The sequence below is a fragment of the Physella acuta genome, unplaced genomic scaffold (genome assembly GCF_028476545.2).
Source record: "Physella acuta isolate Inbredline_101_S28 unplaced genomic scaffold, ASM2847654v3 ptg001409l, whole genome shotgun sequence".
In the NCBI taxonomy this organism is placed as follows: Eukaryota; Metazoa; Mollusca; class Gastropoda; family Physidae; genus Physella; species Physella acuta.
In genome coordinates, this window is record NW_026732924.1 from 8,772 (window position 1) to 152,950 (window position 144,179).

Below are 144,179 nucleotides of genomic sequence, written 5' to 3' on the forward strand. Positions count from 1 at the left end.
CTCATTTACTTTAATACTTTAGTGTTGAGTAGTATCTCATTGACAGGTAGCTCATTTACTTTAATACTTTAGTGTTGAGTAGTATCTCATTGACAGGTAGCTCATTTACTTTAACACTTTAGTGTTGAGTAGTATCTCATTGACAGGTAGCTCATTTACTTTAACACTTTAGTGTTGAGTAGTATCTCATTGACAGGTAGCTCATTTACTTTAACACTTTAGTGTTGAGTAGTATCTCATTGACAGGTAGCTCATTTACTTTAACACTGTAGTGTTGAGTAGTATCTCATTGACAGGTAGCTCATTTACTTTAACACTTTAGTGTTGAGTAGTAGCTCATTGACAGGTAGCTCAGTTACTTTAACACTTTAGTATTGAGTAGTATCTCATTGACAGGTAGCTCATTGACATTTGCTTTGTTTAACCCTTTACTATCTGTGTATTAAAAATTATTTTACTTCAGTATGACCAAACAAAATAACATTGCATTTTTCAACTTGGCCATATTTTGTTTTTTTAAATTAGTACAATTTTCTTTATATAGGTCTATATTTAAAAATTGAAAACATATGCATTAGTCCTACACAGGAAAATAGTCTCAGTCTATTATGTTTGAGTTTAAATGCTAATAAAAATTTCACCGGAACTATTTTCTTTTTTGATATCACTAGTCACATCAGCAAATTTAAAACAGAAAATGTTTAGCTTTGGAAAAGTAATAGAAAATTAATTACTCTTGATGAGAAAAACTTGTAAATTAAGCTTTATTTAGGATTTCTATTTTCAAAACTCATAAACAATGAGACTTTATTACAACACAGAAATTAATGGGCTGAATCAGACAGTACTACATTAAAAATCACAAGCACATTTTTGGGCATAGCAGAGTAAAAAATTACACTTTAAAAACTTTTTCTTATCCTAATACTTCCTCACTTTATAACTTTGTTCACATTTGAGGTTATTTCTTTTTTAATTTGTCCAGATTTAGCCAACTATATTTTAAAAATGTAACAAATATTTTTCTTTCTTCTTTCAGAAAAATTATTGTACATGACACAAATCCTGAATTATTTACTCTGTTTCTTGAAGCCTTATACTCAGGACATTTAGATATTACTAGCCTTAATGCTGAACAGCTGGCAGATATGATGACACTCTGTGATAGATACGAGGTTTGTTGTTTTTTTGTACATCAACTCACCAGATTTTTGTGATAGATATGAGGTTTGTTAGTTTTTTAAACATCAACTGAACAGTTTTTCTTAGTAAGTTAGTAAAGTTCCCCTTTCAAACCTAATAATCTGAATGGCAGATAAAATTTATATTTTTTTACCTCGGCATTTGAAAGGGTGGATTTTTTCTTAGGGCAAGATATAAATAATTGGCTGAATAAAAAAGAAACCTTAGCCTAAGTGGCCACTTGCAAGTTGTTGTTAGTTCAGTGTTTAAATAAACTAATTTTTTTTTCTTAAATTAATAGCTAACTTTTGACACCTAAAACATATGTTCCCAGATGGACAGCTTAAAGCAGGTGTGTGAGCAGGAACTCAAGTCTCACCTGGATGAGGAGAATGCACTGTGCCTTCTGAACCTTGCTGACCACCTCAATAGCAGAAATTTAAGGGTGACTGTTTTTTTTTGTCCCAGATATTAATTATTTTCTGGGTGTTAAAAGTCTGGTTTTTGGTTTCCCCAGAGTCATTTTCCAATATTATTTTATTGCTTCAATTTTTATTTTTAACATTTTATTTGGCACTATTTTAAATCCATTCATGTTTTTTTTTTTTTTTTGTAAATTTAAAATTATTGTCTGTAACCATTTTCAGAAAGCTTAAAATTGTTCGTTTATAGCTCAGGCTTAATAATATGATGTGTAACATTGTGCATATTTTATGCTATCTTTGATGTATTGCAGGATTCAGCTTTAAACTATGTTGTTGAGCATCAAGACATCACCTTCAGTGAAGTGTATGATGAGTTACCTGACCACTTGAAAGATGAGGTACAGGATGCAATAGTTTGGCAGGGGTAAGTTTTGTTTTTGTTTACTGGTAAATGAAGTGTTGAATAAATAGAAAATAAATTAAACCCGACATGTATACATACATGTCTGGAAAAAAAACCTGCAATAATTTAATTATATTTTGAAACATTTTCGCCAAGGAACATAATAGTTGCGTTTTTCTTCTTAGAAATGAATAGTATACAATGCTTGTGTTTTAAACTGGTAATGTAAACATGGTATATTTTTCTTTATTGAGAGACTATTTAATTAGAACCTTTTTGCAGAAAGCGAGCATTGAAGGAAACAGGAAAAAAGATTATGAAACCTTTGTGACCTTTTTACTAATTGTAATGCTGCATACTATGACAAAAAATATAATTTGCTTACTTTTTTTCAAGTTTTGGTTTCATTTGTAAATAAAAGTCCTTTAACTAGAACAAGTGTTCTTTATAAATTCATTTTTTTAAAAAGGTTTATTTATTTTTTCTCAACACATTCTACTGTTAATTTTCAATCATGGATGTTCCTGTAAAGTTTACTTTGATTTACTTTTTCCTTATATAAAATATTTACATGCACAGTTTATAATTGTTTTGTTTTTCTTTCATAAAATATTTCCAATAAGCTGTTTGCATTGATTTCCTGTTTCCTTACATGAAATGTTTCCATTAAGCTATTTACATTGATTTCCTTACACAAAATGTTTTCCTCACGCTTTGATTCCCTTTGTGTCCAGCCTAGAGCCAAGAACCCAGTCATCACAAGGCCACCATTTAGGGACCCCCAGCTCCACATCTAGTCTCAGTGAAGTGGATGAACTGGTAGCAAACATGGACTTGTCACAGGAGAGGGTAGGTCTCTTTATGCTTGTAGACTGTCTCTACTTTCTATACTGGATGTTGTCTCTACTTTCTATATGGGAAGATTGTCTCTACTTTTTTCTCTACTGGCTCTTAGTCTCTACTTTATCTGCTTGTAGTAATTCTCTAATTCTATACTGCTATTTAGTCACTACTTTCTCTACTCCTTTATGTATTCCCTCTGATGGTTAATAATTTAATTCCTCTACAGGAAGTTAGTTTCTATTGGTAATTAATCTCTCTCTCCACAGTTTGTTAACCTCTACTTTCTATGCTGAAAGTTTCTACGTATAGTAGGGTCAACATTGCCATCTGAGATTGCTTTTTTGCTAGCTCTATTAGATTATTTCCACATCTTCCCAGTGGATATCTTGTTAGATTGTCTTTACATATTCCTAGTGATACTGTTAGTTTTCACATTTTTAAAATGGATTTGGATCTATCAGATGTTTTCAATTTTTCCTAGTGTATCTTTCAGATGTTTTCACATTTTACTAATGAATCTATCAGATATTTTCACATTCCCCTAATGAATATGTCAGAAGTTTTCACATGGCCTCCCAACTTTCCCTAGGGTTTGGACCTGTCAACGTCCAGCTCCTTTGATGACCTACAGTTGGTGGAAGATTCAGCCCGGCTGGACGTGTGTGTGAGGAACTTGAGGGACATCGTTGGTGAGAGTGTCCCTGTTGAGGAACTGACCAGGATAGCCTTTGCTGCTGACTACGATGTAAACAGGGCCCTCAATTTCTTCTTCTCCTCTTAGCATCTGGTGTTGAGGTTCTTCTTTTTCACTCACTGTGTTCAAATACAAGGAATAATCTGGCATTATATATTGTTTGCAAACATTTTTTAATGAGTTAAGTAAATTTGTATTGCAATGTATATTTATCAAAATGATAATCTTAAATTGATGTAGAGTAATTTTTAGCCTTATGGAAACATATTGTAGCTCTTGTCAAATAATCCTCCTGATATTGTTATAGCCTGAAGAATTTTTATTTTTAACTTGTAACTTTTTTTTTCCTAGTATTAAAATTTTTTCTGAAAGTGCACTTTCCACCTCATCTGCCAACAAATATCCCCAGCAACAACGTGGATGTCACTATTTATTTTAGCGTAGAACCACTGTGTTCTTCTAGTCTACTCCCCCACAACACATTTGTTTATGTATTGGGTCCCCATTTCAATTTTCCAAACTGAACAATATGTTTTGTTGAAGGTTTAACATATATTATTAATATATTTAAAACTGAGGTATTTTTTAAACATATTTTCTTTAAGTTACATAAATATGATTTAACATACATTTTAAATTACACATAACGTAACAACATAGTATTCACGTTGCTGCAAATTTTGACTGTAGAGCCTGCCGGTGTGGTACCCCTATAAAGATATTTGATAACTGTTTGATGATCTCCTGTACATGAATGTTTATATTTTTTGTTATATGTACTGACATGCAACACATATTCATGTAATATATCTGGCTCTTATCTGATGGTATTTTTTCCCATGACAAAACTTGCACAAATTGCTCATGTCGAGGGACTAAATCTGTGTGACTGACTCACCACCCCCCACACTTACTTGTTTAAAGTAGTCTTGTTGTCTATCGGAGAAGGGTAAAAATAAGAAATTCTCAGTCCGCTTAGAACTGCTCTTGAACTGTGAAGTGGTATTACATTCATTGATTTAAACAAGAAATTGAAGAGCCTAGTGTTAAAAGAACTTAAGTCAGATTTTTGTGAAATCTAACAAAGCACTGGTCATTATTCCTCTAAGATGACTCTTTTTTTGTACACGTATTAATAGTGAAGTATTCATTTAAGTGCCTCTCTTGCAAACAAACACATTTTTTTTTAAAAATCACCTCTTATAGCCAATTTAAATTTTTAACCTGGTTTATCTCAAAATGTTGTTTTTCTGACTTAAGTACTTTTTGCGCTCAGGTCTTCAATAATTATTGTCTGTCCACTGTAAGACTTGTTGAACCGTGGAGCTAATAGGTATTACATTTATTTATATATCAGGTAATGTATTACTAAACTGAACATTTGTTTAGATTATTTATGTTGTCCCTGTGTGTACATTGAATTATTGATTGCATAGAATTGCAAAGAGGTACAAAATCTAGCCTTATTATCATGAAGCGTTAGGATGTATGCAAATATATGTGCCATAATATCCCAGACCATAGTTTAACTTATTTTAGTTTTAATTATTTTTTTTTATATTCTTGTTTTTTTTTTCAGAATTATTTTGTTAATTTGATCAGAAATATGATTTTAAATTGTGAAGTGGTTTTATTTATTTATTTTTTAATTTAGACTTTGGTCTTCCATATTTATTTTTATGAGATGTGAGATAACTCTCCATTTCCTCACAAATTGTCATTAATTACCTTTTACCTTAATAATTTTCTTCATTTGTTTTAGGTACATTCAGTAAGTTCTTACACAAACAGTATAGTCAATTTTTTTTGTTTACTAGAAAATGTAAAAATGGTCTTGAATCAGTCTGGACTGTGATAAAAATGTAATAATTCATAGGATAGGATTCCTCTGTTAATCAACCCATTACACTGTTATCTTAATATAACCTCATCTTTGATACTGACTACAAGCATGCATGTTCATAGTAATTTATGCTAATTAATTTAATTATAATTTAAAAATATGAAACTATTTGTTTTGTAATTATTTTTTTTGTGGCAATGTAAAGCATTTTTAAATGTAAATGAATAGCTATGAAGTGTATATCACGTTTGGTTGTTAATGAGTATATATTGCATGGTTCTATAGGAATGACTGTAAGTGAGTATATATTACTTGGTTCTATAGGAATGACTGTAAATGAGTATATATTGCTTGGTTCTATAGGAATGACTGTAAATGAGTATATATTGCTTGGTTCTATAGGAATGACTGTAAATGAGTATATATTGCTTGGTTCTATAGGAATGACTGTAAATGAGTATATATTGCTTGGTTCTATAGGAATGACTGCTAAGTATGGTGTATGACCTGTGATGTATTATCTGGCTTCTGATATCCCCTCTTATCTTGACCAGCTGAAGTAGAAAGTAAAACACAGCTCAAGTGTATGACCTCTGCTGTTGTTTTAGATTTGTTATTGTTTCTATTTTAAATGAAAACCAGGCTAAAATATTGTATATGCTATAGATTGGTGTGTTGAAAAAAAAATGTATGCTGCTACTTTAAGTAAAAGTCAGCTAAAAATATTTAATGTATGCTGTGAAGTATTTTCTAGGTTTGTCTGTTTTGTTGCTACTTTAAGTAAAAGTCAGCTAAAATATTTTACATCTGCCGTAAATTGTTTTGTAGATTTGTTTGTTATGTTGCTACTTTAAGTAAAAGTCAGCTAAAATATTTTACATCCACCGTAAATTGTTTTGTAGATTTGTTTGTTATGTTGCTACTTTAAGTAAAAGTCAGCAAAAATATTTTACATCTGCCGTGAATTGTTTTGTAGAATTGTTTAAGTTGCTATTACGATTGAGGCCCCCCCCCCCCCCCAGCTCACACACTCAGTTACTGATAGTTTATTTAAGTTCATGTACTGGCTCTCTCAAACTTCAAATCATCTTGTGTCACCTAAGTGTTATCAACTCTGCATTTATTTTCTTGTAAAAAAAATCCTATGTTCTATAATTCTTTTATCTAGCTAATTAATTAAATTGCTCTTCCTAGTTAATTAATCTAATGGCTTTTATAAATTAACTAATTAACTGAATTGTGACCAAATCTACCCTGATCTCTTTGCTAACATATCAAGGGGACGTAACTCTGACTGCAGGGCTGTATAACCCAGTTTGAACAATTGTATATTAAACCAGTTGTCTTTCTTGAGAATTTGTTTAGATTTCTTGTACTTTTAATCTCAGTACCACAGGGTAACAAAAGGCCTGTCTGCATGGAGGCTTTTAGAAATAGTTTAGCTGTTGGAGATATACATATTTCAAACGATTAATTTATATTTATAGATATTTTAATGCTACACTTTTCATTATACGTGACTGAAAATAGTCATTGTAATATTATGTATGGTAATGTTTTTAGCATAATGTAAACAAATGTTGACTGCATCTAGTTTATATTTACACTTTCCCAGCATCCTCTTAAATTATAATGTTATCAATTGTGTATGATGTATTTGAATAATGCCGAGAATGTTTGTGTGTAGCTGTACATATGGGCACACTCTGAGCACCTAGTTAACTTGATAGAAGCAAATATGTTGTTGTGTTTAACATAGCAGGTTTACTCATATGACACTGTCTTTAGCATAGTTGGTATACTAGTATACCCACATATGTGGCTTATATAACATCTGGTATAGCAACATATATAACTTTAATATAGCTGTGTTTAACATAGCTGGTAAACTTATATATATTGCTGTTCAGCATAGCTGATATACCCACATAGCTGTGTTTAACATAGCTTATCTACTGGTATACCCACATACATAGCTGTGTTTAATATAGCTCATAAACCTACAGAATCTATAAACAATTTTTTAAAGTTATGTTTATGATAGTAAATCTCCAAGTTAAGTAGTTCAATTTAGCAGTCCTTATATGTATTGATGAGTATATATGTCCACCCACCAGTGTTTTAGAAGTTTTTAGATCTGGTTGCAAGTCTCACCTAGCATGTGATGTTGAGCAAGGAATTATCTGTGATTAAATCATTTTGTTTACTGCCAGGTTTTTTAGTTACTTTGTTTTTTTTACTGTTGGCAGGTTGGATACCTGTACAGCTGATGTTACTTCAAACCTAATCCTAACACTGTGTTTTCAGTTAGGTTAATCAATGCACTAAACCATCTTTAATTTCAACCACTAAAAAGAAAACAACTAAAGCTGATCTAGGATAAGGTCACTGCATGACCATGAGAATAAGTAAAATGGCTGATTAATTAGAACCTGCTGCTTTCAAGATAAGCTGGATCTGAATATACAAATATGTATGCACACTAACGTACAATGCCTTATAAACCTTAAACTATTCAATGTTCTTAATATCAAACTACATAGCAGCCCATTCTAAAAACAAAATATCGCACCTACCAAAAATTAAAGAATACATTTTTAACCATTATCAACATTTTCATTAATAATAGGGGCTTACTGATTGTGTTTTGCTAATAATTTCATAAAATATTCCTCACAAAATTAAATTGGTCTCACATTGTCACAACTTTTGGTTATGGAAAGCTTTTGGCTTATGATTATAATTTCAAATTTTTACATTCATAAAATAGTTGTGAATAAAGATAATCCGGGTCCCATCATTACATAGATTATACAAGGCAAGAACAACAAATATTGTTTTGAGAGCCATTTATTATCAAGACAAAAAAATAACTGTATACAATAATTGGTTGAAACAGGTCATGTGACTTACTGATGTGTAAATAAATATTTGCATTTTAAAAAACATGTTCAAAATTTGGTTTGGTCAGCCTTTGTTACAAATTGGTTCTCACACAACTCTCATCAATTGTTACATAGCGGCCAATTTAATTCTTTCATACCTAGTGGTTCTCACATCAGTCACTCTCACTATCAAATCAACAGTGGCTGATCTCATTCTCACATATAAACCAATTTTTCTCAAAATATTTTTATACATACACAATGGGTCTCAAATAAATCATAACACTAGTAGTGGTTAAACAATCACACTCAAAATCACATCAGTTCATCCAAATACACACAGTGGTTCTCAAAAAGCTCTTGCATTTGTTAACAGTACAACTCCAATATAACATAATAATTCTCAAACCACTTCTACAGACATACTAGTAGCTATTATTAGCCTGACCCCAATTTGTAAACTGCTCTATAAATATCACTAGATGAAACAAAGCACATTTTGTGACATGGGATAATGTAAACAACTATTTATTTAAAATGAAAAGATTAGGTTAATCTAAACTCTTACACATCACATTAACCCCTCATTTAAACAGCTAGTTGCTGCAGGAAAGTTAAGTCAAAGGCTAGCCAAAGTAGCTTAAAAAGCACTACTAAAAGAAAGACATTTTATAATTAAATTTTATATTACCCTAACAGATTTTAAAAAATTAACATAATTTATTAAACAAGTATAATTGTATATCATTTCCAGTTTTTCCTTTGAAATTAATGTTTACACTACTACACACAAAGAATTAATGAGAATAAAAAGTGCTTTTTTGGAAATGCTTTTCTATTGCAGCTATATTTTGAAAAAAATATTTTGTTATAGTTTCATCAAGTGCAAACACAGATTGATTTTATTCCTGGATTGGAAATAGTCACAAAAAAAAAAAAAACTTAGGAAAATAACAGAGATATAAAGAAAGCCTGGTATCAAGACTTTCATTGAATTTAATCCTTTCCTTTTCTAATCCAGTTTTTTCATTTACTCAAATACTATACTAGCTCTTCTACCAAAGAAAATAACTAAAGCATTTTTGTGGACAGTAAGAGCCTGATAACAAGTACTGTTATATGGGTTTTAGTTTCTTTTCTTATATTCAGAATCATAAACAATTTAATTAATGCCTGTAACAAAATTAATTAAAGTTAATTCATTAATACACTAAAAAATTTTAAACATGTTTTAACAGATATTATTTAGTCTTAATTTTTTAAATGTATTTGTTATATATATTATTATAAGGGTGAACTAAAATTTGAAAAGAATTTCTGTACTAAAAACTTTGGTGATGAGAAATTATTTAAAAATTAATCAGTTGAAATATTTGGTAACAAGAGAATCAGATTGAGAGACATTATATAATGACATGTATAAAAACTGCCTGTAACATATCAATAGATTAGTAACAGCAGACAGTGGTGAAGGACACGATGTCTGACGTGATTGTCACAACATAAAGCTTTGGAGTCTGACAAAAATAACCGACAAAGGTAACAGACAAAAATAACAGAATTTGCATAGCAAATTAACTCGGATGGTTGTGATTCAGGTGGGAAGGTCATTTACAGTGAAACACTTTGATGAGGATGTGTTGAGTCAATAAATGAAAACACATGGAGGCTGTGTTCAGTCAAGTCAAATAATGAAAACACATTAAGGTTGTGTTCAGTCAAATAATGAAAACACATTAAAGCTGTGTTCAGTCAAGACAAATAATGAAAACACATTAAGGGTGTGTTCAGTCAAATAATGAAAACACATTAAAGCTGTGTTCAGTCAAGTCAAATAATGAAAACACATTAAGGGTGTGTTCAGTCAAATAATGAAAACACATTAAAGCTGTGTTCAGTCCAGTCAATAAATGAAAACACATTAAGGTTGTGTTGAGTCAAATAATGAAAACACACTGAAGCTGTGTTCAGTCAAATAATGAAAACACATTGAGGCTGTGTTAAGTCCGGTCAAATAATGAAAACACATTAAGGTTGTGTTCAGTCAATGAAAACACATTAAAGCTGTGTTCAGTCAATGAAAACACATTAAGGTTATGTTCAGTGAAAACACATTAAGGTTATGTTCAGTCAATTAATGAAAACACATTAAGGTTGTGTTCAGTCAATGAAAACACATTAAGGTTGTGTTCAGTCAATGAAAACACATTAAGGGTGTGTTCAGCCAATGAAAACACTAAGGGTGTGTTCAGCCAATGAAAACATTAAGGGTGTGTTCAGTCAATGAAAACATTAAGGGTGTGTTCAGTCAATGAAAACATTAAGGGTGTGTTCAGTCAATGAAAACATTAAGGGTGTGTTCAGTCAATGAAAACATTAAAGCTGTGTTCAGTCAATGAAAACAAAGACTTGAGTCTGGTCAAATCCTGTAAAAACAACTGAGGCTACGGCCAGGCTGGTATGATGAGACAATTTTGCTGCAAGTGTGATGCAAAAAGTGATTCACTGTGAGGTAGTACTGTGCTTGTATATCCCTCCCCTCCCCTAGTACATGTTCAAGCCCAGCCCCACCCACCCCTACCCCCAATTTAAACAAAATAATCTACATATGACTGCAGTTTCAACAAGACCAATTCTGGCCTGTTGTATCACCTGATTACATTGCCATGGTGACTTATTTTTTTACCCTTAAACAATGTCCTCTACCCAAAATAATTCAAAAGTAATTAGTAATTCTTTAAAATTGTCATTTCATCCCCATCCCCCCACTAATTAGTAATTTTTAAAAAATATTCCACCCCATCCCCCAACCAATGAAATATGTTAACCAGACCATAATTATAAATAAAACACAAATAAACCATATTAGAGCTTTCATGTAAAAGAAATAATAATTCTACTTCAAGATTTTTTTTTACTGCTGGAACTGGATCACAACAGTTACAACAAACAGGAAATAATGAGACAGATATGTAGATCCAATCATGCATAATAAATGTTTGTTCAATGATACAAAAATAAACTCTAAGGGAGTTTGCCTCCTCTAGCCAAAATACAAACTAACACAGCATCAGAAATACGTAATCCCTGAATTCAACAGTGCAGGAGATTTGAAAATTCAAACATTTTTTTTCCATTTTTTTTTCAATTGTTAAAAATTTCACATCCATGAATTATGCCCACTTTTAAAACATCAGTTCAAACACTTTTTCTCCATGAATTTTAGATAGATTTTGGTTTCAATTTTTTCTTCAATGTACATGAAACCGAAGCTGCACCGACTACAGTAACAGACACAGTAACACACCAGATCTAAGACAGTTCTGATCTTTGGGTACAGTTGTGCTCTAGAGTGCACCAGAAATATTACTGCATGACTGGCTACAAGGTTGACACTGTCGTCAAACTGACCAGCTACTTGTCATGTTAGGCCAGATGATGATCAGGAATTGGCCAGATAATGGTCAGCGGCTGGCCACATGATGGCCAGATAATATTCAGGTAATGGCCAGATAATGTTCAGGTAATGGCCAAAAAGGTCAGGCAATGGCCAGTTTATGGTCAGTTCATGGCCAGATAATGGTCAGCTACTGGCCAGATAATGGTCACCTTCGGGCCAGATAATGGTCAGCTACTGGCCAGATAAAGACCATATAACAGCTATAAATTCTCCACAGAAGCCACATCTGATCCTGAAGGTTTATTTGACACAGTGGCGCTGTTGACCAATTCCTGAGTGGTGAGTCTTGAACAGTTCTCTTGCTTACACTGGCGCTAGATTTCATCTCAAAGACAAACGATTTCGACTGAAGCTGATTTGGTTGGTTGTCTGTGGAACATCTGGGGAAAGAAGTAAGTCAGTCTCTAAAACCAAATGTGAGAGATAGAGGAATGTGTCTAGTACATGTATATGTAGGACAAACAAATAGTAAAGACAGTCAAAGCAGTTGAGACATTTATAAACCTTTAAATATACTGACATTTTATAATTGGTTTTATAGTGTCTGCTAATTTGTAAAATAAAATATGTGATTGATGAAGTCATGTGAAGTGGTTGCCTTTAGTTATGTGATAGCACCACCATTTATTCTTGGATATGGGATATGGTATCCCCATTATTTAATCTTAAATATGGGATATGGTATCACCACTACTTAATCTTGGATATGGGGTATGGTGTCACCACTATTTATCCTTAGATATGGGATATGGTAGATATTTGTAAGAGAACCTCATTAGATAACCACTAGTCAGCAAATGTTTTTATAAGTGTACAAATTATTCAGTTGCCTCATTAGGATTATTATCTAACACAAAATTCAACAAAACTTTGAAAAATGTAAGAACAAAACAAGACACCTAAAGCTGTACAAATTTGTTGGAACATTTAATAAATTGAAAATTTGAAGGTAAATTTCAAAATAAACTTCTGCTTGAAGAACTCAAAAACAAGAAATCAAGATGACAGAGAAACAAAAATACTGAGAATTTAAAAACATGACTGCTTTTTTATTGAAACAAAACTTAGTCATACAACATTGAATACAACATTTTTTTTTGTATAAATAATAAAGTACTAAATTGTAGACAAGATACAAAAATAATTTAGTTGTACAATGAACACAAAAAAAGACTCAGTAGAATGAACTAACAAACAGAACACATTTGTAGTATTTCATTAAAACTGAAATGGCTGGTGTGCTAATTGTGTGGTCTGGTTTTACCACAACAACAACTCCGTAGAATGAGCCAATAAACACTGAAACAGCTGCAGTGCTAATTGTGTGGCCGTGAAATCACCAAAGGGCTGAATCAGACTTACTGTAGACTGTCTTGTAGACCTCGTCCTCTGGGTTCTCCTGCTGGTCCTCCTGGATGTCTGGGTAGTGCAACACGTCCCCACTGTGCTGCAGGCTGCTGCCCCTCACGTCCAGGGACTTGTTGGCTGGACACAAAAATTTTTAAACAATCATCATACATTTGACATACATTTCTACACAATTCATAACTTCACAGACTCATTAGCTGGGCACAAAGACATTCAACATACATTTATACACAATTTATAAAAGCTTACTAAAGGGATGTACTAGCTGGACAACTAATTCTTATGTTAATTCAAATTTTAAAAAACCCAATCTACACCATTTATATAGAATTTAATACAAATTGCTAAACTAACCTGATAGTATATTGTTTAAACAAAAATTGAGTGAAATAAAAAAACAATTAATTACCCATTAAATTATTGCGAGATATAATTGAGTTGCCGAGTGGAGTTGAAGACCTGCGCAGTGAAGGACCACCAAAGGGGGAATCCAGCTGGTAAATAAAGACATGAAAGATTCAACCTTTTTATTCTTCTTCTTATTTTTTTATTGTCAATCTAATAATTTCTATCTTTCTAATTTCTTTATTTTTATCTAATGTTTTATTCTTAACTTGATACTTTTTCCATAATATGTTGTATTCTAATCTTTTTAAATAATCTAAATATTGTATACTAAATTTTTTTTCTCAATGTTATCTTTTAATCTTAATCTAATCTATTTTAATCCCAACTGTTAATCAAATTTTATATTTCATTTAATATTTTATTCTTAATGTAATCTGTTTTTCAGTTGCTATCTCTAATACACACAAAATTAACTACAATCATAAATGAGCTTTCTATTTATAGATCCATTCCACTTGGCTGAATGGATGTTTAGATCATACAAAGGTTAACACATCTGATGAACAAAAGTGCTGAAGCCCATTCCAGCAAAGCAAATATGTTCCTGGCCAACCTTACCCACATGGCATGTGTAGTGTTGGGTATGGCCTTACCCGCATGGCGTGTGTGGTGTTGGGTGTGGCCTTACCCGCATGGCGTGTGTGGTGTTGGGTGTGGCCTTACCCGCATGGCGTGTGTGGTGTTGGGTCTGGCCTGCTCAGTTAAGATGTGGGGTCGCTCCCTAAATGGCAGCAGGCGGACATCTTTGTTGTCTATGGCGCTGCTAGCTCTGTGCCCTGAGAAAAGTTTTTTCTAGAACAAAAATAATCAAAAGTCAGGTAAGTGGGAAAAATAATGGCTTATTAATGGTCAGGTAAATGGTAAAAATAATGGGTTTTTAAGGGTCAGGTAAATGGTAAAAATAATGGCTTATTAATGGTCAGGTAAATGGTAAAAATAATGGGTTTTTAAGGATCAGGTAAATGGTAATAATGGCTTATTAATGGTCTGGTAAATGGTAAAAATAATGGCTTATTAATGGTCAGGTAAATGGTAAAAAAAAATGGGTTATCAGGTACGCAGTAACAGCTAGTGTGGAAATATGTGTAAGAAATGTTAATTCCCTAAAGGAATAAGGCAACAACCACCTCTAATTTAATAAGAAGCTAAGATTGACCACCTTGTAAATACACACAGATTTCACTTTCCGATTGGTTTGATAATAGCGTTAAAAATTAAGTAGAATATTTTATAATATTAAGTCACTGAAAATTATTTCAAGTATTTATAAGCCCCCCCCCCCCCCTTCCCCCCTCCATACACTCATGGTTTCACATTAAGGTAAATATTTCTGTTAAGATTTTAAGACAGCTCTAATCAAGTGTTTAAATAAACACAACCAGACTGCTTTAAGACTATAGCAGGATAAAGGACTGATTAGAAGACCCAATATTGCCAGTATGGACGTAAACACCTGTGTAAGAACTGATAAAAAAACCCAACATTGCCAGTAGGGATGTAAAAACTTACCTGCGTACGTTCCATGTCCAGTGGGGGGAGGGTGCCATGTCTGACAGGTGGGGAGGGCGCCCCCTCATTAGGTAAATTTATTCGTTTCACCCTCAAGGCACTGGTAGCTGGTGTGGGACTTGTTTCCTCAGGCTTTTAAAAAAAAAAATGTATGAAAATATTGACAGTGAAATCAGTTGGTTATTAAGCGTCGTTTCAAATAAATAAGCCAAAAAAGTGTGGGCTAAGATCTAATTTTTTTGAAAAGCTAAAGATATAAATTTTATAAAAATAAAAAACAGAAATGTAATCAGAAATGTAATTTTTTGTGTGAGTGTGAATTATATTTTTAGGTAGTCTTCTAGTGGTAGGAAGGTTCTTGTCTGTTGTTTAAGTCCCAGTGGGATGTCAGGCCTGTGTCCCGTCAGGACCTTGTCCCGGTGGCACAGTGGGAAGTGTTTGAATAAGTTTGCATCGACTATTTTAAAACTAGCTGCTAATACAAAGTTACTATGTGCTACACTAGTCTCCTAGACCAGTAGGTAAAGAGTTGTATGAAAACTAAAACATACCATTGAAGATTTGGGAAGGGGCAACAGGCGTCCTTTCTTTAAGTTGGTGCTTTGTCTGACATGACTCATGGGGCGGGTGGGGGGGCTGCTCACTAGGGGGGCTGTCAGGTGAGGCTCTACAGTGTCACTGTGTACAGGACAAAAATGAGAGTTAGTGGCACGTAGGTCATTCAGAAATATGGAATCGTAATGCAAGATTTCAATTGTTGGAAGTTTGATCAGTTAAATATTTAAATGGAAATAAAATAGAACATTCAGGAATTATAATATTTAGGGTGCCAATATGGCAATTAAAATATAACTTCAGGATGTCAAAACATCTGGCAGGTAAAACTAATATTTAGGGTGCCAATATGGCAATTAAAATATAACTTCAGGATGTCAAAAAATCTGGCAGGTAAAATTATAATATTTAGGGTGCCAATATGGCAATGAAATGTAAAAAATCTGGCCAGTAACAAAGATTTACCCTGGAAATCTGTGCATGAGAGGAATGCTGGAGATCTGAAGGATTCCATCAATGGATCTCTCAGTGCTGCTGCCCAGCTGTGTGTTAGAACGGTGAAATGAATTTTGCTGGAAATAAGTGTAAAAAATAAATTAATAAAGCTGAGCTAAATAAACTGGTAGTGGTGAAGGAACAAATTACTATAAATAGATGACCTACTCTGTGTAAGATGAAGGAACTATAAATAGATGACCTACTATATGAGATATGAAGGAACTATAAATAGATGACCTACTATGTGTGTGATGAAGGAACTATAAATAGATGACCTATGTGAGATGAAGAAACTATAAATAGATGACCTACTATGTGAGATGAAGAAACTATAAATAGATGACCTACTATGTGAGATGATGAAACTATAAATAGATGACCTACTATGTGAGATGAAGAAACTATAAATAGATGACCTACTGTGTGTGAGATGAAGGAACTAAAAATAGATGACCTACTCTGTGTGAGATGAAGGAACTATAAATAGATGACCTACTATGTGAGATGAAGAAACTATAAATAGATGACCTACTCTGTGTGAGATGAAGGAACTATAAATAGATGACCTACTGTGTGAGATATGAAGGAACTATAAATAGACGACCTATTATGTGAAATTATAAGGAACTATAAATAGATGACCTACTCTGTGTGAGATGAAGGAGCTATAAATAGATTACCTGCTCTGTGAGATGAAGAAACTATAAATAGATGACCTACTCTGTTTGAGATGAAGGAACTATAAATAGATGACCTACTCTGTGAGATGAAGAAACTATAAATAGATGACCTACTCTGTGAGATGAAGGAACTATAAATAGATGACCTACTCTGTGTGAGATGAAGGAACTATAAATAGATGACCTACTCTGTGTGAGATGAAGGAACTCTGGCGGTCTGGGGCTGGAGGGTTGTGATCAACAGGAGAAAATGTGAGAACCTCTGGCTTGGAATCTGTCAAATCACAAAAACAATTTGCTTTAACACCATCAGGTTGACTCATTTTGGTCTATACAGGTCTTCTACATACATGAGTGGTACACAATATAATACAACATGAAGTATCCCAGAACCTCCACATACAGGCCACAACACCACCACATATAGGGAACACTCCCCCCCCTTAAAAAAAAAGGATCCCAGCACCCATATACATAAAGGACTCAACACCCACACAAAACAAAAAAACTTTTAAAGTAAATGGTGACAGGTAAATGTACCTGAAACTTCTTCGCTGTACTTTATCAACAAGGGCTGTAGCCACGTCATAACCTGGAGATAAATCAGTTACAACTATTTTCTTATTTTAAATTGTATATATTCTAAAGGTGCTTACAAATATACTTATTTTATTTACATATGTATATATATGTATTTATATAACAATTTTTGGCTGACATGCAATAAAAAACAAAGACATTTTTTATCTTGAAGAATAAAAAAAAAAGGTTGAGCCTAAATATTTGGCCCAAAAATTAAGACTTACATCTTGCCAAAGCTGGTCAAAGGCACTGCTGGTTACACTGTCCTTGACACAGGCATTAGGTGTAATGGGCGGATAACCCACTCTCCGTTTGCGCGGAGTTATCTGCTTTTTATACTCCTGGCTATCTTCATAACTGAGAACAAATAAAGTTGCTGGTGAAGTTAAGTTGTAACAATTTATTTTAGGTTGTAACTATTATGTGGTAGTGAAATTACAGTGTAACAATTTATTATAGGTTGTAACAATTTACTATGGGTTAGTGAAATTACATTTTAACAAATTATTTTATGTTGTAACAATTTATAAGGGGCTAGTGAAATTAGGTTGTAACAATTTTTATTAGATTGTAATGATTTATTATGAGCAAGAAAGACAAAGTAACCCTCTACTGAGCTAATGAAGTTAGATTGTAACAATTTATTTTAGGTTGAATCAATTTATTATGGGCAGGAAAGTCAAAGCAACAAACCAATGAGTAGAGCCCAGAGCCATAAAATAAAAAAAAGAACGTACACATTAGAGTAGTCGACAGCAATGACGTCCTCGTAGTTGCCGTCTTCTGCTAGAACTTCCTCCAGGAGGTGACCGTAATCAGAGGAGTCTCGTTCTTGGACATTTTTGGCTACCACACTCCGGCCAGTCAACATAAGTCTGGAGATGTAAGATCTTTTGGTTATGGCTAGCTACAAAGTTTTAGTTCAGTCTATGTAAGATCTTTTGGTAAGGGCCAGTTACAAAGTTCTAGTTCAGTCTATGTAAGATCTTTTGGTAAGGACTAGTTACAAAGTTCTAATTCAGTAGAGTTAAGATCTTTTGGTAAGGGCTAGTTATAGTTCCAATAGTCTATGTAAGATCTTTTGGTAAGGGCTAGTTACAAAGTTCTCGTTCTGTCTATGTAAGATTTTTTGGTAAGGGCTAGTTACAAAGTTCTAGTTCAGTCCAATATGTAAGATCTCTAGATTTGGGCTAGATAGAGAATTTAAGTTCAGTGTAATAGGTAAATATTATTAATTGTTAAATTTCAATTAAAAATCTTTATTTCTATTTTGTTGTATTTATTGGCCAGCATGTTTTAGATGTAATGAAAAAGATGAAACATCATTTGTTTCTTATCCCAAAATGTATGTGAACTATATTGTTGTAAATGCCACCAAGAAACAGTGTCTTATCCAAAAATGTATGTGAACTATATTGTTGTAAATGACACCAAGCCATGTCTCTCTGAGGGAAGAGCCTAGCATCATGTAACAAAAGCCTGGTGAGTCTGATTGATGGAACAGCTGGTGTCATGTTGCCATGGCTACAGCATCAACAAACAACATGAATCCTGAGCTGTCTTTAGCTGACAGGGTAAAAAATTATTGAGAGATTTCTCTGTTGTCACTGTCTCTGGTCTCCATGGTTACAGAAACAAATATACCCAGCCAAGTAGAGGAAAAATGGAGGTCAAGTGCTTTTATTCTGAGCAATCCAAAATTTAATTTCCCATAAGCTTTTCTTTGTCTTTGTGTGTGTGAAATTATTTCATGTTTTGTCAGTGTTTAGCCAGTGTGTAGCCAACATATGGCCAGTGTGTAGCCAGTGTGTAGCCAGTGTGAAGTCAAAGTGTTGCCAATGTGTAGCCAATGTGTAGCCAGTGTGTAACCAATGTGTAGCCAGTGTGTAGCCAACATATGGCCAGTGTGTAGCCAACATACCCCCCTTGTATAGTCAGTGTACAGACCACAGTCCTGTTATGAATTACATTTTCAAGTTAAAAGCAAACATTCTTTTATGTAACCTAACTAAGAGCCAACAAGTGTGAATATAATAATACAAAAAAGTATCAAAGTAATTTCAGTCACACATGGACTTATCAAGAGAGTGGGGCTTGATCAGACAAAATGAGTTTTTGTGTCTTGTCACTTTAAGCCTGCCCAGTGGGGGGACTGCAGTCAACTTAGATCACTGGGATCAAATGGCAGGACTTCCTGCTGGGGAGCTGACAATTACTGGAATCCTGGCTCTAATCATGGGATTACCTTCTTTAGATCAGCTTTTATTTTTGACGGGAAAGGGGGGAAAGGGGGAGGACATGTTAGGACTTGTGGGTGCATGTGGCGGCAGCTGGCTGGCATCACCTGTGGGGGAGGGTGGCATTGCCTGTGGGGGGGGGGGGGGGGCCTTAGCCCATAGGGGGAGGGCAGCTTAGCCTGTGGGGCAGCCAGCGTAACCTGTGGGGGAGGGCGGCATTGCCTGTGGGGGAGGGCATCTTAGCCCATGGGGGAGGGGGCCTTAGCCAGTGGGGGAGGGGGCCATAGCCAGTGGGGGAGGGTGGCTTAGCCAGTGGGGGAGGGTGGCTTAGCCAGTGGGGGAGGGTGGCTTAGCAAGTGGGGGAGGGTGGCTTAGCCTGTGGAGAAGGCGGCTCAGCCTGTGTTAAATGGCGGCTTAGCCCATGAGGGTGGGTTGTTTAGCCTGAGGGAAACAAACCTATCCTAAAATAGAATCAACTCACCCCTGAGAGTCTGATGAGAGTGAGCTGTCTGGTGTGTCTGTGGGCTGACCTGATGGGTCTTGATGAGATGGGAAATGGCAGTAACCTAAATCTTTGGGGGTGTATGCTTGTTTACCTAGGACCCTGGGATAGAAAACATAAAATATATCAGGAGACTAGACAAAGTGTTTGAAAAAGAGGACACAAGCACCTCAACCTAACTGACCTGCCCCACCACCACCTGCCCTGCCCCACAACCACCACCACCTGCCCCACAACCACCTCCCCACCACCACCTCCCCACCACCACCGCCTGCCCCACCACCACCACCACCTGCCCCACCACCACCTGACACACCACCACCGCCTGCCCCACCACCACCACCTGCCCCACCACCACCACCTGCCCCACCACCACAACCACCTGCCCCACCACCACCACCTGCCCCACCACCACAACCACCTGCCCCACCACCACCACCTGCCCCACCACCACCTGCCCCACCACCACCACCTCCCCCACCACCACCACCGCCTGCCCCACCACCACCACCTGTCCCACTACCACCGCCTGCCCCACCACCACCACCGCCTGCCCCACCACCACCACCGCAACCACCGCCTGCCCCACCACCACAACCACCTGCCCACAACTACCACCCACCTGCCCCACCACCACCTGCCCCACCACCACCCCCTGCCCCACCACCACCGCCTGCCCCACCACCACCGCCTGCCCCACCACCACCGCCTGCCCCACCACCACCGCCTGCCCCACCACCACCGCCTGCCCCACCACCACCACCTGCCCCACTACCACCCCCTGCCCCACTAACACCTGACCTACCTGAGATGTGGAAACTGATCACTCCACTGCTTGCACTCATCCACCTCCGCCTGCCTCCCCCCACTCTCCTTTGGTCCCTCAAACAACATGGACTCAAACTTGTCAAAATGTTCTGACACAGTGCTGGCGGCATGCTTGTCAAAATCCTGCGCAACAAGACAAAATGTCAAAATCCTGCGCAACAATACAAAATGTCAAAATCCTGCGCAACAATACAAAATGTCAAAATCCTGCGCAACAATACAAAATGTCAAAATCCTGCGCAACAAGACAAAATGTCAAAATCAATATCAATACAAAATGTTGAAAAATATTCTGTGCAACAATACAAAATGTTGAAATATTCAGCACAACAATACATCATTGGCCATGAATCATTGGTCAACTTAAATCTACCATAGACTTGTAGCAAACTAGACACATTGATACACTTAAGTCCAACTGTACTGGTCCAACATCCACTCATGCATATTCCACAATGACAAAAACAGCAAACAACACTGGCACTGCATCATGTGACACACAACCACACAGATCTACTGCTATCCTCTACTGCACCTACATCTAGGAAGTAGGAAGAGTCCAGGCTGCTCCTCTCTGTGGTGTATCCTGTTGTCCAGCCTCCGTAGGAGAGGGGGCTCTGGGTCTCTATGACGGTGGGGGTCGACACCCCACTGCTGCATGTTAGGTCATAGTTGCTGGGCAGATGGGAAACAAACATTAGGTCATAGTTGCTGGGCAGATGGCAAACAAACATTAGGTCATAGTTGCTGGGCAGATGGGAAACAAACATTAGGTCATAGTTGCTGGGCAGATGGCAAACAAACATTAGGTCATAGTTGCTGGGCAGATGGCAAACAAATTTTAGGTCATAGGGGTTGGTCAGATACAAACATTAGGTCATAGGGGTTGGTCAGATAGGAAACATTAGGTCATAGGGGTTGGTCAGATACAAACATTAGGTCATAGGGGTTGGTCAGATACAAATATGAGGTCATAGGGGTGGTCAGATAGGAAACATTAGGTCATAGGGGTTGGTCAGATAGGAAACATTAGGTCATAGGGTTGGTCAGATACAAACATTAGGTCATAGGGGTTGGTCAGATAGGAAACATTAGGTCATAGGGTTGGTCAGATACAAACATTAGGTCATATGGGTTGGTCAGATACAAACATTAGGTCATAGGGTTGGTCAGATACAAACATTAGGACATAGGGGTTGGTCAGATACAAACATTAGGTCATAGGGGTTGGTCAGATACAAACATTAGGTCATAGGGGTTGGTCAGATACAAACATTAGGTCATATGGGTTGGTCAGATAGGAAACATTAGGTTATAGGGGTTGGTCAGATAGGAAACATTAGGTCATAGGGATAGGTCGGATAAGAAACATTAGGTCATAGGGATTGGTCGGATAAGAAACAAGCATTAGATCATATGGGTTGGTCAGATAGGAAATAAACATTAGGTCATAGTTGCTGGTCATATGGGAAATAAGCGTTGGGTCATAGTTCTTTGCTAATATAGAATACAATTATGTGAGTTAATGGTCAAACAGGAGCAGCAAATTAATAGCTAGCATCATTAAATAGATCAAAATAAAATAGAAATGCCATAGTTTTTCTTTGTAAAGCTGGTAGTCATGGTAACCTAAACAACTGGATGTGTGAATCATTGCTTGTGGGCTGTGCTGCTGTGTTGGTCTGGTGTGTGTTGATGTCATGGAGCTGCTTGGTGGGTCAATTCATGGGTCGTGTTGGGTGGGTCATGTGGGTCATGTTGGGTGGGTCACTTCATGGGTCGTGTGTGTTATGTTGGGTGGGTCACTTCATGGGTCATGTTGGGTGGGTCACTTCATGGGTCGTGTTGGGTGGGTCACTTCATGGGTCATGTTGGGTGGGTCACTTCATGGGTCGTGTTGGGTGGGTCACTTCATGGGTCGTGTTGGGTGGGTCACTTCATGGGTCGTGTTGGGTGGGTCACTTCATGGGTCGTGTTGGATGGGTCACTTCATGGGTCGTGTGTGTTATGTTGAGTGGGTCACTTCATGGGACATGTTGGGTGGGTCACTTTATGGGTCGTGTGTGTTATGTTGGGTGGGTCACTTTATGGGTCGTGTGTTATGTTGGGTGGGTCACTTTATGGGTCGTGTGTTATGTTGGGTGGGTCACTTTATGGGTCGTGTGTTATGTTGGGTGGGTCACTTCATGGGTCATGTGTGTTATGTTGGGTGGGTCACTTCATGGGTCGTGTGTGTTATGTTGGGTGGGTCACTTCATGGGTCATGTGTGTTATGTTGGGTGGGTCACTTCATGGGTCATGTGTGTTATGTTGGGTGGGTCACTTCATGGGTCGTGTGTGTTATGTTGGGTGGGTTGGGTGGGTCATGTGTGTTATGTTGGGTGGGTCACTTCATGGGTCGTGTGTGTTATGTTGGGTGGGTTGGGTGGGTCATGTGTGTTATGTTGGGTGGGTCACTTCATGGGTCGTGTGTGTTATGTTGGGTGGGTCACTTCATGGGTCGTGTGTGTTATGTTGGGTGGGTCACTTCATGGGTCGTGTGTGTTATGTTGGGTGGGTTGGGTGGGTCATGTGTGTTATGTTGGGTGGGTCACTTCATGGGTCGTGTGTGTTATGTTGGGTGGGTTGGGTGGGTCATGCTCTATATCTGATGCGTGGGTCATGTTTATTATCTGTTGGCTTGGTTGGGTCACGCTCTACAAATTTGTGCAATGTTAAATATTTGTTGTGTGTAAGCCTCTAGACGCGTGACACGGGTCATGAATCCCGGTAGTCCAACATGATCCATGACCCATACACTGCCAGCGTTAACGACACCTCGTCAAGGCTGGCACCACCACACTTCTATCAGTTCCACGGCCTGGGCAACCTACATTACCCAACACCATTGTCTCACCCCCACCCCCATACCTCTAAACTATTTTAATACTTATTTTAATACCCATGAGCGCACACCCCCTTTTTGCGTCCCTCCCTCCCTCCCATAAACTCCAATTTCAAAACCTGTTGTCTCCCCCCCCCCCAACCCAAACACAATCCACTGAGATACCAATCGTTACAGAAATCTAATTATTTTTTGTTAAGTGCTGCCAATCGATAGCAGTGGAGGGAAACAAAAACTGTTACAAATATTCAAATCAATGGGGGGGGGGGGAACCAGGAAACGCCCTTGAACAGACAATTGAGACGGACAGTGAACGCATTAACAATACATAGCTTGTGTCCCGCTTGTGGGTTTCATAATCTTTTGTTCTACCCCCCTCCTTCCCCTGCCCCTTCCCCGGGGACATGTAGCTACTAGAAAGAAAGAATTGAATTAAACAAAACAGAAATGTAGCCACGGAAGAATGATTAGATATGTGAGAAAAACCAACTCAATTTTAACATACTGAAAAGAGCTTTACACAGAGCTTACATGGTTTTACATGGAGCTTAAAGATGGAAGGGTTCTACATACAGCTTACACATAGAAGGGTTTTATACGGAGCTTAAAGATGGAAGGGTTTTACACAAAGCTTAGAGATAGAAGGTTTTACACGGAGATTATAGATAGATGGGCTACAAGGCTACAGTTTAAACTAAAGAAAGTATGATAAGGGGGAATACGTCTACTTGGAGAAATCAAAAGCAACGTCAGTTGAGAGAAAAATGACGTCATGTTTACCCGCTGTGTCCAGTCACGTGACGAGGTCACATGCGGCGCCAGCACTGAAACACCATGGCAACGCGATCACACCACAACGCGTTGCCGTAGCAACGAGAAAACAACAAGGAGGACCTACCTGATGAGTGCCGTGTGCAGGTTCTGGTCGTACGACCTGTTGATGAAGTCGGTGTCATGCAGGTGCTCCAGGGGGTGGGGGGCGTCATCTAGAGGGGTGCGGGCAAGTCCACGTCTGGGGAGGGAGAAAATAAGACCGTTACATTCATGCTAATACGGGAACCACGTGACTGTCTCCTGTACATGAATGTATTTGTTATGACGGCCGTGTTGAATAATTTATGTCCACTGGTGAGTTCAACAGAAGAAACTTTTACGCACGGGTGAGTTGGTTAGTCGTGACATGGGGGAAGAGGCAATAGCCGTGACCACACCGTGAACAGAACCGTGACCACACGGTATGTAAACAGACGTGACAACACGGTATGTAAACAGACGTGACAACACGGTATGTAAACAGACGTGACAACACGGTATGTAAACAGACGTGACAACACGGTAGGTAACCAGACATGACAACACCGTGAACAGAACCGTGACAACACGGTATGTAAACAGAAAAGTGACTATCCGGTATGTAAACAGAAAAGTGACTATCAGGTATGTAACCAGAAAAGTGACTATCAGGTATGTAAACAGAAAAGTGACTATCAGGTATGTAAACAGAAAAGTGACTATCAGGTATGTAAACAGAAAAGTGACTATCAGGTATGTAAACAGAAAAGTGACTATCAGGTATGTAAACAGAAAAGTGACTATCCGGAATGTAAATGTAAACAGAAAAGTGACTATCCGGTATGTAAATGTAAACAGAGAAGTGACTATCCGGTATGTAAACAGAGAAGTGACTATCCGGTATGTAAACAGAGAAGTGACTATCCGGTATGTAAACAGAGAAGTGACTATCCGGTGTGTAAATGTAAACAGAGAAGTGACTATCCGGTGTGTAAATGTAAACAGAGAAGTGACTATCCGGTGTGTAAATGTAAACAGAGAAGTGACTATCCGGTATGTAAACAGAGAAGTGACTATCCGGTATGTAAACAGAGAAGTGACTATCCGGTATGTAAATATAAACAGAAGTGACTATCCGGTATGTAAATGTTTACAGAGAAGTGACCATCCGGTATGTAAACAGAGAAGTGACTATCCGGTATGTAAACAGAGAAATGACTATCCGGTGTGTAAATGTAAACAGAGAAGTGACTATCCGGTGTGTAAATGTAAACAGAGAAGTGAGTATCCGGTATGTAAATGTAAACAGAGAAGTGACCATCCGGTATGTAAATGTAAACAGAGAAGTGACTATCCGGTATGTAAATGTGTACAGAGAAGTGACTATCCGGAATGTAAATGTAAACAGTGTAGTGACTATCCGGTGTGTAAATGTAAACAGAGAAGTGACTATCCGGTATGTAAATGTAAACAGAGAAGTGACTATCCGGTATGTAAATGTAGACAGAGAAGTGACTATCCGGTATGTAAATGTAAACAGAGAAGTGACTATCCGGTATGTAAATGTAAACAGAGAAGTGACTATCCGGTATGTAAATGTGTACAGAGAAGTGACTATCCGGAATGTAAATGTAAACAGTGTAGTGACTATCCGGTGTGTAAATGTAAACAGAGAAGTGACTATCCGGAATGTAAATGTAAACAGTGTAGTGACTATCCGGTGTGTAAATGTAAACAGAGAAGTGACTATCCGGTATGTAAATGTAAACAGAAGTGTCTATCCGGTGTGTAAATGTAAACAGAGAAGTGACTATCTGGTGTGTAAATGTAAACAGAGAAGTGACTATCCGGTATGTAAATGTAAACAGAGAAGTGACCATCCGGTATGTAAATGTAAACAGAAGTGTCTATCCGGTGTGTAAATGTTTACAGAGAAGTGACTATCCGGTGTGTAAATGTAAACAGAGAAGTGACTATCCGGTATGTAAATGTAAACAGAGAAGTGACTATCCGGTATGTAAATGTAAACAGAAGTGACTATCCGGTATGTAAATGTAAACAGAGAAGTGACTATCTGGTATGCAAACAGAGACGTGAGAACCCGGTATACAAACAGAGCACCAGAGCTGTGACCACTTGGTTTCTGTTGTGTTCACACATGAATGAGCGGCCTGGTGCCAGGAAGAACTCAGATGAAACGACCACAAAACAACTTCTCCTCCAACAAAGATGACAACTTGCCACATGCTATTTGAGAACTGATGTTCAACGTAAAACAGCATGACGAGATGCCGTATTCAGCATACAGTCACCGGCAACATAAACATAATATGGAATGGCTAGATTTGTGTTACCTCTTAGAGACGGAACCCACCATTTGGGGTGACAAACCCACCGTTTGCGGACACAAACCCATCCGCGGGGGACACAAACCCACCAGTGGAGAACCGAACCCACTACAAGGGACAAAACCACCACTGAGGGAAATAAAACCACCAATCGGGGACATAAACCCACCTGTGGGGGACATAAACCCACCTGTGGATACACAAAACCACCAATCGTGACACAAAACAACGTGTGGGCTACATCCCCCCCCCCCTACAACACCCCATTAGCTACAATCTTGACTCACCATCGAGCTCGCCCAACCGTGACGACGGCAAGCACTCACGTGCTCTATCTGCTACAAACGTTACTCACACGTCAAGAAACCCGACCGACCTTGGGAAATAATTGACACGCAAGGTAAAAATACTATACTAAATCAACCATTCCGGAACGGGTCGACAAGGGATCCGGAACGGATCAATAACAAAAAGCTATCAACGGGGTTATGTTTACACAATCCGTCCCCATCAATGTCTCACCCCGGGGGTGTTAGGGAGGAGGGGGGTAGGGGTTTATGGTTACACTATCCGCCCCCATCAATGTCTCACCCCGGGGGTGTCAGGGAACTGAAGGGGGGGGGTGTCAGGGGTTTATGGTTACACTATCCATCCCCATCAATGTTTCACCCCGGGGGATGTCGAGTTTCCATTATTGAAGATGCATCGAATTCCGGGTCAAGATTAACCGACATCACTGGTAGGGTTCAAGCCTAGAACTATTTGGAGATACCATGGATTCAACGTGAGTAATGAAGTATGCGTGTGTCCACGGCTATGTCCAGATACGACATATGGTTTGTATGTCCACTAAAATATCTACAGATACGACATATGATTTGTATGTCCACTACCAATGTCCAGATACAAACATACGGTTTTGTATGTCCACTGCTATGTCCGGATACAACATATGGTTTGTATGTCCACTAAAATATCTACAGATACGACATATGATTTGTATGTCCACTACCAAAGTCCAGATACAAACATACGGTTTTGTATGTCCACTGCTATGTCCGGATACAACATATGGTTTGTATGTCCACTACCAATGTACAGATACGACATATGATTTGTATGTCCACTACCAATGTCCAAATACGACATATAGTTTGTATGATCACTACACATGTCCAAATACGATATAGGGTTTGTATGTCCACTACCAATGTCCAAGTATCACATAGGGGCAGATTTTATTTATAAAATGTATCTTTCTAACAAGCTGCCACAACCCATCTGTCATGTGAAGAGCTTATCAATAATCAAGTATTGAATCGTGTTTACACTGGGGGAGATGGGTGAATAAAACATGTATAACAACATGTATAACAACAAGTATAACAACAAGAATAACAACATGTATAACAACATGTATAACAACATGTATAACAACATGTATAACAACAAGTATAACAACATGGATAACAACATGTATAACAACATGTATAACAGCATGTATAACAACATGTATAACAACATGTATAACAACATGTATAACAACATGTATAACAACATGTATAACAACATGTATAACAACATGTATAACAACATGTATAACAACATGTATAGCAACAGGTATAACAACAAGCTTTGAAATGCACTGAAAATAAGAAAAAACAAACTTACTTAATTGAATAACAGCTTTGGTCGCTCACGAGATCTCTTAAATATTTTTGGGACCAAAACCAGTATTAAAGGAAGTAAGTTTGTTTAATTTTCTTATTTTGAGTGCATTTAAAAGTTGGTTATTTTAAAGTTTTTTTTTTGTTTTTTTTTAAATTTTGCACTTTTTACTAATCTGTTCAAAATGATGTTGACACGACATAGGCTATTGCTAAAACTTTTTTTGCGATAAAACCCGATCACTAGCCATCTCTAAAAGACCATTGGTCCGTAGTAGACGATAAGGCACAAAAAATCACTCAGCCGTGGAAACAGTTCACCATCGACGGCCGACTGATGGAGAGATAGCTAGTATTTTATCTAGTTATCTCACCTTTTATTACTGAATTTAAAAAAAAAGATATTTTTGCATTGTCGTCAGAGATGAATGTATCTGTAAAGTTAAAATGAAATCGCTGGAAGGTCAGAGTGGTCGGGTCGGTAAAGCTCATGGCTGATAAAATAAAAAGTCCCGAGTTCGAACCCCCTGGCAGATGAGGTTCGATAGCTGAAGACAGTAATCCATCTAGGAGAGAAAACACCAAAATCAAACAACTACTGCCTTGTTTGGACAAAGGCTATCGAAGCAAATTCAAAAAGAAAAGCAGGCTGAAATCGGAATCAACGGTCAATGTGGCGCATAACATGTTAACATGTAATACTTAATTGAAAGCTGCATTAGAAATGTGTGTGGCCACAACCCACAAACAAACAAACAAAAATAAAACAGACAATGTAAACTAAATAAAAGGTTATAAAATCAAGATGGTCTTGCATTGGGTTCTACTAATATGTCAATACATGTATTGCCCTAAAAAATATCCAATTAGTTCAGTGTTCGCTAATAAGCATTTGTCGATAAACTGAATTCTCGTTTTAGCTAACTGACAGGTCTAGGTAAGAAGCGATCGACTAATCTGGAAACTTCGACACGTGATAGAGTTGACCGGTCCTGTACTACACGAAAGTTGGACACTTGAATCAACGAGTCATTAAGTTCAGAGGGCAGCCTGATGAATGTCGTTACAAGCAGTATCAACAGGAAAACTTCAGTAGGAGACTATACACATACAGGTAGAATAAGGGGAGAGTATCACGAGTTTGATCTAAGTTATCGAACTTTGCTCTTGTTCAACTTTTTGACCAGACAATAGCTAGGAGTTTTGTAACGCGGGTCATTAACTTCAACTGTGGCATACAGGCGATACACTGACGACGTGACACCCCGTTCACAGCGTGAACCACCCGGATCACGTTTCACGTCAGCTTCAGCATGACGCCCAATTCACGGTATGAAACACCCGGATCACGTCAACTTCACATGTCGACGTGACACCCATTCCACGGCTCGACCCAGCTGGATCACGTATCCCCCCCCCCCGGCTCCATTCCCAGCAAAAAGTGAGCCATTCAATAGGGCTAGGTTGACCCTTCAGTTCTTAAGTTCATCAATCAAACGATAACTCGATATATCTCGTCAGACTGCAGACAGAGTTACGGCCCCCCTGACCTAATATTTATTGCCGTTTCATGCCCCGCGATCAGTTTATGCTCAGTTTATGGTTCGTAATTCATTTCTGTATAGGCGAGAGAAAAATATCACGTGCTGACATTTGTGAATGTCATGTCATATGTTGTCTGGCAACAACACATACAAAAGCAGAAATAAAGTCTGCACTTAAGAGGCACTTTATGGGCCCTACGACTTTTACTATCTGTATGTAAGCCCTTGACTAGTATCTGTTGTCACCTAGTCCAACTTTTACTATCTGTATGTAAGCCCTCGACTAGTATCTGTTGTCACCTAGGCCCAACTTTAACTATCTGTATGTAAGCACAAGTATCTGTTGTCACCTAGATCCAACTTTTACTATCTGTATGTAAGCCCTTGATCTATTGTCACCTAGATCCAACTTTTACTATCTGTATGTAAGCACTTGACTAGTATATGTTATCACCTAGATCCAACTTTTACTATCTGTATGTAAGCCCTTGACTAGTATCTGTTGTCACCTAGGTCCAACTTTTACTATCTGTATGTAAGCACAAGTATCTGTTGTCACCTAGTCCAACTTTTACTATCTGTATGTAAGCCCTTGATCTATTGTCACCTACGGTCAACTTTTACTATCTGTATGTAAGCCCTTGACTTGTATCTATTGTCACCTAGATCCAACTTTTACTATCTGTATGTAAGCCCTTGATCTGTTGTCACCTAGGCCCAACTTTTACTATCTGTATCTAAGCCCTTGACTTGTATCTATTGTCACCTAGATCCAACTTTTACTATCTGTATGTAAGCACTTGACTAGTATCTGTTGTCACCTAGGTCCAACTTTTACTATCTGTATGTAAGCACTTGACTAGTATCTGTTATCACCTAGATTCAACTTTTACTATCTGTATGTAAGCCCTTGATATACATCTCTTTTATAAACCAAATGTGATCGTATGACATGGTAATGGCTAAACCATGACATTTCTGATATAATGGCAAATTAATGACATTTCTAATAAGAACACAATCGTGACATTTCTAATAAGAAAACTATCATGACATTTCTAATTAGAACACAGTCGTGACATTTCTAATTAGAACAAAATCGTGACATTTCTAATAAGAAAACTATCATGACATTTCTAATACGAACACTATCATGACATTTCTAATACGAACACTATCATGACATTTCTAATTAGAACACAGTCGTGACATTTCTAATTAGAACACAATCGTGACATTTCTAATACGAACACAATCGTGACATTTCTAATACGAACACAATCGTGACATTTCTAATTAGAACACAATCGTGACATTTCTAATAAGAAAACTATCATGACATTTCTAATACGAACACTATCATGACATTCCTCATACGAACACTATCATGACATTTCTAATACGAACACTATCATGACATTTCTAATACGAACACTATCATGACATTTCTAATACGAACACTATCATGACATTTCTAATTAGAAAACAATCGTGACATTTCTAATTAGAAAACAATCGTGACATTTCTAATTAGAACACAATCGTGACATTTCTAATTAGAACACAATCGTGACATTTATAATTAGAACACAATCGTGACATTTCTAATTAGAAAACAATCGTGACATTTCTAATACGAACACTATCATGACATTTCTAATTAGAAAACATTCGTGACATTTCTAATTAGAACACAATCGTGACATTTCTAATATGAACAATATCATGACATTTCTAATATGAACAATATCATGACAATTCTAGTAAGGACACGCCCATAACAAAACGGACACAAATGAATGTATATTTAAATAGAAAATTAAGCTTTCACTATTCTTTTTTCCACCAGCGTCTTGAAACTGAAGACAGCAGGGATTTCTTAGGGAGGCTGTAAAATCAACAGCCGGGGACTGGACAAAATGGAAGGTTAAGGTGAAGGCCCTATGCCCCACACGGGGTAAAGAGGATCAAGTAATTTATAACTTTTATCCGCCTAAAAACGACACAAACAATTGACAAAGTAAATATTGTATTTTTATACATTCCACATAACTTAATTCGGACTAAAATTCGTAAGATCTAATACAATTCTTCCCCCCCCCCCCTCCCTCTCCACCACAAATCATAGTTTGTGTTTTAATTTTATTCCTTTCAACAAAGTTCTGATACTTAACAACTTAACTTTACTAATGAAGTCCTTGGGTAGAAATACCGTTCCTTATAGAGACAGCCCAAACCTCGAATTGTCACTAATACTTTAATTTTTTTAAACACTTGATAACCCCCCTCTTCACTCCTCCTCCCCCCCCCCCCAATATATTTATAAAATCTAATAATCCCGCAAAGACATTGAAATCAATAAATCTCATTCAAACCCAAAATACATCTAAGGAAGTTTTTACTAGTTCAAATAAATATTAAAACGCCGTCAAAAAAGTAAAAATAGAATTTTTGACAGGAAACTTTTTAGAGCCCTCAGGGAACCGTTTAGAAACGGTAGAGTCAACACAGGACGTGTCCTGGTTAAGAGTGCGTATCGCAATAGTCAAACATGGGAGATAAACCGCACAGGGGGAGTAACCCGAATCAGGGGAGATAAAAAATCAAACAAGGTGAGAGATAACCAAAAAAACGAACAGGGTCGGGGGATCAAATATTATCCCGTCACCAAGAAGGTAACGCGAACTTTAGGAATCTCTCAGCAAACGTGGGTAAACTGAAAATCTACTTTCTATACACGGTCGCGGCATGAATGGTAAACAAACGACCGTACGCTGCTTTGATGAAGTGGATTGATATGAATATGACCGTGGCACGCTACAGATACGGCGTGTACTAATAAATTATGGTTCTACAATTAAATCTTTCGTCCCGGGCACTGTGGAAGATATACACGAATCAATACTAATTTTAGTCTTCCAAGGTGGTAGCTGAAAGCCACTTGCGGTAATTCCCCCTTATTCCCCCCGAGTTGAATTCTCCCCCCTTCCCGACTTGTCTTGAATCGACAAGGGAGGGAACTCTAACGCGACTAAAGCAACTCTGTTGTGGCAACCAGCAGGGGAGGTAATAAAACAATTTGCCAGGGGAGGAGACAAGCACTCGAGCGTATTCCTGGATACCGGGCCTTGGACAAACCTGGGCCCACAGATCCCGAGCACTCGACCGGCAACGGTTAATGATCACACGTAATCAAGCCTATGAGACATTCACTGGAACCACGGCTTGGAAGAAATCCGAAGCCCGCCTATTCAATACTCACTGAAAGGTAACCCGTCACGCCGGGCTAGCAGGAGTTATCCCCGATTCTCGAAAAATGTTAAGAGCTTAAACACATTGCATTATTTATATTCATACACCACTAATTGGGCGTGCGGAGCTATATATAGCTATATATATATATATATATATATATATATATATATATATATATATATATATATATATATATATATATATATATATATATATATATATATATATATATATATATATATATATATATATTTATATATATTTATATATATATTTATATATATATTTATATATATATATATATTTATATATATATATTATATATAGTATATAGTTGAGGGGGGCCTCGTAAAAAGTTTCAGCCAGGGGCCCCGCTGAAGCTTAATCCGCCCCTGCCACCAACCAGTTTGAACCAAGTTATCGAACTTTACTCTCGTACAACTTTTTAACTAGACAATATATATATATATATATATATATATATATATATATATATATATATATATATATATATATATATATATATATATATATATATGCCTATACAAATATAAATGCATACATACATATACATACATATACATGTATAAACATAGAAATACACATATGAGAGCGAGACAGAGAGTAATGTTGTAATAAACATCCCATGCTTTTCCACAAGACTAACCATTATGTATAGATGTACAACTTAGCCCGTAACGCCACAATGTGTTTTTATAGCTTCTCTGTCCTGTGCTATGGCAGTGTGAGCAAGGGTTGTACGACGTTATGAGCTCACCCCAGCCCGCACGTCAATAGACCAGTCAGATGCCAGCGTTTAACTATTCATATGTACAGGTCGCCACATACAATAGTGACACGCATATTTAATGGACGCTCCACGTGCAGGCAGGTCGTCACGTGTCTGTTAATTAGGGCGTGAGGTTAAAAATACTGACCAGAGAAACATGACGGACTTGCGTAATTTGTAGGGATGTCAGTAGGGATGTCAGTGGGAATGTCAGTAGAGATGTCATGTCAGTGGGGATGTCAGTTGGGATGTCAGTAGAGATGTCAGTAGGGATGTCAGTGGAGATGTCAGTGGGGATGTCAGTGGAGATGTCAGTGGGGATGTCATTAGGGATGTCAGTAGGGATGCCAGTGGGGATGTCAGTGGGGATGTCAGTGGGGATGTCAGTGGGGATGTCAGTAGGGATGTCAGTAGGGATGTCAGTAGGGATGTCAGTAGGGATGTCAGTGGGGATGTCAGTGGGGATGTCAGTTGGGATGTCAGTTGGGATGTCAGTACGGATGGAGTTGTAGCAGCGATTGGGAAGGGTGGGGGTGGTGTATTGAGATAGAAATTTGGAATATGATGGCATTACTATGAACATAAAGACATTACTGTAAACGTGGGAATTTGATGGCATTATGTAAACGTGGGAATTTGATGATATTACTGTAAACACGAGAATAGTGTGACAATACAGAAAATATTGGGAACATGAGTGTACAACGGTTAATTTCGGAATATGGTTGCTTTACAGAAAATATTGAAACATTATGACATTGAATATTGTAATTATGAGGACATGAATAGCAAATACGGGAATATATTTCGACGATACTATACAAGTTTCGCATGTAGTAACGTTAGATAAATAATGGAAAATAGCGTTTATAAAATTTATAAACAAATGAGTATTAAGTGCATTATATTTTGTTGGAATGTGGTCACTTGTTTAACGGGGGTTTGAGTGTAGCCAGTCAACACATTAACAGGGTTTTAACTTTGGTCAATCAACAGTTTAACTGTATTTAATTATGACCGTCCATTAGCTTAACGGGGGTCAACAGTTTAACTGTGTTTAACTTAGCCAATCACCGGTTTAACAGCAAGACGAACCTGTGGTGGAACTTGGCACCGATGCCCAGTATGGCCGAGGGTGGCATACCCCGGTGCCTCAGCCGTATCCTGACACGCTGCTGTATCCCGCGTGCGTTGATGGCCCGGATGTACTCACTGCCGCTGACCACGCTGATGGAGCCCTCCCTCTGCAGGGGGGAGTCGGGCGTCAGACGGGTGGGTGGCACCCCGCCAGTGGTCGCGTTCCACCGACCGCTGGCCATGTCTATACGGGGACTGACCTGCGTCATTTAATCCTCTTACAGGTGTGTCAGGACACAGGTGTGTCGGGCGGCAGGTGTGTCCTGAGCCCCATCTCACCTAATACACAACCACCTGACACACAACTGAACAGCGCTCATCACAAAAAAAAAACGTTTTTTTTTTTAAACTACGGTATTTTAAACCACTCACAATCACGTCTAGCGTATTACATCCAGTTACCGAAAAATTATCACTGAATTTTTTATCACCGGAACACAACTCAAATTATTTTCAGATTGAAAAAAAAAGTGAAATGAACATCAAACCACAAGCTTGTTTTCTTTTAATTTTCACCCGCTTAAAATGTGCACTATTTACTTAATCAAACACTCCTTATAATAACTAATTTCACAATTTTTTTCCTTAATTTTTTTTTTCAAAATGTTTAAGGCTTCTTTATCCAAAACTTCAAAAACTACTTTCACAATTTTATTTCCCAAACAGTTAAAACTTGAAAGGGTATGTTTCTTAGTCAAACACTTTTAAACACTATTTTCACGATTTTTTTCTAATCCTTAAAAATGGGTAGTTAAGACTACCAAAACTATTTTCACAACCCTTTTTTCCCAATTCCGAAAGAAATTAAAAAACCAAACACTAAAAAATAAACACAATGCCAGTATATCCTAGTGAATAAAAAAAGGCGCCTTAAGATAGCAGACGTGAAGGCCCTACTCGGGTAGCACCAACCGACCAACTAAACAAACTCGGTTCAACCCTCGATTGACTCCACAGGTAAGCGGCGCTCTAAGACTGTATCGTATCTGTATACTTGCGGACTTACAATAAGCAATACAAGAGAATGAGGGGAGAGGGGGGGGGGGGGGGGCGCAGCGGGAATAGGCGGTACATAGTTCATGGGACAAGGTGGGCGGGGCGATTAATGTCGTTAGGTGTAACACTCACATACTGAGGTATGTTTCGGAGTGCGGCCTTCGTTAGATAACGTGTTTTGGTTGCCTGTAATGTAAGCAATACTCGCGTTTTGGTTTTTTAAAAGGTGTTTGGTAATAATTATCGCACAAAAATGTAGGTATACGGAGAGGAATTCTTGTAAATTTTTGCAAGTATGAACCATGTTTGTATTAGTGTATTGTGTGTGTGTATTATATGATTAATGAGCAATAACGATACCAAACAAAACAAACAAAACAAAAACAACAGGCGACGGGTTTGTCACGGCAAGCTTTCATCTTTATGATGCATCAAAACAACACAGCCGTAAACTCAAAGAAAGGAACAGTTACACAGTTATACCATTGGGAAAACGTGATGTATGATGTTGTAGCGACGGTGACGATATGCGATGTTGTAACTATGGTGACGATGTGCGATGTTGTAACAACGGTGACGTGGTATGATGTTGTAACTATGATGACGATGTGTGATGTTGTAACGACGGTGACGATGTGTGATGGTGTAAATATGGTGACGTGGTGTGATGAAACTATGGTGACGATGTGCGATGTTGTAACAACGGTGACGATGTGCGATGTTGTAACTATGGTGACGATGTGCGATGTTGTAACAACGGTGACGTGGTATGATGTTGTAACTATGATGACGATGTGCGATGTTGTAACTATAGTGACGATGTGCGATGTTGTAACAACGGTGACGTGGTATGATGTTGTAACTATGATGACGATGTGTAATGTAGCGACAGTGACGATGTGTCATGTTGTAACAACGGCGAGTGGTGTGATGTTGTAACAACGGCGAGTGGTGTGATGTTGTAACAACGGCAACATGGTGTGATGTTGTAACAACGGTGACGTGGTGTGATGTTGTAACAACGGTGACGATGTGCGATGTTGTAACAACGGTGACGTGGTGTGATGTTGTAACAACGGTGACGATGTGCGATGTTGTAACAACGGTGACGTGGTATGATGTTGTAACTATGATGACGATGTGTAATGTAGCGACAGTGACGATGTGTCATGTTGTAACAACGGCGAGTGGTGTGATGTTGTAACAACGGCGAGTGGTGTGATGTTGTAACAACGGCAACATGGTGTGATGTTGTAACAACGGTGACGTGGTGTGATGTTGTAACAACGGTGACGTGGTGTGATGTTGTAACAACGGTGACGTGGTTTGATGTTGTAGCTATGGTAACGATGTGTGATGTTGTAACAACGGTGACGTGGTATGATGTTGTAACAACGGTGACGTGGTGTGATGTTGTAACAACGGTGACGTGGTTTGATGTTGTAGCTATGGTAACGATGTGTGATGTTGTAGCTATGGTAACGATGTGTGATGTTGTAACAACGGTGACGTGGTGTGATGTTGTAACAACGGTGACGTGGTGTGATGTTGTAACAACGGTAGCAACCATCAAAGCTGTAACCTTCTCTTACAACCCTCTCTGCACCATCCCCAGACATGTGGCAGACGACAGAAGCGAGGAACTGAAAGTTTGTGATCGATCTCCAACACTAGTGGTAGATACAACAACAGCCAATCTACAAAGCACGCTGAGTTTTTATACACAGAAATATACTACCCAGTTATTGGCCTTATGTTATTGTTTTAAATTGAAAACGTGACGAGTACCCACGATACGCATGCGCAACCACCGCCCAACAAACGGAATGTGGAGCAGGGAATTTGAGCATGGCTCATTAATATTCGAGCAGTTTTTTTCTTCAGATTTCGTTCACTCATGTTTTATTAAACAAAAACCACTGAAGGCTTTTTTTTTTTGTTTTAGTTTCGTTATACTAATCTACTAAACAAGTCTTGTTTTTTATTTTATTTACCCAACCAAATCCGTCCAACTTTTAATTAATTCAACTAAATACACGAGAAGTTTTTTTTATTAATTCAGACATATTTCAGTTTATATTTTGAACAAATTCAACTATATGAACGTCTTATTTTAATAAATTTAACTAAATCTGTTTTGGTTAAGACTTATTCAACCAAATTCAAGTCGTATTTACATTTAATTCAACCAAAATACACGTTTTGTTTTTGTTCAACTCTGCCATAACAAATCCTGTGTTTCGCCTCACGTGTTTCAAGTACAATACCGCCATGTTAATCCATCACAACACGTTGCTATGGTTACCTGTCAACAACGCCATGTTGTTGATCTTTTTGAGACCTCCACGGCAAAGTTAGTATAACCAAACTACCGTCAGTATACGAAACTAAACTCGAATAGTAATCTCTACATAACTAGCTTCGGCGATTAGCTAGAGGAAAATATAGTCTCGACAAGCTAGTAAAATCGTTGTTGCTAGTTCTAGTCACAAACTAAGGGAGGTGTTCTCAAACTTTAAAACGGCCTGGATATTTTGTTACAGTGTCTATATTATATCATGTCTACAAGCACATCACATACGATAGATATAGTGTATTCCACATTTTGCCCGTATAGAAATATACACGATTCAAGCTTCCCTTAAATTTAAAAACTAATTTAAACAGAGGCTTTTGGTAATTTGAAAATGATTTACGAAATTATGCGATGGCTTGGAAAGTAGAATCCTTCGTCATTGGTCTGTTAAAATGTTATTTCTATGACAGAACTGCTCCATTCACCAAGTTTAAAGTAGAACCTTCGTCATTGTTCTGTTAAAATGTTATTTCTATGACAGAACTGCTCCATTCACCAAGTTTAAAGTAGAACCTTCGTCATTGTTCTGTTAAAATGTTATTTCTATGACAGAACTGCACCATTCACCAAGTTTATAGTAGAACCTTCGTCATTGTTCTTTTAAAATGCAATTTCTGTGGCAGAGCTGATCCATTCATCAAGTTTATAAAAATACAACCAGAAACAAATAAAAGATTTAAAAAGGAAGATGTGTTGCCGATGTAGGTGGTGTGTAGAGCTCACAGTGTGTGGTGTACTCACGTTTATACTGAAGCACGTGCTCTGTACACACCAACACACACGACCCTATCTACGTGTGATCTAGTAGCGAGTTGTACACTATGTATAGTATGTGTGTGTTTTGTGGTGTGTGTATGTAGTACTGTGAATGTGTGTTGTGGTGTATGTATGTAGTGATGTGTATGTATGCTGGGTTGTATGTGTATCTTATACTGTGTATGTATGCTGTGTTGTATGTGTATCTTATAATGTGTATGTATGCTGTGTTGTATGTGTATCTTATACTGTGTATGTATGCTGTGTTGCATGTGTATCTTATATTGTGTATGTAAACTGTGTAGTATGTATATGTTGTAGTGTTTATGTGTGTTGTAGTGTGTGTGTATGTTGTGGTGTATGTAGTACTGTGCATGTATGTCGTGATGTGTGTACGCAGGCATTGTGCCAACAATGGATTTGATACTTATTTACTGTACGATGTAAACAACGAAAACAACACTGTTACCATGACGACAATCCAACTCACCCAAGAATGATTAATGTCGGTTGCAAGTCACACGAAGGCTGGGGTATGTGTGGCGGGTGTGGGATCAGGTGTGGTGGGTGTGGGGCCAGGTGTGAGGCGATGTGGGGGAGAGGACAAGCGTAAAATCCACCCACAGCCGATCCACCGGCACCACTGATGGAGCTGAACGACCCATACGACCTCTTGGGCAAGGCCGCGAGGCTGACCCTCGATGACCGGATGCTGCCTCCAAGCTGCCCGGAAATGGGCGGCGCCGAGGGCGGTATGAGCCCGCCCTGGCCAGGATTTTGTGACTTCCGGTGGCCACTACTCCTGCTGAAGGTGGAAGTGACGTTGCTGAGTCTCCTGACCGTCTCGGGCCCCTCCCACGGGAAGTCCGACAGGTGGGGGTACTGCTGCTGGGGCGTGTAGACGTCCAGCAATGATGGGCCCACCCTGGCGGTCACGGTGTGATGAGGGGGCCCCGTCATCAGGCGGCATTCGTCTTTCTAGTGTTACGTCATTTTAATCAGGCGACACAAGCTGTACTAACACCAACACCGGATATACAATTAGATTATGTAAAATACTTTCATAACGAAAAAGGCCCTAAAATTCAAATATAACTTTAACACAACGCAAACACCGCATAAAGAGTGAGATCTAATCTACTACAATTTAACAAAGTACTACAAAATTAGCGACACTTTGTTACCGTTATGTGGTACCAAAGCTAGTTTAATGGATTGATGTGATGGGTTTAATTGAATTAATTTCATTATTAATTTATTCTTAGTTAATTACATCAGACCTACATTAGTTTATAGTTTTTATTCAGTTTAATAAAGCTAATATTCCGTTAAAAATAGTAACAATCTTTTAGCTAATATTTCATGGAAGCTCTTTAAAATCTTTAAAATAAGGCCGGAATGCTCTTTAAAACCTAACCCTTGTGTATCACTGAAAGATACATTTACTAAACTATTATTATACTCTCTTTATCTCTCTAACTTGATTAAATTGAGTAATCTCCAAATTTCGGTCCACAAAATCTACACCTCTTTAAAAAAAACGTTAGCTCAATGATCTTTCTACGATTACAAAGTAAAATGAAAGATTTTTATTTTTACTAATGTGGTCAAAAATGAATTTTATAACCAAACTCTAATTATGTATATTGGTCTTTTATTTATCGCTGATTAAAACGGAATTATCTAGTCTATATTTTAAAAAAATCTAAACTTGAACACTATGTTGTTTTTAAATCCCTGCATGATCAACACCCACTGCAGGGGGTAGGAGCTAGAGGCTGTATGGCGAAAACACCTCGATAGATTTCATTCACAACAACACAAAGTGGAATATTGACGTCAGAATAGCACAGTGTGGTGACGTCACATCAACACGTACGTAATCCACACGCGAACATACGTGATGCTCATCGAATTCGAATGTCTCCACGAGCGATTCTGACGTCACACGGCAGCCTATGAAGATGTGACAGCTAACCAATGAGAAGACACGAATAGATTTTTTTTTACATTATTCATCCTTTATGACGTCATCAGGATGAGTTGTTTTGTTTACAAAACCAGGATGTTCTAGCCTATAGCTTTACTCACACTGGTACAATAAGAATAGCAGACGGCATTCTGCTAGAAGCAGACGTAAAACAATAGCCCACACCCACGTGAAGAAGTGAAGCAGACGAGAGGAGCGCGGGATGTGACAAAGCGGTGATAGTCGTACGCCACGGCAGATGCGGAGAGCGATAAACACACAGATACAACCAATCAATCAATCGATGAGGCCAGGATAGTGGGCAGGTATGTCGTGGATGGTACTGCCACATGGAGCTCACACATGAGGCCAGGATAGTGGGCAGGTATGTCGTGGATGGTACTGCCACATGGAGCTCACACATGGAGCCAGGATAGTGGGCAGGTATGTCGTGGATGGTACTGCCACATGGAGCTCACACATGGAGCCAGGATAGTGGGCAGGTATGTCGTGGATGGTACTGCCACATGGAGCTCACACATGAGGCCAGGATAGTGGGCAGGTATGTCGTGGATGGTACTGCCACATGGAGCTCACACATGGAGCCAGGATAGTGGGCAGGTATGTCGTGGATGGTACTGCCACATGGAGCTCACACATGAGGCCAGGATAGTGGGCAGGTATGTCGTGGATGGTACTGCCACATGGAGCTCACACATGGAGCCAGGATAGTGGGCAGGTATGTCGTGGATGGTACTGCCACATGGAGCTCACACATGAGGCCAGGATAGTGGGCAGGTATGTCGTGGATGGTACTGCCACATGGAGCTCACACATGGAGCCAGGATAGTGGGCAGGTATGTCGTGGATGGTACTGCCACATGGAGCTCACACATGGAGCCAGGATAGTGGGCAGGTATGTCGTGGATGGTACTGCCACATGGAGCTCACACATGGAGCCAGGATAGTGGGCAGGTATGTCGTGGATGGTACTGCCACATGCAGCTCACACTTGGGGCGTTGGTGTGGGGGTCAACTCAGTCGGTGTGGGTGGTGTGTGTGTGTGTGGGGGGTGTCAACTCACACATGGGGACGTTGGTCTAGTTGATGTGAGGGTCAACTCAGTCGGTGTGGGTGGTGTGCGTGTGGGGGGGGGGGGGGTGTCAACTCACACATGGGGACGTTGGTCTAGTTGGTGTGGGTGGTGTGTGTGGGGGGGGGGGGGGTCAACTCACACACGGGACATTAGTCTAGTTTGTGTGGGTGGTGTGTGGGTGGTGTGGGGATAACTCACACATAGGGACATTGGTCTTGTTGGTGTGGGTGGTGTGTGGGGGGGGGGGTCAACTCACACACGGGACATTGGTCTAGTTGGTTTGGATGGTGTGGGGTATGTGTGGGGGTCAACTCACACATGGGGACATTGCTCTAGTTTGTGTGGGTGGTGTGTGGGTGGTGTGTGGGTGGTGTGGAGGTCAACTCACTCACGGGATATTGGTCTAGTTTGTGTGGGTGGTGTGTGGGTGGTGTGTGGGTGGTGTGGAGGTCAACTCACTCACGGGATATTGGTCTAGTTTGTGTGGGTGGTGTGGGTGTGTGGGTCAACTCACACACAGGGACATTGGTCTAGTTGGTGTGGGTGGTGTGTGGGTGTGGGTGGTGTGAGGGGTCAACTCACACATTAGTCGGTGTATACGATCTGCTTGCCTGACATGCGCGGGTACAGGGATGCTAGCTAGGCCAGCAAAGTATTTAGTCAGCCCGACAAAGTATTTAGTCAGACCGACAAACCAACTACTCCCACAATCCCTCCGTCCCAGAGTACTGCACCTTGCCCTCCGTCCTATAGTACCGCACCTTGCCCACCGTCCTAGAGTACTGCACCTTGCCCTCCGCTCTACAACACGCGCTGGTTTCTGGACAAACACGTGACAAGATGCCAAGCCGTCACGTGTCAATAAGTAACCGTTCCTCGTGTTACAGCACGTGAGCTGTCTAATGGTGGGGGCGAGGGGGGGGCACACTCAAAAGAGAAGGGGAGGGCATCAGGTGAAAACATGTAAGCCAGTTATCGATAACAGATACCATCCAGCGGGTCTACGACAAATGCCAGAATTGACTCTTGCCCGAATGCCGTTTGCCCGAAGGCCGATTTCCCGAATGGACACTTGCCCGAATGCGACAAATGCCCGAATGGACACTTGCCTGAATGGGACAAATGCCCGAATGGACACTTGCCCGAATGCGACAAATGCCCGAATGGACACTTGCCTGAATGGGACAAATGCCCGAATGGACACTTGCCCGAATGCCGTTTGCCCGAAGGCCGATTTCCCGAATAGACACTTGCCCGAATGCGACAAATGCCCGAATGGACACTTGCCCGAATGCGACAAATGCCCGAATGGAAAGTTGCCCGAATGCGACAAATGCCCGAATGGACACTTGCCCGAATGCGACAAATGCCCGAATGGACACTTGCCCGAAGGCCGTTTGCCCGAAAAATGTCAACATTATATATTACCGAATAATCATTCGTAATCAATTTAAATTTGAAATTTTGATAAAGATTACATATGTAAACAAAAAGAAAAGAATAAAATAATGGTTACATATTAACACGCAGACATTCTTAATTAATGAGTGTTTACTATATAAAAAGTGTACAAACATATTTTCTTTCCTATCAACGAAACAACACAAAAATACCATTTTCGATTATCTCAGGATTTTAATATGAATTTTGTTTTCTTTATTAAGTAACAGCTTCAATACACTGTATAAACAAGGTGTTTTAAATGGACATAAAAGTTAATTGACTACCTTTAGATTTTTAATACGCCGTTTAAACCACTCCTCGTTCTTTGTGAAATGATCACCACACAAGTTAAGCATAACAAGACAAATAAAACAAACGCGCCTCTGTTCAATGTTGCGAGACGCCGCGCCGCCTACACCGTGTCATAGGTGCTGTATGACCACCGCAACAAATCGGCTAAACAAGGTGTTCAAAACTTACATCAAAAGAATGTAGAGTCACCGCCGCCAACATCATCTTATATTTATTAAAGAAAATAAGATTTTTTATAGCAATTTTTTTTTAATTCTTAGAATTGTGTTTATTATCACAATTTCAAACTTGAATTGATTAAGATTGTCTATTTGGTAATATTATTTATTTTTTAATATTAAAATTTTTCCGGCAAACGGCCTTCGGGCAAGTGGCATTAGGGCATTTGTCGCATTCGGGCAAGTGTCCATTCGGGCATTTGTCGCATTCGGGCAAGTGTCCATTCGGGCATTTGTCGCATTCGGGCAAGTGTCCATTCGGGAAAACGTCCGGCTCCCCCATCCAGCATCTTCTGCTGGCCCAGATACACCGTGAACCCGGGCCAGTTACTTCCCTTCACCTGACCACTTACCGCCCCTGGTGAAATCAAATGTCAGGCATTAATTGCTATCGAACTTTGGTATCAATCAGATCATCTAATTCAGCGTCCAATCGATCTGTCATCCAAAAGCTAACCACACGGGGGGGAGGGGGAGCGGGAGCTGGGTCAGGCGTTCAGAAAAAAAAGGTCTAGAGTTTTTTTTAACCAAAGACGCTACTGGTTTATTTAAGTCATTGCAACAGCAATCGTTCGTGTCAATTTAAAGGACTTGACCAGCACTAAAACTCTTGGCCATTTAGTTGAGTTGACAAGCACTAAAACTCTTATTCATTATCAAGACCCGACCAGCACTAAACTTTTGTCCATTTACTTGACTTGACCAGCACTAAACTTTTGTCCGTTTACTTGACCAGCACTAAACTTTTGTCCATTTACTTGACCAGCACTAAACTTTTGTCCATTTACTTGACTTGACCAGCACTAAACTTTTGTCCATTTACTTGACCAGCACTAAACGTTTGTCCATTTACTTGACTTGACCAGCACTAAACTTTTGTCCGTTTACTTGACCAGCACTAAACTTTTGTCCATTTACTTGACCAGCAGTAAACTTTTGTCCATTTACTTGACTTGACCAGCACTAAACTTTTGTCCATTTACTTGACTTGACTAGCACTTAACTTTTGTCCATTTACTTGACCAGCACTAAACTTTTGTCCATTTACTTGACCAGCAGTAAACTTTTGTCCATTTACTTGACTTGACCAGCACTAAACTTTTGTCCATTTACTTGACCAGCATTAAACTTTTGTCCATTTACTTGACCAGCACTAAACTTTTGTCCATTTACTTGACCAGCAGTAAACTTTTGTCCATTTACTTGACTTGACCAGCACTAAACTTTTGTCCATTTACTTGACTAGCACTAAACTTTTGTCCATTTACGTGACCAGCAGTAAACTTTTGTCCATTTACTTGACTTGACCAGCACTAAACTTTTGTCCATTTACTTGACTTGACCAGCACTAAACTTTTGTCCATTTACTTAACTTGACCAGTACTAAACTTTTGTTCATTTACTTGACTTTGACCAGCACTAAACTTTTGTCCATTTACTTGACTTGACCAGCAGTAAACTTTTGTCCATTTACTTGACTTGACCAGCACTAAACTTTTTTCCATTTACTTGACTTGACCAGCACTAAACTTTTTTCCATTTACTTGACTTGACCAGCAATAAACTTTTTTCCATTTACTTGACTTGACCAGCACTAAACTTTTTTTCCATTTACTTGACTTGACCAGCACTAAACTTTTTTCCATTTACTTGACTTGACCAGCACTAAACTTCACACCAGTGTCCAGACACTACAAGACAATCGTGCAGACGTCAACAGAAGCTTACAAGAAATAAAATAGAACTATTTGTTCGTGTTTATCAAACCAGTGCACCGTTAGAAAATGTATGGTTTGCGGAAAGTCGCAAGAATCAAATCAAAATGCAGGGAGGTAACTGGAAACTACTCAAGTTTGACTTGTAAAGATACTTTTTTGTGTGGTTTTTATGGTTTGAAAAGAAACATTTATAATATAAATACAAGCAAAATATTTCAAAATCGAAATTGTTGCAATTAAGCCAAATAATTATTTTGAAACAAGTAGTGGTTGTAGTAGTACCTTAATGTGTTTCAAAGAAGGTATTCGTGTGGGCAAAATTAAAATATCCACTCAAACAATTTAACTCACGGCCTTAAAGTTAAGCTACCAGATGCAAAAAAATAAAAAAATAAAACGCCTCATTAGCCACTGTCAAGGCCTTATTGAAAGCTAGTCCCAGAGAAGAGACGCACTATTCTGGTTAGGTCTCATAAAACCCCAGTTTTAACCGTGGACATTTTTGAACAAATACTCGAGGACGTTATGCAGGACAGTTCTACAAAAACACGCCGAGTTTTTGGAGGCACCGCGTCCTTGGCAACGGCTAATAAACCAACCAAAATATTTGTAGAATAAACATAACTATCGAGCCGTTTGATTGGCCGGTGGTATCTGGGTCAGTGGATCGATGCGAAGGGATGGAATACACGTGAGGACGAGGCGAGTAAAAACCACTCCACAAGATGGAGGTAGAATAGGGGAACCTTAATTAGGCCAACCCAAAAAAAAAAAAAAAAAAATAAACTCGATGACGGAAGAAAAAGATCAACATTTGTAACAATAGCCTACTGGTAAAACAAAATATCGATAAAAAATATAAACAAAGGAGTCTGTGCTTCAACAAACAAAAGGAAAACATGTTCACACAATACAGTTACAGCACGCATAGTAGATGAATCAGGATTAGTGGCGTAACATAGCAAATGGTCTTGGACGCAATGGTCATATATATATATATATATATATATATATATATATATATATATATATATATATATATATATATATATATATATACATATATACATGGCATTATAGAGAAAGTAGTGTGAGAGACAACTGACTAATCTGTGAATGTTTAGCCCTTTGATAGTATTATTAAAGAAGGAAGTTTACACGATAAACATTTCCTGAGTTTGTCTTTCATATCTCATTGGGAGGGGGAAGAGTGGTGGGAGCTATGGCAAGTTAAGGGCGTCCCATACATGACCATAGTTTTCTTATGTTGGAAGATCAGCTTGAATATCGCTCAAGTCCCGTACAAGACGACAATGCCCACATGTTAACGAATTTCACGCTAAAGTAAACTGTCTTGCTAGCATGTGAACCCAGCGCCACAAAAAAATCTATCCAACATTAGCCCGTGGTCTTTGTAGTCTTTTAGTGCACGCCACAACCTCTACCGTGACCGAAGATTAACTCAAGAGGCAATCAAAAATCATATCAATGTTCTTTTTAAAAGCTTCATAGAAAGCGAATATTCCGACCAAAATACTATTTGTTTTTAAAAAGTTTTATTTATTCCAGATTCGATTCATGACGTCAACCAAGATGGCTGACAAATTAGCGATATCCTAAACGTTTTTTTTTTGTTATTTTACGCTACAAAGAAATCGAATAAAAAAATAAGATTTCTACATTGAGAGCGCTTTGCTTCAGAAACCAGAAGCCTGGGCTTTCTTCATACCAGCGGCACTTACGACAGCTTACACGCGCCAGTAACCCAATACACTGTACAAGAATTTACAGCAAATCGTCGCGAGAACACACTCCAGCCGAATCCGGTAGGGAATATTCTTCAAACTATCGATTGGATATGGATCATAAGTAGACCTGAACCAGGATCCGGTATTCTCTTATCACGGCCCCAGTGGGTTGGTCGTTCATGGCCGATATCAGCCGCTGACTTGCTCGCGCATTACGTTTAATGATTGATTGTGGATTATTGGGCGCACCACGCAACGTTGATCTCATCAATAGTGAGATATCAATCAACTACCGCTGTGCATGAACGGATATTTCTGTGTATATTAATAGATATATTTGTATATATATATATATATATATATATATATATATATATATATATATATATATATATATATATATATATATATATATATATATATATATATATATATATATATATATATATACAAATATATATAAATAAATACATATATATGTGGTATATTATGTACACGTTTATGTATGCATATGTATATGTATACACATATATTTCTATAAATATACACACAGAAAATTGTATTTTTCAAAGTATTGTAAAGGAGGCTATGTGCCCCGGTTCAAAACGCATAGGCATTAAAATCCTACTACCACAAGGAAGTAGTTACGATAAAACAGAAATCTGTCAAAGGGGAGTAACAATGAAAAATATCAGCGATCCTAAGGGAGACAACTCAATAGATAGTTGCATAACAAAGATCAGAAATGTTGGGCATCGGCAGTTTTAGAGACGAAATATTTATATGTATGTGTAAACATAAATAAATATATAAGAGATAATAGTTATATACATATATATCTATAGTATTTACATATAATATATTTAATTATATACAATAATAAATCACTAAATAATAAATACACTTGTCCAAAATAGTAATGATGAAGATCGCACACAAATATACAATTAGTTGACACATACCTTGTTGGCAGACGAATGAACTGACGAGTTGGGGTATGTACCTGCCGGTCCAGGTAACTGAACTTCTGCAAGACGGAGGTGCGTGGGCTAGAACCCACGACCTCGAGCTGAAGCATGGCAGTTGTCATGGTGATTTCACACACAAAATACTCTCTGAATGTTTTGTTTTTTTCCAGCGCAAATATCGTCCGGCTGATTCTCTGAATGTTGCAACGCTAGCAGCGCTGATTCGATGAGTTTACAACAGTGACTGCACTAAAGAATTAACACTTCTATCCGAGGGAAAAACAATGGACGAGTCACAACAGAAGATAAACTGCAACATCTTTCAGTTGTTGTTTTTGTTGTTGTTATATTAGTTATAGAATATTTATTTCATTCTACTAACTTCAAAGCTAGCCACACTGGTACTAATTAGTTTATGTATGCCTATATATATATATATATATATATATATATATATATATATATATATATATATATATATATATATATATATATATATATATATATATATATATATATATATTGTTGACACATATAGAACAGCAAACATCTAACAACAATCTAATGATGGGATGCGATCAAACCGTTAGTTAAGAAGAATTTGAAGACCTTAGGTACTACTATAACATTTTGAGATAAATGAGTTTACAAAATTAAATTGGTAATAAGACACACCGTTTTTATTTCTTCGTTTATTTGAGGCACTTATATAAATAGTTCACTATCAATATAGTACATAAGGATAATATCAAGTCATACTAGAGGAATAACTACCATTGCTTTGTTTCATTTTCACAAAAACCTGACTTCAGTACTTTTAGCACTAGGTTTTTCAATTGTTTATTGTTAACTACAGCGATGTATCTAAAATCTAGAACTTTTAAGTAGCATGTTTTATTTTTGTTATAAATCTCGTCATCGTTAACAAAATGGTTGCTCGATTTAAAACGTGATTGTCAGCTTAGATCAATTAAAAAATCTTACTTCAAACAGTGCCAGTTTCGGCTAATTAGAAATTACGGAACAATTAATTAATTCTGTATAAATAATTACTCACGTCTTTTTTTGTTTCTACATTTTTGGTGTAATTAACCTACTGTGTATATAATTTACCAAATCATTAATTAAAGCTTTTCACTGCATAACATCACAGAAACACATAGGCATGGCAGCGATATCTTACTGTAATAACTATTACAGAAACCCACACAATTCACTACACACAACTATCCAAAAACAACTATCCACAGAGCCAAGCTACCTAGTCAGAGAACTGGTCGAGCTTTATATAATTACTACTGGAAAACCAGATTGGATTAGCAGATTAAAGAGCACGGAGGAAAAAATCTCCACTTAGCGAACCGGGCGTAATTGTGGAGCTAATCAATGCTAACTCCAGGTGATTGGAATCATGTCACAGGAGCGACTGACGATATGTGACCTAATCGATATGTCAGCTGATCGATATACCTATTGGCAATAACACAACAAGATATATATATATATATGATATATATATATATATATATATATATATATATATATATATATATATATATATATGTATATATATATATATATATATATATATATATATATATATATATATATATATATATATATATGGTATATGTATGATATATATGTGTATATATAAATATATATAAATATGATATATAATTATTATATATATATGATATATATATATGATATATGATATACATATGATATATATATATATATATATATATATATATATATATATATATATATATATGATATATATGATATATATATATGATATATATATATATATATATGATATATATATGATATACATATGATATATATATATATATATATATATATATATATATATATATATATAATGGTTTACCTATGTTATAAGTCACATAATTGATGTGAGGAATGTGGAATCGAATATTTGTGAAGATAGAGTTGACTCAAAAGTCGACAACACACTACAGAGAAGTTGAACTAATTGAAATTATTTAATCAACCATATTGCAGTGTATCTCAACTGTATGGTGCACTCGGCATTAACACTACTCGTTATAAACACTAACACATTCAAATTTTTGATTACACCCAACTCGTTCGGAGCAACCCATTAGGGTTATGTTTACAGTTATCCTAACGAAATCTAGAATATCAACACAGCTGAAACTACCAGTACCATAGACGTGATACAAGTCCACAGAGTAACATAAAACTGGCTCTGGTTATAACAGCCACAGTCTGGCTCCATGTTCAACTACCCCCACCCCCCAGCTCTTCTTACCCTAGCAGACGTCAAGTGCCCGTTTCTGGCACCAAGTCAGAACGCCAACCTACACCAAACAAACACGACCGGCGACTCCGATTTGCACTTTTCCCCCGTCTCTCAATACGAAATTCGCTTCCTCGGCTCTTTTATTACGAGCCGTCCCATATCTTGCCAACAACAGCACTGTTTTGAAAACCGTCCGTTCAGACCGCGTGTATAGCGTTACCTGAATTCCATCCGTCCATAGACCCGGGTATATAGAATTTAATTCTAAGGCATGGCAGCCCTAATGAGAACCAGACGTAGGAAATAGAAATCTATTGGCGAGTTTTTTCACCAGAACAACTCAATCGAGAAGCCGGAGGTTCTGGGTGGTTTGAAGGAACCGGAGACACAACCGGCATTGACGTAAACAAACAACGGCTGCGGTAGTCAGGAGCAAATCCACTGGGTGGTGGATGTCGTGGTAGGAGTGGTTAGAAGCCGGAGTATCGAGTAGTCTTAATCGATACCACTTAATGCTCAGAAGCGATACCATTGTGTTATCAGAAGTGATACCACTGAATAGCCAGAATCGATACCATTGAGTAGTCAGAAGCGAGACCGTTGAATTATTAGAAGCGATTCCAATAAGTAATCGGAATCGATACGATTAAGTAATCAGAATCGATACCAATAAATAGCTAGGAGCGATACCTATGCGAAATAAGAAGCAAAACCATAGAGAATTCAGGACCGATACCTCTGTGTTTTCAGAAGATATACAGACGAGTAATCAGAAACGATACCGTTTAGATCGATACCCGTCAAAATGTCAAGTTGACTCTTTGTGTGGAGAAGTTCCAGGCGATCTATAGCGGAACTTTTCTTACAGTTCAGAAAAACCACACTCAGCCACGAGAGAGTCGGTGAAATCTTCAACACGTCACTCAAGGTAGCGTGAAAATAGAATTCTCTTTGTCAGATGGGAAATGAAACATTAAGAAAACCATGACATACTTAGCTTCTGTCTTTCTTAAAAGTTTCAATCAATAGTTCCTTTTTTATGAATCTACAATGCCTATCTTTTTTTCTTTCGTAGAAGCCAATCCGTTACGAAGCAACATAAACATAACATAGTTCAATAAATAGAATGATGTCATTACCCTAACCTAAGTTGTATACAAACACCCTCACCATAACTGTATACCAACATTACCCTGTCCGTATTTATATACCAACATTACCTTGAACTAAGTTGTATACGAACATTATTCCCCCCCCCCTCTACTAACGATACACCAACACTACCAATCGACGAAGGGAAACGTATCATAATTGGTAATCACCACATACCAATTGTCAATTTTTCTATTCACATACACTGCCTTGACTGAATGAAATCAGCTCTTCCCCACTCAATAACTCACCAACAAGGGATGTAATACGACGCCAGAGCAGGAAAATTATTCCTATTTCAGTTCATACCTCCTCCACATATAGAACTAGATATATTTCATTGTCCCAAAATTCGTTCAATGCTTTCCCCAGTCCCCCCCCCCCGTCCCCCCCCCCTCCCCCCCGTCCTGTAATTTGACCGTTAAGCCCAGCCTAGAGTTTGGCAGAGTGGTGTTTAGAGGATCAACTTGTGGGTTACCCAGCACTTGACGGCCTACACAAATAAGCCAGGGGACACACAACACCGGTCATGTCGCTCGTGTGTGTCGGTCAGATGATAGTTTGTATCAAATTTAGACGGGTTGCAGTATAGAAGTATCATGTTTATTGTATCCAATCACAGACAGTTTAACAATGATTTCAAGTTTCTCAATAGTAGTATCATATTTTTTGTAACCAATCACAAAAAGTTTTTCTATGATTTTAATAGTTTTTCAATTTTTTACCCAATATCCAAATAAATTGCTATTTTAACAAATGTTTCAATTATTTTTTATGAAATCAAATAACGTGTTACAAGGATATAACTTTTACATGAGTATTTCCTCCAATCACAGAGCGTCTTACTGTCGTATTAAAAGAAATAGTACGCAGTGTTGAAAGAAACAATGGAGGAAGCGCCCTTATTTATTATTTACAACGACCTTTAAGGAAAACACTTTAATGGTGAATTGTCCACTCTTTTCAGTACATCTGGTGGTGGTTTAAATGAAGCAATGTACTGTGACATGGAGTTTAAGTCAGTGTGTTTGTACGGTAACGTAAGGTTCCCTTTTCAAACCTGACTGTCTATGGGGGGAGTGAAGCAGAGTTCACCTGTTTCTGTGACCTCGGCATATGAAGAGATAGTGTGGTCAGCACTATGTCCAGCCGCCTATCCTTTCTATAACGTGAGTTAGGTACCCATAAGAGCTGGGTTTAGAAGAAAATTAATCTTTTTTTTTTACTTTATATATTTCTATTCATGTTTTCAGAAAACTCTTAAAGTGATACCTTCGTTTAAAATCCCATTTTTATTCAAACAAAAATTTCGAGGAGTAAATCAAATAAAAATAATCCCAGGCAATAAAAAATTTATTTTTGGACCATAAAACTTTGGGGCCCACCAATGAATGTCCGCGTTTGGTCGCGTCCCGACCAGGTTTAACTGGCACATTGATTAAATGACAAGCGTCCCGCCACCGCTGCCCCGATCGAGCCGATTTATGACCATACCACACGACAAAAACAAAGCACGAACATAAACCTATCAACGTCCCTCCATTGTTGGCTTTTCCGCTGAGAACAAAAAATTAGCATAGAGGTCCCAAAGCTAGAAGTTCATTGAGTAGAACTAGGGAAATGTGCACTAGTGGAACTCGGGTTTTTTATTGCAATTGAAGTAAATAAGCAGTAATAAACACACAAAAGTCGATAGAAATAATGTACTTTGGAGAAGAGTGCTTAAAGGTTTTTTGATAATCAAAGTGGTCCGGGTGGTTGGGGTGAAATTTTAATTGCGAAAGCTTGATATTTTTTTTTTCTTTGCATTTATTTTTAACTCCAGTGGAAAATAGTCCATTTATAGTATCCTTCTTATCTGTCCTTTGCTATATTTTCCATTTTCTCTCCCCCCCCCCCCCCATTATTTCGTCATTTTCAATGTTTCTATGCCGTGTTTTTGAGTCTCGCTCTCTCTCTTGTCTCCATGCTATGACTTGTCTGGTAATAATTGTTGCTGGTTTCCTTGACATTCGCCTATCCATCTCTACTTTTTCCGAATGTGGAGCTACACTGTGTTTTGTATCCAGAGGCGTAGCGAGGGGGGGGGGGGCGGGGGTGCGGACCGCACCGGGTGACACAATTTAGGGGGGTGACATCAAGGCAAAAAATAGTAAAATATATAGAGAAAAATTTGAGGGGGGTGCAAATCGAAAGTTTGAGGGGGGGGGGGGCGCAAATTGAAAGTTCAAGGGGGGTGCAAATCGAAAGTTCGAGGGGGGTGTGCACATCGAAAATTGAAAGTTTGTCCCCGGGAAGAGTCGCTACGCCTCTGGGGGGGGGGGGGTGACACCATTAAGTACCGCACCGGGTGACACCCGACCTCGCTACGCCACAGTTTGTATCTAAAAGTTTGCGGTCGGTTTAAATCTTCATCTCATCGCGAAAACTTATTTCGGGTGTCTCCATTTTGCAACTGTCTATGGTCTTTGATGTGGGTTTTGATTAGATTTGATAAGTTCAAATCTAGAACGTAAAAATGGTGACTAAAAATTGTGTCGTTGTTTATTCAAGATAACGGAACTTTGTCATGATAAACGTTGGCTTTGCAAAGGCAGATGAAGCAGAGTGTCTCTGTTTCTTTAACCAGGGTACATGACCAGGGTAAATTGATTCAAGAGCCCATCAGAGCCGGGTAGATGCTTGGACCTCCTGGAGTGGAATTCTAGACTTAATGCTGTCTCTATCTCTCACTCTCATACGACCGTAATCCGAAATAATCGTGCAAGAAATGCTTATTACCCAGGCCAAAAGGCAACTGCCATCATCATGAATAATTTCACACATAAAAAGATAATCACGATAGCTAAATTAAAGATTTTGATATTTTTTTTTTAAGAATGGTAATTTTAAAAATTTGAGTACAATTTAGAACAGTATCGATTTTTTTTTAAAATTGTGTCGATACCGATGTTACATGCAGGGTTAGGTACAGGTTATTGTCAAGGCTGTGTTGGACTTAGAAAAATGGCTAATTGTTTTGGCGTGAAATGTAAGTGAAACTAAGAATGTATAGATCTATGTTTCTCTGGGAGGGGTGGGGGGGGGGGGGGAGAGAGGAACAACTGAAATTTCCGGAGGGCGGATAGTGGTTAAAGAAGTCTATGTATTTTCTATATAAACTATGTTTTCTATTTCGTACGATGGAAATGGTGCTTCGAGAAAATGGGGGCACTTCTTCTCTCATCCCCCCCATACCCCGCATAAAAACCACGAAAGCTTGACTTTGCTGCTGAGAAAGAGTCAAGCTGATCCTGCTATAGGCCTACAATACACTACCCACACCACCCCAGCCACCCTGTTGACAGTTGTGTTGTCACGTCCCATGTGTGATAACTCACGTCCTTCCGCCACAAGACATTACGCAGTAAAGACAAAAGGTCTTTAACAGCGGTTCACAAAACATACATCTATTCATGTGCAGACAACTTAAGGTCGGGTTATTAACGTCACAAGGTGGGGGTGGGGGGGGGGGGCGGGTGGATGGAAAGAGGGGTAGGGTGACACAAAAAATATATTTAATTTATTTTAACGAGCAAATCTGCTTTTTTCAGTTCGTTCAATAGCTTATTAAATTTACATATACCATCAGACACAGTAGACACAATGAGGTATTAGAGTGATCGGCCTACCCAGTTGCCTGTAGTTTTAGTATATCATACAAACAGTCATGGTCGGAGGGGGTGACACCCTGGGTTACCCGACCTAGTGACGCCACTGTCAACACGTGCAGTCTATTTATGGGGATTATAACAGTAATGGTGAGATTTTCTAATGGCTTTGGTTGATCGTAGCTCAACAGTTACAGGGAGATAATTCATTCAATGTAAAGGAAAGATAGCATTGTCTTTTTTCGTAAAAGTAAACATATAGTAACCATGAAATCAAAACTATTTTTGGGTACTCACAGTAATAAAGAACAAGTCTGGCAGAATAATACATTATTTATCAATGTTTGTTTTTCTGTGCCTAATAACATGGTTGAGGTCAGGGTTAGAGTTAAGTAAGGATTAGATTGTGATATTATACACGAAGCCAAGACTATAATGTGTAGTGCTATGTATAAATAGTTAGACGGAAATCAACTAAAGGAATTGAAGGATAACACTGAACTACAAAAACTTTAGTGTGAACAACTTTATGATAACCACAGTTACAATATAGTTTCTATAAAACGTTTCTGTAAATTTTACAATAGCATAGCAAAAGAGAAAAATGTTACTTGAAAGTTCTGCATTAAATCTCATTTTTAAAACTGCCCCATCAACCCACAATTCACTAATGGTTGTGCTAAAGTAATCTACAAATGTAAATTGAAATAATTAAATTAAAAAAAAATAAATGGCTTATACCTTACTAGTCTTATTTATTTAATGAACACTAAAATAACATCAATAGTTATATTTGTGTCATGATTTATGGATAGGAAGATTTAAAAAATAAAAAGAGTAAGAATTTATCATGTTAATTTAAACTATGCACAGTTTTTTAAATCAATCATTTTATGAAGAGTACATTCAAAAACTAAATCTCCTGATTTTGCTAGGTAAAAATATGCCAGTGAAAATGATAGACTAGCCGTTTAGGGTCTAGTCCACTTTCTGAGGAAGTAGGAACCATTCTGACTTTTTTGTAAACAGATTGGACATGGTACTACAAGAATGAGTTACAAATTAGAAAGTATTTATAAGTGTGAAAGGTTAAAATATTTAAAACAGAAAATTGCAGTAGATATAGACATCAGGTATATTGTAAGATAGTGCTGACCACATTGTCCCTTCATATGCCAAGGCCAAGAAACATATGAACTCTACTTGCAAAATAAATCGCTAGGTGTAAAGAGGAACTTTGATTCACTGTACTTATGTTGTAAGAATAATAAAATGGTACTCACATTTCTAAGGGAATCGCCACTGGTTTTCTGATGTACTTGCTAGCCATTGTGTTCACTCTCTAACCTTTGATGTGTTTAGTTGCATCATTGCAACGTCAGAGCTCACATTTCACAGTTATGAATTTGTCTGGACAGTAAGTTCTTTGTGAAACACTTTGATAAAACACAGCATAAAGTTTCCATTTGAATTTCCCAAAGCACAAAAAGTTATAAATCCATTAATTTCACACTTATAAAGCGTCTGAGTATATTTTCTAAAATAAAAATAAAAGCATTGGCTATTTATAAAAATCTTTAGCAGAAAAGTAAACTAAAGTGGTTCTTTTCTCCCCAAAGTACTGATCTTTATGTCAGATTAGTCTGTCAGGTTTATGTGAGTATGATAATCTAAATTCAAATTAAAGTCTCAATTAATACATTGATTTAATATCAAAATAAAGTTTTTTTATTCTATTTTACATATCTTTTCCTAAATAGCAAATAGCAGCTGTAGTTAAACTCAGTAATATTTATGCAGTACATAAAATCCATAGGTGTAATTAGAATGTAATAGACTAGTTATTAATTAAGGTTGGGTTGGGGACAGTGTGGTAGGACAGGAAAGCATATGATTGCAAACTCCAAAAGACCTGAGTTTAAACCCCGAGCAAATAAAGCTCATTTGCTGCAGTCAGCAAACACTCTAGGACTACCAGTAACCAGGACTAAGGAAGCAAACCCAGGAAGAAAAGTAGGCTGAAATCAGAGTCAATGGGCGATAAGGTGCATAACAAGGTGACACGTAATACTTACTTGGGCTGGATGATATGCTTTCCACTATTACAATTAAGAAAGAAGAAGAGGAATAAATAATTAAAGTTTAGTAGTATGTTTGTAGATAATAATTGTTTTTTTAGTTTATTATTGAATATTTTAATGTATTAGGCAAAGTCATAATTGTTTTTTATTTCAATTTACAGTAATTAGTATTACTTTTTAGTTAATAAACACTTCACTATGTTCTATATTGACTACAAACTACACAGCTTACTGATGAAAGAAATACAGCCACGCTACTACTATTTAGTATTCAAAGGTCTGACTTCTCAGCATATTTACATTTAATTACTTCTTCAGTAGTTTAAATCTTTGTCACTTTGTGTTCTATACAAATCTATAGGCCTATTCTAAATACTTCTTTGGCTTAGGTTTTACAGCAAAGGAGTGTGTGAGCTGTGGGCCTTATATTCTAATTATCTAAATCTAGGGCTAGGCCTATGAACTATTATAGTTTCATTATTCTGTTTGCCTGTAACACTCTAGATAAAACACAAGGAAATTTAAAAGATGCATAGTGAAAGACTGTGACGTTACATGGAACATAGTATAGGAAGTTTTCAAAATGGAACCAAATATGTATAGTTCTAAAGTACACAGAAAAAATGAAGCCATTGCTGAAAAAATACACAATAATAATGACATCATCTGTAATTGATAATATAGACACTAACAATACCACCTAATTTATTTGTCTAATCTTAATAAGTTAATAGTGTTTCTTTCAGACATCTCTTTGGGAAAAGATGAGGGAGAAGATTTATACCAGTGTCCGATAATGGAAATAATGTCTTGCCCTAGACTTAGCTTAGAATAGAACTAGATCTATAGACTATACTTTACGTTTACAATGATATTCAAAAGAAAGATTCTACTTCTAGATCTAGAATCTAGTACTTCTATGAGTACTTTTTTCACTTTCAGACTTTCATTTTGACTTGTTCGATGGGACTATGACGACTATGTCTATGATAAGCCTATTTATTTTTCTGTCTTCAGTCAGTCAGTAGTGTCAGTAAATCAGTGACACACCACCACACACAGTTATCGACAATAACTTAACACTTATTGTATTGTACTGAAAGTAGTAGATCTAGAATCTAGTACTGAACTAACAGTAGTAACACTGTAGCACACAGTGAGTGTTCATTGCTGCCAGTAGAGGTGACAGGCTCACAGAGTTATCTCAAAGAAAATGCCGGAATATAATTAACCTGGTCGTTTTAATTAGTACATGGATTGTTTTCTTTGAAATTTAACAGAATATGTTACTAAAATTGTCCTTCTGTATATTTTATAAAATTGAATTCGATTATATTTTAAATTTCTTCGGATTATATTTTAAATATTTACAATTTGGACTGTAAACAATGACAAAAATGGAGGTAAGATTGTTGCTTTTAGCATGCGCATTGAATACTTTATCGCTTAGAATCAGGACAAACCCAAGCTATCGCATAGCAACTGGGCTGATCAGATTTTAATTACTGTTTCGATTTTATATAAATCTATTTGTAAGAGAACATTAATGATTTTAAGACGAAAGGAATTATCAAGAGTTTTAACTTGAATTAAACTTATAAAACTATATAACGATGTATTATAGTGACAAAATATTAAAGATAGGAGAAAAATATAGACCGGCCAAAGTTAAATCTTTAAAAGTTAAAAGTCGCATGTCGCGCCTTCTAGCTAGTCTAGTTATAAGACAATAAGTCTAGTGCTAAACTTTAAGTAAAGTTATAGATCTAGATTTTAGTTATAGATCTACTGAGCGTAGCGACCTATTCCAGCGCCAGAGACCAATTATCAATTTTACGCACCCTCCCCCCCATTTATATGTATATAGTTATCAAATATGGCAAAAACCGACCCCAACCCACTCACACACCCATTTGTAAAGGCTAAAGATGAAAAAGATCAGTGGCGTAGGCAGGGGGGTGGGGGGGGGGGGTTAGGGGGATCATATCCCCCCATAGAAAGTTTGAGGGGGGTGCAAATCGAAAGTTTGAGGGAGGGGCGCAAATCGAAAGTTTGAGGGGGGGGGGTGCAAATCGAAAGTTTGAGGGGGGAGGTGCAAATCGAAAGTTGGGGGGTGCAAATCGAAAGTTTGTCCCCGGGTAAAAATTGGAACCCCCACCCTTGAGACGATCCTGGCTACGCCACTGTCAGTGTCCCACAGTTAGGTCTAGATCTACATTTTGGTACCAAAAAATGTATGTAGTAAACTGTTAAATAAGTCCGTAAAGCCAAGTTGGGGTTTATATTCTTAACTTCAACCGAGTATAATAATTCAGGTCGTCGCCTTAACTTTGGGAATGTTCGAAGCACGGCTACATTCGTCTTTGCTAGAATAGAAGTGGACCAGCACTATATTACTCAATTATAGGCTCACCATAACAAGCACCTTGTAAACAGTGTTTCTTCCAGACTTTTTTCTCCGGGGGGGGGGGGGGGGGGGCACTTGAAATTTTCGGGGGGGGGGGGGGGGGGTCGGTAGACTTTCTTCGGGGGGGGGGGGTGGGGCGGACACTGTTTAAAGTATATATTTTCTATATAAATTATATAAATTTTATTTCGTTCGGGGGGGGGGGGGGGGGGTAATTTTTTTCGGGGAGGTTCGCCCCCCCCCTCGAAGAGATGCCTGGAAGAAACTCTGGGAGGAAGAAGTATGAAAGAATCACTGACAGAAAACTATATCAGCTGCTCATCATCATTATTCCTGACATTCTGACTGTTTTTGTTTCACTGACAGACAGTTGATCTTTTCCCATATCAATCGTTAGCGTCTCACAAGAATGAGGCTCTTCGTGGTTATCATGATGAGCAACTCTATGCCCAGGGAAAAGATTCACTAGTCACTAGAGCCAAAGATAAGTCATGTAGAGGTAAATTATCTGATTTACCCTTATCCCGATTCTAAATATTTTTTTTTATTTATTTATTTTTTATTTTTTATTTTTTTTTTTTTGAAAATCAGTTTATTATTTTCTCTTTGCTGTAGGACCTTTTTCTAAACAATTAGCCTTTTGTTTGTCAAAAAAATATAAAACATGAAAGCTTTGTATAAATAATGGTGTTTCGTGTTATGTTTATTTTTATGTTTTTTTTTTATTTATATTATTAATTTTAAATACATTTCCTTTTTATACAATGTTATTCTTTAGTAAGTACTTTATAAAAAAATAATTAAGAGAAGTAATTGTTTTTTTTTTTAAATTTGTGTAGTACAATTTTATTAATCTTTTAAAAGGAGCTTATGAGCACCCCTTTTTGACTATTTAAAAAAGGGAAATAAGTGATGGAAGTGGTTTGAACGTTTGTTCATCTTTGTTTATTTTAATTGTAGGAGAAAGAGGACTCGGCTTTCACAGTGGTTTAAAAACAAAGGGAAAAATATAAAAGAGCGTGGGGTGGTGTCTAATAAATATAATCCAACCGCAGCTACGGTAATCTTTTTACAAAACAACCATCAAGTAAAAAATGCAAGAAAATTTTTAAAATTTTAACTATAAAAAATAATTATTATGGTCGGCTGTGGGCCCCTAAATGACGTGCCCCCCCCCCCCCCCCCCCCCCCCCCGCATTGCGGGGTCTGGCGGCACTGTAGTTCCGCCCCTGGCTCGCAACCACCATCCGCTATTCTTTTACTGTTTGTTTTTACTGTTTGTTTACAATACATTATAGGCCCATAAGCCTATTCACAGAACCACGTGTTCACAAAAAAAAAGTTTGAAAAGAAAAACTCATGCGTAGCGACCTTTGACCTATTTTTTTTTGCTCGAACGTTGCCGCGATGTGCTACTGCAAGTCACCACTTTATTTTTAGTCTCTTAATTGCTCGGTGCAGGCTAGGTTATTTAAACAATTTATCACATCTGTTGTGCTGCACTACATACTAGTAGCACAGCCTCAGTTTGGTTGCAAAAATGTCGAAGATGTAAGTTAAGCTTTTTTTTTGCTAGTCAATATTAGTAATACTATACATTACTTAAATTGATCTAGATCTATTCTGATTACGTAAATTATAGTCTAGAATTACACACAGGGAGATAATTGCGTTTGTTTTGTTTGACTGGGCTATGAGCAGCGCATTGAGCTTAAGGTTAAATTTAATCCCTTTAGCCTTTAGAGATCAGAGCTTAGACCTAAATCTAGTTTGATCTAAACTCTAAAAGGAAAAAAAAAAGTTTAAAATCACTCTTGCAGTTGGATATATATAATAGAATGAGTAGAAAGACTATATAGAGCAGTTATAATTGAGTCTAGTCCCAATATGCCTGGCATAGGGCTCCTAGATCTAGTACTAGAATCTAGATCTAGTCTAGCTAGATCTAGATGTACAATTGTATCTTTATTATTCTTTAAAATAAAGCAAGAGAAATATTCATTATTCATATGCTGTATAATTTACTCATAAATTTTAAGTTAGCTCCCCTTTTCATCATACTATATCTAATTCTAATGCCTAAATCAGTAGTTTGTACTATTTTAGTATTATTTCAGGAATTTCTTTTAAAATTTGATTTAGATTTACACATTATATAAGGACCTACTTGTAAAGATATAGGTCTACTTGAAGCAATATTCAGTATGCAGTATACTACAAAGCACATTAAAATATAGCCTAATGAATACTAATAAAATTTGATAGAGTTTCATCTTTAAAAACAAAACAGTATTAAAAACAGGTTGATTATTTTTTTTAAATTGTTGATGAGCAAAATTTAGTTATACTTTCAATACTTGACATATTTTCAGTGAAAGTCCAACAGGAGAAATATCTTTTGTGGTCAATGGAGTTCTGCATACAAGTATGTTTAAGCTCATTAAACAAAAGGATTTTAAATATACTTGCATCTAAACTACATTAAAATATTTATAATATTCATAACCCAAGCCTATATATTGCTATATAATATATTATATAGCATTAGAAAAATTTCATTATTCATTTATTTTCATTTAATTTCAATAGCATTTTAACTTTTAGGCCTTTAGTGTTATGTAAACATTTCCTTTGACTAGGTTCTGCCTTTAATTAAGTAACTTATTAATTAATTTCAATAGCATTGTTACATGTATAATGTTTTAAACTTATCCTTTGGCTGTTTTCTGCCTTTTCACAGCTGCAGTTAATTAACTAATTAAGCTGCCATTAATGAATCAATTTCAATAGCATTGTTACATGTATTATATTTTGTAAACTTTTCCTTTGGCTAGTTTCTGCCTTGTCGCAGCTTCCCCTCACAATCTCCTTGAACAGCTACTTGAGAGATGTGGCAGGGTTAAAGGGCACAAAGGTCATGTGTCGTGAAGCTGGCTGTGGATGCTGTGCTGTCAGTGTTACACACCTGGAGCCTCTTTCTGATCAGTACCAAACCTACACCGTCCCTTCGGTGGGTATTCTAAACAGTGTTTCTTCAAGACTTTTTTCTCCGGGGGGGGGGGGGGGGGGGGGGCACTTGAAATTTTCAGGGGGGCGGTAAACTTTCTTCGGGGAGGGGCGGGGGGGGGGGGGCGGACACTGTTAAAAGTATATATTTTCTATGAAGAGATGCCTGGAAGAAACTCTGATTCTAAACCAAAAGGTTGAACTAGCCATTGTGTTTTTTTTTCTTTCCGGTTGTGGAGGTTTATTAAATTTTAAAAAAATATAAATATATATTGAATATTGGGAAGGGAGGGGGGGGCAGCTAGGCCTCCATTTCCTCTTGAGATCTGCCCATAGCTATACAACATAAATTACATCAACAACAGAGCAAATTATTTAAATTAAAATATTAAAAAATAAGCAAACTGATTGTTAACTTTGAGTAGACCTTCATTTTTTTCAATTATTTCTATCAAATTTTGAAGTGGGGGAGTAGGGGTAAAACAACCAATAATGCTAATCTAATTCCCTAACTCCTTGCACAGTCTAATATTACGAAAGAGAATAATATGTTCCTCACTAAAAAGACTAGAACAAAAATGTGTTTACAAACACTTGATTGAAATTTTTTCAGTGTCTGACCCCGCTGTATTCAGTAGATGGTTGGCAGATCACAACCACAGAAGGAATTGGCAGCCAGATTGATGGATTTCATCCAATCCAAGAGAGGATTGCACAGTTTAATGGTACACAGTGCGGATACTGTACACCAGGGATGGTCATGAATATGTATGGGTGAGTATATTCTAGTTTCATCAGATTATAGGTGTTGTGTATTCTTGATTACATCAGCTTAAAGGGGTTAGTATATTCTGGTTTTATTTGAGTATAAATGGGTTTTTGTGGTGACCAGTGTTTCTTTCAGACATTTTTCTATGAGGTGTTGGAGGTGGTTGCTTAAAACTTTCAGTGGAGGGATGGTGGGGCAGACACTTGTGAAAGTATATATTTTCTATAAAAACAATATACTTTTCTGTTTTGTATGGGTGGGGGAAGGCAATGCCGCCCTTCCCCCATCTGAAGCTTGTGCGTAAAGGAAACTCTGGTAGTGACTAGAGTATACATGGGTTAGTAACTTAATTAGACTAATTAATTCCTATGACTGGGTTTGCAGGATCTACATTACAATGACTTGATTACAGTTGTGGTCAATGCGTTATAATGACTTGGCTCTATCCAAGTTTGTAGCTCTAAAATAAAAATGACCCAACTGGTTATTTTTTAAAATACATCCCAAAGTTTCTAAAAATATTTCCCTTCATCAGTCTCCTTCACCAATATCCTAATGCTACAAGTGAAGACGTGGAAGACAATTTTGATGGGAATTTGTGTCGCTGTACAGGGTATCGGCCAATTTTGGATGGTATGAAATCATTCACAACCGGACACAAGGGAGGCAACTCTATTGATATTGAGGTTTCTGTTGTCATTGTTTACACATATTAAGTAATAGTAGTTTGTAGCTCAGATCATAATGTGAATTATTATATGGATAATTAAGACTATGTGACGGAGTAGTCAAATAGTAGAGGACACGACGGCTAACCTGAAAGTCTCGGGATCAAAGTACATAGAATGTCCCTGAACCCACCTCGCTCTGATAGGTACCTAATTCATGTTAAGGAAAGTAAAGGTGGCTGGGCATTGTGCTGAACCCACTATCCCTTCGTATGCCGAGGTCACACAAAACAGGTTAACTCTACTTCACTAGTCCCATGGACTGTCAGGTTCAAAAAGGAAATCATGATTTTCCATCATCACCAGGAGCCCAAAACATACATTTAAAAATTTTTTTAGCAAACTTTGTCTAGTTGGTTATACGTTTTAATAGTTTTTTATGATGTTTTAACAAAAAATTTCTTTGAAGTAAATTTAATTGATAGTAGAATTGTCTAATTTAAGGATCTAGACAGGAAGCTGTGTCTAAAGACAGGTAAACCATGTCTTAAATCAAGCAGTTGTCTTGACTTGGAAAGGGACGGAACCCACTGGTACAGGTAAGAGAGGTAACTCTTGCTTTATGTGGGAGTTTTAAGAAATGAAAATATGATGACATTGTTAAACTTTCCTAATTATTACTTACCTTTTATTATAGATTTTATTTTATTATGTTTGTCTAGGGTTACTGTGGTTGAAAAACATCTGGACAAATGTGGTTGGATATTCTAGGGTTTTCCTTGGTCAAGGATTTCAGATTAACAATAACATAACTTACAAGTGGGATGGGTTTTGAAATATCTAGGAACTTAACTTTTCACTGTAATTTACTTAATTAATTAATATATTTTAGGCCCGTTTCACTGAAAGCTCTTAGCACATTGCTGCAGGCAAACAAGGAAAGAAAAATCAGGCTACTTTTTGGCAATACAGCTTGTGGTTGGTAAACTTTGAATTTAGGCTTTAGAAATTATTTTTAAAAACATAATCACCAAACAGATACTGTTATTCTAAAAAGAATTTTTTTTTCAATACAACTTACAGGAGTCTACAAACATGATGGTCATTTTGATGTTTATGTAGACTTGCACAACATAAAAGAGCTCTACTGTTTTCAGGTATTCCTAACATTTCAAATAGAATGATGCATAAAAATGTATTTTTTTAAATAAAGAGAATACTAATTTTATATAATGATTTTTTGTTCTACTATTATTTGTTTCTTTTTGTTATTTTAATTTTTTGAAACTTGTTTTATGAAAAATAATTTTTTTTTTTTTAGATTGATGTAGATTCTATGAAAATTGGAGCAGCCACAACACTAACCCAGCTGGTACAAAAGTTGAAGGAAAACCAGACAAAACATGGGTTTAAATATTTTTCCACTGTTTACAAACATTTCAAGCAGTTGGGCAATGCAATGGTTAGAAATGTAAGTAACCTAACAGTGAGAATGTCAGTTTCATTAAAGAATAATTAATTGACCATATAATTAAACTAGACAAGCAAGGATATTAAATAACATAACAAATTACTAAAAGAAAAAAAAACCTAGTTTTAAATAATTTCCTTTGTCCACAAGCATTTCAAAATGTTATGTTGTTTCTGTATTTCATACAGCAGTTGAGTTTATTTATTTCAGAACAAATTCAATTTAGAATTTCACTTATACAGCAAAATAATTAAACTTTAAAATAGAGAGAGTAATCTGTTCAGTTTATTTTGGTTATTATAGGTGGGGTGTGTAGCTGGTAACCTCATGTTAAAGCATGCCCATCCTGAGTTCCCATCTGATGTGTTTACTGTGTTTGCTGCTCTTGGTGCTACACTTGAAATACATGGTAACTTTCTCATACATACATTTATATATATATATATATATGTGTGTGTGTGCGTGCGTGTGTGTGTGTATTTTCAAATAATTATGTAGTCATATATGATAAATATAATCCCAGATGCTGTTACTTCAAAGAGTGCATCATACACTATGATGGACTTCCTGAAAAATGTCAACATGTCCAGTAAAATCATAACAGCTGTGGTCTTACCTTCACTGAATGAGGACACAAGTTTTGAGTCTTACACTGTTACCCCTAGATGGCAGGTGTGTGTTCCAATTCTACTCCAAGTTTACGCTCATGTATATTTTAGTTTTTTAATTATTTTATTGCCTGTAGCTTGGGTAATATAAACTTAATCGAATGACTTTTTTGTCATGTTTTACTTGATTTTAGAATGCACGTGCTTATGTCAATGCAGCTTTCAAATTTGAATGCAAGAACAACACAATTTACAACCAACCATCAATTGTTTATGGTGGCATCTGTTCTGAAATGGTAAAATTTCATTACATAATTCTGTTAGACTCTTTATTTCATAATTCAATATTTATTTATTAACTGAACAGAAGAAATGTGAAATTGATTTAAAAGTTAAGTTGTGTGTACGAAAAATGTAATCTATTCATATAAATCAGTATATGAACTGTAAGATATCTTAGCACTTCCATATTAATTAATTTCAATCTGTGTTAAGTAAAACTTGCCTTCAGGAAACTTAAAGAAATTAGATTTTAGTATTTTACTATTAATATTTTTCTTTCAAACAGAATCATGCTCCTAAAACAGAAAAGTTTTTAACCAATAAACCTATAAGCAAACAAGTTCTAACAAGTATGATGAAAATATCAGTTGATTTGTTGTAAATAATTACTGAAGTATTTACATTTTCATATTTACTTTTAAAACTGTAAGTGTAAGAAGAATTCTTATTTCTGTTCACATTTATTTTTATGAAATCTTTCTTTTCAATCAGATGCTCTAAACATCCTCAAAGAAGAGATAGCTCCAGACAAAGGTCAGCTGTTGGCCTCCACCAGTTATAGAAAAAGCTTGGCCTTGACATTGCTATATAAGGTTTTAATACATAAAGCAGTTTGTCTTATTTTTTTAGAAAATTTAGAGGAATAAAAAAACAGTAAATAAAAAAACATTTCTGTTTCGTAGGGGTTTTTAATTAATCTTTACTGGTTAGTAAAAAATTATATAAATTATGTTTAAATATTTTAATCATGTTTACAAAAAAAAAACAACTTTAAAAAACTTTAAAAAGTGTGATTTAAAATTTGTCTTTGAAGCTGTAACACTATAAATTACTTTAAGACCGTTTATAATATTCATGAAAGCCTGTTTGTTTATAAAGGTCATTTTGTTTTTAAGTAAATGGTAAACAGCTTTTGTTTATCTGTTTTTTCATTGTTTTTTTTTGTATAATCATTCTATTAAATCTTTCAATTTAGGCTTTCCTTAAAATCTGTCAACCATCAGACGAAAGGTTGACTTCTGGCCAGTGGAGCCTCAACCACCCAGTTTCCTCTGGTTTGCAGACTTATCCAATATTGACCAAGGAAAGCCCATTAAAAGTAGCTTTACCAAAACAAACTGCTACTTTGCAGGTAATTTTTTTTCAAGGTTTATCTTTTTACTGTAAGCTACTATTAATGCTTCACCTACTGATAAAGAAAACATTTAATAAAATTTATTTCTTCTGAAATCTAAAATAAATTTTAGTCCATTTTAAAGTCTTGGTATAAAAACCATTTTACTTCCTGTACAGCAATGCTAAAAAATGGTACATTTTTAAACATGGCACTTTTTAGAAGAAAAATTTATTTTAACAATCAGCAAGGAAAATGGAGGGTCAGCGTGGTCGAGTCGGTAAAACTCATTGATGCTAAACAGAAAAGTCTCGAGTTCGAACTCTTGAGCAGATGAGGCTCGTTAGCTGGGGACAGCCACTCTTCTAGGAGAGACAACTCCAAAATCAAACAACTGCTGCCTTGTAGTTTGTTCTTGGTTGGACAAATGCTATGGAAGCAAATCAAAAAAGAAAAGCACGCCGAAATCATAGTCAATGGCGCATAACCAGTGAACACATATTTTTCATTGTGATGGAGGCATGGTCGAGTCGGCAAAAGCTCATGGTTGACAAATTCAAAAAAGTCTCGAGTTCAAACCCTCTGGCAGATAAGGCTTGATCCCTTACAACACTAAAAATTAAGAATGAAGAAGAAGAAAGGAGCAAGGAAAATGGACTGTTCATTAATATTTTACTGATTATTTTAAATTAATCCTAAAATTTAAACAAACCACGACTTCTAATACCATTTCAATAATTATTTATTTTAAATGCTAAAAAAAACAAAAGAAAATTCATGGGCAATAGCGCCACACAGAAAAGGGTTAAACTAAGTGAAGAAAAAAAGGAAATATTTTTCATAATCTTACAATATCAAAATTGCAAAGTTTTGTGATGTCTTAAATATTTTAAAAAATTATTTTAAAATGTCATTAATTTTTTAATGACCCTCTTTCACCTCAGTCACTAATAAATTATCATTAAACAAAAATTATAACTTTTTTGTCTTCATTATTTAGGCCTCTGGTGAAACAGTGTATGTAAATGACATCCCAAACTTTCAACATGAACTTTATGGAGCATTTGTTATTTCAACTGTTGCATCAGCCATCTTGGAGTCTATAGATCCATCTGAAGCTCTAGTAAATACTAGGCATGCTGCCCAGCTTTGCTTAGGCTTTCGAAAACATTGAGAATTTGAATGCTTAATTAATTCGCCCGAGGGTCGGTCTACGACCTCAAGAGTTTTGAAGAGGTTCCTCCGTGGACATTTTTTTTCGATTTATAGCTCATATAAGGTACCGGTCAGTCGAGGTCAGTTTTGACCCCCTCATCGTAGACTTTTCGGCCAACCGGCCCCCGTGCTCTGTCGCCCCAAGGCAAGATCCTGCCAAATTTGAAGCGCCTGCGGCGCCGGGAAGTGCCTTATCGGACACCCGACAATCTAGATCTAGATCTAGAATCCTAATTGAATTTTTTTTTTAAGTTTAGTCCGAGCAAAATAAAAAAAAATACATTAACCAAGTTGACTTGGTGGGTCTCGAACCCGCACCACCTGCGTAGTTTATAGTACACTAACATCTCTGCTATTTAGGCACCTTATAAAATACAGAGAATGAAAGACGTATTTTAAAATCTTAACTTACGCGAATATGCCTATTCTTTCAAATTAATTTTTTTTATCCCAAATTAGCCAGTTCCAAACAAAGATTTTGTATAAATAAATGTTATGAGTTTAGGCCGGAAAAATTGTATTGTATACATTTCATAGTGTACGTAGATCTAAATCAAATTTGAATGAAATAGTTCATTTCTTTTTTATTCTTAACACGGCAGATGACGTCATTAGTAAGCAATAGTGACGTCACAGTTTCATGCGTTCTTTTTCACATCCATTAATGCTTTTCCGGTTGCATAAATAATACTGTTTCTCTACATTCGAATACGCCTTTATTTTTTATTTTTCTTCTTTAAATAAAATTGTGGTTATACATTTAAAACATCTAACATATTAATTATTATTTTCAACAAAAGTCCGTATAAAGTTCTCCATATATCGCTGCCGTTTCTGACGTGATGTCCGGCGAAAATATTTTGCGGACAGACAGAGAGAGAGAGAGAGAAGAGCGCACACAGCCTTTTATATATTAGGATATACTGTACTTAAATTTGGTTGCCAGATTTATTCTTAAGCACACTTGCCAGATTTGTTCTTATACATCTTAGTAATTAAAAACAAACATAATTTTTTTTCAAAATTATTTGACCAACTGACTTGTTGAATAACGGTAGCAATGTTATTAATTATTGTAAAAAGCAATGTGAACTTGTGATAATGATTTAGTTGTTTATAGAAGCTGATTTAAAAGTTGTAAGCTGCTCTGTGTCATTATTTCTGTTCTTCTTAGAACATGCCAGGGGTGGTTAAATTTCTTACTGCTAAAGATATACCTGAAGGTGGGAAGAACGACTACATGGCCAGCTCTGGTCTCATTAAGTTGAAACAGGAAGAGGTTGGTATGGCCGTTTTGTCTTTTTATGCCATTTCACTAAACAAATTTAAGACATCATGTTTCTTGCTGCAATATTTTAAAAATATTACTCACATTTTACCATAACAATGTGATATATATTTAAAATTGTATTTTATCAGCTTTTTGGTGCTAAACAAGTAACATTTTGCGGACTAAATACATTAATGACTTACTGTTTTTTAATCAACTCTTAAAAAACATTAAAAAATACATTTAAAATAACAATTTGAAATGTAAAATTTTATTTTACCAGCTTTTTGCAACGAGAGAAATAACCTTCTGTGGACAAACACTTGGCTTGATTATTGCAAGTAAGTTTCATCAAATCATCATCTGGCACTTAAAATTTGTATGGGGATTTCTAGTGATCGAGATGTTATTGTATATTTTTATCTACATAAAATTGTAGGCAAATTTAAATCATAATTTTTTTTTTTAAATTTTGGCTACAGAAACCATAGGTCAAGCAAAGGCAGCAGCAAGGAAGGTGAAAGTTACATATTCAGAGATATTTGAACCTATTCTTACTTTACAAGACAGTATTGCACATAATAAGGAGTACGACTTTTCCCCTAAAGAATATACTGTTGGAAAACCTGATGGTAGGTAATGCATGTTTCTTTTCTCAATAGTTGTTACTCAAATTAGCATATTTACACTTTTTAAAATAATTCTGTTCTTTAAGTTTTAAAAATTCATCGTTTTTAATACAAAAATAAAGAAATTAAATATCTGATTGTTCTTTTACAAATTTCAGAAGCCTTGCAGTCAGTGGATAGAGTAGTAGAGGGTGAATGTCAGTTGGGAGGACAGTTCCATTTCTATCTGGAAACCCAGGTTACAATTATAGAGCTTCTTCATTAATTTTATTTATTCTTCGCTAATCTACAAATTCATATTCTTTTCATTTCTCTGAGGAACATTGAGCCACACACTTCATCAGCAGCTTGATTATCAAATATCTATTTTTTTTCCATTGTATTGTTTGCACCAGTGGTTTCAGTAATCATTTAAATATACTAATAAACTTGGGGGTTTCAGTTATCAATTAAATTCACTAGAATAAGATTAACCCAAGCATTTTCATGTTAGTCTATTGGAAAGATGTTTTGGATGAATGTAGAGTGGCTGTTGTGGTTAAATCTTAACCTACACTACCTTATCACCTACTTTATCTATTCATCATATAACATGGATTGAGGTTGGGATTTATTATATTACAGGCCAAGAAAGGTTTGCTAATGGTCAGTTTATTACAGGTGTCACTAGCAGTTCCCAGTGAAGATGGCATTGACCTTTATGCTGCCACTCAACATTCAGAAATGAATCAATATGTAGCTGCTGAAGTTATTGGAAAACCACTGAATTTGTAAGTTCTTTTTAACAAGCACCTTGTTTAGCATTGAGCAACTAAGTATTTACTTGAATACGGCTGGGTACAAGATGTCAAAATAATTTTTTTCACAGAAAAATATCGTTTAGATCAAGGGTCTCCAAACTTTTCAGTCCGAGGGCCGCATTAACTATCAAATTTCAGTTCGGGGGCCATTTTCTTTGATTTTTCTGGGCAAAGTTCCTCAGCCATCACCAACAAACGTTTTTCCGTGGACAAAAAGATCTCCGCGGGTCGGATGAGAGGACCTCGCGGGCCGCATCTGGCCCGCGGGCCGTAGTTTGGAGACCCCTGGTTTAGATCATTCAATATTTCAATTTTATAATAAATTGCTGAATATTTTTATGCTTAGTCCTTTTATTAATACAGAACTTAATTTTAAACTTGGTAATTCTAGAATGATTTTTACTCTATAACTGTTCATGTATAAGCAAAAAATCATGAATGTGTTTCTATTATTTTGCAGCATCAATGTGACAGTTCCACTGATTGGGGGTGGGTTTGGTGGCAAAAACTTTAACTCAAATGTTGTGACAGCTGCTGTTACATTAGGGGCTTACCTCACTCGCAGGTAGGTTAGTGTATTCACCCTTCAGTGACTCAGCTGACAAAAATATGGTTCATAGCATTATTTCCTTATTTGATATGAGATTGTCAAAACATGGTTTTGTAGAAAAAATTGCCCTATGTAGATCTAGCTATATTTCAAGTATTTGTGGTTTACATTTCTTTCCAAATATTACTTCTTGTGGCAATATTTTTATTGGTGTGAAATGTAATAAATTTTCCAAAAATTAATGTTGTAGCGTTGTTTTGTCGATTAATATGTGAGTATGAAAGATGTGAAAAATGTTATTTATCCACCAACAGGCCAGTGCGGATGTCTCTAGACCTATCCACTGACATGCAGATTAGTGGCAAAAGGCCGCCAGTGCTGGCTAAATACAAGGTATATTTTTTTTATATCACACTGCTCATTAAGCCAGCAAACAGATTAGTAGTTAAAGATCACCAATCAAGCTACTCAATATATTTCTTGAAACACATAGCTCATCATAGTGTTTTATGGTAGTATTTCCCTAAATTTCTCGGTATTACTATAATTATTCAACTCAGCTACCTCTTCTTTAAGAAAGATGTGTTTATCATTTGTTAAGAGTGAATCTAATCCAAAACGAGGTGTCAGGAAAGGGCAAGGACTTTAGACCAAGGTTTACTTAAGTAAATAATAAAAAAAACATTAATATAAAATTTGACAAGCTTCAAATGGAGTTAGCGTGGTCAGGTCAGTGAAACTCTTGGTCGCTAAACCAAACATCCAGAGTTTAAACCCCCATGCAGATGAGGCACTATAGCTGAGGACAGCAACCCATCTAGGAGAGAAAACTCCAAAATCAAACAACTTTCTGTCTTATAGTTTGTTATTGGATGGACAAAGACAATGGAAGCAAATCCAAAAAGAAAAGCAGGCTAAAATTGGAGTCAACAGCCTATATGGCGCATTACAAGTTGACTCATAATGCTTAATTGTGTTCGAGGAAATACTGTCCAACATCACAATTAAGAGTGAAGAAGAAAATGAAATTGTTTCAATAGAAAAATTAGCATCTTTGATTTACCATGCTAGTTTAACCATGGTCTTATTGACTGATGTAATATTTACATCACAGGCAGGGTTCAGTGAGAGAGGGGAGCTACAGGTGGTCGAAGTAGACTTGTACATTGACTGCGGGCACAAAGATAGCATGAACAATGTTATTGGTCCCATGAAAATCTTTCGCTACATGGATATGGGTAAGTTAGGCTATATTTTTTTTTATTTGCATATCTTTGTATGATAATTTAAATAAGCAGTGAATGATAATAAAATAACATAAACTTAATAGCAAATAGATTTTTTGGCTTATATAAACAATTTGAAAACAATTTTAAGGCTACCATGTACCAAACTGGAAGGTTCGGCCACATCTGATGTTTACCAACAAACCAACAATGGCCCCTGCTAGAGCACCTGGTAAGCATTTTCAATTGACAGTAAAATTATTTAACAAGCAGACTTACATTAAATCACCAGATTCCAAAGGGAACATTAATTAACTTTACTTACATAAACTGTGATCAGGGCTAAAGACAGACATGTCCATCGGATTGGTTTGAAGAAAGACAGGAATACATTTATGACAGACTCAAGGCCGGTGTAAACTGCCCTACACAGATGCTACACATCTATGTTTAAATAATTCAGCTTAGAGATACATAAATATTTTATATATAAATTTTCAAATTAATCCAGGTTTTGGCTTAGCTTTATTAGTTCTTTGTTATTGTAGGCTCTGTGCCAGGTGCCCTCATTATTGAGACCATAATGGAGCATGTAGCTGCATCTCTGAACATTCATCCTATTGTTGTCAAGGAGTTGAATCTTTATGATAATGGCCAGGTATTTTTGTTTAAACTTTAAGACAGGGGTCTCCAAACTACGGCCCGCGGGCCGGATGCGGCCCTCGAAGTCCTCTCATCCGGCCCGCCGAGATCTTTTTGTCCAAGGAAAAATCGTTTGTTGGTGATGACTGAGGAACTTTGCCCAGAAAAATCAAAGACATGCCTGGAAGAAACTGGCCCCTGAACTGAAATTTGATAGTTAATGCGGCCCTCTGACTGAAAAGTTTGGAGACCCCTGCTTTAAGACATCAGCTTTTTGTGTAAATTCTTACTCTTCAGTCTGATAAAGAGAAACAAAATTAAGAATGAAATAAATGTTTATCAACAAAAGCTTCCTGTTTAAGTTTAGGTGTTCTTTGGTAAATGTTAAAGTCTTTCTCTAGCTTAAGCTAATTAATGTTTCATTTTAATTCACTATTGTTTGGCATTATTATTCTCATATTAAAGTAACTACTTGAAAACAAACATGTCCATAATGTAGTCATCTTTTTGACTGACACATAAAAAGTTAAAGAAACTTTAAAATCTTATTTGTCAAGTAATTATATTAATTTAATTAACTAAATTTAAATTACTGTATCTAAAGTGAGCACTCATTCATTTCATTTAGTTTGACCAACTAGGCCATGAGATGAAACATTGTCTGATGCGTAAAGTCTGGGCACAGGTGAAAGAAATGGCTGAAGTTGACCAAAGGCTGAAGGATATGGAATCTTTCAATCAAGTTTGTGATATACAATCTGTCTTGCAATAAATTTGAAATAATTATAATAAAAAATATATTTGTTTTGTTATATTTGACACCAATCATATACCTAGAATGCTAATGTAAAATAAAAAATACTTATACTATGTTTAAAAAATTCAAATGGAAACATATCTTTATATCAAATTTTAAATATTATATTTTTGAGAATTTAGATTAATTTTATTTTTGCTTCATTTAATATTTATTGACCAGCTCTGTCTTTTAAGTTTGCGTAGTAAATTTTCTGCCTGTGACAGAACAATCTTTGGAAAAAACGAGGCCTCACGATGTCAGGATGCAAGTACGGCATGGCATATGTTGGACATGGACTGCCCGCCACTGTGTCAATATTTGCTGGAGATGGCTCAGTAGCGGTCAGTCAAGGAGGTGTTGAGATGGGTCAGGGACTATACACCAAGGTTTGTTCAAATCTCCTACAGTTTACTGTTACTGACTGTAATTTTTCTCATAATAACACCTATCATCTGTTAAAACATAAACAGAAATATAAACAGAAAATACTTGCAAAGTATGCAGTATATAATTGCGTAGAATGGAAACATCTAAAACAACATGTAATTGCAATATCTTGATTAAGTACCGCCCACTAATAATTAATTTTGAATTCTCCTGAGTATTTTTTTATGATAATTAGTTGTCTAGTATCTTGATAAATACACCCCCTTCACACCCAACCATAAATAACTGCTTGTGTTGATTACAGATTTTTCTGATATCTGATACAATTGTTTTCAGGTGGCCCAAGCTGTGGCTTATATTTTAGGAGTGCCTTTAGAAAATATCAAAGTGCGACCCAATCAGACCATTATCTCCCCTAATAGTACTATAAGTGCTGCAAGTATTGCCACAGACTCAGCTGTTTTTGTTAGTACTACACTTTTACTATTTAATTTTTTTTAAAAATATTTTATTTTTAATTTAATTTTCAACATTACTAATTATTTTTAGAAAGCCATCTAAGATTAATTAGAATGTAGCAGTTTCTCCTAAATAAACGAGGACTGGTCCAATGAATAGAGGTAATTTTTAAAATTTTAAGGCAGCAATAGAAGCGAGTAAAATTCTCAGGGAGAGGATGCAGCCAATGAGAAATAAATTTCCAAACGCCACTTGGAAAGAACTGTGTGATAAATGCCTGCACAACAAGATAGATTTGTCAGCAAGATATATGTAAGTTGTTTCCCCTTTTATTTATTACTCCCCTTTACCAAGCATATCTAAATGTAAAAGAACAAAATAGGTATTTTCACTTAGCCTTTGATAGATTTAAGGTTATCAGTCAAGCACCACATATCTGACCTCTCTCTGTACACTTGTACTAATTTTTAAAAAATTGTTCACAGGTTTTCTGAAGGTCTTGGAAAACCCTTCTTCAACTACTTCTCATACAGTGCAGCCGCCATTGAAACAGAAGTGGACATTCTAACTGGACAGTCTTGCATCAGGAGGGTGGACATTGTTGCTGACTATGGAGAAAGGTAGTCATCATAATCTGGACATGATACTGGTCAAAAGAAAATATAAACTTAAATTACAAGTGAAGAACAGATAACTTCAACTTAGGAGTAAAAGTAAAGTTACCTTTTCGAATCTGATGGTCCATTGGACAATTGAAGTAGAGTTCACCTATTTCTGTGACCTCGGCATATGAAGGGATAGAGTGGATAGGATTATGCTTAGCTGCCATCACTTTTCAAAATGTGAGTTAGGTACCCATCAGAGCTTGGTGGACATTCTACTGAACTGAACCCAGATTTGAACTCGATACTTTCAGGTTAGCAGTCTAGCACTCTACCGGTAGGCCATCCCATACCCTAAGAGTGTGACTGTCTTGATTTTTAAGTTACCAGCTATTATCTGCTCATGTTTTCTAGCCTGAATCCAGCTCTAGATATTGGACAAATTGAAGGGGCGTTCATGATGGGACTTGGAAGTTACATGTTTGAAGATATTCTCTTTGATGAAAAAACTGGCAAGGTCTTGAATGATAGCACTTGGGTAGGTTTGTCTCACAGTCTTATTATGTGGTGTGGGGGATATGGGGCTAACTGGCATATCAAGATTTAGAGTGGGTGGGTAGGGAGTGAACTCTGGTTCCAAAGTATAGAGTAATGGCTTGCACTATAGCCTTGCTCATAAACACACTTCCCCTATCTCCCCTAATGACCTATAACCATCATCTTTTCCTAGACGCCCAAAACAAATGGGGCAGATGAAGTGGAGTTTTTCAATGTCCTTGGCATATGAAGGGATAGTGTGGTCAGCACTATGCCCAGTTGCCTTGGTTTGTCTATTGTTAGTTATGCATCCTACAGCTAGATCCTACAGATTTAGAGCCATGATTCGAACTCAAGAATTAGAAGACCTTCAATAGAGGCATTTATTATTTATATATTTCTTTTGTCAAATAAAGAAGACCAAAGTTATTTAACTAGATATTATTTGTATGTATGTGGTGTAGCTAGATTACCCAGAACTATTGAATATATGAACTAAACTTGGGGTGTGTTAATTAAATAAAATATAATGGGTTATTTTTGTATATTTTTTTACTTTAAACGTGCATACAAGGACCTTACATCTAAACATCTTTTATTGTTTATTTTTATCATGATTGATAATTTTACTTTTGCGTTGAAACTTAACACCAGATAAATGTGTATATTGATAGGAATACAAGCCACCATCTGCAAAAGATATTCCTATCGACTGGAGAATTCATTTAATGTCAGATGTTTCAAATCCTTTTGGAGTTTGTAGCTCAAAAAGTAAGATTTATTGTAAACATTTCAAATATGATTCAAATATTGCATTGTTGCTTAAATGTAGGCTACTTTCAATCTATTAATAGAAACTTGTAAACACAATTTAATTTAAACTTCAGATGTGGGAGAGTCCCCAATTTCCTTATCAGTTGGAGTGTTGATGGCCAATAAGCTGGCTGTCAGGTCAGCCTGTAAAGACTTACACAAAGATGATTCTTATAAACCTACAGGTAAACCTCATTTGTTTGCTTCATCATTAAAAAAGTATATGGTATAACATTGCAGCTTCAGTAAGCTCAAAATTTGAATTAAGTGGCAAATATACAGAATATGACAGCTAATTGGATGCATCTTTTTATCATTAATAAATAAAATTAATATAGGACCTACATAAAAATTAAAATCAAAATTATTTTGTTAATTCATTGGCTTAGCAATTAATACTAGGAAAATATAATGTAGTGACCCAGTGTGTGTGTGTGTGTGTGGGGGGGGGGGGGGGGTTGAGCTAGCACTAGGTGCTTAAATGAGAGCGAGCATATATTTTGTTATCAGTTTTCTGGTGAGGATAGAGTGAGTTAGGATTATTATTATTTTATTTTATTGAATAATTGAATTAAATGACTGATCGTTCACACAGTTGCACCCTACACAGTAGAGAGAATTCAGCAAAGTGTTGGGCTAACCACAGATGACCTGATCTTTTAAACATCACTTTCAGTCATGCATGACTGGTATGTGTGGAGGAGGAGGGAGATAACATTACACTGATATTACTTAGTAAAATAATCTGTTGCACTAATTTTTTTTGTAAAATTGTAAAATTTTATACATAACATTTTACAAAATAAAAACTTTGTTATATAGCAATTTTATAATTTTATGGATTTTGTCCCTTGATTAGGAATTGCTTAGTTGTGTGATTAGTCAGGTTGTGAAATGTTTAGTTGTGTGATTAGTCAGGTGGTGAACTGTTTAGTTGTGTGATTAGTCAAGTGGTGAATTGTTTAGTTGTGTGATTAGTCAGGTGGTGAATTGTTTAGTTGTGTGATTAGTCAAGTGGTGAATTGTTTAGTTGTGTGATTAGTCAGGTGGTGAACTGTTTAGTTGTGTGATTAGTCAGGTGGTGAACTGTTTAGTTATGTGGGTGGTCTGCACAGTAGTAATTGATGTTGTGTGTCTTGTCAGGAAGTCATAGAATAGCATTGTGATCTGCTTGAACTAGAAAGAATGTCATACCATAGAGGATGAAGGTGATGTAGCCTATAATAACCAAAGCCCCAAAGGTAAAGACCAACAGGCAGACATGTTCAGATGGAAAGATAACGAGAAGACAGACCAACAACACGTTGGAAGAAATCAGCTGATAAGTATGATTGGAGGAAAGTTCTGAAGCTGACCAAAGACAACCCCCACCCAGAGGCGTAGAGACCCCTCCCTGCACCCGGGGACAAACTTTCAATTTGGCGCCCCCCACCCCTATATATATTTTTATATTTACTATTCAAAATAGCAGCTAAAATGAGTTTATTTTGGCGCCCCTAGGGTCGGCGCCCGGGGACATATGTACCCCGCCCCCCGTCGCTACGCCTCTGCCCCCACCCCATGGGCTGTAGCCCCACAGAGTTAAACATGTTCTCTGTTTGGAAATGTCTTGAGTGGGGCGACAATGGGGGGGGGGGGACGGCGTGGTTGGATGGTAGAGCAATGACTGCTAATGTTGTAAGTCTCAAGTTCAAATCCCAGGTTGATAATCCATTGTCCATCCAGCTGACTCAGGGAAAGTGAAGGTCACTAACTAAAACAGGTGAAGCACTTGAAACTTCCGGGGGGGGGGGGGAGAGGGGTAGTCGTGCTTCAGAAATAAAACAGTATATGTAAATTCCTGTAGTTTTCAATAGCATAAATGTACGTAATAAATTGCTTTGTCATACCTATAGGTTACTATATTTAGAACTTCATTTGTTACAGTTTTGTGAACTAGTGCTGATAGTCCTTCAATTCGATCAGTGGTTCTTAACATTTTTGGACCGAACCTAACCAGTTTCATGTGCGCATTCACCGAACCCTTAATAGTTCTATCACATGATCGTGAATCGTTTGAATCAGGTGTCTTCACCTCCGCCGAACCCCTGAGACTGACCCTTGGGGTTCGATCGAACCCGGGTTAAGAACCACTGAATTAGATGCATGTTACACATAATATGCATAGACTACAACTCGATCGGTTCCACACATGCTAGTATAATTTATTATAATGTGGTCATGCTTCATTGGTTTCACGCGTGTCTTGAATATAAACTAGTATTGCTAATGCAGTATGATTAGTTCTGGTTGAGGGAGTTAAATAAATGAAAAAAGTTAAATACAGAAATATTATTAATGATAACGGGTGTATCGAGCATATGCCCTATTACTCTTCATATTACTGAAGCCTACAATAAAACACTTTCACAGTTTGTAGGTGGTAGTGGTGGTAAAGCTAAAATTCAACACTAGAAAAAAAATGATAGCAAGAAGTTTTATAAGCAGCTGGATAAAACGAATAGATAAGCATCTAGAACAATCTCTTTCAGGCATCTTTCCTGAGCCACATCCCTCCCCCCGGCATGAAATGATTTAGCCCATCCACCACCCTCCTCCCCGGAGAATATGCCTGAAAGAAACCCTGATCTAACACCAGCCTTATTATGGCTGCTAATGAGGCTGTTAATGTAATGAGTATAATGAGCACCTGCATTAGAGGTGCAAATGAGAACTAGCTTTTATCTTTAAATCATAGTATTAAAAAAACAGACTAAAACTAGGCCTACAACTGTACTAGGCCTACTACGATCTAGATCTATGTCTCCACAGAAAACCACGGGCCTTAAAATCCATGTGTCCATAAAGTGGAGTATGCTGTTAAGATCAATTGTAGGCCCAAATGTTTTAGTTTTCAATTAAAATTTTAGCGACAACCGTGTAGTCGAAAAGTACAATTAGATGCCCCAAGTTTACAAACTTGGACATCGAATATCAAGCATGACGATGACGCATCCTTCATGTCCATCGCGTTTACACTTGCGACATGTGGTATACATGACTAGAAAAATAAAACTTGCAGCAAGTTAGTACACATGTTCCATGGTAAAAATGTTTTCATAGAATATAGAACATTAACTGCTATGAGTTTTTTTCTTTCTAGACATATAGGCCTCTATGGTATACATGTCGCTCTTTGCATCGAGTAAAACTTCATAATAGTATAATTTTCACGTCTGAGTAAATATGGGACGGCATGGTCGGTAAGTAGTGGCCTTGGCTGCTACTTGAAGGTCTCGAGTTCGGATCTCGGTTCCGACATGTGACTGTAGAATGTCCCTGAGTCCACCAGCGGAAAGTAAAGGCGGTCGAGCTGCTGACCACATCATCCCTTCATTATCATATACCGGGTTCAAGAACATGAATTGTCCTTCAGCTCCCCAATGGATCGCTAGGTTAAAAGAGGATTGTATGAGTAAATGAAATGTAGTTCAAAGAGTAATCCGACCATCTTGAAATTATATTGTCATTAGACAATATCTGATCTACCACCCAAAAAACTGAGTTTTTTTTTTAAATTAAAAAAAAAAACAAGTTAGAGAGCTGGTCGCTATCTGATTTTCCAATTTTTACCCGGGGACAAACTTTCGATTTGCACCCCAAACTTTCGATTTGCACCCCCCCCCCCTCAAGCTTTCGATTTTCACCCCCCCCCCCCATACTTTTTTCTATATACCGAGGGGTCTATGGGGGGGGGGTTATGACCCCCCTACCCCCCCCCCCCCCTGCCTACGCCACTGCCACCCAGAACACGTTAGGAGAAATAAAGATGGCTGTGCATAGTGCTGATCACTGATCAGTATGGTCTTATGCCGAGGTCATCTGAAACAGATGAACTCTACTTCATCTGCCCCCATGTGTCTTGGGGCACAACGTGAAAAAAAGATGATGTGTGAGTGAACATGAACTTGTTTATCATGTTGCCAATGTTCAGTGTCGGTCTTGCCTCGCCCTTGCCAACCGACCCTTATCCCACTATCCCACCCATATCCCACTAACCTATCGATAGCGGCTAAGATACCTGTAACAGCCTACTTCAAATACTTTAACCATTTTTTATATTTAAAAAGATAAGATTGAAGACCCAAGGCCTATAAACCGTGTTACATAGTTCAGTTGGTCGGTTGAACGTTTACTGAAGTTATAGTATTTATAGGCGTCGTGACGATTTGTACCCCCCCCCCCGCCCCCATCACCCCATCTATTGTCATACATAATGTCTGTAATTGTGTGCACGCGGAATACTGTCTGTTATTGTGTACATAATGAGTAATGTCTGTTATTATAGTAGGTACACACTGAGTACACAGTTACAAATGTGTGCTGAACTCTGACACTTCACACGACCGCAGAGAGAAATGTGCTGACAGAGGCGTAGCGAGGGCGGGTCGGGGGTGCGGACCGCACCGGGTGACACCATTTAAGGGGGTGACACCGAGGCAAAAAAAAAATTGCAAAATATGCAGAAATGACACCCGACCTAGGGGACGCCAGTGACTTTGTGCAACACACACAAACACACACACAAACACACACACGAGCACAAAGAGGGGTGTGTAGACACGTGTCATATCAACAGTAAACAATTGTGTCATATGGATGTTTCGATACCAGATGTTCGACAAGGCAGATCACAATAGAGCTCTTCATATAGAACACTCATATAGCCACTCGTTAGGAACGCGGAGGGGGGGGGGGGGGGTGAGAGAACATTGTTACCCATAAGTCATACAGACCTGCAGTGGCGTAAGCAGGTGAGGGGTAGGGGAATGGGAGTTATAGGCCTCATGTATATATATATATATATATATATATATATATATATATATATATATATATTATATATATATATATATATATATATATATATATATATATATTCCTATTAAATATAATATCTTTTTAAAAACTTAGACACACGTATTAAATTATTATTTCCTGTAGTTAGACCTAGCACAGGGGGTCGGCAACCTGCGGCTCGCGAGCCGCATGCGGCTCTTTTGATTTCGAGGTGCGGCTCTTCAGCTCCATGCACAAATAATAATAACGAGCCGACCCGCTGCGTATCATACGCCGCTATTTAGTTATTTTTTTCTACTTTTCGGTAATTTATAATATGTGAATTCGACAGTACCAATGCTGCCACTGAAAATATTTGCTTAAAAACACTAAACCCCCCCTTCCCCCCCCCCCCCACCCCACGTGAAAGCAGCCTCCTCTTAGTTACCTCCTCTAAGTTTAAAATCGTTTCAAACTAAATTATCTGCCCCTAATAGCCGTCACCAAACCCGTCTCTATGATTGTAAAATGTAAACAGCGTGACCACAGCTCACCAGACAATGTGGGGGTGGGGTGGGGGGTGGTAGTGATAGTGATAGAGAGGGGACTGCAAGGAGGCGCTTGCAGCTTGTTTTCTAACGGCTCCCAGAAGAGAATTTTATATACGAGCCGACCCGCGGCGTATCATACGCCGCTATTTTGTTGTTTTATTTTCTACTTCTCAGTAATTCATAATTTGTGAATTCGACAGTACCAATGCTGCACTGAAAATATTTGCTTTAAAACACTAACCCCCCCTTCCCCCAAACCCTACCCTACACCCCCCCCCCCCCGGTGAAAGCAGCCTCCTCTTAGTTACCTCCTCTAAGTTTAAAATCGTTTCAAACTAAATTATCTGCCCCTAATAGCCGTCACTAAACCCGGCTCTATGTTTATAAACATTAGCGTGACCACAACTCACCAGACCATGTGGGGGGTGGGGGGTGGTAGTGATAGAGAGGAAGAGAGGGGACTGCAAGGCGAGCTTGCAGCTTGTTTTCTAAAGTCTCCCAGAAGAGAATTATATATATAGATAGATAGATTATTTTTTTAAATTTTTTTTTTGTTGTTACATTAAATTTAATATATTTTAATTCAATAATAACCTTACATCTCTTAAGTCTAATCAACATTAATTTTAATTTGAAGTGCTTACCATTTTGGAGTCACTAGAAAAGCCAAGACTGCAATACTCGGTAATGAACGATATAATAATAAATATAAACATTAAACACTCGAATTTGACATTTAATTTCGCAAATATCTCCCCATGAGTATTCTCAACAGCTTCCTAAAGTTTCATGACGACCGGATGATGAAATGTATAGTAATGAATAAAAGACAAACAGACACACACACACACACACACACTTACATACTACATCAGTGGCGTAGGCAGGGGGGGGTTAGGGGGGGTCATAACCCCCCCCATAGACCCCTCGGTATATATAAAAAGTATGAGGGGGGGTGCAAATCGAAAGTTTGAGGGGGGGGGGGGGTGCAAATCGAAAGTTTGAGGGGGGGGGTGCAAATCGAAAGTTTGAGGGGGGGGGGGTGCAAATCGAAAGTTTGAGGGGGGGTGCAAATCGAAAGTTTGAGGGGGGGTGCAAATCGAAAGTTTGAGGGGGGGGGTGCAAATCGAAAGTTTGAGGGGGGGGGGGGTGCAAATCGAAAGTTTGAGGGGGGGGTGCAAATCGAAAGTTTGAGGGGGGGTGCAAATCGAAAGTTTGAGGGGGGGGGTGCAAATCGAAAGTTTGTCCCCGGGTAAAAATTGGAACCCCCCCCTTGAGACGATCCTGGCTACGCCACTGTACTACATACATTGATGTATATATATATATATATATATACATATATATATATATATATATATATATATATATATATATATATATATATATATATATATATATATATACCTAATCCTAATCAAAGATCATAATATTAAAATAAAAATGTTAGTGGCTCTTTAAAAGCTTGGAAATTTTGTAAATTGTAACTTTTGGCTCTTCTGTCTGAAAAGGTTGCCGACCCCTGACCTAGCATTCTAATTCGTCCAATAAATAGATAGGCCTATAGACTATAATATATATACCAGCATGATTTATCTGAGCTGGTTTTTTTTTCATTCTCACTTTTAAACCCGATCATAACAAACGCATTACATATTTTGATTTAGCTGTAGGCCTAGGCAGAAGGTAAGGATTCTCAAATTAACTTTGTATACATCCAGGGGCGTAGCGAGGGGGGGGGGGGGCGTGGGGTGCGGACCTCACCGGGTGACACCATTTAAGGGGGTGACACCAAGGCAAAAAATAGCAAAATATATTGAGAAAAACTTGAGGGGGGGGGGTGCAAATCGAAAGTTTGAGGGGGGGAGGGGCAAATCGAAAGTTTGAGGGGGGGGTGCAAATCGAAATTTTGAAAGTTTGTCCCCGGGAGGAGTCGCTACGCCTCTGGGGGGGGGGGTGACACCATTAAGTGCCGCACCGGGTGACACCCGACCTCGCTACGCCACTGTATACATCCACATGGACCCGATCCCCCTCCCCCCCCCCCCCCCCCCCACGAGTCCAATTTTTTTTATCGGACCTCCCCCCCCCCTCCTCCATGTTGACGCCATAAGTGGATAAATTAATTAAAACCTATGCGCTTTATTATATCCCAATATATCGACCTGTTGTCGTCTCATTTAATTTAGCGTGGTACGTTGGTCATTGTGCAGCAACATGTGGTAGCCCTACAGTCACTTCACCGCTAGGATGAGCCGCATCAAATGTAGCCGTGCGGCGTCAATTCGGCCAATGACGAAACGGCCCCGTCAAAACGACCCCGACAAAACGACCCCGTCAAAACGACCCCCGTCAAATCGGCCCCGTCAAAAAGGCCAGCGACATATGGACCCCGTCATATAGACTCCCGACAAATAGGCTCCCGTCATTTAGGCTACCGACAAATAGGCTCCCGTTATATAGGCTCCCGACAAAAGGGCTCCAGTCAATAAGGCTCCTGACAAATAGGCTCCCGTCATTTTGGCTCCCGACATATAGTCTCCCGTCATTTAGTTTTTTCCACAAAACGGCCCCCGTCATTACGACTCCCGACAAATAGGCTCCCGCCATTTAGTTTCTCCACAAAACGGCCCCCGTCATTACGACTCCCGACAAATAGGCTAGCGTCATTTTGGCTCCCGACAAAAAGGCTCCTGTCAATTTGGCTCCAGACAAAAGGACCACTGACACAGTGGCGTAGCTACCGTAAAGCTAGCGTAAGCAAGGCATGGGGGCCCAAGGCACATAGGGGCCCTTTTCCCTCATAAAAAATTAAAACTTTTACAATGGAATTTTAATATTTGTTACATATAAATAATTTTAAAAAAGAAAAAGGTTAAAAGTTCCAAAAAGCCCCCCCCCCCCACCGTTTCGGCAGTGGGATTCAGTGTTTGTGGGTCAAACAGAGCCCAATCGTTATAATAACACTGCAGGCGACATCACTTTGTCGTGCAAGACATTGATAGAATCAGCCTATAAATAAACTTTTTAGCAGTAGTAGGCAATCATAATAATATAGTATAAATACATAATCAGGACATATAAAATACAAAATGTTGCCTTCAGAATATTTATATATTAAAAAATATCCATCGTAAGTAGAAGTTGATCTCTTCGTTTAACTCCTCTGTAGCCTAACGCAGAGGCGTAGCGAAGGCGAGGCGGGGGGGGGGGGGGGGTGCGGACCGCAACGGGTGACACCATTTAGGGGGGTGACACCAAGGCAAAAAATAGCAAAATATATAGAGAAAAAGTTGAGGGGGGGGGGGTGCAAATCTAAAGTTTGGGGGGGGGGGTGCAAATCGAAAACTTGAAAGTTTGTCCCCGGGAAGGGTCGCAACGCCTCTGGGGGGGGGGGGATGACACCATTAAGTGCCGCACCGGGTGACACCCGACCTCGCTACGCCACTGTGCTTGTAGGTTATCAAAACAAAATGCTGTTATCATGTTAACATCATGTATATCATACATTTACACTTCTGTGCTCGCTTTTAAGCAACAGATCTTTTCTGTTGTAAACATTATCAAAACTTTAGAATTGGTGGAATTTAGCTGTTAAGGGCTCGATTTGTTTGTGAATTAATGTTGGTTCATGAAAAAAATAATTTCATTCGGGCATTAAAAAGAGGTTATGGTGGTATTGGAGGTAGGACACAATGGTTACTTTTATGCCAATAGTGGTCATATCATTCATTTTTCTGGAGCCAATATGTCGGGAGTCATTTTGTCAAAAGCCAATATGTCGCGAGCCCAATTGCCGGGAGCCAAAATGTCGTGAGCCCATTTGCCGGGAGCCCATTTGTCTTGAGCCCTTATGTCGGGAGCCAATATGTCGGGAGCCGCTTTGTCGGGAGCCAATATGTCCTGAGCCTATTTGTCAGGGGTTAATATGTCGGGAGTCCATTTGTCGGGAGACTAAATATCGGGAGCCCATTTGTCGGGAGCCTATATGTCGCAAGTCAATATGACGGGAGCCCATTTGACGGGAGCCAATAAGTCGGGGCCCTTTTGACGGGGCTATTTTGACGGGGTCGGTTTGTCGGGAGTCGATTTGACGGGGTCGTATTAACGGGGCCGTTTTGACGGGGCCGATTTGTCCCGGGCCGTTTTGACAGGGCACCATTGTTAGCTACATTAACGCGACAATGCTGCTCGCCCCTTCCCATCTTGTTCAATGACCTTTAAAAAGTTCTGGATCTCTGCGTTTTGTGTTTGAATAACTATACGTCGACGGTTTTTTAAAAACTGGATTCTCTTACTCAAAGTTATCTACCGCAACACTACCCGATTTATTGACATAACAGTTGGCTGCTGGGCCTAGGCTGAGGTTAAAACCGTTAAATGATCGATCTAGGCCTTGTGTATTGTAGACATATTATTATTATTAAGCTCGCGTTACGAAGCACCGAAGTTTTCAATAAAAGAATTACTTTATAAACAGCACAACTTTTTAAGCTGTGGGCCTAATAAAAATAAACGTGCATATCTGGACCAAAGAACGAACGCGTTTAAACTTTAAACGACTGCTTGTTGTATAACAAGAACCTTGAACCTGATAAGCACGGGTCGTTTGATCGAGTTGGATTTCTACTTCTAGACTGCAAAAAGGATTCGATCTAGATCTATCTAGTGACATTTTTAGATCTAGATTTTGACCTGTCCTCAGACTGCTGTCGACTGCTTGAATAATATCATATGGCTTCTGCAAAGTAAGATGTAGACTTACTCTAGATTAGAATCTTAGATCCAGATTATTATGCTATTGACTAGTATTAGTATTGACGTATTGTAGACCTAGGTCCTAGATCTACATTACATGATTATCGTTACAATAATACAATGGGAAAATAGGCCTACTCTTGTTTAATTAGATCTAGATCTAGATCTATATGCAAGTCTATGATTAGTTGATGATATTTGAGTTAGGCTCTCACTTCTTGCGTTTTTGTTTTTACTTTTTTTTTTAATGTTTACGTTTTTGTATGATGTAGGCTGCTGTGTTAACACTAAAATACTTCGGTCTGCTGTAGTTAATAACTTAATATTAATAATAGTAACATAATTACACACCAGAGGCGTATCCAGGTTTTCGTTGTAGGGGGAGCGAAAAGAGCAAAAAAAAGGCGCCGAATTTTTAACACGTTTCTATATGCGTGTATTATATATATATATATATATATATATATATATATATATATATATATATATATATATATATATATATATATATATATATATATATATATATATATATATATATATATATATATATATACTAGCTGTATGTCATTACTTCGCTATGATGTAAAAAAAATTGAAAGTAGCACTCTGAAGAAATAAGAAAAAACACACAATGTAGGCCGACAAAACAAAAAATTGTATCAATCTAAACAAAATATGTATATTTATATATATATATATATATATATATATATATATATATATATATATATATATATATATATATATATATATATATATATATATATATATATATATATATATATATATATATATATATATATATATATATATATATATGTATATATATATGTATATATATATATATATATATATATATATATATGTATATATATATGTATATATATATGTATATATATATATATATATATATATGTATATATATATATATATATATGTATATATATATATATATACACTACAACCAAAAACGATGAACGTAACACAATCTGTTTTGTAATTCTTGTAAAAAAATGTCTTACATAATAATTCCTGTGAAATTATTTAAAAGACAAGTGAAATAGGGGAAATAATCACTCTCCTAATATAAATATGTATATATCTACACATTTAATTATAAATGTCAAAACAAATAAATAATGACTTTAGAATATAATGAAATTGTTTAACACTATTCGTGTTTACAAAATGTTTTTGTCTATAATCAGAATTTAATATATTGTCATCATAAATGCTAAGGTATCGCAGCATAATGAAAGTTTTTAAAATCAGAGTTGGTATAAAACCACGCTTTTCGGTATATTAAAAAAACATTCGGAATAACAGCCTACGCTTGACTAAATATTGGTCTTTTAGTTAATATCATATTTTTTAATTAACTACTGCTTTTTTGTGTTCTTTAAAGATAATTTTTTAACATAGTGATAGGTATGGGTTAGATCACTGTATTGATCACACACCTTTTTACTGGTAATTGCAAAAACAATATTCACAGAGTTTTACGTTTAAAAAACTAATTTTCTGGCGGCATGGTACTTTGGTACATCATTACGCGTTTTTCTACATGTACTTAACAGATCAGTTCGGGGTGGGTTGGAGGGGGGTGGGTTCAACTTCATTCACCACTGTCCGTTCACTTTAGGTCAATTTTCCAACCCAGTGTATACCTAGGTGTGACATTAATGTCGCTCTACACAATTGTGGTGGTGAGGTGTGTGTGGGGGGGGGGGGGGGATAACCAACTCAGAGTGAACATAGCGTCAGTTTTTAGATGACTGTTCTAAACATACATATATATTACACAAATATATATTACACAAATATATATTACAGAAATAGATTTAAATAAGTAGCAGTAGTATTATGACAATATTTTTTTTTACATAGGGGTACATGGGGAGGGGGTTTGTAACGGGAGGGGGTTTGTAACTGTTTCATATAATTTGTAATCGTAATCACTACTACTTGTCAAAATTTCCCCACCACTACACAGTTTGCTTATAAGTAAATTTAAATAGAGATGCCACATCAGTTGTATTTGTTTCTGTATTGTAATTTTTTTTAATTAATCACACGATTCAAACTGTATATATAAAGTAATTATGTGTGAAGTTTTATGTATAACATTTTCTAATTAAATTATTCGTAAGCAAATACATTATACAGTTGCCTTAAACGTAACACCCCTCTTGCCAAGTGGTACTACCGTAGAGGTTTTTTAAACATTGCAATGCATCGTAATGGTTATTTTTAGAATGGCAAACTGATGCAGCTGTTAATACGTGTTGTAAACGTAGACACTACTAGACTAGTACATTTATGCTTAATTGCTGCGTGTAAAAAGAAATCTTGTGATTTACTTAGATGTGCCGACCAAAAATATTTTTTTAACAAATATTGTTTAAAACTTTGAGTTTAAAAAGTTTCCAAAAAGGCGCCACTTTGCTGAAAATGCTCCCCCCCTGCGTACGCTACTGTTACACACGTACACAGATTTAGTTCAGTGACGTTGCTAGGTCGGGTGTCACCCCGTGCAGCAGCTAGTGTCCTCGATCTAGAATTCTAGATCTAGAATCTAGATGTGAACATTGGTGTCACCCCCCCCCCCCCCCCCCTTGTCCTTTGAGAGGTCTACACTTTGCAAGGATAATAATAGTAAGGATGTTTATTTGTAGTCTGTTATTAACACAGCTGGATGTAGCAATGTTTTCTCTATAGTTAGCAAGTTCACTACATGGTTCCCCCCCCCCCCCCCCCCACACCCTTATCGGGATTTATCAAATTTGCTCTTAAAATACAATTCAATTAAAATTAATCATTAATTTAAACGGAAGGATCTTTTATTTTCTATATATATTCTGCTACTTTTACATTGGTGTCACCCCCCCCCCCCCCCAAATGGTGTCACCTGGTGAGGTCCGCACCCCCCCCCCCCCTCTCGCCCCGCCCTAGCTACGCCTCTGAGCTAGTTAGTAATACTAATACTGTAGCCTATATAGCCTATATATATAGCAGTGGTCTCACTAGGTCGGGTATCACCCGGTGCGGCACATTGTGTCAACCCCCCCCCTCTTATTTTTCTCTGTAAATTTTGCAGTTTAAAAGCTTTAAAGTGTTCACATTTAATACTCATGTTTATCTATATTCGTTAGTTAATACAGATGGGCGTAGCATTTTTTTTCTCTATAGATTGCATGTTTACGTCACCCACCCCTCCCTTGTTGTGATTGTGTACTTAAAAGTTCTTTTTAACTCTAATTAACCATTCATTGGACTGGCAAGGCAAAAAACATATTTATTAGATATATCTTGCAATTTTTTTTTGTCTTGGTGTCACCCCCCAAAATGGTGTGGACCTGGTGCGGTCCTCACCCCGCCCACACCCCCCCCCCCCCCCGCCCTGCGACACCTCTGATTTATAGGCCTATTAATATTAAACTGCTTGAGTCTATAGTATATATTTACAGCATAGAAGCAAGGCCCTCTATAAAACTCTATAGTCTGTAGACTATCTAGCTATTACAATTTGTCTATATTAATTAACAATGAGTTAATTGACAATTAGGCCTATGTCAATATGTGCTGTTGTTAAGTTATTGGTATTGTTAGTTGTTACAGTTTTCATTTTATTATCAGTAGTTATTAGATTAGTTCAGTTACATAATTCTGCCTACACATGAATAACTTAGGCTATGGTAAGTAATGCCTATAACCCACTGGTCTATATAGGCCTCTTATATATAAGCCTACTTAAACTATCACTATATACTACTAGTACTAATAGTTAAATAACTATAGTATACAATTGCTGAATTAGGCATAAGCTATACTAAAATATCAAAATGTAATATAATATTGAATAAAATAACGCCATACACTATCTAGTTAGCCCTTTAATATAAGCCTACCATACTGAATTAATATAAATGATTTAAACTAACCTATCTTAACAGGCTACTAAAATACAATACCCTATAGATATAGTATAGAATAGAATAGCGAGGCCTGTAATATAACATGATGTTGGGGTAGAGGCTAAAGAGTATAATGTGGCCCTAGACATACACCTTGTTGTTACATGCATGGGTATGTCCTGGTTGAAGGGGAGGGGATGGTCAGGTGGGGTGGGAGGGAGGGGGAGGTGCTGGTGTGTGTTGGGTGTTTCAAAATGGACTAATTTGCCCATTTCTTAGAAAATTATTACTTTATTATAAAAGAGTTCTTCATTGTTTTTATTTTGTTTCAGAGCAAGTGACATTGTGTTTTATATCAATGGAGAAGAGCAGAAAGGTATCTTTTTTTTAAAGGCATTACAAACTTAAACTCTTACAAGAGAGAGTTATACAGCCTAATTTTAAAAAAAAATGATTGTCTTCCTATTCCTATTGGAAGGGCTTAGAATAAATGCCATTTCTAACTTGATCTTCTCAACAGTCCCCAACACATTTGCTGTGTCCACCTCACTCAATGACTACCTCAGGGAAGTGGCAGGGTTAAAGGGCACCAAGGTCATGTGTCGGGAGGCTGGCTGTGGCTGCTGCGCTGTGGCTGTGACCCACTTAAAGCCTGGCACAGACAAGCTTGAGACCTACAGCGTTCAGTCAGTGAGTACACACCTCCAGCCACGTCTTTTAGTGTTAGGGTAGTTTAGTTTTTGTACTGCTGTATGATGGTGAAATCTGAAGGGGCCCCAGTGACGGATCACACAAGACTAGTTGGAGAAACTAGCTTAAGTTCCCAGAATGACTGTAGACCAGTGGTTCTTAACCTGGGTTTGATTGAACCTCAAGGGTTTTGTTTAGTCATTGCAGAAGATAGAACTATTAAGAAGGGCTCGGTGAATGTGCAAATGAAACTGGTGGGGTTCGGTACCTCCAAAAAGGTTAAGAACCACTGCTATGTCCATGGTGTTAGGCTAACTACTTAAATAAGGGTTGTGTTGTACTGCTAGCAGTTGGCTAAACTACAAAGTGTCACAAAAACTTCACTTTTAAACTTCAGCACCAACCATAACTCAAATACTGCTTGATTACTAACTGTAAAACACCCCTATTTATTGGAAAAGTCATAGTTGGCAAGTGATTAAAAAAATACAGTCTAGCAGAGCTTTATTTTACCATTACTCTTATGAACTTTCCATATAGGCCCTCCAATTTTTTCTTGTAATTTCAGTGCCTGACTCCCCTATATACAGTGGATGGTTGGCAGGTCAGCACAGTGGAAGGTATTGGAGGTCAGAAGTCTGGGTTTCATCCCATCCAGAAGAGGGTTGCTGAATTCAATGGTACACAGTGCGGCTATTGTACACCTGGTATGGTGATGAACATGTATGGGTAAGTCAGCTAGTTAAGTACAAACAATGTTTGCACTTAAATTATAAAGTAACCCTTCCAGAGATAATTCCAACAGAGTGAACTTGACCATTGATTTGACCCCTCCCCCACCCCCACAGCCTCTTGCACCAAAACCCCACCATCTCAGCCCAGGAAATCGAGGACAACTTTGATGGCAACATGTGTCGATGCACTGGGTACAGGCCCATCTTAGATGCTATGAAATCTTTTGCCTCTGATGGTAGCATACCTCAAGCTAAACCCATTGATATTGAGGTAAACTTTTTATGCTATGAATATTTTAGAATCCTTCCATTTTTATTTTGGCCCATATTATTTACACAAAATAACATTTTCAAAAAATTAACCTTTCTCTTCTCTGAAGTAGAGTTTAGATATTTCAAAAAAATAATTAATTAATAATTATTGTAACTGGATGTGTTGTTAGCTATTTTAACCATATGGCACATTTTTTATAGGACCTGAACAAAAAGCTGTGCCCAAAAACTGGAGAGGTGTGTACTGGTAGTCATGGCAACAAGGGAGGAGACAGATGTTTGGATATAGATGTCAGTGGAGTCAAGTGGTACAGGTAATGATGGTTAATTGTTAATTTTTTTTTTTAAGTTTTAAAACATGAGTATAAATCAATGAATAGGATCACACATGTTATGACTCCACTTCGCTACACAACTTATTGTTTATATTTGTAGACCAACATCACTGACTGAACTTGGGTCAATTCTTAAACTGAATGCAGAGAAAAAAGTGAAACTGTTGCTGGGCAACACAGCTGCAGGTATTTTAATTGTTTCAACATTTAAAGCTAATTATCTTCTTGATTATGTTCAACATTTGAAGCTAATTATCTTCTTGATTTTGCCATATCTAAATTCTTAGTAAAATTTGTTTTATCTTCTATTAAAGGAATCTTTAAGCAAGAAGGGCCTTTTGATGTGTATGTAGATTTACACAGAGTGACTGAACTCTATACCATAGAGGTGAGTTAATAAAGAGTTACGCTAGTTTTAATGGAGAACATATGGAAATTATAAATTACAGTTGAATCTTAAATATTATGTGCTGAAATTTAGTTTTGGATAAGTTGAATTGTTCAGTTGCTGTATTGGTAGGATTTAATTTTGGTCAACCCATTTTTCTGGGGTAATAGTAACCAAAGTCAGGTACCCAATGGAACTGTGTGGACTCAGGGATGTCCTTAAATCTTGAGTTTAAACAAAGATCCAAACTCAGGCCTTCTGGCTATCACTCAGGCTCAATCACCCAACCACCCTCTTCCATTAAATGGCCGGGGTAGCCATATAACAAATGCTAGCTGAATACTTCCAGTTAAAGACAGGGCTAGCTAGACAATATTTTATCACTCAAAGTCCACTAATTAAAAATTATAAATAAATGTACCAGTTTTGTTTACAATTAATACAAATGTAAGAATGTATAAAAAAATGATTCAAGTAGCACTTGATGGGTCCTCAGCTGGGAGAGAGTTTTAAAGTTGGTGTAGCCACAAGTCTGACCAGTTTCATGAGTAAACTAAAAGCCAGCCAAGACCTGCCTGGATACAAGTACTTCACAGCCCTGCATAGACATTTCAAATTTATTGCTAACGTCATGGTCAGGAATGTGAGTACTCTAAAATATTCTTAGATTCGCTTCAACCTCTAAAAAAACCTATTAAAAAATCATCTGAAACTGAATACTTGTAACAGTAAATTCTGAGTTATTTAATATCATTACCAATAGAACTGTTTATTTAAGTAAGATTAAGTATATTTCATGCATCATCATTTCATGATCTAGCCACTAATAAAATTAATTGCTAATATTATCTTTATATTACTTATGGCTCTCCAATGAGCATAGGGCCAGATTGACACTTGTTTCTACACTAGCAAAAAAATAAAAAAAAAGTTTACTGCTTATCCAAATATGCTGTTATATTTTCTTACATTGTTTCTGTTTAACAGGCTGGTACTGTTGGTGGGAACTTGATGATCAAATACAACCACCCAGAATTCCCCTCTGATATCTACACTCTGTTTGAGTGTCTGGGGGCCCAAGTCTACATATATGGTAGGAGCCAATATACTCACATTACATTACTACAAGTCTTGACCGTCTGGCATTAAAGAAGTCAACATGGAGTAGAAATAATTTAACTAACGACCCTCTCACACCGTCACAATCTAAATACTTGTCACATGGAATGCAATAATTAGATATTTTTCTAAATCTGGCTAAATATCAGTTAAATTTAGCATAAAATTGTGCATAAATTTAGCTAACATTATTTTCACTTGTTCTGTCCTTATATATAGCCTATTATTATATTACCCATTGGCAATGATTGATCATACAGATGGTCTCTGGGGAAACTAGCAAACAGTCTCTGATAGAAAAGTGTGAAGTATGCCACTGTTTTAATGTGTGGATTGCTCTACAGATTCCCTCTCTAGTGAAACTAGCAAGCACTCTCTGATAGACTTTAGTGTGAAGTATACCACTGTTTTAATTTGAGGATTACTTTACAGATTCCCTCTCTAGTGAAACTAGCAAGCACACTCTAATAGACTTTAGTGTGAAGTATACCACTGTTTTAATATGTGGATTACTTTACAGATTCCCTCTCTGGGGAAACCAGCAAGCACTCTCTGGTAGACTTTTTAAGTGTGAAGATGTCTGGCCAGGTTTTGTTGGCTGTGGAGTTGCCACAGTTACCAGAAAGCAATGTGTTCAAGTCTTTTAAGATCACTCCCAGGTGGCAGGTCTGTCTGTCCTGGTTTTGTCAGCTTTATAAATAACTTAGAGAATCGTTAAGTTTTGTTATATAATTGAGTGTTTTAATTAGAGGATTGTGAAGTATTGTTTCTTGATTAATAAATGTGTTGTTTTCAAACACCAGAATGCACATGCCTATGTGAATGCTGCCTTTAGAATACCTGCAGAAGGACGTGACATTAAAGGACGGCCATCTCTTGTGTTTGGAGGGATTAATGCTCAAACTGTAAGAATTCATAAAAACTTTTTATAAAATAATTCTTTACTTAGAAATTAGAAAATATAGTAGTACTTATTTGATAAGATAATTTCTAAACATAATAGCACACTTAAAGAGATTTTTTAAAAACCTTACCCATTAATATCCAGACCAGCTGGATAGTTGATTCATTTTCAGACTGGTATAGGGTTGAAACAAAAAAATCTAACGCTAAACATATATTCTATGACCATTGATTACTTTTAGTAGGTTTATTATTCTTTATGCCACCAATTTTTAATGTGATCCACAGGTGCATGCTGTCAAAACTGAAGACTTTTTAACAAATAAAACACTTTCAAATGATGTTGTTAAAGGTAAATAACTCTCAACAAAACAAACTACTGTTTTCATTTTTGTACCCTTCTTATTTAGTTATAAACAAACATCTAGATCTATAGCTTAGTAACAGTGCTGTTTGTTGACATTTTAATATATTTGATTAAGCATTGAAAATTTGTTTTTTAATTCCTTTCTAGTTCTAGTAAACATGTTAAAGATGTTAAAAAAAACCTTCTATAGCCTACTAGTTCTTTAAATAATTTTTTAAAATTTTAAATTCCTCATCCACCAGAGGCCCTTCAGGTTTTGGCCAGTGAACTGGACCCTGAGCTGGACCCACTCCTGGCATCCCCCAAATATAGAAAAGAGTTGTCAGGGAACTTGTTGTACAAGGTGTTTTAATTTATCTGCATTATTTTTTTATGATTAGTCAACAGCAACAAATTAGGCAGAACTTAATTAATCATGAGATTAGAATAACATTAAGCAAACATTTCATCCGTGTGACAAACACCTGTGTATCAATCAAATTAATTATTAATTAATCTGTTTATTACCAGGTACTTCTTGGTATCTACAATACAACCAATCCAAAACTACGGTCTGGAACTGACTACCTACATCGCCCCATTTCTTCAGGCCTACAAACTTATCAGGAAATGAAGACTGAATTTCCTTTGAAAAAAGCTATGCCAAAGCTGACAGCCCCATTGCAGGTAAAAAATTAATTTAAAAAAAAATATAATTATTTCAAACAATTATTTTTTAAAGTTTGCAAGCTGTAACACAATAAAATGGGTCACATTGAAACTGATTTATTTATAATTTAAACAACTGTTGCAGGCGTCAGGGGAAGCAATGCTTGTGACATACACTGGTTTATCTATATTTAAAATGTCTGTTTCAGGCATCAGGGGAAGCAATGTTTGTGACCTACACTGGTTTATCTATATTTAAAATGTCTGTTTCAGGCATCAGGGGAAGCAATGTTTGTGACCTACACTGGTTTATCTATATTTGAAATGTCTGTTTCAGGCATCAGGGGAGGCAATGTTAATGAATGACACTGGTTTATATTATTTAAATGTCTGTTTCAGGCGTCAGGGGAGGTAATGTTTGTGACATACACTTATCTATATTTGAAATGTCTGTTTCAGGCATCAGGGGAGGCAATGTTTGTGAATGACATCCCCAGCTACCAGCATGAGTTGTGTGCAGCCTTTGTTCTCTCAGACTATGGGCCTGCCACACTGGAATCTATTGATGCTACTGAAGCTCTGGTGAGTTGGCTCAAAATGTTGCATGTGGTTTTATTTTTTTTTTTTATTAGAATATGTTAGCAAAATAGTTTTATTAGGGCATCAGCTAATTTAAAAAAAAAATTTTCATTTTAATAATTTTGTTTTACACGAAGTAATATTTATTTTGTTGACTTAATATTGAATTAGTGCACATCTGCTCAATTCTAAAAGTTTGAGGTCAGTTCCCACACATGAGTCAGTAAGAAGTCCCTGAGTTCACCCAGCTCTAATGGGTACCTGACTTAATTAGGGAAAGTAAAAGTGGCAATGCATAGAACTAACCACACTATCCATTCATATACTGAAGTAACTGAAACAGGTGAACTCTACTTCATCTGCCCTATTGAGTATCCAATCTGAAATAATACTAATAAACTAATATTGTATTAGTAATATTTTATTTTGTTAGTTGTACTTAAATATTTTAGTTATTTTGTATTAAAAAAGTTTTTCTATGCAGTTTGTTGTCTATAATAATAGTTTCGCTGTCTGTCTATGTATCTATCTATCTATCTATCTATCTATCTATCTATGTATCTATCTATCTGTCTGACAAGAATGCTCTAGAGAAAACACAAGCAAATTAAAAACTTTCACAGTAAAGCGGCTGGCGAAATATGACGTCATAGAGTAGAAAATAATATCAAGCCGGAGAGTGCACACAGTAATATGACGTCATTGATTCTCGAGTAAACATTGAATAAAAATGCAATTTTGTCTAATCTAAGTGGTTTGCGTGAAGAGTTTCATTCATACAATTCTTCGGGTAGGGGCGAAGCCCCACCCCCGCGTAAGAACGTCTGAGCCCCCCCCCCCCCCCCCCCCCCCCTCCCTAACTCAAAAGAAATTTATTCATCGATACTCTATAATAAAATTACCGCCTAATTAATGTGTCTAATCTAAAAAGTGGTTTTCTTGCAATTTCTTTAATGCAATTCTTCGGGTAGTGGCTAAGCTCGACACCAGTGTTTCTTTCAGACTTTTTCCGCCCCGGATGGGGGAACTTTTTCTAATCTAAAAAGTGTTTAGCGTGCAGTTTTTTTCTTCAAGCATCTCTTCCGGTAGGGGCGAAGCCCCGCCCAGATTCTTCCTTTAGTTTGTATGATCTACAAATGCGATCACTGTTTCTTTCAGACTTTTTCCTCCCCGGAGAGGGGTGGGAGTACTTGAAATTTTCGGGGGCGGGGGTAGAATTTTCTGGGAGGGGGCGGACACTGGAAAAAGTATATAATTATATTTCGTTGAATGGGACGGTAGACATGTTTTGGAGTGTGTGTGTGTTGGGGGGGGGGGGGGGGGGGGGGAGGGGGGGCGAAGCCCGCTTTTCCCAAGTAGAGTTGCCTTGCAAGAAACTCTAAATGCAACTTTTTTCATGAATGAGATCAGGTGCATGGTTTAGGGATATGCCTATGACTATATTTTGTATAAATTAAAGTACCGAGAAAATAGACAGCACTATCAACCTAGCACCCGTTGTATCCTTCCTCAACGGGCCATTTTTCTCTTACTATAATATTTTGGATATGATGTTTTAGAAAAGTTTTTTAGTGAAGTTTGTTGTACAAAAATATTTCTGATTGAGCAGAGCCTGCCTGGAGTTGTGGGTTTTTATTCAGCTAAAGACATCCCTGAAGGTGGAACCAACAATTATTTACCTAGTGGAATCTTTACTTTCACACCTATAGAGGTTAGTTTAGATATAATACAAACAATGGGAATTACATTATTTTGTTTTGTTTTTTATGTATCTGTTTATATGTTTAATTTATATATTTATACCACAAATATGATTAATGTAAATAAAGAAATATTGGAGAAAAATATAATCAACGTACATATAAAATATTTTCAGAAAAAATATAATTAACTTTGATAAGAAATATTTGAGAAAAATATAAATAACTTAATTTATAAATTATATATGGCAGTGTGTGAGAAATATACAAGGAGCTTTCAGAAAAACTATTTTTCTTTTCGATGTATGTTTATTTGTGGCTCAAACTGTCCTCTAAATAAGGAGCTTTAGAGATACTGTTACATTTTTAATTAACTTAGTCTTTTTTTCTCATTTAAATCTAATCAAACTGTGTAGAGATGTAGTGTCACTTTATTGTGGTCATATTTTCCCCGGTGTTAATGATGCATCTAGTAGATTAGAGATGTACTCTTAAGATCAAATGGACTGTTTTTTTCTACCCATCAGGTATTTGCTACTAAAGATATCTCCTTCAGTGGTCAAGCCCTTGGAATGATTGTAGCTGGTAAAATATTTTTATGTTTGCTAATCTCCTTTTAAATTTTTATGTTTGCTAATTGCCTTTTAAGTAATACCTTGTTAAGCCCAACAGTAATCAAATATAGTTTCAATTTTCATTTGCTATTAGATAGCTGTTAGCATATTTAAAAAAAAGGTTCAGTTTTATAATGCTATGGTGCATAATTATTTAAATTTTTGTTTTATTAATACTATTTTGGATGTGTTCAGAATTGTACCCATGAATACATTATCTAAATCTCTGAACAGCGTAAAGTGTTTCTGTATTGTTACATGTCTACACCCAAATGTAACACTGACTACAATTGATCTCTGTTACAGAATCTCAAAGCCTAGCTAATGCTGCTGTCAAGAAGGTCAAGGTTACCTACTCCAACATCCAGAAACCAGTTTTAAGTATAGAGGAAAGTATAGCCCAAGGCAAAGAATTTTCTGCAGATTTGAAGGACTTTGTGGCTGGGAATCCTGACGGTGAGTGTCTCTAACTTGTTAGATCTAGATGTTAATTAACTCAGTTGGTTAGGTTCTCTAACTTGTTAGATCTAGAGATAGTAGGGTTCTCTAACTTGTTAGATCTAGATGTTAATTAACTCAGTTGGTTAGGTTATCTAACTTGTTAGATCTAGAGATGGTAGGGTTCTCTAACTTGTTAGATCTAGATGTAAATGAACTCAGTTAGTTAGGTTCTCTAACTTGTTAGATCTAGAGATGGTAGGGTTCTCTAACTTGTTAGATCTAAATGTAAATGAACTCAGTTAGTTAGGTTCTCTAACTTGTTAGATCTAGAGATGGTAGGGTTCTCTAACTTGTTAGATCTAAATGTAAATAAACTCAGTTAGTTAGGTTCTCTAACTTGTTAGATCTAGAGATGGTAGGGTTCTCTAACTTGTTAGATCTAAATGTAAATGAACTCAGTTAGTTAGGTTCTCTAACTTGTTAGATCTAGAGATGGTAGGGTTCTCTAACTTGTTAGATCTAAATGTAAATGAACTCAGTTAGTTAGGTTCTCTAACTTGTTAGATCTAGAGATGGTAGGGTTCTCTAACTTGTTAGATCTAGAGATGGTAGGGTTCTCTAACTTGTTAGATCTAAATGTAAATGAACTCAGTTAGTTAGGTTCTCTAACTTGTTAGATCTAGAGATGGTTAGGTTCTCTAACTCGTTAGATCTAGATGTTAATGAATGTTATTATAGAAAGCTTCTTATTATCTATTTTGTGTTCTGTGTCTTAAGAAACCTGGTCAACTGTGGACAAAACTGTTGAAGGTGAATGCAGAATGGGCTCACAGTACCACTTTTACCTGGAGACTCAGGTCAGCAGGTTTTATTGTAGGGTTAATTAGAGGGTAAGTTTTTTAATTAGGTTTTAATTAGGACTGAGAAGTGGAGCTGTCAAAAAATATAAAACTTTGAGCAATTAACAAGTACAATATAGGTCAGTGAGATTGTGTGGTTTTTTGGTTGGTTCAGCCATTGTTTAATTGACAGTGAAGAGCGCTGAAAAAAATCAAGTAGCATCAGCATTAGACTCAAAGTTTCACAGTGTATTATAACACAAAATGTAATCTACAAGTCTTGTATAAATATTGATCTTCCAGGTGTCATTAGGGGTCCCATCTGAAGATGGTATAGACCTGTACTGTTCTACACAATATGCTGATATGAGCCAACATGCTGCTGCTGATATCATTGGAAAACCAATGAACTTGTGAGTTTCTGAACTCTCATTAGTAATTTTATTATTGGAAGGCCAATGACCTTGTGAGTTATTTAACTCTCATTAGTAATTTTATAATTGGAAGGCCAGTGAACTTGTCAGTTTATTAAACTCTCATTAGTAATTTTATTATTTTATTTACGCTTCCAGTGAGCAGACATCTTTGTTGTCTTCCATGCTACCAAATTTATTCACATTTCTTATTTTTTATTAAAATGTACACACAATTTAAAGAAATATCTGTATAAAAGCCGAAGAAAGCCTTTTTAAAAACATTTTTTCCACAGCATAAATGTGACTGTACCAAGGGTTGGTGGAGGGTTTGGTGGCAAGGCCTGGGATTCTTGTGCTGTGTCAACTGCTGTTACACTTGGAGCTTTCTTATCTGGCAGGTGTGTGCCTGATATTTGGGCATTTGTTGCACATATTTATGCTAAACTTTTATTAACCTCTGTTGATTTGTTTTTTTTTAAGTTAAGTACTAACTTTCTTCAAAATGTTTTACTGGACACATTGCAATAAAATGTTAATATATCATATTAAAAAATAATGGAGTGTTTTGATTTCATATTTTACAGTTGGAATACAATATTTTCACAATTAATAGTTAATAAATTAAATATTTTATATTTTATAATTAAAATAAAAAATGTAGATTTTCATTGTTTTTTATAGAAATAAACCAGCATTGTACATTTCACAATTGTATAGTTAAAAAAAAAATTATTTTTCAGACCAGTGAGAATGTCCCTAGATCTGTCAACTAATATGAGACTTCTTGGCAAGAGAGCTCCTTTGTTGTCAAAGTACAAGGTATGGTAACTCAACTCCATTACTGACCATCTAAACCGTAACATTATATATTTATTAAAGAATTGTAATCATCAATTTACATCAATGCAACCAGCCATTTTTTAAAATTTAATTTAATTGATTATTATCTTTAGAGATTTATTGGTCTGACATTTCCAGATTGGGTTCAGTGATGTTGGTGACGTCCAGGTGATAGAAATGGATTTGTATTTTGATGTCGGCCATAACAGCGATAGAGCTTCAGACATTGGCCATGTTATCCACTTCATTGATATGGGTAGGTCCTAATAGAGCTGACATTATCCGTGCTGTTCGTTGATATGGGTAGGTCCTAATAGAGCTGACATTATCCGTGCTGTTCGTTGATATGGGTAGGTCCTAATAGAGCTGACATTATCCTTGCTGTTTCATTGATATGGGTAGGTCCTAATAGAGTTGACATTATCCATACTGTTTCATTGATATGGGTAGGTCCTGTCATAGAGCTGACATTATCCATGCTGTTTCATTGATATGGGTAGGTCCTAATAGAGTTGACATTATCCATACTGTTTCATTGATATGGGTAGGTCCTAATAGAGCTGACATTATCCATACTGTTTCATTGATATGGGTAGGTCCTAATAGAGTTGACATTATCCATGCTGTTTCATTGATATGGGTAGGTCCTAATAGAGTTGACATTATCCATACTGTTTCATTGATATGGGTAGGTCCTACCATAGAGCTGACATTATTCATGCTGTTTCATTGATATGGGTAGGTCCTGTCATAGAGCTGACATTATCCTTGCTGTTTCATTGATATGAATGTGTTATTGATAGAACATTTCACATGACTTTTTTACCTAATAGACTAGTTTAAACTTTATTCAAACGCAACCAGTTTAGCTAAATTCTCTACTGTTATCAAATGTTTAGTGACAAGTAAAATTTAATTAAGTAAAACATTTTTGGTGGTTTAGATAATGAAATATTACACAAAGTTGAGCTAAAAAACAATTAGCTAATATTTGAAAATCTAATTTAGGCTACCATGTGCCACACTGGAAAATCAAGCCACATGCCATGATGACAAACAAACAAGCCATGTCCCCTGTCAGGGCCCCAGGTAAGGCAAATGTTAATTGTGTTCCTGAATTTTGGCATCAAGGCCTCAGATCTAGACTACCAGAATCATTCATGTTCTGTATCTTTTTGTCAAATGAAATTATCTGGAAAATATTTTTCACCGAAAAGCAAGGACACAATAAAGTGAGGACAGTGTTGTAGGCAGGGGGTGTAAGACGGATGTTTGAACCCCCATGGACTTCTATTTTTACTAAATCCTTGCTATATCACTGAGTACTCCACTGAAACATTAAATCAAACTATCTGTGCCAGATTTGAGTTTGTAAGAGAATGGTGTTTTGCACATTTATTAAAAAAAACATTTGAGCATGTGGAGTGTAGTTGTGAAAAAAACATTTGAGCATGTGGAGTGTAGTTGTGAAACTTTGATTTTCAGGTTCTGTGCCCGCTGCGTTTATCATTGAGACCATCATGGAACATGTGGCCAGGTCTGTGAACAGACACCCCATCCTCGTCAAGGAGATCAACTTGTATGAGAGGGAGCAGGTCTGTTGTGGAATCTTTTAAAATAATAACATGTCGACCAACTCTTACTGATCTAGTACTGGTTAATTAGTAAAAGTAAAGTAAATTTTCCCTTTCAAACCTGACGGTCTATAGGGCAAGTGAAGTAGAGTTAACTTGTTTCTGTGACCTCGGCATATGAATGGATAGTGTGGTCAGCCTTATGCCCAGCCGCCTTTACTTTCCCTAACGTAAGTTAGGTACCCATCAGAGTTGGGTGGACTCAGGGACGGTCTACTGACTTGAACCCGGATTCGATCTCGAGACTAACGGGTTAGCAGTCCAACTCTCTACCGCTAGACCACTCCGTCCCATGGTTAATTAGGAGCTAGTGGTATATTTGACTGTGGTGGTTCTTGATGACTTGAATATAAGAAAGTAGCCATGCCATATTATAGTGTGGTGGTGATGGTTATAGGTAGGATAAAGCCTAGTGTCAGGTAAAATGTTAGATTTAACGGAATTGAATTTTAGTAATCAGTGATTAAGTTTTAGGTTAGCTTTAGTTTTGGGTTGAAGAATATGTTATATGCTTAGGTTTAGTCTTCATGTTTAGCCCAGGATTAGTCATGTTTAGTGTTAGCAGTTAAGTTTAATGGTTCTATTTCTATTGTGTATAAAGACTGATACTAAACAGTGATTTATATAGGGGTAGTATGGCTACATTAACTGAAGATTGCTACCTTGTGCAGACCATTACTTTCTACTATGTTTACTCACTATTCACTAGTTCTTTAATCATAAAAAAAAACTTAAAATATTTTAAATCAAAATACTGTTTTTCTATATAGAAAACTAATACTGGACCTATTAATTTTGGCCTATATTTTCAATGCACCATGTAAAATAGTAACTTTTCCCCCTGACCAGACTGACCTGTTTGGCCACCCAATGACCAACTGTACCTTAAGGGATCTGTGGAGACGTCTCAAGGACACTGCTGAGGTAGAAGGGAGGATGAGGCAGGTGGATGCCTTTAACCAGGTACTTGCTCTAACATTTAAAAAAATCTGGCATTCATCTCATACAAACATGTCTGGGAGGTTGTGTTGATTCAGCTTTAAAACAGTTGCCAGATAGACAAGAGCTTTGTGAGGAAAAAATCAGGCAACATATAGATATTCCTCTGTATAACTTATAAAAATAAATACAGATTTTACTTTGCAAATTTGGTTAAAAATAAATTTTGCTACAAATAAAAAAAAATTGTGTGTAGGCCATTGACAAAGTTATGTAAAAGTTTTTATTTGACATTGGTGTGTTTTTATCTTTTAACATGAAAATGCTCATCTAATTCTGGCACTACCTAGGAAAACCTTTGGAAGAAGCGAGGCATCACAATGACCACCAGCAAATATGGAATATCCCACTTTGCTGGACAGACTTCACATGTGGCCATATTTGCTACAGATGGAACTGTCACAGTCAGCCAAGGGGGCGTGGAAATGGGTCAAGGTCTATATACTAAGGTGATTTAACCCTGTACATTACGTAATTAGATACATATGTTTAATATGAATAACACTTTTGGGAAATGTCTTTTCTGCATTGTTTTTTACTTGTCAACTTGTGTTTTATTATCGATTAAACTGGCAAATGTGTTTTAATTGTAGTTTGTTTAAAAAAATGTAGGCTTATAATAAAAATTGACACCAACTGGTAAGAAAGTCTTCTAATTATTCTACATTTAACAAGGAAGTGTATTTCAAGCTTTTCTGCAACAGTTGATTTAAATATCATTATAGTTCCATATTTTTAAAACTTTTCCTTTCACCTGTTTTCAATTCTTAAAAGAACCTTTTGATCATTGTATAGGTTGCACAGGGTGTGGCTCATGTTTTGGGAGTGCCTATTGAGAGCATCAAAGTTCGACCAAACCAAACCATCATCACCCCCAACAGCATGGTGTCTGGTGGGAGTATTGCTAGTGAGGTGTCCATGCAGGTACAACTCTCTCACATCTCAAAGTTAATATATTGTTTTGTATATGTTATTGTACTTTAAATTCCGGAATTTTAAATTTCCCAGGCAGCAGTTGAAGCCAGTAATATCCTGAAGCTGAGAATGCAGCCAATCAGAGAGAAGTTCCCTGATGCAAGCTGGAAGGAACTGTGCAAGAAGTGTCTTCAAAATAATATAGATTTATCTGCACAACACACGTGAGTACTTTCAAAATTATATTTTTATAGTAAAAAACACATTATCGAAAGTAAAAGAGGTTGGGCACATTGCTGGCCACACTATTACTTCATATTCTGAGGTCACAGAAACAGGTGAACTCTAATTCACTTGTCCTATGAACAGCCAGGTTCAAAAGGGAACTTTACATTTAGTCAAATCAAACAATGCTAAAATGTAACTTAAATTCATTCACAATTGAAAACAAATTCTTCCCATAAACAAAATCGTACCAAAAAAATCCTTACAAAGTCTTTCCATAACATTTTTTTTCCCTGTAAACTACAGATTAATGAAAATGAAATCATAAGTTAAACTAAATCTCAGCTCATTAATAATTAAATTGAAAGTCAGGAGCTGCAGAAAATTGATGCCATTAGCAGAATATCACAGGACTTAAATTGTCACCTGTCTTTTTAAAGCTTTGTGCCTGCAAAGTGTGAGAAGATTTACCAATACTTCACCTACTGTGCTGCTGTGATTGAGAGTGAAGTGGACATCCTAACTGGCGAGTCTCAGATCAGGAGAGTGGACATCATGGCTGACTTTGGAGAAAGGTAAGTGTGACACTCTACTTCACCTACTGCGATTGAAAGCAGTATGGACTTGCTAACTGCAAAAAGGTAACGTTTAAACATTTTGTACCGTAAATTTAGTAGAAATAAACAAGACATGCTAAGAAATTCTTTTTAAAAATTTCAGTTTAAATCCAATGATTGACATTGGGCAAGTGGAAGGTGCGTTCTTGATGGGTCTAGGGGCCTACATGTCTGAAGACATCGTCTTTAATGCAGATACAGGCAGGATACTCAATGATGGAACATGGGTATGATACTGGTTTATTGTTTCATTTATAACTTCAAACTTGCCTAGCTTTATAGCAACTCTTTTTTTTTTTGGGCCAAATAAAGATTTTTAAAATTCTAACTTTTAAAACATTCTTAGATTTATAGCCACTAATTTTTTTGTAGAGCCAAATTAAGATTTTTAAAATTCTATATTTTAAAACATTCTTAGATTTATAGCTACTAATGTTTTTGTTGGGCCATATTAAGATTTTATTTAAAAATTCTATATTTTAAAATTCTAAATTTTAAAACATTCCTTGAGTAATAGCAACTAATTTTTTTGTTAGGCCAAATTAAGATTAAAAAAAATCCTACATTAATCAAAACTGACCATTGCCAGGAGTATAAGCCGCCAACAAGCAAAGATATTCCAATAGACTGGAGAATCCATCTCTTGCCTGATACCCCAAACCCTTCAGGAATCCGAAGCTCTAAAGGTAAATATTTTTTGTTATAGGAACAGAAAAATAAAAATATAATTTTACACTAATGAAAGTTTAAAATTTAAAAATAATTTTACGGAATTGAAAGTTTGTAATTTAAAATACTTACTTTTTGTGTATGTAACTTTGAACAGTCTTATCTTAGACTTTTACGATAATGCATCAGTATAAAAAAATGATGTGTCCGTAAAAACAAGTGTCAGTATAAAAAAAAATGATGAGTCAGAAAAAAAAATGATGTGTTAGTATAAAAATGATGTTTCAATATAAAAAATGTGTGAGTATAAAAAAAATGACATGTCATTATAAAATACTGTAAATATAAACATCTATTCCAGCTGTTGGTGAACCGCCCATCTCTCTGTCTGTTGGTGCCCTGCTAGCTAACAAACTTGCTGTCCAGTCTGCTCGTCATGATTTGTTTGGTTCCACAGACTTTTTGCCTACAGGTAGGTAAATTTGGACCTTCGTGAGCTAGAAGAATTTTGGGAGGTATTGGGTTGGCAGGTCCTGGTTCAAAAGGTCCTGAGCTGAAAGGTCCTGAGGGTCCTGAAATGGAAGTTCCTGGTTCAAAAGGTCCTGATCCAGAAGTTCCTGGCAGGTCCTGGGTTGACAGGTCATGGTTGACAGGTCTTTTTTTAATAATGTCCTGAGCTGGAAGGACTTGGGTTGACAGGCATAACCCTTCTTAGTATGAGTAAAAGAAAGCACTGAGTGTTAAAAAAAACCTTTAACTGCTCTCTGTAGAAGTATGCATCAAGTAGATAATTGACACAGAACAGTCCCTGATCTCAGCTATATCCAGAACTTGTGTAAAATTATTTCTGTTTTAACTTTTGGCTTTCAAACCTTTCAGTTGCCCCATTCACTGTGGAGAGAGTTCAACAAAGTACTGGCCTGATGGTAGACAAACTAGTTCTGTAGATTGGAGTTGTTGTCCTTTGTTTGTTTACAATTTACATTCTGCTAAAACTATTTCTTTCAACATTTATGTACATGTTTTATGTACAAAATCTCATTTTTTTAAAAATATGCACTTTTTACTATTTGAAATTAAATTAAATCTGTCATTCTCAAAGTGTTGAAGTAAGTCTACAACCATCAACTGGTTGTGAGTTATAGAAAGAAGAATAACGTTTTATATTTTGATAGCTGCCATTCTTTTTTAGTCTTTATATTTTATAACTGCCTGGTGATTTATAAACATTTGGATGCATTAACTTGTATGTTTTCCCCTGGTTTTACCAGTTGTCTTTCTGTTATGTGTCATTATAAAAAGAAACCCATTTTTTGTTGGTTGGCCTATTGGTTTTTGCTGTTGTTTTTTGTGATGAAAAAAAAATTTCTGTTTATATGCAACTAGAATTTATTTTTATATTGATTATTTGATAACCCATTTAAGTTACTTTCATACTTGTCTTTATTATTTTTATTATACAACTGTATGTGGAAGAAGCTGTTATGACTAACCCATACACACACACTGTGAGTTGTCAGTCTTTGAAAAGTTTTTTCCCCTTAAAAAGCTCTTCTAAATATAAAACTATTTTCTGCTCTAACTTTTGTCATTACTATTTTTTTTTCTTGCAGTTTAAAAGTATGATGTATAACTGAAAAATATTATATAGAATTTTTTTTTTACTTATATAAATGTTTTACTGTTTATTTAATCTTTCTTTACAAAATAAATCTTACTGAGTATGATCATAGTAATGTGCCATTTGTTCTAAAGCTCTGTTGACAACCTGTCTATTACTTAACAAATAATTTAATAAAGTTTTCTGTAACAGTACATTTTTATTACTTTGGGTATTGAGGATTATGGCAACATTTTAAACTGACTTTTAACAAGAAAGATATTTTTATAATTATATGTTAAAAAACCCACATACATTCAGCCATAAAAACATTTGTAGAACTATAATAAGAAGATGCAACTGCAGTCAGTTTTTTAACTGCTGGTTATCTAGGCTTTTATATCTGAATGTAATTATGTGAAGAAAGACACTGTTGTAAACAAAACAAAAAGTCACATTCACAGAACAGACCTAATCAGAACAAATATAACCAGCTTTCAAATATATCAGTGGTGTTTTATCACAGATTATCAGTTTGTATTTACTTAGCCATGCATGTTAATTGTGCTTATGAATATGGATATGTACACATTTTTGTAAAATTAATATTTTTTTTTCTAAAACTATGGGGCAAGTGAAGTATAGTTCACTTGTTTCTGTGAACTCGCCGTATGAAGAGATAGTGTGGTCAGCACTATGCCCAGGCACCTTTACTTTCCCTAAGGTACCCACCAGAGTTGGGTGGACTCAGGGACGTTCTACTGACTTTAACCCGGATTCTAACTGGAGACTTACGGGTTAGCAGTCCAGCTCTCTACCGCTAGACCACTCCGTCCCCGGGATATCGTGTAGTGTGGGGTGTAGCGAGGTGTGGGGTGTATAATTTCCTGTTAGGACGGAAACAGTACCTTAATTTGAATTGCGCCATAAGGTCGGGTGCCATTAGGTCCGTTAAGTCAAGGTGTCCTCTCCCCCCCCCCCCGTTCTGGGGAGGATGGTGCCATAACATGCTGGAAGATAGGCCTATGTTAAATAACTTTTTTTCTTAAAGTTAGCATTTTTACACCCCCCTCCTCCCCCAACACGCACACGAGGAGTAAGCAACTAAATGACGTGTCAACATTCGATGGAAGATTTGCGAGAACTTTTTATATGCGTTTACATGAAAGATGAAAATCTCACATTTATAAACGTCATTTATATGCGACCTAAAGACCTAATTGCTGCAGAGTTTCTTTCTGACGTGATTCTCCGGGAGGGGGAGGAGGGGCACTTTAAACTTCCGGGGATGGGGGTGTGCTCAAAATTTCCGGGAAGTGCGGTGTTCATTGGTTATAAAGTGGGCCCCTATATATTTTAAATATAAACTATTTTTGTTTCTGTTTCGTCAGGGGAGGGTGACATTCCCCCAGAGAGATGCATGAAAGAAACACTGATTAGTGTCTGCTCTGTTATGAAGTTGATGAGTGCAATCCGTTTAATGATGTTGATTTTCTTATTCGGGAAGATAATTTTTACAAGCTTCAGATTCAGCAAACACAAACCAATCAATACAGATCAGTATACCAGGCCAGCTTCAAAGCGAAACTAACGAGCAGTTCTAGTCATATCCGGTTAGACAGCGAGATTTTAAACTGCTACGCCGGGCCCGGCCGGCTCTGCGGTGTACAGAGGAAAAGAGCTAGACGATGCCGTCTGATTAGTCCGGTTTATTCCAGTACACTTTGGGCCTCTAGACGAGGGGGGAAACGGTGCGATAAGGGATAAGGGTAGACTAATTAAAAAAAAATATCGACCGTTTGTCGAGGAAAATGTCAGCCAGTGTTTACAGGGAAAGTTTATTTGCTATTTATTGGGCTTACAAGAATGGAAATGTCGAATGTTTTTTTTTTTTGCTCGTAGAGTTATCTTCTCTTGATTTGTTTTCTCCCCTTAGATCACTGGCTTGTCAAGCAGGACATTGACAAAGCACTAATGTTCCTGTCTAGGTTGGGAGATGGGATATTCCCGATCTTTTTATAAACACAGCCGCACCATTCCATGCACTGCATTCGGTGCAAGCGGAGATCTTAGTGCTTTTATGACATCGTTTTTCGTGTTTTTGCTCAGGATAGCTTTTAAAAAAACTGGATTATTCATAGATAGCGTTGAAGATGTGGGAGAGAGAGGAGATGATGATGTTTATGTTGTAATGATAAGATGGTGTGGATGTGATGCTTGTAAAGTGATCATGATGTTATGATGTTTATGTTGTGGTGACGATGATTGATGATGTAGTGATAATGGGATGTGGATACGTATTATGGGATTATTTGCTAGTGTGCGATCGTGATATTTATGTTGATGATGAGGTTGATGGACAAATGTTGCTTATACAGTTATTGAGTCGACGAGGTAGGATGCTGTGATTGTAATAAGATGGTAATTAGATGATGAGGAAGAGATGGTGAAACATCGATGATGAGGTAAGAAAGACGTAATTGTAATCGTTAAGGTCAGTATATGAGGTGGTGATGATGGGTGTGGTGGTGAGTGTGTGTGTGGTCGTGATGATGTGGTTAGGTAGTAATGACGGTGGGTGTGGTGGTGGTGGTGTGTGTGTGGTCGTGATGATGTGGTTAGGTAGTAATGACGGTGGGTGTGATGGTGGTGGTGTGTGTGTGGTCGTGATGATGTGGTTAGGTAGTAATGACGATGGATGTGATGGTGGTGTGTGTGTGTGGTCGTGATGATGTGGTTAGGTAGTAATGACGATGGGTGTGATGGTGGTGTGTGATGGTGATGATGTGGTAAGGAAGTAATGACGACGGGTGTGATGGTGTGTGTGTGGTGGTGATTATGTGGTTAGGTATGTGTGTGTGTGTGTGGTCGTGCCGATTTTGTTAGGTAGTATGACGATGGGTGTGGTGTTGTGTGGTGGTGTAGAACAGGCTCTAGTATCTGCCCCTGATTGCCTAGTAAATTCTGCTGGACAATTCAAACAGTTGACGGGTGGGGGGGGGGGGGGAGATCTGGTCATATAGGGATCTGACGGACAAAACAAAAGGAATTACATTGACAGTCAGTCAAGGAATTACATTGGCAGTCAGTCAAGGAATTACATTGACAGTCAGTCAAGGAATGGATGGACCTCGGTGCAGCTCAGACATGAATTGTTACCGATCAATACACGACCAAAGTCGATCAGCGACCACGTGACTTTTCACATCACTGTCCCAGAACAAACACATTTCAAGTACGTGACTCCAGGGTCAAGGTCAAGCAAAAAACGGATGAATGAAACACAAACGCTGATTGGCTGGTTGTAATGAGCTCGATAGCCTCGTCAGGAAGTCGACTTGTTGGACTAGCTATTGACCAGGTTTGTTTGGCCTGACCATAACGAGATATTGGATGACCTCTGGTTCGCTGGTTATCAGGAGAGGGTACAGAGTGCCCTGGCATGCTAGGCTTAAGAGACAAAAAAAATACACGGGCTAGCGAATAGAACAAGTACCAATTTGTTTTAGTTTTCGTTAGTCGTTGGACAAATTTATATCTGAATATGGTAGAGGTGGGTGCTTTCTTTTGTTACCCCCTTCCATTTGTGACGTAAGTAATATGCGCACAGTGTGTATCTTTTAGTGGTCTGTTCTGAGTAACGCACGTTTGATGCATTAGGACAGTGCTACTACTAGACTACACAGCAGCGACACATCTTTGGAGCGAGATGGTGGAGGCGCGGTCCGTATCTGGTGACACCATTTTGGATGCGAAACCAATTCGAAATTCGTAAAATTTATTGTCGAAACAATATTTTATCCAGCTAAATTTTTAAAAATAAAATGGGCTAGGCAAGACTCCAAACGAATATGCAAAATTATTAAAGAGGAGCTGGGGTGGGAGGGACACCTTTAGTTTCCACACCAGGTTACACCCGACCATGTGACGCCCCTGCTACTACAACATGTACTGGGACCAAAAATTCCCCTTTACACCTTAATTAATCTTCTAAGCCCCTGCCTATTCTGTTTATACAATTTTTGGAAAAAGGTCATTATGTTTTCTCGTTTTCCATACTAATTCTTATCCATGCAAATAAAAAAAAATACATTTATAACAACGTAACAAAAGCACCAACGAGCCTCTAAAGCTCTAAATTGTGTGCGAAAATAAACTTCACAAAAATGTGATAACTCCAACAATTTGACCAAAACTAACATCACGAAATGGCGAAAGCACCAACAATTTGATCAAAACTAACATCACGAAATGGCGAAAGCACCAACAATTTGACCAAAACTAACAACCCCAAATGGCCAAAGCACCAGCAATTAGGCTAAACCTAACGCCCGACTACCTGATTCATCGAATTCTGCCCCACGTTTTCAATCGAACGATAAAAAAAATCGCTGATAGCTTGGCATGTACAACAAAAGACACTGTCAACAATAAAAGACAAAATCAATTTCCATTGGACACGCGCCGGTTAAGTAAAGAGGGAGAGAGGAGGAGACGGAGAGGGAGGGAGGAGGAGGAGGGGAGGGAGGGAGGTAATGAGAAGAGAGCGTGGATTACGGGGAGGATGGCATCGATTACGTTAAACTCCACATCAAATTAACTTGACGTAATCGTTTTTTAATCGATTTTCTTACTCGGACCTTAAAAATAGAAGACCTTAAATAAATGGTCTCATGATTGTAGGTTTGCCAAACTGAAAATAGAGGTGCAGTCAAGTTTGGATTAAAGTTAAATGATGCGGGCTGAAACTATTATCATTTGATATGATACGATGTAGATAGTGTAAAAAGGGTAAATTAATATCTACGTGTACGTGTACGTGTACGTGTACGTGTACGTGTACGTGTACGTGTACGTGTACGTGTACGTCTACGTCTACGTCTACGTCTACGTCTACGTCTACGTCTACGTCTACGTTTACATCCACATCCACATCTCTCTCTGTCTCTCTCTCTCTCTCTCTCTCTATATATATATATATATATAAATAAATATATAGGCCTATATATATATAGGCCTATATATATATATATATATATATATATATATATATATATATATATATATATATATATATATATAAAAGACGGTATAACATTGAAGGCTTGTTGTTGAAAAGCGTTATTACAAAATAAAGCGGGAGTGATCTCTTCTAAACTTTCTCTATTACTCTGCGGGGAATGGCAACTCGGGATTGAGACATGATTTTTAATCTATTTTTAATTACTTGAACTTTAAAAATATAATAGAATCGCGTAGAAAAAAAATCGCGCACCACGTGAACGGCAAACAATATGTATATAATAGTGCGGAATATTATTAGTCCATTATACATTGATATTTGTTTTTTTTTTTTAGAAATCGTAAAGTACTACTTCCGCTAAGCGGAAATTATTCAAAGTTTGGCAGAAGGTTAAGAATTAAATGTTTTACTTATACGTGAAATTGCATTTATCTATCTGAAAAAGTAGCCTACTGAGGTGATAGGTGTTTGAAAAACCAAAAGTAGAAGAAGTTCCACTTCCGGTTAGCGGAAATCGCTGAAAAGCTGAAGCAGAACTACAAATTTGATATAATACTTTATATAAAATTTCACCAACCTAGCTGTAACGGTACTCAAGTTATCGTGTTCACAGACATAGACATACACACAAACATACGGCCACAATTGCAAAACTATGTTTTTCCGACTTCGTATTCGAGAAAGTAATAAACCGGAAGTGATCTCCCCTAAACTTTCTCGAATATTCTAATATAAAATTACGAGGGATGGCAACTCAGGATATAGACGATACTTGTTATCCATTTTTAATTATTTAAACTTTTTATAATAGAATAGAATCTCGAAAAAAAAAAAGAATTGAACACCAAGTGAAAAGTTTCCCTTTCTAACCTGACTTGAACTCGGATTCGAACTCGAGACTAACGGGTTAGCAGTCCAGCTCTCTACCGCTAGACCACTCCGTCCCACAACAAGTGAACGCCTAATAAAATGTCTTTGAAAGTACGGGATATTATTAGTACTTTATAAATTTACATGCGTTTTTTGAGAAATCGGAAATAGCGTAAATTAGTACTTCCGGTCAATGGAAATTACTCAAAATTTGATAGAAAGTAGATAGTTAGATCTTTTACTTACGTGTGAAATTTCATGCATCTAAAATAGCACGATTACAATACTTTCTCTATACTTCGTATATACGAGAAAGTACAAAAGAGCAAGATAAGTGATTGCCTCACTGTGTTGGTTGCGACAATGTAGGATTGAAATAAAAAATTATCGACCCCGACGAGACTCGAACTCGCAATCTTCTGATCCGAAGTCAGACGCCTTATCCATTAGGCCATGAGGCCAGATAGTTGTTTATCTTTATATCTAGTCTCAACATTAATAAATGGCGAATTTGTATTTAGGAAATTTGGCCATCCATTAAACCTGGGTACTAGGCTATCACATTCCCAGATATCTTAGGAAATTGGGCCATCTACTAAACCTTTTCACTGTACCTTTACAAGAACAAGAAGTTGTCCAGTGGAGACCAAGAACGGACCGGGGTGAAAAAGTTCAGATGATTCGTCTTTCCAAAGGTCAGGTCAGGGCATGTAAAGGTCAGATGACTTTTAAAGCACAGATGACTTTCAGTAGCTAGAACTTGACCGCTAGCTGGAGGTCTGATTTAATTAGAGCTAAAAAATATATCATTGGGTCCAGGTTATGGTCCGTAGTAGGAATCTATCTTAGAGAGCTCCTCATTTGAGGCGAGTTAGAGTCCTGTCCGCCCCTTAAGACGAGTTAGCGCCCCCGGCCCCCCCTACTGGGGCGAGTTTGAGACCACCCCCCACCTTACTTGATGCGAGTTAGAGTCTACCCCCCCCCCCCCCACATAAGGAGAGTTAGAGCCCTCCCCCTCCCACCACTTGAAGCGAGTTAGACACGGTAAGAAAATCTGGTCTACAAAAAGCCGTTGAGCTGAAACCCCGACACTTGAGCAGATCTCTAGGGGATACAGCAGACGTCAATCTATTCGAGCCCGCCAGCTTCTCGTCCGCTATCTGATGCGTCAACCCTATCTCTTAAAGATGTACATCCCACAGCGCTAAATTAAAAAAAAAACTGGTTCAACCCTATCTCTTAAAGGCGTACATCCCACAGCGCTAAATTAAAAAAAACCTGGTTCAACCCTATCTCTTCAAGACGTACATCCCACAGCGCTAAATAAAAAAAACCTGGTTCAGCCCTATCTCTTAAAGGCGTACATCCCACAGCGCTAAATTTAAAAAACCTGGTTCAACCCTATCTCTTAAAGGCGAAGCACATCCCACAGCGCTAAATTAAAAAAACCTGGTTCAACCCTATCTCTTAAAGGCGAAGTACATCCCACAGCGCTAAATTAAAAAACCCTGGTTCAACACTATCTCTTAAAGGCGTACATCCCACAGCACTAAATAAAAAAACCTGGTTCAACCCTATCTCTTGAAGGCGTACATCCCACAGCGCTAAATTAAAACCCTGGTTCAACCCTATATCTTAAAAGCGTACATCACACAGCGCTAAATTAAAAAAAAAACCTGGTTCAACCCTATCTCTTAAAGACGTACATCCCACAGCGCTAATTTAAAAAAAAAAACCTGGTTCAACCCTATCTCTTAAAGACGTACATCCCACAGCGCTAAATTAAAAAAACCTGGTTCAACCCTATCTCTTAAAGACGTACATTCCACAGCGCTAAATTTAAACAAAAAACTGGTTAGGATTTACTTAGGTCTATATTTTCATCTTACAGAAAGTATGGCTGCTGGTTGCTGCTTGTAGAAGCAAATCTAAGAAAAACAATCTTGGTCTTCTCGTTCCGCTTATAGTGTTGATAACTGCTTTTCGAGGATTCGTTGGGATATGGATATGTGGAATGGATGGGTGCAAGTAAGACCAAAGACCAAGATGAAATACAGGGATGTTGTGTGGGATCCAAAAGACAATGTTTTGTACATGCAGAGTAAAGTAAAGTTTCCCCTTCAAACCTGACGGTCTATGGGGCAAGTGAAGTAGAGTTCACTTGTTTCTGTGACCTCGGCATATGAAGAGATAGTGTGGTCAGCACTATGCCCAGCCGCCTTTACTTTCCCTAACGTGAGTTGGGTACCCATCAGAGTTGGGTGGACTCAGGGACGGTCTACTGACTTGAACCCGGATTCGAACTCGAGACTTACGGGTTAGCAGTCTAGCTCTCTACCGTTAGACCACTCCGTCCCCTTATACATGGAGAGCGCTAGATGAAATATATGGACATTGTGTGGGATCCAAAAGACAATGTTTTGTACACGGAGCTCGCGCTTTACCCCGCTTTATTAGTTCCGGTGTTTGATGAAATAAGCAGATCTGAAGGGGCGCTGTCAGCAACAGGGGTTGGTTTTTTTTCTTCCCGGACTTCTCCCGACTCGGAAATTAGGATGACGAGGAGCTGCGTCGATAATCGTCTGCTTAAGTCTCGTTATCAGGATTGTGGGGGTAGGGGCTAAATCACGGAAAGCCCCCGGTGATGTAATTCTGGCTGAATCAGGTCCCGGCCCTAGAGTGGTGGGGGGTCTTTGGTTTTAGCCCTTGGCTCTTGGTTTAACCCCTCGACCCAGACTGTCACGATAAAGATTTAGTGTTGATCTGTGTTTAAATATCCTGTATGCTTGTTTCACGTCCTGTGGTTATGTACTTGGTTGAGTATAAGCACTATCCGGGTAAAGAAACCTGATGTAAACAATATGTCAAGACATAGTAAAATGCTGTGGCGGAAGTACACATTTACTGCTATGCGATCTTGTCCCCTTACATATATTTTAAAGTCATGTAATCTGTTGTTTCGTCATGTCACCGGTAAGTTGAGTCATATAACTGGTTCGATCAGTCATATAACCGGTCTATAAAGTCAAGCTACTGGTTTTCTCCGCCCCCGTCTAGTTGCCAACCACTTTTCCGAGTTTCCTGCGGAGAAAGCGGAGAGATCTTTTCACGCTTTGAGCACATTTTCATCCCCCTACAATGCTGGGTGGGACATGAAGGGCCCTCTGTTTGCTCGGCCATTTTCTTGTTGTTTCCGCGTAATAAACATTTCTCATTGTAATTTCTCAGGTGCTGGAACCGTACTGATCATCTGGAAGAAATGGGAAAAACAAATTATTGATTGATAATCGACAGTTTAGTATGTTCTTTAAATATGATGTAGCTATGTGATTTACATTGTGAGTTACATTATGTGAGTTACATTAAGTAACTGTTTTCTTTCTCTGTTCGTTTATTTAGATCTTCGTAACAAACTAAAACCTAAAGAGATAACAGGAGTTAATGGGTTTGTTGTGACGGGTGTGGGTGGGTGGAAAGGAAGGAAGGAAGGGGTGGGGTGGGGGGTAGACTCTTGGGAAATTTTCCTCAATTCACAGCCTGGTAAATTCCAGAAAGGAAAATACCCCGGCAGGGTAAACTCCAGGAAACAAGCCCAAGGTTGAAGAAGTTCACCGGCAAGAAAAAATATCCTGAAGGAAATTTTTATCGTCAACACCGGAAGGGATTAGAACCGACGTAATTGGACTTCATTTTTTTTCTTAAACTGAACTCAACTCGGTAATGTGACATTTTTTTATATGGAGCAGAATGTTGCTGTGTCACATTTCCTTACAGAATCACAATTTTCTACTAAACTTGAGTACATCTAAAATGTATATACACCCTGAATCCGACCCGCTGTTGCCATAGCAACACATTTCATGACAGCGCCCCCTACCAGTGATAGACGCAATAGGACAGGTTTTATTTTTTATCTAACATTCCAACCAACATGCAAATATTAATATTTTCCCACGTGATCAGGATCTAGAATTGCGATAGCTCGATCTATTTAACTACAGCGCCCCCTCCTGTCAATGGTCTACTCCAGGCATCCGTCTAATACTAAACATTACTCTAAACTACTCGTCAACTTATTAGGTTTACTCTTGAGGACGAAAGTATATTGATTTAACGTCTATATTTACATCTGGAGCAGTTCATCAGGATTGGTCAAAATTCAGTAAAGTGAAGTATGTTTTAGTGTCAAAACACTCTTTATATTTTTATTGGACAGGCTGGATTTAGGTAGGGGTTGGAGGGGGGGGGGGGGTCTTTAATGAGGCACGTGAGTTGAAAGACCCATTTCTTATGTCGCAGTGACCACATATCACGTTAATCTTAAACAAATATCTCAAGGTCACCACTGATTACAAGGTCACCACTGACCCCGTTCACCACTGACCCCAAGTTCACCACTGACCCCAAGTTCACCACTGACCCCAAGTTGACCATTGACCCCAAGTTAACCACTGACCCCAAGTTAACCACTGACCCCAAGTTCACCATTGACCCCAAGTTAACCACTGACCCCAAGTTCACAATTGACCCCAAGTTAACCACTGACCCCAAGTTCACAATTGACCCCAAGTTAACCACTGACCCCAAGTTCACAATTGACCCCAAGTTAACCACTGGCCCCAAGTAAACTAATGTATCCAAATTAACCACATATGTCGCATTTACCACATACCTACATAAACCACTTTAAAGCATACTACACATTAACCACACATCCTACCATCTAACAACGTATTTAAACTGAGCAACAACAGACAGAACTTTGCGTCTAAAATAAATGATTTGATCAAACATGTAATTTCATCATGCAGCATTACAGTCCATTACCCCTAATTAAATTTCCCAATCAATATAGTTTAATTCTATACTCCAGTGTCACGTACAATTATTCTTTCATATAAAAAGCGACAGACCTACATGTAAAATAATTTTTATTGCGAAATATTGAATAAACTTTTATTGATAAACTGACGTCATACGATTCTTTAAAAAAGAATCAATACAGTAAATATTAAATGTAAGCAGTGAGCACGTGATATAAACAGAAATCACGTGACATAAACAGCAAACACATGACACAGTGTTGACAAACTCTCATATAAAATTTCCAAACATCATTAATGAACTATTAAACAAATTTAGAAACTTAAAAGAAATCAGTCCATTAGAAATGGGTCAAAGTTGACTTGTATAACTTGACAACAAACCCACAGTCAGACGGTCACTGTAAGCTAAGAAACAAGTTAATAAAAAGTCTAGTGACAATTTAAGCGCAATTTCCTTATGTTATCCTGTAATTTAAATGTTTTTTTTGTTACCGAACGAAAGGATATTTTTGAAAACTTTCTTCAGCAATATTGTTCTAAATTGGTAAATTAATCGATTGGTAAATGTTTCAAGTCGCTAAGTGGTGTGGTTGCCGAGATATGGGCCAAAAACTGCATTTTTTCGAGTTCTTTTGGCTTTTCCGGGAAATCCAGGAAGGAATTCCGGGAATTTTTTTGGCCCACAATCATCCTCGGAAGTTGCTTAACATATTTGCTTTTGGAACTAGTCCTCGATATTGCTTCGCTGAGGAGGAGATACGACTTAAATCTGCGGACACACATCCACCCATCCTTGACGAGTTAATAAGCGCAATAGTCCAGTATGGAAATTGCGCTAAAAACTTGTAACAAGCACAAAAAGTTTGATTTTAATGTGATTTCAAATTCAATTAAATTGATAGAAACTAACAAACTACAAGATCTGACAAGACATCCACAGAAAAACAACAAAAAAGACGAACACAAAAAGCTAACAAGCTTGGAATTCAGTAACCGTGAACGTCATACTGTCCTCCCTATCTCAAGCGTCTAGTCGATGTTCATCGACCGCCTCAATGGATCATCGACCGATTACACCCCCCCCCTTCCCCCGTCCTATGTGTAGCTGAAGCTGATGACAGATATTTGACAGGCGCATCACATATATAGATGAAATACAGCTATGTGACAGTCTCGCCAATGCAGTAAATTAAATCTCGCAGCAATCAATGCAAACGGCTCGTATGATCGTTCGACGGTTTAAAAAAAAGATGAAATTACATTCTATTATTGCTGTTCAAAGAGGGAATCATTTGTATTTTTTGTCCTCCAAGTTTTTAGCGCTTCTGTATAGAGTGGTATAGGTGAGAAACGTGCGAGGTCTGAGATCGATGATCTTGTATTGATTGGTACACGATTTTTAAAATCCAGATTTACTCAAACAAGTATATCACATACCACATTAACCACATACTACATAAACCATATAACCCACATTAACCACGTACCACATTAACCATACAGCACAAACCACATACCACATTACCTTGTGTTATTTTGAGCCTCTCTAGAGGTGTAACCCATGAACACTACATCCTTCCTAACCCATCCACACAAAAAGTATTGAGTCAGCAAAACCATATGACGACATAAGACTGAATTATTATGTCTAGACACCCTATCCTGTGCATATTGCAGGTTGAATTATGTCTAGACACCCTATCCTGTTCACATTGCATGTTGAATTATGTTTAGACACCCTATCCTGTTCACATTGCAGGTTAAATTATTCTGTCTAGACAACATATCCTGTGTATATTGCAGGTTGAATTATTCTGTCTAGACAACATATCCTGTGCATATTTCAGGTTGAATTATGTCTAGACACCCTATCCTGTGCATATTGCAGGTTGAATTATTCTGTCTAGACACTCAATCCTGTGCATATTGCAGGTTGAATTATTATGTCTAGACACCCTATCCTGTGCAAATTGCAGGTTGAATTATGTCTAGACACCCTATCCTGTGCATATTGCAGGTTGAATTATTCTATCTAGACTCCCCATCACGTGCATATTTCAGGTTGAATTAACGATCGTCCATCTGTATCTGATCGTGTGGGATATTGCGTGCAGCAACAAAACAGAACAATTTTCTGTGATCAATAATTTATATTGAACGATTGTCATTAAATTGAACAGTTGAACAATTGAGTTCAACACTCGCCACACAACGATAGCGAGCATGAAGTTGGCGGTGTATAACCTTATGACATCATATTGCTTTCAACCAGTAGATTATTTGTTTAATTTTAATGTCTTGTCGGTGCTAAAGCTCATTGGACCACGCCACAAAATCACCTTAGCTCATGATGCAACATGGACGGCGACCACAGAAGGAACATGCCCAGCCCACGGCCCGACATTCACCCATGCTATCAAGGCAGCTCCTAGGGGCAAGCCTTAACAATCCACATCCGCGCTTGCTATGACGGTTTCTGTTGTTTCTGGAACTGACCGAAATAAACGATTACACGACCGTACTAAATAGGAAGAGAATTAACAAAATAACTCAACCGAAAATAAACCTATTACACGCAATAGTCAATTCAGAGGCTAATGAAACAAAAAAAATATTAATAATAAGCTGGATGTAAGAGAATTTATCAGCGAGCAATACTTTTATTTTAGGAAGAAATTTAATTTAATTTTTCTTATTTTCAATGCATTTAAAAGCTTACTCGTTAAATTGTGTTTTAAATTTGTTATACTTTCTACTTTTTAGTAGTTGGTTACAGTGGCGTATCGAGGTCGGGTGTCACCCGGTGCGGCACTTAAGGGTGTCACCCTCCCAGATACGTAGCGACCCTTCCCGGCGCCCGGGGACAAACTTTCAATTAGGCGCGCTCTCTGGATCAACCTTTCAATTTTCGATTGCACCCCCCACCTCTCAAACTTTCGATGTGCCCTCCCCCTCATCCACCCTTGTCGGGATTTGTTAAATTTGCTCTTAAAAGACTATTTAACACTCGAATTAATCACTGAATTAAGTGGAATTATAATTTTTCTCTATATATTTTGCTATTTTTTGCCTAAGTGTCACCCCACTAAATGGTGTCACCCGGTGCGATCCGCACCCCTCGTCCCCCTCTCGCTACGCCACTGGTTGGTTATTAATACAACTAAAAATCTTTGCTTTCAAACTCGAAAAGCAATTAGTGACCACTAATAGACAATTATCTGCCATTTCTTATAAAGTCAGTTGACGACATCAGGGCTAGAAACCAGTCAGCCGTGACCAACAGTTCACGGTCGACTAGCTTCACGAGCAATCACTATATAGTACTTCATTTTTAATGAATAGTCTAATGACTAATTAGATTAAAATGTAGATATTTTTGCATTGTCGTCGGAGATTAATTTATCTGTCGGATGTACCACGAATCCACAAATAAAAAAATACTTAAAAAAAAACTTTAAAAAAAAAACACGTTTTTCTTGTGGACTAAAAAGTAGAAAATAAATTTTTCTTCCGACCCTAGGGGATCTACCAATGACTGCTCGTAGATTTTGTTCATACATTTGATGACAAAAAACGTGGGTACGTTCACCATCAAATTTCCCGACCCATCTGCCCGACCCACGTTTTTTGTCATCAAATGTATGAACAAAATCTACGAGCAGTCATTGGTAGATCCCCTAGGGTCGGAAGAAAAATTTATTTTCTACTTTTTAGTCCACAAGAAAAACGTGGTTTTTTAAAAAGTTTTTGAAGTATTTTATTTTTTCCTTTTTAGTCCGTTGCTACACATGAAAAACGTGGTTTTTAAAAAGTTTTTTTATATAGTTTATTTTCTACTTTATCTAATGACTTGATTAAGTATGACTTGACTAAGTGTTTTTAAATACACGGACTACAAATCTTGAGCGACCGATACGCTTTAAACAGAGAAGGGGCGTAATTTAATTAAGCCTACATGCCGTGACCAGGATTCGAACCTGGGTTGTCGCGGCCACAACGCGAAGTACTAACCACTATACGATCACGGCCAGCGCGCTCACATCGATTGAGGCCGAAGTAACTGTGTCAATAGGCATCCAGTCTTGTCGGTATCTTTGGAAATTATGTCCTCAATTTTATGGTCCTTAGGGCGTAATTTAATTAAGCTAATTTAGGTCTCTAATTGCTAGTTTTTATGATTGCATCTGAAATTGTTAGGCGAAAATAGCCTGCATGCCAAATTTCAGATGTCTAGAGCAATCAGAAGTGGGCTAATTTTCGTTGTCAATTTTAACAACAAACCCACAAACAAACAAATAAACGCGAAGCTGAGTTAAGAAAAACGTGTTAAAATAACCAGACTGACACTTTAAACTAAATAAAAGCGCATAAAAAACTAAGAGTGTACGACAGCTTCAAGGTTTTGAATAAAAGTGTGCTACTGTTTGCTTATAAGATGCCCTCCTTCCCCTCCTTTATTAGCACGATACGTAGATTTAGTAGTAACACATGAATGTGCGGCCTCGTGGCCTAATGGATAAGGCGTCTGACTTCGGATCAGAAGAATGCGAGTTCGAGTCTCGCCGGGGTCGGCAATTTTTAAAACTCCTTCACGGAAAGCAACCACACAACCTTGATATGGCTGTTTGTTACTCGACCTTTTTTTTTTTATAAAGATTGGATGTTTAAATTTATTACTTAAGTAACAAAGCCGTGTCCATAATTTATATGTTTAAACGACCCTTTAAAGTCGTTGAATTAAAAAAAAAGTATAATTTAAGTTGTGCGTGCTGGGGTTGCTGAAGGAAATGATACGTTAACCCTCTCACTGCGAACACAGAAATAATGTATAACTTTTGGCGGAGGGGGAGGGGGGTCAAAACGAGGACCTCTCATTGGTCTATATTGTTGTAGTAAGCAAGGGTAGACCTTGGATTATAAGACACATGTCAGGATTTAGTTCACAATCAGAGTTTCTTTCAGGCATCTCTTCGGGACATTGACCTTCACCTTTTCCCGACACGAACGAAATATAATTTTTTACGGAAAATGTATACGCAAAGAAACACTGTTCACAAGGAAAGAAATTCGTCAGCATTCTAATGTCAATTAAAGAGATGTATTAATAGTCACTATTATGTACGTAGCCTGTTGTCATTGAAATATACGAATGAAATAAACGAATGCATGGCAGTACTAACTGGGAAAAGATAAACTGAAACGAAACAATGCAGCATATTTAGGGGATACTAAAGCAAATTTAAAAAGCATCTATATATAATTCTCTTCTTGGAGACAAAAAACATCAAGCTGTAAGCGCGCCGAGCAGTCCCCTCTTTTCCTCTCTAGGCATATCACAACCACCCCCACATGGTCTGGTGAGCTGTGGTTCACACTAAATGTTTAGATTCACAGAGCCGGGTTTAGAGATGCCTATTAGGGGCAGATAATTTAGTTTGAAACGATCAGTAGTTTGCGATGAGAATTTTTTATCCGGTGTTTCTTTCAGATTTTCTAGATCATCTGGGGTGCTGGGGGTGGGGATGTTAGATGTTCTGGGGTGCTGGGGGTGGGGATGTTAGATGTTCTGGGGTGCTGGGGGTGGGGATGTTAGATGTTCTGGGGTGCTGGGGGTGGGGATGTTAGGTGTTCTGGGGTGCTGGGGGTGGGGATGTTAGATGTTCTGGGGTGCTGGATGTGGGGATGTTAGATGTTCTGGGGTGCTGGGGGTGGGGATGTTAGATGTTCTGGGGTGCTGGGGGTGGGGATGTTAGATGTTCTGGGGTGCTGGGGTGGGGATGTTAGATGTTCTGGGTTGCTGGGGGTGGGGATGTTAGATGTTCTGGGGTGCTGGGGGTGGGGATGTTAGGTGTTCTGGGGTGCTGGGGGTGGGGATGTTAGATGTTCTGGGGTGCTGGGGGTGGGGATGTTAGATGTTCTGGGGTGCTGGGGGTGGGGATGTTAGATGTTCTGGGGTGCTGGGGTGGGGATGTTAGATGTTCTGGGGTGCTGGGGGTGGGGATGTTAGATGTTCTGGGGTGCTGGGTGTGGGGATGTTAGATGTTCTGGGGTGCTGGGGGTGGGGATGTTAGATGTTCTGGGGTGCTGGGGTGGGGATGTTAGATGTTCTGGGTTGCTGGGGGTGGGGATGTTAGATGTTCTGGGGTGCTGGGGGTGGGGATGTTAGGTGTTCTGGGGTGCTGGGGGTGGGGATGTTAGATGTTCTGGGGTGCTGGGGGTGGGGATGTTAGATGTTCTGGGGTGCTGGGGGTGGGGATGTTAGATGTTCTGGGGTGCTGGGGTGGGGATGTTAGATGTTCTGGGGTGCTGGGGGTGGGGATGTTAGATGTTCTGGGGTGCTGGGGGTGGGGATGTTAGATGTTCTGGGGTGCTGGGGGTGGGTATGTTAGTTGTTCTGGGGTGCTGGGGGTGGGGATGTTAGATGTTCTGGGGTGCTGGGGGTGGGGATGTTAGATGTTCTGGGGTGCTGGGGGTGGGGATGTTAGATGTTCTGGGGTGCTGGGGGTGGGGATGTTAGATGTTCTGGGGTGCTGGGGGTGGGGATGTTAGATGTTCTGGGGTGCTGGGGGTGGGGATGTTAGATGTTCTGGGTTGCTGGGGGTGGGGATGTTAGATGTTCTGGGGTGCTGGGGGTGGGGATGTTAGATGTTCTGGGGTGCTGGGGGTGGGGATGTTAGATGTTCTGGGGTGCTGGGGGTGGGGATGTTATATGTTCTGGGGTGGTGGGGGTGGGGATGTTAGATGTTCCGGGGTACTGGCAAGTTGTAGAATTTAATGCTGGGGGGGGGGAGGCGGACACTGGTAAAAGTATATGTTTTCTATATAAATTCCATTTGGTAGACTTAATTAAGTGATAAATTCGAGTGCTAAAATGTCTTTAAGAACAAATTTAACAAATCCCGACAAGGGTGGAAAGGGGGGGGGGGATGCAAATCGAAAATTGAAAGTTTGTCCCCAGGCGCCGGGAAGGGTCGCTACGCCTCTGGTGGGGGGGGGGGGGGTGATACCATTAAGTGCCGCACCGGGTGACACCCGACCTCGCTACGCCACTCTCTTTCACTCTCCCTCATTAGCACAATATATTCATTAAAAATCTACTACGTCATCATTATAAGCATTCATTGCGGCCTCGTGGCCTAATGGATAAGGCGTCTGACTTCGGATCAGAAGATTGCGAGTTCGAGTCTCGTCGGGGTCGATAATTTTTGTTTACTTTTTAATGGGCGGCCATCACTCGACACATTATCCAGCTCTTCCTAATCATTTGGTTTTTTTTATATAAAGATCGGAAGTTTAAATTTATTACGTACGTAACATAGCCGTGTCTATTATTTATTTATTCTAACTACCCTTGTAAATCGGATCAGAAGATTGCGAGTTCGAGTCTCGTCGGGGGTCGTTGTTTTTTTTTTCTTTTTCAAAAGAGCTACAACACAACCAAGACGGATAAGAAACTGATGCCGTTTCTATGGCTTCTTATTCGATACATTTTTTCCAGCTGTTTCTAATCATTTAGTTGTTTTTCTTTTTAAACATCGGCTGTCTGAATCTATTCCTAAAGTAAAGAACGCCCCCATCCCATAAGTTAAATATTTAAACGACCCTTGTAAATCGTTGAATTAAAAAAAAAATTTAAAGCTGTGTGCGCTGGGTTTGCTGAAGGAAATGAAACGTTAACCCGCTCACCGCGAACACAGAAATAATGTATATTTTTCGGCACATACCGGGGTTGGGTGGGCGGAGGGGGGGGGGTCTACAACCAGGATCTCTCATTGGTTGGTCGATATTTAGCAAGCGTAGATCTGGTATTTTAAAATACATGTCACGATTTAGGTCAGAGTTTCATTCAGGCATCTATTCTGGACATTGCCCCCCCCCCCCCCCCCCGCCCGAAGCACCTCCCTCTCCCGGACCCGAACGTAATATAATTTATATGGATAATATTTACTTTTACCAGTGTTCGCCTCGGAAATTTTGTCTGCCCCTCCTCCACCCCCCCCCCCCCCCCGACGGAAAAAATAAAGTCTGAAAGAAACACTGTATGCGAGAAAGTAAATAAACCGGAAGTGATCTCCCCTAAACTTTCTTGAATATTCTTATATAACGCTACGGGGGATGGCACTTTTAAAAGACAGTATAACATTGAAGGCTTATTATTGAAAAGCGTTATTACAAAATAAAGCGGGAGTGATCTCTCCTAAACTTTCTCTATTACTCTGCGGGGAATGGCAACTCGGGATATAGACATGATTTTTAATCCATTTTCAATTACTTAAACTTTTAAAAATAGAATAGAATCTCGTAGAAAAAAGAATTGCGCACCAAGTGAACGCCAAAAACCTGTGTATAACAGTGAGGAATATTATTAGTACTTTATAAATTTACATGCATTTTTTTTTAGAAATCACACACACACACAGACAAACGGACAAGATTGCAAAATTATGTTTTTCCGACTCATGGAGGTGTAAAACGTCAAGTTTTGCACAAATCTCGATTTTTTTTTTGCACGACTACAATACTTTCTCTATGCTTCGTATACGAGAAAGTAAAAAGGCACAAATTTTCCGCTCTATTATAGTCACACTGTTTACGTTCATTTGGTGCGCAATTTTTTTTTCTTTCTGCGTAATTTCATTGTTTAAAAAAAAAAATAAGCAGTTAAAAAAATCAACAAAAAACATTGCTATAGCACCGGAAGTGGCATCTTCCTAATATTGTATTAGAAAATACGAAAAGTATATTAGACATTGAACCAAATTTTATTAAGGGTACATAAGATAAATACTTTTAAAACGAAGGCCTCGTGGCCTAATGGATAAGGCGTCTGACTTCGGATCAGAAGATTGCGAGTTCGAGTCTCGTCGGGGTCGGTTAGATTTTTTCCCACAACATAAAGGGTTAAAATCTGACTGATTGTTTTTGTTTTTCACAAACGCTTTTAATTGTTCAGTGTAGAATTCTACTCATCACGCTAATTTTTTAGGTATTCTATTAGAAAACTTTGACAAAATGAACACATACATTTTTGAAATATCTATATATATATAATTCTCTTCTTGGAGACGCTAGAAAACAAGCTGTAAGCGCGCTCCCTACCACCCCCACCCCTACATGGTCTGGTGAGCTGTGGTTCACGCTAAATGTTTACAATCATAGAGCCGGGTTTAGTGACTGCTATTAGGGGCAGATAAATTAGTTTGAAACGATTTTAAACTTAGGGGAGGTAACTAAGATGAGGCTGCTTTCACGGGGGGATGGAAGGTAGTGGTTGGGGAAAGGGGGGGGGGGTTATCGTCCTTAACGAGCTACTGATAGTGTTTTAAAGCAAATATATTCAGTGGCAGCATTGGTACTGTCGAATTCACAAATTATGAATTACTGAAAAGTAGAAAATAAAACAACTAAATAACGACGTATCATACGCCGCTGGTCGGCTCGTATATTTTATTACAGCTTAATTCAGTCGTCTTTTGGTTCCCCACACAAATGACTGATCCCAATGCATTTAAGTTATTGTTCTACGAGCTTTAGCTCTTGATTAAGCTGGACTGTATTCATATTAAATTCATTAAGCTAATTAATGCATTCATGCTATATTCATTAGGCTAATTAATATTTTCAATATTAATGCCTGTCTTAATGAATGACAATCTAAAAAAAAATATGGCGTTGGAAAGCAAGAATGGGATGGTGATTGTTGTGTCTTGGTCGTGGTTTAACCACACTATTCTACATCTACAACTACGGGAAATACTTGGATGTACTGTAGGGCCCTATTAAAATGTATTTTAGTGTCGTTTTGGGTAGGCATACTGCTACCATAAGTACACAGTGTTTCTTTCAGACTTTTTTCTTCCAGAAATTTTATTGTCTAAAATATCCGGGGGGGGGGGGGGGGGAGGGCGGACACTGTTAAAAGTATATATTTTCTATATCAATTCCATTTCGTTCGGGGGGGGGGTAGACTTTCTTCGAGGGGGGGGGGGGGGGGGAGAGCCACCGAAGAGATGTCTGGAAGAAACTCTGTAAGTACAATAATGTTCTTTTGGGTAGACCTATTTTTTGGTAGGCCTACTGGTATATCAAGTACTATAATGTTCTTTTGTGTAGGCCTACTGCTATCATAAGTACTTGGGTAGGCCTACTGGTATATCAAGTACCATAATGCACTCTTGTATAAGCCTACTGATATCGCAAGTACATTTGGTACTACTGCTACCACAATGGTCAGACAAGTTTATTTAACTGCCAATTTGTCTTAAAATGTCTAACTTAAGGGTTTTTAAAAAAAAATAATTCATTTATCAGATCTATACATTTTTATAGACTTTCACGTCAACTGGTATAAAATTTTGTTTAAATACAGCTCATTTAGGCCTACAGTTGCGGAAAAAAAATCCAATTTTAAAATAAGTTCTACATTTAAACATGTACCGACTCCCATTTTTGTTGCTTAACAATCTTTGTTCAAAAATATGTATCGTTTTTAAAATAAAACCCAACTGTTTAAATAATTAGATCTATATAATGAAGGAAAATTAAATCGAATTACTAAAGCAATTAGATCTAGATCTAATTCAACAATAACCCCCCCCCCCCCTAAAAAAAACCAAAAAAAAAAAACAAAAACAAAACAATTCACACACATGGAGAAAAAGGCGGGAAAAATACTAGAAAGAAATGATGAGTTTTCTCCGCTTGCCAGATATTGTCCGGTGTCAAATGTTAGGGGAGGGGCTAACAAAAAAACGGTCGTCAATTTGTTATGAGTGGTGGATGAGGTTCCCGTGGAAACGCAAACTGCTGATTCTTGGAGTCCGTGGGATCGATTCGACTCCATATTGATTGGCTGAGGTTCTGAAGCACGCGCTGCGGTAACTAGGGCAAGCGGTGCAGACACAGAAAGGCGCCGGAAAAAAGAATTCTGTTCTTGACAAAATTTTGAAATCAGAAAAAAAAACTGTATTTAAAAATGATGCAGTATTTAATACACCAAAAAAGGCTCCCTAAATTTTAATATATATTTTTTTTGTAAATATATAAATGGTTTAACAAAATATTGCGGGAAAATTTTCAGTGAGTTGCGTCGTTGGTCGACACCGTAGAATCGGGCCGATGCCGGTGCGGTCTGAAATCAGAGTTTTAAGATGTGTTAATGAAAGCTACGGCAAGGGAAGTAAACCTTTTTATATGTTGCTTTTTCTCCATGGTTGGCATTAAATCAGTAACAAAACATGCCACAGTGCTACAACAGCCAATAAAGTTGCATTCTTTTAGACCAGCGGTCAATAGCTGGCCGGATATTCCATAAAGGTAAGATACATATTTCTTAACATGATTTTTATTCTTCAGCTGAAACCATAGCTAAGTTGTTTCATTTTATGTTTTTATATTTAACAATTAACTAATGATGGTAATATTTTCAATTCCTTCTAATTTCAAGTCTGAAAAAAATGATTAAAATAATATCATAACGTGCAGCTTTTCTTTGATGACTAGAAAAAACACCTGTAATAGTTTATACCGCCTACTTGCAGTTGATGAGTTATGAACTCAATCGATCTGGTATCAAACAGGTTGTAATACGGTGTCTTGGAGCCTGAAAATATTGTTTTAATTAAGTTTGATTTCAACTCAGGAGTCAGCATCGTTGTAGCGGCTCGCCTTACCACTTATGTCATAAATATTAGAAACGTTCACTTTTTTTTGTTGTGTTCGATGAGTAAGCAGCTTCGTATCGCGCGTGTTTCGTGTCGCGTGAGTCAGGAAGGTCATGGGTCATGCAGCAATTGTTCACGACCTGCGGAATTCGATCTCAATTAGAGCGCGTTTTTTTTTTCAAAGGGCTATAGTGGAAAGTGTTGGGTATTTTGTGGGTCGTAGTGGAAAGTGTAGGGTATTTTGTGGTTTATAGTGGAAAGTGTTGAGTGATTGGAAAAGTGAAACTATCGAGCGTCTGAGTTGCATAATGAATATTAGGAATGCATGTTTCTGAATTATCAAGAATAGTCAGGAAATTTAACCATACCGTATTTATCAGGAGTATAGTGAATGTTTTGAACACCGAAATGACCCAGAGTTTCAGGAACTTTTAAAATGTCATGAAAGAGGAATATTGGGAAAATGTATTAAATATCAAAATTACCTGGAATATCATCCTTAATAAAATTGAGTATCAACGATGAAGGATTTACTGGGTTTCTTTAAAATACCTAAAGGATTTTTACAAACGCATGATATTTAAATAAAGCAGGAAATACGTTAAAAGTAATTTTGATAAATTATTTAGTAAAAAAAGTATGTATAATTAGATTCTTGTGAAAACTTAATTTTCTTAAGATGACATTATAAGCCCGTATAACTAGCTTAAAATTTACATAGAAATTTAATTTAATTTAGTTACTTCTAGGTATTTGAAGTTTTAAAAAGTAAGATCTATGATATTTCATACATAAAAACACTAATCACCTCTATTTTCAAAGGAAGAAATTAAATCCCATAACGGTATTTATTTAAAATGTTGATATTAATAGCTTTGTGAATCGTAGAAAAGCAATGTCTCAAATACAATTGTCATTGGGTGGTTTTGTTTATCGTGCTACTGCCAAGCAACGCGCCATTAAAATGTTTCTGCTAGGCCGTTTCAGAGATATAAAAAATCGCATGACATCCACTTGAAAACCTTCAGCAACCCAACAACAATCGCTTTAAAAATGTGCGCCGTTCTTAGGTTGGGATCAATTCTTCCAAGGCCTGCTCGGGGTTTTAAAAACCGGCACCGTGATTCACATCTGCTCAAAGCGGTGACCTCCAGATGACCTTGGGCATGTGCTGCTCTGATGGGTCGCCCCTCCCCCTGTTATCTGTTTGAATATTGATAGCAGCCCTTGATCCTTAGTGTGTGGATGGGTAGGGGGGGCGGGGGTGTAAATAAAGAATCTGGAAATACAGCCTACATTTGATGTGGTAGCCTTATTTGCTAGAACAGATTTGATGCGGTAGTTCAATAAAGGGGTTTGCAGACTATTGAAGCCGAATGCTACTCTTACGGCTTGTTCAATATCAAAGTTGTTTTACCTTTATTTTCTCAGCTCACTTCGCGTATTCATTCATAAAACTAAGTTCCCCTCTCACGTCTTTCATCACAAGGCTAAGCTCCTCTCTTACGTCTTTCATCACAAGGCTAAGCTCCTCTCTTACGTCTTTCATCACAAGGCTAAGCTCCTCTCTTACGTCTTTCATCACAAGGCTAAGCTCCTCTCTTACGTCTTTCATCACAAGGCTAAGCTCCTCTCTTACGTCTTTCATCACAAGGCTAAGCTCCTCTCTTACGTCTTTCATCACAAGGCTAAGCTCCTCTCTTACGTCTTTCATCACAAGGCTAAGCTCCTCTCTTACGTCTTTCATCACAAGGCTAAGCTCCTCTCTTACGTCTTTCATCACAAGGCTAAGCTCCTCTCTTACGTCTTTCATCACAAGGCTAAGCTCCTCTCTTACGTCTTTCACCACAAGGCTAAGCTCCTCTCTTACGTCTTTCATCACAAGGCTAAGCTCCTCTCTTACGTCTTTCATCACAAGGCTAAGCTCCTCTCTTACGTCTTTCATCACAAGGCTAAGCTCCTCTCTTACGTCTTTCATCACAAGGCTAAGCTCCTCTCTTACGTCTTTCATCACAAGGCTAAGCTCCTCTCTTACGTCTTTCATCACAAGGCTAAGCTCCTCTCTTACGTCTTTCATCACAAGGCTAAGCTCCTCTCTTACGTCTTTCATCACAAGGCTAAGCTCCTCTCTTACGTCTTTCATCACAAGGCTAAGCTCCTCTCTTACGTCTTTCATCACAAGGCTAAGCTCCTCTCTTACGTCTTTCATCACAAGGCTAAGCTCCTCTCTTACGTCTTTCATCACAAGGCTAAGCTCCTCTCTTACGTCTTTCACCACAAGGCTAAGCTCCTCTCTTACGTCTTTCATCACAAGGCTAAGCTCCTCTCTTACGTCTTTCATCACAAGGCTAAGCTCCTCTCTTACGTCTTTCATCACAAGGCTAAGCTCCTCAAGTTTCTTCCATTGTTCATTACTCATCTTAGCGTAGCCTCATATTTTGCCACATATTTAGCCACATATTTAGCCACATATTTAGTCACATATTTAGTCACATGTTTAGCCACATGTTTAGTCCCATATTTAGCCCCATATTTAGCCACATATTTAGCCACATGTTTAGTCCCATATTTAGCCCCATATTAAGCATCTGATTTAATCTCTAAGTTAGCGTCTATTATAACCAGATCTAGCCCAAAATTCAGCCTCAGGTTAGCTTTAGACCTATTCTTGAAGTTAGCTTCAGATATAACTTTAGCCTCAAAATTAAGTCCAGATTCAGCAACAAATTTAGCCTCAGATTTAGTAACACATTTAGCTTTAAAATTAACTCAGATTTAATCTCATTCTCAGATATAGTTACAGATTTAGCCTCGAATTTTCCATTAGATACAGCTTCATTTACCCTCAAATTTAACTCCATATTTAGCCTCAGATTTAGCCTCACATTCACCTCCAGAGTTAGCATCAAATTTAGCCTCAGACAGTTCAGATTTAGCTTCAAAATTAAAATTCAGATTTAATCTCATATTTAGCCTCAGATATAGTTACAGATTTAGCCCCGATTTTTCCTCAGATATAGCTTCAGATTTACCCTCAAATTGAACTCCATATTTAGCCTCAGATTTAACCTCCACTCTAACCTCTACACACCATCCTCCCCTCACCTCCCCCACCCGACATCTTGTAAACATGATCCCAACATTTTTACTAAGACAGACATTGATCGATCTCTTTCTCTCCGTGCGGTGTGTTGACACTCCTGTCCTTATGAGGATCCGATGACAAGCTAAGATGCAGCCTTCAAAGCTTCATTGGCCCGTCTTGCTATGCTTTGCTAATTATGATTTAATTTTTAAAAATTGTAATTTGATAAGTTAAAAAAAAAGAGTGTGCTATGAGTGTAAAGATTCACAGATCAATGTTTTGTGAGCGGAATGTTATAATGTTAATGAAAAGTAAAGTAAGAAAATAGTAGAGAAACTTGCAGGGGCGGAACTACAGTGCCGCCAGACCCCGCAATGCGGGGGGGGGGGGGCAGGCCGTTTAGGGGCCCAAAGCCGACCATGATCAATTTTTTTTATAGTTAAAGAATAATTTTCTTGTAAAAAAAACAAACAGATCTACTACAGTTGTGATGTACTGCAGTATCTTCCATGACTTATTTCCCTTTTTTTTTAAATAGTCAAATACGTGTGTTCTTAAAAAAACTTTAAATAAATTTGCACTAAACAAATTAAAAAGCAATTACATCTCTAAATTATTATTTTTTAAAATACATAATAAAGAATGAAATAGTAAAAAAGGAAATGTATTAAAAACTAATAATATAAATACAATTTTTTTTTAAATAAACATAAGGCGAGAAACCATTACACATACAAAGCTTTCTTGCTTCATATTCTTTTGACCGACTTGTTAGTTAGGAAACATTATGTCAAACATTGAAACAAAGAATTTCAAAACAGATTAATAGCACTTACACATGATGTGTTGTTGCTATATTATGTTTTAATTAAATAAAAACTAAGAACTTTTAATTTTTAAAATTTCGAACAAGCCCGAATTGAGTATTCTATGTTCGTATTTTGGTATATATATATATATATATATATATATATATATATATATATATATATATATATATATATATATATATATATATATATATATATATGGGGCCAAAAAATGTTTTTGCGGGGTGGCCCAATTTTTCTAGTTCCGCCACTGGAAACTTGGCGTACATGAGAATCACAATTTTCCCCATGTTTTGATCTATTTTGTTTTACAGAGCAATAGCGTAGCTGTTATAAGTTATTACATAAATCTTATATATTTTCTAAATATAAAATGAAATACATAGTGTAAAGCCTTACAGTAGTGCCCGAAGGCCATTTACCCGAATAGACAACTGCCGAAAATATATTAATCTTGAGTATTGAAACTTATTTGTCCATTTTGTTCATTATAATTTTTTTCCGTTTTCGTTTTGGGTTTAAAGAGAGTATGTCATACAAAATGTGGGATAAATGAACGAAATAATTGATATTTGTTTGATTTTTTAAACTATTAAAGCTTATAAAATACAATTTTATTTTGCATTGCTTATACAATTCAATTTCGTTATAAAATAATTCCGCTACTACATTGTCTATACAAGGTGTGTTGAGCTGAAATTAAATACAAGCGACTCTACTCAACAAGTTAAGTCATCTGCAACATGATCAGCACACATCATGGCTTAACAAGGAAAATCAATCGAAGGCGTCTATGTTTACTGTAAAACAACGCTGTTTCCTAGTGTACTAAATGTGTTATCACCACCTCAACACGTCGATTACACAACCACATTTAAAAAATATTTTTTTTGCTGTCTCCATCGTATCATTTAAAAATAATATTTAATTTTGTATTAAATAAATCTTCACCAAGTGACATATTGTCATGTCTTATTGATTGGCATGTATTATGACATTTATTAAAGAAAAAGCTAATTCTTTTTTTTAAAACACCTATATACCGCAATAATTTTAAAAATAAAAGCTCTGTCTTAAAAAATATGATTAAATATCTGTTTTTTTTAATGCTTAAAATTGTTTTAATTATTAAGATATGAAATAAAAAAAATCATTAATAACTTTTTCAGGATAAAAATAATATTTGATCTATAACTTTTCCGGCTAGCGGCATTTGGGCATGTGGGTTTTGGGTTTTTTTGCCAAGCGGATTTTTAGGTTTGGATACCGTTTTGTTAAAACTGCTCGGATTATATACCCTTGGCGTTGAAATAACACTCTTTGTCTATTTTGATATTACATGTCTAAAAGACACTTATAAAATATCATAATGTTCTCTGTAAAAAACGCACATATAAAATTTCCTTATCTGTGCTGTCAAAGACAGAATTTCCTTATCTGCTCAGACAAACGCAGAATGTCCTTATCTGCGCTAAGAGCTACGTGTATATTGTTCTTATCTAAGCCGTGGTAGCTTCACCGACTTTTTGGTGGCGATCACAGGGGAGATAATTATTGATCTACGCCTGGACACCCCCACCTCCCCGTGCAGCAGCTGTCCGGTGAACGCCCGACCCTGGTGCGAAGACTGACCCCCGGGCCAGCAAGGCGTCGGTACATATCCGGGAGTTAGCCCGTGCTCTGTCCTGGCAAGACTCTATGACGTAAACCTCCCCACCCTCCTGACCTTTCCCCCACACCCACGGTTAATCTCACTCTGAAGTCTGGACATTAACACGCTAATCTCCCCTAGGAAGTTCAGACTGCCATATTAATCCCTCCGCACTTGACAATGGAACAGTTTAGTTCTTCACATCTACGCCGATGAGCACTATATCCATACTATTATCAGAAACATATAGGTCGTTTTGTGTGTGTTTGTGGGGGGGGGGTGAGGTGAAGGCGGCACTGTTTTAAACATCTAAGTGGTGTGGGGGGAGTGGAGGTTGAGTTGTAGAGCTCTGAACTACTCGCCGGAAAGTCTCTAGTTCGAACCACGGTCCACCCAGCTCATTAGAGAAAGCAAAGGCGGGTGGGTATAGCGCTAACCATACTATCGTTACATGGATCGTTCGTTCTGAAAAGTAAACTTTACCTAGTGTAGGAGGGCTTATAAATTATAAAAAAACCTCTTAAACACGGATGTAGCAAATCTACAACAATCTACTTGGGTACCCGACCGCGGCACAGTTATCTACACTTATACTCTCTCGTCTCTCTAGTCCTCTCCCATAGTCCAGACACTCTCATCCAGCATCCTGCAAGGGTCTAGGACATTACCCCCCAGTCAATTACCCCCCGTACATTCCCCCCCCCCCCGGAGCAATTACTTCTCTGTCCATCACCCCAAGCTCAAGAATCCTGAATAACCCGAACTCTATACCTATATATTACCTTAATCCTAACCTTAAGAAAAAGCCTAATTACCCCACGGGGATTATTACTCCGGGGGGAGGAGGGATGTCCAGGGTGTAATTGACGGGGGGGGGGGGGGGTAATGCCCTGTTGCCCTTCCTCCACACCTCTGCCTTCCACCATCTTCAGTGCTTCTCCTACTGTTATATAGGTCTTCGTTGTGCTTGATTTTTTTTTATATCGGAAGGGATATCTTTTTGGATAGCCTTTGTCCAACCAAGAACAAACTACAAAGGCATATGTTGTTGGATTTTGCAGTTGTCGCTCTTGAAAGAGTGACTGTCCCCAGCTAACGAGCCTTATCTGCTCCGAGGTTCGAACTAGAGACTTTTCGGTTATTAAGCAACCATTGGTTTTTTTTATCTTCCAATAATTTTTTTCATTCTTCTGCCTTTGTTTCGTGTGCTTGCCACTGTTCCTTGTAGAATTGTTTTCTCTAGTATCCACAACCTTGCTACATGCCAGTACAGTTTCTGTTTTTTTAACGTCTGACCCGCATTTAGAAACAACAAAAAATGTCGAAAAAAAAAGAAAAAAAAACAAAAAAAAAAAAAACGATGGCTGCACGGAAGAAGCAGGATAACCCCTTCAGCAGACGACCTCATATTTTACCCAGATGTCACAAAACCTGATTACGCCCCTGTTCACGTAGTCTAACGAAATCCGTGAAACTGATGTCCAGCAAACCACGTGGCTAGGATCACGTTTTTTGTGTGCCTACAATTTGTCTTCGTGTGAAGATAAACCCGATGCGGAGTTGAACGAAATTTGTTTAGCGCTAGAAGAAATAGCGCCGAATAGGGCTTTAGACTATTCACACCACATTTGTAGCGGCTATAGAAATGCTGCGCGTCAATAGATTGAAACGTTTTGCGCATTTCATGAGGGGGTAGGGGAAGAGTCTAGGGATTAGGGTGGTGAGGTGGGGGGAGGGGGAACCAGATATATGCAGGGAGACAATTTTCAGATATCTAGTCTAGAATACGAAAAGTGTTTTACAAAGCAATGTAAAAACACTTTATGTATATATATATATATATATATATATAATCAGCAATAACAATGCAAAGATTATACTTTATAATTGAAAACAATAATTATACCACACATGGTTTCACTCATTGTAACGCTTTCTTTGAATCTATTCCTTCATTCAATGATTCACAAGGTTGTAGGGGCCTATAACGATTTACTGGGGAAAATAGATCTAAGGCGGGTGTGGGCGGGGGCGAGATATATATTGTTACAGAGCAAAGACATAGAGAAGAAAGAAAAACTAAAATAGCCGTCTGTCACCACGTGGTGCAACAGCCTCCATTACCGGCCATCTTGTCCGTCAGTTCACGGCACCGGCCACACGTCGCTCTGGTGACGTGGGAGGTGATTTGCTTTTGGCCACCCGAGGTGCCAGTCTGCTCACGTCATCCAGACAATGGCAGGCCACCCACACGTTTCCGTCTCGTCATTCAGGCTGGAGCCGCCGACCTTTCGAATGTTCCAGATGGAAGAAATGCACTTTGTTGCTGAATTAACAATCTCTCTATCTCGCTCTTTTCCTCTTTCCCCTCTTCTCTCTCTCTCTCTCTCTCCCTCTCTCTCTCTCTCTCTCTCTCTCTCTCTCTCTCTCTCTCTCTCTCTCTCTCTATATATATATATATATATATATATATATATATATATATATATATATATATATCCGCCATATTTTAATGCAAAATTAACAATATGTAGGCATATATATATATATATATATATATATATATATATATATATATATATATATATATATATATATACACACATACGGGTCAAGTGAAGTTCCCCTTTCGAACCTTACTGTCCATGGGGCAAGTGAAATAGAGTTCACCTGTTTCTGTGACATCGGCATTGAAGGTGATAGTATGCTCAGCACTATGCCCAACTGCCTATACCTTCCGTATCGTGAAGTGGGTGCCCATAATAGGTGGGTGGAATCTGGGGACTTTCTAAAGAATTGAACCCGGATTCTAACTCGAGACTTTTGGGTTAGCATTCGTATGCTCTACCATTTGACCACGCCGTTGTTTGTGTAAATACATACATAAGTACATATAAAAAACATTGATATATTTATTTTATGTATAACATGACAGCAGCCAATGATGATACTTTTCTTGCATTTGCAGATGGGTTTGCTATCAGACATGTTGAGGTTCGCGGCCTTCATTAGTTTTGTCCTGGCCATTCATGGATCTCCCAACTGCCCAGAGGACTGCTCATGCTCCCACTCTACCCAAGAGGTTGTAGGTCCTGTCTACAAGGTCCTGTGTGTCCAGAAAGGTCTCCTGTCGATCCCAGACCTCACCGTGCTGCAGGCGATTCAACTTCCGGTTGTCTTAAACCTGGAACAAAACGAGATCAAATCCGTCTCTATGTTGGACTTCCCGCCAGGGTTGAATATTTTCTCGCTGGACCTGACCAAGAACCCTGAGATGAAAATCGCCCAGGACGCCTTCAACAACATGAACATGACGCTTAAGAAGCTGGTCCTTGAAGCCATCAAGATGACTTTCGAGCATCCCCTGGCAATGCTCAACAAGCTCTCTGTCTTAGAGGAACTATCCCTCAGCCACAACAATCGTGTGGGGTACGTCACCGGCGCTATCGAAGACATCCGGGTGTCTTTATTCCAAGGTCCGGTCGTCAGATCGTTAAAAATTTTACGCATGTCTAACTGCGGGATTCGATCCATGGTCCATTCGACTCTAGCGGGTTTACACGCTCTGGAGGAACTTGATTTGTCCAAGAACAAATTTGCGCAAGTGCCTTCAACCATAAAACATCTGAAGAACCTGAAAAGCTTGTTCATGTTCAGGAGCGGCTTACACACCGTGGAGGACAACTCATTCCAAGGGATGAAATCCCTAGAGGTTATCGAACTCAACACGAACACGATCAAAACTTTGTCGAAAGACGCGTTTAAAGGGCTGGAACATTCTTTAAAGAAGCTTCGACTTGATCGATGCTTTATGCAACAAATCCCAACCGAAGCGTTGGCGAATTTGTATAAACTGGAGTACTTGGATTTATCCCAGAACGCGTTCACCATAGCCCCGCCTAAAGTGTTTGTAGGTCATTACTGCCTGCGTACTTTACTCATTAGTTCCGAGAACATGGTCGTGGACACCAGCACGTTCGCTGGGCAGGAGACCTGCATTCGGGACCTCACCATGAAGCAGATGAAGCTCACCCGAGTCCCCCGTGAGGCTTTGGTTCACCTGAAGTCCTTGCAGGAGCTTAACCTTGAGAACAACCTCATCCACCGCCTTCCTAAAAACGCTTTCTTCGGCATCAAAGCTATGATCATCAGCTTAGCGTACAACAACCTCACCCACATCGAACCAGGCGCCTTCAACGGCCTACCGAAAAGAGTGAGTATAAACCTCCGTCATACTCATGTATCGGATATCGATTTCTTGATCGATTACCCGGAAGACGCCATTGAAACTGTCAACCTTGACAACGCCCACCTGTTATGCAGGTGCTCTATGAAGTCCTCGCTCAACGCCACGCTGAACGTCAATATCCACGGCACCTGCATGAAGCAGAACCTCGTTCTGAACCTCAACAGCAACAGGTTGGCCGCCATCTTGGACGAAGCTTGTTTAGAGGAATCGGCTTCGAATTCGAGTTCCCTAACCATGAGAACAATCACAACACAAATAGTTTTATTTTTTGCTATGTGGTGGGGCACACGTGTGTAAAAACTGCTGAGAATTATTTTGTGTTCAGTTAGACGTGTAACGTACAAGATAGCTAGTGATGTGGGCGTTAGAGATTTGTTTTGACAAAAGTGGGATCGATTCCTATAGGTGTCAGTTAATTCTTGGTTAAAGCTTTGTCTTGACAGATGCGGAATCGATTCCCGGATCTGTCAGGTGTTTCTGCGTTTGCGCTTTGTCTTGACAAATGTAGTATCGATTCCTGGATGAAACAAGTGATCATTACATTGATTTAGCCATAAGTTTAGTATGAGTTACTTCTTTCGTCGATTGTTGTCGATCTTTGGAAAAGCTGTGATTTATACCGTTCCACAGCGTTCGTGGCTACACCATAGGCCACAGAGAGAAAAAAACTGCACCTCACCCCATTAATTATAAACAATCAGAAGTTATTTGAACCTTCCTTGAACCACACATATTCTCACAATTCACATACTAATTAACCCTTTCACGCACATACAACAACTTGGCTCTCATTGGAAGAGTCACTTGAGTCAACTAGCCAATCCGTAATGTCATCGAGCTCACTCCTAAATTAAAAAAAAATCATTCTCATTCGATTTTTATGTTCACAATCATCTAACGTCATTTAAAATTTTAAACAAATGTAAGCAATAAAACTATTGATACAAAAACTGCAGTGATTTTTTTATAACGCTATCATTCAGTCCAAATCAGCGGCTTGGAAGTCTCCCCCAATGTGTCACACTTTGTCACATCTGTGTGCCATTGTGGTTGACTAGCGACACTCCCAGCCTTCACGTGGGCTTCAAACTGTAACCCCACAGCCCAGCCTCAGAAATAAAAGCACTAACAAACACGCACTAAAGAACACGCACTAGGAAACACGCACTAAAGAACACGCACTAACAAACACGCACTAACAAACACGCATTAATAAACACGCACTAACGAACACGCACTAACGAAAACCTACCAACAGGTAACCTCAACCAAACTAAAACAAACACACATCTACAAACGGACTCCCGCAACTGTAAAACCAACACAAGAAAATATATTTAGCCAGCCTGTGTTTCTTTGCTATGTGTACCAGCATAACGTTATAGCTGTGTTGTTTTCTGTGTATTGTAACTCTATATTGTGATATAACTTTGTGTTGACGGATTGGAGTTGACAGGGGTTTCACTTTCGTCCAAATTCTAGATCTTTTCAATTCAAGAATACCCGAAACCAAAACATTTAAATGGAGACAAGGGGCCACTCCAAGTTTAAACTTTATTTCAAAACTTTTAAATTAATATCGAAATTGTTAAATCCGAACTTTTGAATGAACACCTATGGAAATGGTAACAATTGGCCTACAGTCATCGACGTAGCTTCGTTTTGTCAAACTGGACCTGTACATTTTATCAATTCATTCCTATATCTATATCTATCCAAACACAGACGTATAATCGAGATCAAGAATCGTAGTTCAAAGCCATGTCGCTGTCTTTAGGCATCGTTACCACAATTTTTTAAAACAACGTTCAGTCCACATTCTCTAGAATATTCCTATGACATTCTCCACCCTATACCTGCTGGTCAGATTGTCACCATTTCCCACCGGAGTACTACACCCGTTATATTTAAAAGTGGTTTTATGAACGTAAATTGATGTTCGCTGTTATATGATATATACATAAGATATACAGGTAAAATATGTTATAGCAATAGATTTACATCATTTACTGATTACATTTACAGTCATCATCTATTGAACAAACTGACATCATTTACTGACCA

General features: G+C 37.7%; 5 protein-coding genes and 5 non-coding genes across 16 annotated transcripts in view; 7 read left to right on the plus strand and 3 right to left on the minus strand.

The window, feature by feature from the left end:
- Positions 1-4,730, plus strand: part of LOC131927488 (uncharacterized) — a 12,621-nt gene extending 7,891 nt beyond the window's left edge. The window contains 5 exon segments of the mRNA XM_059283157.1: positions 1,040-1,175; positions 1,517-1,627; positions 1,919-2,031; positions 2,745-2,859; positions 3,443-4,730. Coding sequence (XP_059139140.1) covers positions 1,040-1,175; positions 1,517-1,627; positions 1,919-2,031; positions 2,745-2,859; positions 3,443-3,634 — 667 coding nt within the window. The 3' untranslated portion in view covers positions 3,635-4,730.
- Positions 4,731-8,234: 3,504 nt separating this feature from the next.
- Positions 8,235-59,483, minus strand: LOC131927491 (protein FAM149B1). Of its 7 annotated transcripts, none has more exons than XM_059283164.1 (17): positions 59,447-59,483; positions 57,278-57,531; positions 24,685-24,798; positions 21,442-21,577; positions 20,880-21,025; positions 20,054-20,176; positions 18,073-18,210; positions 17,560-17,692; positions 17,294-17,345; positions 16,942-17,027; positions 16,041-16,147; positions 15,572-15,698; positions 15,021-15,152; positions 14,175-14,303; positions 13,513-13,597; positions 13,098-13,220; positions 8,235-12,115 (listed from the first exon to the last, which is right to left on the minus strand). In XM_059283164.1, exons 2-17 carry the CDS (start codon positions 57,322-57,324, stop codon positions 12,057-12,059), a joined length of 1,737 nt encoding a protein of 578 aa, XP_059139147.1. In that variant the 5' UTR covers positions 57,325-57,531; positions 59,447-59,483; the 3' UTR covers positions 8,235-12,056. The 7 variants fall into 7 exon arrangements, with proteins under 7 accessions (XP_059139147.1, XP_059139148.1, XP_059139146.1 ...); XM_059283165.1 differs by having other exon boundaries at positions 59,328-59,454; XM_059283163.1 differs by having other exon boundaries at positions 59,308-59,454.
- A 2,420-nt stretch (positions 59,484-61,903) lies between these two features.
- LOC131927492 (uncharacterized) lies at positions 61,904-79,154 on the plus strand. Its single transcript, XM_059283168.1, has 35 exons — positions 61,904-62,033; positions 62,855-62,907; positions 63,317-63,492; positions 64,102-64,262; positions 64,793-64,943; positions 65,430-65,524; positions 65,818-65,903; positions 66,009-66,082; positions 66,247-66,396; positions 66,700-66,805; positions 66,920-67,068; positions 67,199-67,300; positions 67,573-67,636; positions 67,779-67,879; positions 68,263-68,418; positions 69,401-69,523; positions 70,790-70,894; positions 71,169-71,226; positions 71,368-71,517; positions 71,673-71,752; positions 72,175-72,284; positions 72,775-72,879; positions 73,179-73,257; positions 73,979-74,102; positions 74,242-74,322; positions 74,639-74,748; positions 75,361-75,474; positions 75,756-75,917; positions 76,255-76,383; positions 76,559-76,689; positions 76,863-76,997; positions 77,394-77,517; positions 78,191-78,287; positions 78,404-78,514; positions 78,925-79,154. Exons 1-35 carry the CDS (start codon positions 62,023-62,025, stop codon positions 78,990-78,992), a joined length of 3,831 nt encoding a protein of 1,276 aa, XP_059139151.1. The 5' UTR covers positions 61,904-62,022; the 3' UTR covers positions 78,993-79,154.
- Positions 79,155-88,067: 8,913 nt separating this feature from the next.
- Positions 88,068-109,363, plus strand: LOC131927489 (uncharacterized). Its single transcript, XM_059283158.1, has 35 exons — positions 88,068-88,446; positions 92,706-92,749; positions 92,894-93,063; positions 93,632-93,792; positions 93,912-94,068; positions 94,272-94,384; positions 94,506-94,591; positions 94,720-94,793; positions 95,290-95,436; positions 95,781-95,886; positions 96,433-96,578; positions 96,716-96,817; positions 97,104-97,167; positions 97,425-97,525; positions 97,693-97,848; positions 98,290-98,412; positions 100,019-100,120; positions 100,637-100,694; positions 101,030-101,179; positions 101,942-102,021; positions 102,307-102,416; positions 102,713-102,817; positions 103,160-103,238; positions 103,398-103,515; positions 104,268-104,348; positions 104,745-104,854; positions 105,743-105,856; positions 106,183-106,341; positions 106,688-106,816; positions 106,901-107,031; positions 107,473-107,607; positions 107,753-107,876; positions 108,239-108,335; positions 108,680-108,790; positions 109,198-109,363. The coding sequence occupies exons 1-35, from the start codon at positions 88,433-88,435 to the stop codon at positions 109,263-109,265; spliced, it is 3,825 nt and encodes a 1,274-aa protein (XP_059139141.1). The 5' UTR covers positions 88,068-88,432; the 3' UTR covers positions 109,266-109,363.
- Positions 109,364-116,199: 6,836 nt separating this feature from the next.
- On the minus strand, positions 116,200-116,272 carry Trnar-ucg (transfer RNA arginine (anticodon UCG)). Its single transcript has one exon. It is a non-coding gene; the product is annotated as a tRNA-Arg (tRNA).
- An 8,321-nt stretch (positions 116,273-124,593) lies between these two features.
- Trnah-gug (transfer RNA histidin (anticodon GUG)) lies at positions 124,594-124,665 on the minus strand. The gene has a single exon. It is a non-coding gene; the product is annotated as a tRNA-His (tRNA).
- Positions 124,666-125,135: 470 nt separating this feature from the next.
- On the plus strand, positions 125,136-125,208 carry Trnar-ucg (transfer RNA arginine (anticodon UCG)). The gene has a single exon. It is a non-coding gene; the product is annotated as a tRNA-Arg (tRNA).
- Positions 125,209-127,762: 2,554 nt separating this feature from the next.
- Trnar-ucg (transfer RNA arginine (anticodon UCG)) lies at positions 127,763-127,835 on the plus strand. Its single transcript has one exon. It is a non-coding gene; the product is annotated as a tRNA-Arg (tRNA).
- Positions 127,836-129,437: 1,602 nt separating this feature from the next.
- Trnar-ucg (transfer RNA arginine (anticodon UCG)) lies at positions 129,438-129,510 on the plus strand. The gene has a single exon. It is a non-coding gene; the product is annotated as a tRNA-Arg (tRNA).
- A 2,281-nt stretch (positions 129,511-131,791) lies between these two features.
- On the plus strand, positions 131,792-143,031 carry LOC131927490 (insulin-like growth factor-binding protein complex acid labile subunit). The gene is made up of 2 exons (XM_059283160.1): positions 131,792-131,953; positions 140,835-143,031. The coding sequence occupies exon 2, from the start codon at positions 140,835-140,837 to the stop codon at positions 142,410-142,412; it is 1,578 nt and encodes a 525-aa protein (XP_059139143.1). The 5' UTR covers positions 131,792-131,953; the 3' UTR covers positions 142,413-143,031.
- The last annotated feature ends 1,148 nt before the right edge of the window (positions 143,032-144,179 follow it).

Bases quoted from the DNA above. Each gene is read 5' to 3' on its own strand.
- LOC131927491 (XM_059283161.1), bottom strand. From the start codon at position 35,528: ATGACGCAGGTCAGTCCCCGTATAGACATGGCCAGCGGTCGGTGGAAC. The intron at 17,693-18,072 runs GTACGTTCTTTT...ATTTGTTCTCAG, and splicing joins GCTGTCGACTACTCTAATGT to TTATGAAGATAGCCAGGAGT. The intron at 16,148-16,941 runs GTAGGTCATCTA...ACTTATTTCCAG, and splicing joins GTTCCTTCATCTCACACAGA to CAAAATTCATTTCACCGTTC.
- LOC131927492 (XM_059283168.1), top strand. The intron at 65,904-66,008 runs GTTGGTAAACTT...TACAACTTACAG, and splicing joins TTTTGGCAATACAGCTTGTG to GAGTCTACAAACATGATGGT. The intron at 71,227-71,367 runs GTAAGTTTCATC...TTTTGGCTACAG, and splicing joins ACTTGGCTTGATTATTGCAA to AAACCATAGGTCAAGCAAAG.
- LOC131927489 (XM_059283158.1), top strand. The intron at 97,849-98,289 runs GTAAAAAATTAA...TGTCTGTTTCAG, and splicing joins AGCTGACAGCCCCATTGCAG to GCATCAGGGGAGGCAATGTT. The intron at 105,857-106,182 runs GTACTTGCTCTA...GGCACTACCTAG, and splicing joins AGGTGGATGCCTTTAACCAG to GAAAACCTTTGGAAGAAGCG.
- LOC131927490 (XM_059283160.1), top strand. From the start codon at position 140,835: ATGGGTTTGCTATCAGACATGTTGAGGTTCGCGGCCTTCATTAGTTTT.